At 36.9% G+C, this 144,179-nt stretch overlaps 6 protein-coding genes and 2 long non-coding RNA genes across 25 annotated transcripts; 6 read left to right on the forward strand and 2 right to left on the reverse strand.

Moving 5' to 3' along the window:
* The first annotated feature begins 2,383 nt into the window (after positions 1 to 2,383).
* On the forward strand, positions 2,384 to 18,290 carry LOC104000084 (ARM REPEAT PROTEIN INTERACTING WITH ABF2-like). 4 transcript variants are annotated; one of them, XM_065178789.1, is made up of 21 exons: positions 2,384 to 2,682; positions 2,772 to 2,956; positions 5,192 to 5,364; positions 5,443 to 5,563; positions 5,655 to 5,729; positions 7,525 to 7,622; positions 10,859 to 10,934; positions 11,046 to 11,153; positions 13,030 to 13,158; positions 13,283 to 13,351; positions 13,480 to 13,530; positions 13,658 to 13,781; positions 13,870 to 14,009; positions 14,783 to 14,846; positions 14,962 to 15,041; positions 15,887 to 15,951; positions 16,027 to 16,144; positions 16,259 to 16,383; positions 16,499 to 16,548; positions 16,640 to 16,700; positions 18,084 to 18,290. In XM_065178789.1, the coding sequence occupies exons 1-21, from the start codon at positions 2,421 to 2,423 to the stop codon at positions 18,100 to 18,102; spliced, it is 2,193 nt and encodes a 730-aa protein (XP_065034861.1). In that variant the 5' UTR covers positions 2,384 to 2,420; the 3' UTR covers positions 18,103 to 18,290. The 4 variants fall into 4 exon arrangements, with proteins under 4 accessions (XP_065034861.1, XP_065034863.1, XP_065034862.1 ...); XM_065178791.1 differs by having other exon boundaries at positions 16,650 to 16,700; XM_065178790.1 differs by lacking the exon at positions 13,480 to 13,530.
* A 1,998-nt stretch (positions 18,291 to 20,288) lies between these two features.
* On the forward strand, positions 20,289 to 50,014 carry LOC104000800 (ARM REPEAT PROTEIN INTERACTING WITH ABF2). Of its 8 annotated transcripts, XM_065178796.1 has the most exons (11): positions 20,289 to 20,362; positions 20,449 to 20,590; positions 23,100 to 24,339; positions 26,248 to 26,317; positions 26,424 to 26,477; positions 41,399 to 41,476; positions 41,583 to 41,636; positions 48,773 to 48,901; positions 49,026 to 49,094; positions 49,214 to 49,273; positions 49,401 to 50,014. In XM_065178796.1, the coding sequence occupies exons 4-11, from the start codon at positions 26,294 to 26,296 to the stop codon at positions 49,554 to 49,556; spliced, it is 624 nt and encodes a 207-aa protein (XP_065034868.1). In that variant the 5' UTR covers positions 20,289 to 20,362; positions 20,449 to 20,590; positions 23,100 to 24,339; positions 26,248 to 26,293; the 3' UTR covers positions 49,557 to 50,014. The 8 variants fall into 8 exon arrangements, 5 of the variants coding, with proteins under 5 accessions (XP_065034868.1, XP_065034869.1, XP_065034866.1 ...); XR_010512587.1 differs by lacking the exons at positions 41,399 to 41,476; positions 41,583 to 41,636; positions 48,773 to 48,901; ... (1 more) ...; positions 49,214 to 49,273; positions 49,401 to 50,014 and adding exons at positions 33,896 to 33,926; positions 34,266 to 34,394; positions 34,492 to 34,587; positions 34,708 to 34,767; positions 34,844 to 34,921; XR_010512588.1 differs by lacking the exons at positions 41,399 to 41,476; positions 41,583 to 41,636; positions 48,773 to 48,901; ... (1 more) ...; positions 49,214 to 49,273; positions 49,401 to 50,014 and adding exons at positions 33,896 to 33,926; positions 34,266 to 34,394; positions 34,492 to 34,587; positions 34,708 to 34,767; positions 34,844 to 34,921 and having other exon boundaries at positions 23,105 to 24,339.
* Positions 50,015 to 50,564: 550 nt separating this feature from the next.
* LOC104000792 (NAC transcription factor NAM-B2-like) lies at positions 50,565 to 51,959 on the reverse strand. The gene has a single exon (XM_065178776.1). It carries the CDS (start codon positions 51,957 to 51,959, stop codon positions 50,565 to 50,567), a length of 1,395 nt encoding a protein of 464 aa, XP_065034848.1.
* A 328-nt stretch (positions 51,960 to 52,287) lies between these two features.
* On the forward strand, positions 52,288 to 87,413 carry LOC135670982 (small ribosomal subunit protein uS3y-like). 7 transcript variants are annotated; one of them, XM_065178803.1, is made up of 17 exons: positions 52,288 to 52,384; positions 52,471 to 52,612; positions 55,425 to 55,556; positions 64,888 to 65,009; positions 65,085 to 65,305; positions 65,398 to 65,506; positions 68,582 to 68,676; positions 73,743 to 74,064; positions 75,505 to 76,648; positions 76,742 to 76,859; positions 77,218 to 77,267; positions 77,369 to 78,568; positions 78,655 to 78,796; positions 81,646 to 81,777; positions 86,114 to 86,178; positions 86,254 to 86,371; positions 86,483 to 87,413. In XM_065178803.1, exons 9-12 carry the CDS (start codon positions 76,642 to 76,644, stop codon positions 77,428 to 77,430), a joined length of 237 nt encoding a protein of 78 aa, XP_065034875.1. In that variant the 5' UTR covers positions 52,288 to 52,384; positions 52,471 to 52,612; positions 55,425 to 55,556; positions 64,888 to 65,009; positions 65,085 to 65,305; positions 65,398 to 65,506; positions 68,582 to 68,676; positions 73,743 to 74,064; positions 75,505 to 76,641; the 3' UTR covers positions 77,431 to 78,568; positions 78,655 to 78,796; positions 81,646 to 81,777; positions 86,114 to 86,178; positions 86,254 to 86,371; positions 86,483 to 87,413. The 7 variants fall into 7 exon arrangements, 6 of the variants coding, with proteins under 6 accessions (XP_065034875.1, XP_065034873.1, XP_065034870.1 ...); XM_065178801.1 differs by adding an exon at positions 81,126 to 81,266 and having other exon boundaries at positions 76,742 to 78,568; XM_065178798.1 differs by having other exon boundaries at positions 73,743 to 73,871; positions 73,969 to 74,064; positions 76,604 to 76,648; positions 76,742 to 78,568.
* Positions 87,414 to 89,413: 2,000 nt separating this feature from the next.
* LOC103982402 (small ribosomal subunit protein uS3y-like) lies at positions 89,414 to 103,747 on the forward strand. The gene is made up of 15 exons (XM_065178777.1): positions 89,414 to 89,442; positions 89,741 to 89,802; positions 89,889 to 89,918; positions 89,987 to 90,030; positions 92,853 to 92,984; positions 97,235 to 97,310; positions 97,398 to 97,460; positions 97,624 to 97,668; positions 98,040 to 98,157; positions 98,245 to 98,307; positions 98,415 to 98,781; positions 101,141 to 101,402; positions 101,576 to 101,683; positions 102,358 to 102,412; positions 103,208 to 103,747. The coding sequence occupies exons 1-6, from the start codon at positions 89,414 to 89,416 to the stop codon at positions 97,280 to 97,282; spliced, it is 345 nt and encodes a 114-aa protein (XP_065034849.1). The 3' UTR covers positions 97,283 to 97,310; positions 97,398 to 97,460; positions 97,624 to 97,668; positions 98,040 to 98,157; positions 98,245 to 98,307; positions 98,415 to 98,781; positions 101,141 to 101,402; positions 101,576 to 101,683; positions 102,358 to 102,412; positions 103,208 to 103,747.
* A 1,519-nt stretch (positions 103,748 to 105,266) lies between these two features.
* Positions 105,267 to 124,368, forward strand: LOC104000066 (DNA repair protein UVH3). 2 transcript variants are annotated; one of them, XM_018819773.2, is made up of 16 exons: positions 105,267 to 105,418; positions 105,510 to 105,760; positions 105,832 to 106,034; positions 106,145 to 106,262; positions 108,495 to 108,572; positions 108,679 to 108,732; positions 110,327 to 110,511; positions 110,779 to 112,522; positions 112,908 to 113,102; positions 113,807 to 113,892; positions 117,857 to 118,139; positions 118,248 to 118,384; positions 121,809 to 121,893; positions 122,345 to 122,917; positions 123,395 to 123,865; positions 123,992 to 124,368. In XM_018819773.2, the coding sequence occupies exons 1-16, from the start codon at positions 105,331 to 105,333 to the stop codon at positions 124,055 to 124,057; spliced, it is 4,617 nt and encodes a 1,538-aa protein (XP_018675318.2). In that variant the 5' UTR covers positions 105,267 to 105,330; the 3' UTR covers positions 124,058 to 124,368. The 2 variants fall into 2 exon arrangements, with proteins under 2 accessions (XP_018675318.2, XP_018675317.2); XM_018819772.2 differs by having other exon boundaries at positions 123,395 to 124,368.
* Positions 124,369 to 125,219: 851 nt separating this feature from the next.
* Positions 125,220 to 127,918, forward strand: LOC135670984 (uncharacterized). The gene is made up of 2 exons (XR_010512594.1): positions 125,220 to 126,759; positions 126,874 to 127,918. It is a non-coding gene; the product is annotated as an uncharacterized LOC135670984 (long non-coding RNA).
* Positions 126,576 to 127,435, reverse strand: LOC135670983 (uncharacterized). Its single transcript, XR_010512593.1, has 2 exons — positions 127,295 to 127,435; positions 126,576 to 127,138 (listed from the first exon to the last, which is right to left on the reverse strand). It is a non-coding gene; the product is annotated as an uncharacterized LOC135670983 (long non-coding RNA).
* Positions 127,919 to 144,179: the final 16,261 nt, after the last annotated feature.

Raw genomic sequence — 144,179 nt, forward strand, 5'->3', positions numbered from 1 at the left:
AAAAAATAATGATTTGGGTGACTTGCTTTGTATTTTGGTCGATTTTCGAGACGGGTACGTATAGATGAGAAAAATAGAAATTTGATTAGATGATCCAATAATAAATAAAATATTTTAAATCATTATCCCATTAATTAAATAAAATAGTAAGTAGTAATAACATCACGTGGGATATCAGTCGGACGGATAAGGAAGTGCAGACTACATCTTCATCGACGTGGCTGACGAAGGGAATGACGGATTCGGGTCCATCTTAGAATGGGTTCGGGTCCGAGTAGGGCAACATCACATTATGAGTTCTTAAGCAACGTGACTCGCGTCTTTCATATACTATAGCAAAATAGTTCATATTTGGCTTGACTTGTTTCCAATCGGATCACATCATGCACTAACCTAAGTATCGAAAATATTGAGATGAAAAGCCTTCAGCACAAACATGCTATACAAGACCATCGATGATTAGGAGATGACCCCATTGCCAAGACAAAGCCCCACTACCACGAGATAACTCTTAGTTAGGAGATGAACCCATAACAAAGAATACTCTTATTCCTCTGTCTAACCTTTCCCTTTTAAGACCAAATTGTCCTGATGAATCATCTCGCCAGTAGACCTCTTGTGTCGGGTCGCCACGTCAGCCTCCCACATCAGTAAGGAGAAGACATCAAGATATATTTGCATCTTTGACGGTGACTTGTCCACAATATACATAATAGATATTTGTGAAAAAAAAGCACCCCAATGAGAAATATTAGAAAACGAGGGTTTTTCCATTTATTCACCCTATAAACTGTATAGAAACATTGACGCACCGATGTGACTCCAAATCGAAGGCTTTCATAACGTATTGGCTCAGTCAATTTAGGCTCATGCCACGTTGGTTCTTATCTATCCCACCTTCCTCGTTAGAGTGGATGCAAAGCAACTGGCCCCAGCGGCACGTCCAATCACCATAGAGGTAGACTTTGCCAAAGCAGAAAGCGTGGGATGTTTGGTTTTCGTGGTATAAGAAGGACGGGTATATGTTGCCCACAACGTATAATAAACGAGCGTCCGTTCGCCTATTATCAAAGGGATTGAGCCGAAAAACCTTCAATGCAAATCTATTATGTAGGGCTATTGACGATCGGGAGATGATCCCATTACCAAGACAGCCCCACTACCAAGAGATGACTGTTAGTTACGAGATAAACCCATAATGAGGAAGACTCTTATTCCTTTGTCTCACATTTTCGTTTTAAGACCAAATTGCCCTGATGAATCGTCTCCCCAGTATACCTCTTATGTCGGATCGCCACTTCAACTTCTCACAATACATATGCCTTTTTGACGGTGAATCAATCGGGCCATCTCACCTATCCACATTATACATGATAGATATTTGTGAAAAAAAGCACCCCAATGAGAAATATTAGAAAACGAGGGTTTTTTTTTCGTTTATTCATCGTATAAACTGTATAGAAACATCGATGCACCGATGTGACTTTAAATAGAAGGCTTTCATAACGTATTGGCTCGGTCAGTTTAGGCTCATGCCATGTTGATTCTTACCTATCCCACCTCCTTCGTTAGAGTGGACGCAAAACAATTGGCCCCAATGGTACGTCCAATCACCATAGAGGTAGACTTTGCCAGAACAGAAAGCGTGGGATGTTTGATTTTCGTGATATAAGAATGACGGGTATATGTTGCCCATAACGTATAATAAACGAGCGTACGTTCGCCTACCGGCGAGAAGGCTATATTCTCGTCGGTATAAAAGTAATGGTACTTTTCTTACCGGTCCCATCCACCTCCCTTTTCATTGGGGGGCCCATCGCAGCTTCGATGAGAGCGCGAGCGCAGGTAGATGACGGGTACCGAAAGTGGGTACGACATATTTTCGATAACCATCGTGCCACTTATCGGCTCCAACAATCCATGGCCGTCCATCATTTTCCGCCCATGGAACGCACGAATCTTAAGGACGTGCTCTTTTGCGCGGGATCCCTCGAACGGAGGAGGGAAGAAAAAATCGATCGATGCTTTAAAGCACTCGAATGAATTACCCGTTATTTTACCTGCCTATCTGTGTCGGATCCACCGAATGATTCCTCCTATCAGAATACCGGTGGTTTTTGCGGGTAACGGCGGCATCCTTTTCAAGATCCCGTAAGGTCTTCGCCCTCTTCTCCTACTTCGGTGGAGATCCTCTCCGATCACACTTTGAAACCAAACCGTCCTCTTCACAGATCACAGCCGTTGGATGCTGGCGGGCTGGTTTGATCCACGATCGCAACCATAGTATCATCGGGGAGGATCGGAAGTTGGTTATCCAATAATCCGATTAAAATAATGGACGCAATAAAATAAACCCTTTATGTTCTTTCGTTTCTCCGTTCAATAGTTTTCCCTCTCTCTGCGTCTCTTCGTTGGGATCGATGGAGGCGGTGCAGCAGCAGCTGAAGAGGCGGAAGAGGCAGAGGCAGAAGCTGGAGGAGGAGGACGCCGCGTCGGCGGCGGAGTCGGAGGCGGGAGGGGAGGGCGGTGGTGAGGAGATCTGCTGCCACCGATCGCGGCAGGCGCTCGCCCGTGAGGTCAGGGCCAAGGTCCAGGTACTCGAGCGGACCTTCTCCTGGCGGTTCGCCGATCGCGCTGCCGCCAAGCGTGCCACCCACATCCTCGCGGAGCTCGCCAAGGACGGTTTGCCCACTTCCCCTTTACCTTTCCTGTTTCTTCCTGAAACCTTTGGGTCTTGGGTTTGATAGATTGTGTGTCGATCCTTTCTGCAGAGAAGGTCGTGAACGTGATTGTGGAAGAGGGGGCGGTGCCGGCGCTTGTAAAGCATCTGCAGGAACCGCCGCCGCTGCTGGGAAGCGAAGGCAGCGCCAACGAAGGAGAGCGTCCTTTCGAGCATGAGGTTGAGAAGGGGAGCGCGTTCGCCCTCGGTCTTCTCGCAGTGAAAGTATCTGCTGTGGTACTTCTATATTCTTTATGTGAAGGTGAAAACTAAAAAATAGTTGTGACTTTGGCCATCATAGTTACCAAGATTGGGACTGGGAACTACATTTTATGTGTGGTAAAATAATGAAAGATGGGCTTCTACTTTGATTGATGAGAAGGAAAGCAAAAGGAATTGTTTGATTTCTAGGGAAGTTATGCAATTTCGGATGTTTGGAGGGGTGTGGATAAATAAAGAACAATTCAGTTTAATGATTTGGGATCTCGTAGAATCTTGGCATTCCACCTAGTCTTATATTGTCTTGGCTCTATTGATTGCTTGATAAATTGTACCTCTTGGGATTGCTGTGATTGGTAATTGGTTTAGTTTCTATATTGTCCTTAAGCTATGCAAGACCAGGATGCTATCACATGAAATCTCACACCTGTTAAGAAGCTGAAGATGATTCATATGATTGATTTCAACATGGATGGCAGTATAACATGTTATTATAAATACACAAGTAAATAGATAATAGGAAACTTAAACCAATAGTGCAGTGAATTTTATCTTTGAATCAAACACATCCTCGCTTGAGCATGTTGCATAATGACAAAAGACGAGGAAACAGAAATTTGGTCTGATTTAACTTGGATTACATTTTTTTGTAAAGGAGAAGGGTGATGGAGGGAAGGTGAGGAGGTGAAAGCAACTGTAAAGGGCTTACATAGGGGAAAGAAAGGTTCTCAAATAAAATCTTACATTTCTCTTTATTAACTTGTGTCATGCATGGCAAAAAGTACCATCCAATTTATGGTAAAAATAATTTCAACTTTGATGCTACATGATTTATGATTTATCATTGTGTATAAAAATACTGTCAAAGCTTGTTTTTTCTACTTAGCAAGTAGATTGAGATAGGGGTAGGAGTTCCTACATACCAAATCTCTATTAATGATCACAATCTTGCTTTATTAAAAAATTAGACCATATACTTTTTTCAGTAACATGGATGCTGCGATAGTAGTGTTGTCATACAGAAGTTACATATGACATATGAAACTATTTCTCAGATGTATAATTACAAATTGAGAGGTATGTCTTGGAACATTGGTACGTTGACTTTTGAGCACACTTATGACACTTGGTGGTGTAAGTTTTGTAGAGAACTTCTTTTAGTACTTACAAGATGCACTCCCATGTTACATAGATTTTGTATTAGATTATCAGGGAAGACACGACTCTTGTTGATCCTAAACTACGCTCAAGCGTTGCTCAGCTTTCTGACTTTCTTTGCCACAACATGTGAGCATCCTCTGCATGCTTTTATTCTCTATGAAAGGCACCTCATCTGCATGATTTAGTGCTTGTATCCTCTTCAAGTTGTATAATAACTTATATATATTTTTCTTAAGGGAGATGTATTCTAACTTGTATTTCAAATCCTATTAACCTCAGATTTACATCATTAGGTCCATATTCATCTGCAAGCAAATTTGTTAAGATTTAGCCAAAATAGATAATTAAAACTATATTTGACAAATTTTGTTCGAGACACATTAACAGCTCTGATTTCTTTTTCATCATATCCTATTTCAAATTAGTATCATATCTCTTCTTCTTCATCACATCCTGCACATTGTCACTATAACACTTTTTTTTATCCTGTTCTGCATCAAGTCACCAGAGATGTTTTTGGTCATTTTTATGTCAAGTTGTTATTGAAGCATTTTCTTGAACTTGTCCTACATCCTTTTGGCATCAGGACTGGGATTTTTGCCTTGTGTCATCTTCGATTGGTTGCTATAGCTAGCAAGTCATTTATTATCCTCTGATGCTGGTCTTTCTACCAAAGTCTACTCTGTTACTTCATGCTTCTGTGTATAAAAACTTACATTAGAAATTATAAAATTATTGATTTAGATCTCACTTTTCTGATCCAACTTCTCTTCTGTTCCAAGATGTGTAGTATGAAACTATGAATGACAAAGGTTGTAATATGAAAATTTGGAGAAGTTCAGAAATCACTTCATTTAGTCATCTCTTGCTATGAAGATTATTTTTTTGCATTTGATTTAGTAGAATGATAATATATTTACTTAATTGGATTTATTTTTCGTGCTTGCACACAAGGAACTAAAATTTTGTGTCTTAATCAATGTTTAGCTTCTACTGTTAATTAAAAAAAAAATATTTCTTTGGATTGTGGGAACATTTTCATCACTATGAAGTTATATGACTTTTCTCATGAAACTTCTCTTGTTGTAACAGCCTGAACATCAGCAACTCATAGTTGATGCGGGTGCCTTGCCTTTGCTTGTTGATTTCTTAAAAAGGCATAAAAAAGGTTTCAACTGCCAGGTAGTTAATAGTGTTATTAGGAGAGCAGCTGATGCAATTACTAATCTTGCTCATGAAAACAGCAATATCAAAACTTCTGTCAGGTTCTTTCACATGATACTTAGTTGCCTTTATGAATTATTTAGCATGTTTCCTTTTCCTGATGGTTATGTACCATGCAGGATCGAAGGTGGGATACCGCCTCTCGTTGAACTACTGAAGTCTACCGATGCTAAGGTACAGAGAGCAGCTGCAGGTGCCTTGCGGACATTGTCATTTAAAAATTATAGTAACAAGAACCAGGTTATTATGTTAACTGTTTTAATCTTACTTTGATATGGAATAATTTAAGGGTGCTATTTTACTTATTTTTTGGTTTAAAATTACTTTACAGATTGTGGATTGCAATGCTCTTCCTACACTGATTCTCATGCTTCAATCAGAGGATGCTGCCATCCATTATGAGGCGGTGAGTCAATGCAGTTCAACATATGTCTTGATAGCATGAAGATGTGGACTATGATTGTATCTTATTTCATGATTTGGATTTGTGCAAATTGAATCTTAGGTTATTTATATGGAGGTTTGAGTCATACGGAGCATTATACAGTCAAGCTTGGCAACTCAGTATTATTGGTAGGGTTCAACTCAGGTCAAGTTCGGATCATCTTGAATGTGTTCAAACCCTACCTGTTATACTAATGATCAGGTCAAATGACTGGCCGACCCGTCCCATGCTCCAAGTTGCCTGAAGTGCACACGAAGAATTTTTTTTTTTGCACCTTAAAAAAGGTTAAAATCTTAAGAGAGAGAAACCCTCTTTGAATCCTATATACAGTTTCTCACTCTTTAGTTCCATCTCTACTCTTCACTTATGCCCTGATCCCACTATCTGTTTCATCACTTTTCTTCCTTCCTAGTTTTTGGGCTTCGGTTCTCTCCTTTGCCCTAGACTCCCACCAATCAACTTCCCCTCACTTTGTTTCCTCCATTCACTCTTAGTGACTTGGTCAAGGATAGTGCCAGATATCGATGATTGCCAAGTGATAGCACTTGGCTTATATTATAGACGGTGATGCAGGCATACAAATTCTGGAAAATAATGGTTATTCCTGATCTAAGGAGGGAGAGCATCTTGTGGACACCAATCTTTCTATAACATATCTCATGTCATGTTATTTTCTTGAACCAGTTAGTTCAAGACTCAGCATGAATACAAACTTCTTATTAGCTTGGTTGTTTCAGAGTTGGACCACATACAGCTAGGTTAGAGAAATAGTGATGAATGACATTTTTTTTTAGTTGAGAACATTTGAACTGACTGGTCCAGGTCAAAAAAGTCTAGTCAAAGATGTTAATCTTGTCACGTTCTTTGACTTCTTAGTTCATGGGACACTTTGACTTGACAAGTAGATGAAAAGGTTTAGTGAAGATTCTTAGGTAGAAACTTATAACTCATAGTGTTAGATATACATGGGAAGTGATACTTGAAGATTTTTGGTAACTAGGTTGTTCACGTAGTAGTTGGAGCCAATCTAGAAAGTGGCAGAAGTAATGAAGGTCAAGCAACTATGTTTGAGGGAAGATGACACATCTAGGCTGTCTTCATGATTCTGTGAGCCATCAGCCGTTGCCTAATCTTGAATTAGATTTAAAGGAATTCCATGTGAACTCACTGTCGAATACTGACCAATTTAAATAATTTGACATAGTACAATGTTTTCACTTTTCAGAATCATGAATATTTCTGTGACAGAATGGAAATGACATACTTCTTCTAGCAATCTAAAACACTATCAAATAAGAAGGGCATTCAAGAGTCAATGATGTCATAGACTCAACAAGATATACATCTTGGAATTATCATGGATGTTAATTAGTTGATAATTGTCAGCTTTGGCATAGCTTGGAAAAGAATATTAGCCAAATAATTCCTACTGAAATTATTAACTGGATGTACATCATTTGTATGGTGACCAGCTAACAAGAAATCTTGGAACTATCTCATGCAACATGAGTATATTTTCTGGGCATGCAAAACCCAATGGAACTGTTATTGGCTGTGGTAACCCTTATGCAGCTTTAAAAATATGTTGTTAATTATACATGCTAGATTTTCATTAAAATAGTATTTATTACCTTCTCTTTTTATATATCATAATAAACATACATTTTCTAAATCTTAAAGATATTTGCATTTACTATGCTTGTTGTGATTGATTCTTTCCAATATCATAATTAGATTATATGTTATTGGTATTTAGGTTGGTGTTATTGGGAATCTGGTTCATTCATCCCCTAACATAAAGAAAGAAGTTCTTCGTGCGGGAGCTTTACAGCCGCCAGTGATTGGTTTATTAAGGTATCACTAGAATTGAATATTGCATTTTTGTTCATCTGGTTTTATCCTTAAATAATGTCCAGGTTGTTTCATTATATGTTAGGTAATAAAGAAAATTTTGATTCCTTGGACTGTTTATAGAATGCAGCAGATAGTTTTAAAAAGCTGCACATCGTTCTTTTCAAGTTGGTGATTTGAAATCTATATAAAGGTTCTTTGGCTAACAATATTGTCTTTAGAGCTAGCTTCAAATCATGAGAATCTAAACTTTGTTATTTGGTTGAAGAAAATGTTAAAGTTGCCTCAGAATCAAGGTTGTCAAACTCTTAATTTGGGCTGTAGGATCATGCAATCTTACAGCCCAAATCAGGCCTGATGATTCAGATCAGATCAATGTAAATGGGTGGAATCGACTCGACTATGTAAGATTGGTTGACTCGGACGAGTCAAGACGAGTTTGTCGAGTCAACCCAGGATATAAGAACACTCACCTTCAAAGGCGAATCGATATGTGGTGCCAACAAAGGAGCGAGGAGACGAGTGTGAGCCCTAATCCCTCACGACGAGAGAGTATTGCGAATCTTCTGGTTGGCTATTCATTGTCGTGGATCAGTGCTTCTCTCCTGCAGCCCGTAGGAGCCATGAGGAGACGAGCCTTAGCCATTGCTGCCACTCACAATGAACTGCTGTCAATGTCGTCGACTGTTGCTAATTGCCATATGCATGGATTCTCTTTTCCTCTCCTACCCTCTTTCGGTCTCTGCTTCTTTCTTCTCCTCTCATCTTCCCCCTTCTTTTCTCCTCTCCCCCCTCTTCTCTTTCCATCTCCATTCTTTCTCTTTGCATCTTTTCCCCCCTCTTCTCTTTCCATCTCCTTTCCTTCTCTTCACATCTTCTCTCATCTCTTCTCCTCTCCTCCCTTCTACCTCTCTTCTTATCTCCCCTCTTACCTTCTCCCATCTACCATCTTTTCTCCTCTCTTCCCATCTCGTACATTCTCTTCCCATCCATCCCATATCTAATGATATATGTTATAGTTTGATCATAATGACATTGATACCGTGAGGTATTATCTTTAATATAATCGAAAAGTACAATTCATAATTCTTAGATTGAAGTTCTACAAAGCAATAATAATGTTCGTGTAACATAGAGGTTGCAAAATTATATCTAATATGCCAAACACAATATTCCTTTACATAATAGGAAAGTCATACTTATAAGAAATTAAGAATTTAGAAACCGTTAGGACATGCAACATGGGCAATTTACATACCCATTTATCAATGTAAGTTATGGTGATATATGTAACCAATCTTTGCTAAACAATGTTAAGATGTTCCTGTTTGGAATATTCTCATTTATAAATTTCTTTAAATATATATGTATCTTAAAATTATTTATTTTTATTTTTTTCTAATTTGTAGGATCTTATGATCCTATCATATGATCCAAGTTTGCAACCCCTTTTTGATCCTAGGTAGGGAAGTGAGTTTGATAACCTTGCTTTGAACCATAAAGCAATTTTGTCAAATGCCTTTCTTACCAAGGGATGGTAGACTTCACTAACTTGGTTCATACAATAGAAAAGACAATTTTCTGTTCACATGACCAAGCGATGAGTTTGAAAGCAAAACATTACAAATTTTAGTCACACTAAGCTCTTTGTTCAAAATGATCTTATTCAGTCTCATATTGAAACATGTAAATAAGCATATAAAAGAAAAGAAAAGAATGAACTTGGAAACTTGAATGACCATGTTGCGACCTTGTCACACTAAGCTCTTCTATTTGACTATCATCTGCATGCAAATGTGGTTTAACTGTGAATAATTTGCATTTCTCCAAGTAGATTATTATTTTTAATAACCATCAACTTCTCTTACATTCATAAAAGGACACGTGGGCTGCAGTTTGGAATAAACTAATAAGGTCTTATAAGGGCATGGCCCCTAAAGATGCTATCTACAATTTATGATTTACTTCCATGAAAGATGAAAACCTGCAATATGGATTTGCAATTCTTAACTAATATTTGGGTTAAACTGAAATGAAAACATGGACAAAAAAGAATAAACAAAATCAAATAACTAGAATTTCCTAATTGGGAAAAATGACAAGTTACCGGTGTTTCATGTGCAATATGTGCGAACTAATTTCAGTTATAATGTCTCTATCTCTCCTAGTAATTGCAAACTAGAACAACAATTAAGAAAAAGCTTTGGATGTACGTTTCTAATATGTGTTCATCAAGTAGTCGAAATAAAAGCAACCAATATGTAAAACTATTCAATTAGTCAAATCCTTGCGAACTCACAAGAGCATTGCATAATCATAATCTTTATTGAAAATATTTCAACTCCAATTAAATATCTATTGAAGCCCAAAAAAGGAAAAAAATTAAGAACAATCAGTGTTTTCAATAGGTGCCTAGGTGCTCGGGTGAGGCGAGGCTTGAGTGCCTTACACAACTTCTGGGCAATGTGATTCATTGAAGCATCGCTTGGGTGCTCGCCTGAGTCCAAGCGTTGGGCGCCTCGGGCGAGCGCCCAAGTGAAGGTGGCTTGTGTTCGTTCTTGGTTCGATTGAACAGTTAAATTGGTTCAATCAAACCAACTAAAGAGAATTGCCCTAACACTAATTGGTCCCTCCCCCCCTTTGTACAGTTGGCCCTGCTTTGAAACCCTACATTCGCTGTCGCTGCCTTTGTTTGCAGCTCCCTCCATCATTGTTGCCTTCGTGGTATCCCCCTCCATCATTGATGTCGTTGCTATATATAAAATAATTTTTTTATATTTTAATATTTTGGAGTGTCTCGTTTTGCTCGAGTGGGTGTTTAGGCGAGCGCCTAGCGCCTTGGGCGATTTGGGACCTTGGTTCATTTTGGTGATTGGTGCTTTTAAAAACTTGGAGAACAATAACAATCAACAAATGTGGAAACATACATTACTTGAAGTATAAATGGTTCTTTCCTCCTAATAACAAAAGTTACTGAAACTCATCGGATTGAACTATTAACTTGCTTACAAAGTTGTAAAAGCCAAACTTTGGCTTCGAACTTTACAAGTGGCATGATATGTTGTAAGAAGTTTTTGAAGATGGTGAAACAGAGATCTGTGTGCTTGATAAAGATTCTTATTTGCATTGTAATTCTAGATCTTATCGATCATCAACTATTTTCGGTTGGTTAGGCAATTTTCCGAAAATTCACTTAGACTACGCAACTTTTTTTCTCAATCTAGCATGGTTAATTGCAGTTCATGTTGCACGGAGAGTCAAAGGGAAGCAGCTTTACTATTAGGGCAATTTGCTTCAGCCGATTCAGATTGCAAGGCACTTTGTCACCTGACTTTTTTTCTCTTTGGCCTATCAAAGTATAATAACAATTTGCACCAGGATATGCTCTTGTTTCTGACATTTGTCTGCAACCTTGATTTCTTGCAGGTGCATATTGTTCAGAGAGGTGCTGTCCGCCCTCTGATCGAGATGCTTCAGTCCCCAGATATTCAACTTAAGGCAATGTCTGTCTTTGCTCTTGGAAGGCTGGCCCAGGTTATAAATATATTTTACCCTTTAATGTTTAGCCTTTTCTTTTGTTGTATGATAAATCTGACATTTTATATTTAAATTAACATTTTTGCTATTTCTTGATCTATAAATACTTGATTTATTCAGCATTGCTGTTCTTGATCAATTTTCTCACTATATGTTTTTGTTACTAGGGACATTATTTAAACCTGTCGTCAGTGATAATTTATTCAGCTATTTCTTTTATTTTCTTTCTCATGTAGGGCATTATAGTTCTATGTTTAATCTTCTATTTGAAAACTTAAGATCTGCATAAAGGACCATTAAAAAGGGATAAGTTCGATACTCAATCTATATTAGTTACAAAAAACATGGAACATTTTGGGTCATGGTTCTGGTACAAGGATGACATTCACTTCTTATCTTGGTCAGTGATATATGAACAATAGGGTTGGTTGGTTTTCTATTTCGTTAATTAGTTAGCCGTGTGTTTAACTGGATAAGACAATGATGGTGGTACATAACTTGAAAGTTCTGGTTTGGCTGGTTTTCTATTTCGTTCATGCTACTCGCTAAATTGCTTACTCAGGCTGCTAATAACATTAGTTAAAGTAGTGTTGAATTGTGAAGTAGTTAACCATGTGTTTAACTGGATCAGAAAATGATGGTGGTACATAACTTGAAAGTTCTGAGCTTAATCATACCAATTGCTGTGTTGAACTGTTATGTAGTTAGCCATGTGCTTAACTGGATAAGAAAATGATGGCGGCACATAACTTGAAAGTTTTGAACTTAATCATACCAATCCCCATTATATTACCCAAAGCCAATCCCAATCCTGAAGCTGATCTTGCAAGGTCTTAGCTGACAAAGCATGTGGTTATTTGCTGAATCACACCTTCTGTGGGAAAAGTGTACAAAGGTTTTCATACATAAAAAATATTCAAACTTACCTAGTTTATTACCTAACCAGCTAGCCTAGTAGTGTTAGTGAGTCCTTTTCCCATAGGCCGAGGGTTCAAACCCTTGCCATAGTAACTTCTATCAGTTCTATACATGTTATCATTTTGTTCTCTGTGACAGTCTAGGGTCTGATGTGCTCGGGTGATGTTTGAAAAAAAAAAAGCTTATCTAGTTTATATTATCTATTTTGAGAATTTATTTGTTGGTACACACTCACGGCTTTGTTGTTATTGTTGTATTTGTTGGTACACTTCCTAATACTGTGCTAGTTGTGTATGGTGTATGTACACTAGCATATATGCTCTGTGCAACAGCTGCTTCTAATAGTTACTACTTTATTTTATTAATTTAAAATTTCAGTTCGGTGATTGTTGGAACACTATTCTTAACAAGCAAAGCAGTTCTCATTTTAGTTCTTTCCCTTCTGTGTTTTTTATTCCAATGATATGTATACATGTCCCGGGCTTTTGCTTTTTCGGACTGGGCTCTCATAGCTCACTTCCTTGCTTGAATTGTAGCATACTTGTGCCATGATATCTAAAATTTCAACTGTCTTTTACTAGGCTATTCTGACACCGGATGAGTAAATAACACACTGTATGCTCTTTTCTCATTTTCCCCTTAGCTTGATTATCATGTATGCTTGGACCCTTCCATTATATACTTCCAAAGAAGGGGAAAATTCAGTTTTAGAAGTGATAATGATTTATAATTTTTTTCTTGATACTTTTTGATATTATACCACTTTTTTGTAATATGCCTCATGCTTCTTAGAAATGGTTTTGAAAAAAAATGTTCTTGTTAATATGAATATCCATCTTCCACACTACAGCACATTGAATTCTTTCTCCTTATATATGGTTGGATTTGCTTCATTTTCTTGATGAACAACGACTCGTTTTTGCTCTATCTCAAAGTCCTTTTAATTTCCCTCTAGGACTCACACAACCAAGCTGGTATTGTCTACAATGGCGGTTTGGTGCCTCTTCTTAAACTTCTTGACTCAAAAAATGGATGTTTGCAACATAATGCTGCATTTGCTCTTTATGGTATTGCAGACAATGAGGTGAAACTACATCAAAATATTCCTTTGTTGTGATTTCATTTTCTGTTTCTTTGCATAATGCTGCAATGTGAAATTGAGAACTATTGGTTGGACACAAGCTTCTTATTCTTGTCTTTGTTGTTAGGATAATGTTTCTGATTTTATCAAGGTAGGAGGTGTTCAGAAGCTACAAGATGGTGAATTCATTATCCAGGTATGTTGAGCACTTTGATGTTGCCAGATCCATGCTTCCTAATGTGTATATTGATCTTGTTTTGATTTTTTTTTATATTTTGAACTAAGTTTTATTGAAAAATATTACTTCAATTACATGCAACTAAGGACTGTGTAGCAAAGACAATGAAGAGATTAGAGGAGAAGATTAATGGGCGAGTAAGTTCTGTTTGCTGTATTTCTTGGCTTATTGCGGTATATATTCAGAACGATAAGGATCTACTTTTAATTGATGGATCTGTTTAATGGATGTAGACATGGTGTTTCTTGTCTTTTGCCTTTGTAGGTACTAAATCATTTATTATATCTGATGCGAGTTGGAGAGAAGGCTGTCCAAAGACGTATAGCTTTGGCTCTTGCTCATTTATGTTCACTCGAGGATCAAAGAACTATTTTCATTGATGATAATGGTACTATATCTGTCCAGCAACCACGACATCCTTCTGCTTTTCTTCCTTTTTATAACTAAGGAAATTAAGCAATATATTCTCAATGTAGGACTTGATCTTTTTCTCGAACTATTGGTATCGACTAATCTAAAACAACAGCAAGATGCATCAGTTGCTCTTTACAAGTTGGCTAAAAAATCTCTGACTCTCGGTTCTGTTGATGCAGCTTCTCCATGCCCCTCACCTCAGGTTTACTAAAATAGGCATTCGTTAATTTTGTTTCTAAGTAGTTTTAGTAGCAAAACATGTCACATATTCACAGAAATACAAAAACATATAGAAAAGGGTCAGATTTTCAATTCTTGGAGCTAGTTACTTGGAATTTGAAAGTGCTTATGTAATTGCTTTGGCTAGTCTTCTTCTAACTCAAAGTTTTTTTGAGTTGTCTGTCTTGACTCTTGAGACTGATCAAACATAAATATTACTTGATCAGTATAAACCTTTTATCTAAATAGAGAATGAAAATTGTTTGCTTATCTATAATATCACTTATCTTGCAATATGCATATGCTAGAAAAGAGATGCGGATTTGGGATCTAATTGTTATAAATCATTGGAGAAATTGAGGCAAAAGTATATGCCTTACGACAATGAATGAACTACTGGGTATTCTTATTAGTGAAGAGGAGGCATTAATTTTGCAGTTTTGACCTCTTAAGTGGATTGCTTGTGTTTGAAATCAGCAATCCTATTTTAGTTGAAACGAACATGGATACATTAGTAGATTACTGCTCAAGACGAAAAAAAAAAGAATCACATGTCATAATTGATATCTAAATAATCAATATCCTGAATGTTTGATGTTGGGACTTCATGTGCATCCATTGTGTACGAATATGTTTTGCTACGTAACAAAACTTGTACATGCTATCATATAGAAATACATGACCCCGACGAGTCTGTCTAGTATGCTATAACAGAGCTATATACCTGTAATAGTACTAATCAAGTTGTTCATGTAGGTGTACCTGGGCGAGCAGTATGTGAATAGCTCCACGCTATCAGATGTTACCTTTCTAGTTGAAGGTTCTGGACTATTCTTACCATATGTAGTAACTTATGTATGCTACATTCCTCATTTAAAAGGAAGCTATTAGTTATGTGCTAAATATCTAAATGTTCATTATCTGTTCTTATCCAGGCAAGTGCTTTTATGCACACAGAATTGCTCTGCTTGCTTCTTCGGATGCATTTCGTGCAATGTTTGATGGTGGCTACCGGGTAAGGGAACTCATGTGTCAACCATCCTTGTTTTTCTTCAGAATTAAGCTGTTACCATGATCAGATGTATGGAAATAATGTTGTCAAAAAACGGCTATTATTTGATATAAAGATGCTATAGCACGTGTCATAAATAAAGCATTTATATGCCATGCAAAGATGCATATCTTTCTGTTTTGATGTGCTTTGGTTACTGAATACAACAAAATGGTGAACAAGTTTTTCAATTAGATAAATTAAATACTAAGTTGCCACCTCAAAAGTTTGTTGCTTTGTAAATGCTAATGTAAATCCCTTATGGCCCTATCTGTACATAAATAATCATGTAGAAGGTGAGAATCATATCTTTGATCACTAAGATGGTCTTAGTACATGATGCATATTAGAAATGCTGATTTGTAAGAGAAGTCACAAAGCTTATAAAAGCTGATCCCTTCATGTCACCAGGGTGCAAATATTATGTAGTTTGATGCATCCCGAAACTCATAACATGCCCTTCTGTCAGTGTTATCAAGAATCTAACTTTTTGTCAGAATATCATTTGCTGGAAATGTGCCACCATGATAAGGCATGTTAGGCAAGATATATGATGGGTTTCATGCTTGCTGATGAACAAAAATTATGTGAAAAAGGCATCTCACGGATGTCATGCTGATATCATAGTATCATACTGGCCCAATATGACATGAATGAAACATTCATAAGCTTTTCGAAACTTATAATAGTATCATGGTATGAACTAAGTTTTTTGAAAAGTTTTCTTTCTGGAAGTGCTTGGTAATTTACTATTTTCTTGTCTGGTAAGATCTGATTGAAAATATCTTGCTCTTTCAACTTTGTTATAGGAGAAGGATGCAAGAGACATTGAGATTCCTAACATAAGATGGGAGGTCTTTGAATTGATGATGAGGTAAGTGTAGTTCCTTCTTCTGGTCATGATACTGAAGGTTCTGATGTCTGACAATATTTGGTTGTTCATTTGCAGATTCATATACACAGGATCGGTTGAGATCACTACTGATATCGCGCAAGATCTTCTACAAGCTGCAGATCAGTATCTTCTTGAGGGTCTTAAATGCCTATGTGAATATGCCATTGCACAAGTGGGTAGAAATTACATTGTCTTTTTTTTTTCCCATTCTCAGAAGCTTCACTAGTTGTTGTAATGAAATTTAGCCTGTGGTCCTTAGATGCGTTGAGTATGCTTCATTGTGCAGGAAGTTTGCGTAGACAATGTCTCCAGCATGTACGAATTGTCGGAGGCATTCCATGCCATGTCCTTGAGGCACAATTGTGTCATCTTTATTTTAGAGCAATTCGAGAAAATCAACACTCGTCCAGGGTGCTCTCTCATAAAATCTCTCTTTTTTACTTCACTCTCTTGAACTCCTGAGTGTATTTAGTGTTGATTGCCTCGCATTCTCATTTGCTGATTCTACCTTGATGAACTTCCGCAGGCATTCCCATCTAATCCAGAGAATAACTCCAGAGATCCGCAACTACTTTGGTAAAGCTTTGAGGCCGAATCTGAGAAAATCCCTTACCTAACTATTCCTTTTTGACAGCATCTTCTCTAACTCATGCTGCTGTTGCTGGAGGCTTGTACAGTTGGAGCCTTTCTGTACTAAACATCTATTTCCGAAGGGGGCCATGTCGGGGGTAAGCACTAGCCTTCTGGAACCAATGGTTCTTTTCTCTCTGATGCTGTTTGGTACACCTCTAATTTTGCACTTGAAATATCCAATCATCAATATAAAAAAAAATGATCTTTTGATTTTAAAAAAGCCTGCAGTTAATTACCTATGGCATGCATGATTAATTACATATGTCAAGGCCAAACTGGACTCCCCTTTCGTTTTCTTTTTACTGCAAATGAACTTTAGAATCTAATCTGCAGTTAATTCGTTTTCTCTCTGATACTGTTTGGTACACTTTAATCCTGCAAGTGAAATAATTAGTTTGGGGTGAGGTAGAGTGAGATGGAAGATTACTTTACCAAAATCTATTGAAAGTTTAATAAGTGTTAATTAATCAAGGATATTGCTTTGCACAGAGTCTAATAATAATTAAAGATTTATTATTATATGATATGGAATATAATAAATTTGGTAGAGGGTGTTGCTTTGCATAGAGGTAGAGGGAGATGTATGTAGCCAACATTAAATAGTTGGAACATATTGATTTATTATTTTTGTTGGTATTATATGTGTATATATATCTATCTGATTTTATGATACGAAATATATGTTTAAAGGTAAATTTACTCATATTTGTGTTCTTCTTGATCTCTCTAAAGAAGTTACTCAGGGCATTTGGATTAAGTTTAGCAACATTCAATTCTTTCAAAATTTAGTTAAAGCTTATTTAATATTTGTTTCAAATATGACAAAATTGACGAACTAAATCTCCGATTAAAGTAATGATCATGCTGGATTGAGATCCTAAAGGAAAGCAAGGCCCCATGACTCCTTTGCTAGATCATGTTACAATTCATTCCCCAAAGGAGGAATAGGAGTTAATCCAACCTCCTGTTCTGCCTCTAGAGATTTAAATAGTGGAGTGACCAGAAGAATTTGAATGCTACAACGTTTGCAAAAGGAATTAGGATTACATTTTTTCTTGATAAGCTTGCGGCAGGTAAGAAGTCAAAGTTCTTCTGATTTATGTGCTTGTACTAGTCCTATATTAACACGAATGAAGATTAGGGGTCTTTAGGCCCATGTCTTTGTTTGTTCCAATCTTCTCAGGAGCGTTATTTGTTCTTATCATTTGTTTTGATACCCGACATAGTTACTCCCTATTCCGACAATTTTTACTGTTTTGTAGAATTGATATTAGTTATTTGAATTCATTTGTGACTTCCAAAGCTGGAATAGTAGACTCAAATTGGTTGTTTAAATTCATTCAAAATTCTGAATATATAATTTAGATGCAATTTGATCATTTTTTTTTAATCTCAATTGTCTTGTATTTCTTAACAGTGGCTTATTAGTTGCTGATACTATGAATTTTTATTCATCTAACGAATTTAACATGATGTAGGCGTTCTTGTCGCTCTTGAAATCCGACCATATCATATCAACAAGACTTCTGGAGAGATTGTATTTCCTTTCATGATGTGTGTGTTTAATATTTTGCATATCAGTTGACAATTCAGAATTGTTTTGGCCATTGCCAAATGCTTCAAACCATGTAATTCTTTATCGATTCAGTGATAATTTAAGTGATGGTTCTGATTAAAGTTTTCTATAGTATCATTGCACACCTGTGGTTGGTATTCAGTGATGGATTGACTTGCTGCTTTGTTGGGATTGTTGACTTTGTTGTTTGTTATTGTTGCTGTGGAATTCACTCAGAAACAAAAAGTTAGAACATGTTTCAGAAAGATGATTGGTCAAATATGATCTCACTCTTTCTCTTTGAACATCCAATCGTCCAAACATCATTTTCGGTATAAGGTTTCATAGAATCAAGCTATAACTCCAGAGGTCATAGTCGAATCAATTGGGGTGTCATCGGACATTATAATCTATGTTGTCCTAGCGAGGCCCCTGGGATCGTGGTCGAGGCAGTGAATGTGAAGGTGTCATCGGACATCAAGAAGTCATGGACATGTTCCAGGCTCGTGAAGAAGTCGGTGCTATACATCTGCTCACACGCAACCAAGTCTATCGACGACGCTGAGGAGGGAACCTCTGCGACCGTGGTCGAATCAATCCGAGTGTCATCGGGAATCAAGAGAAGATCGACGAGGCCTGACGGCGAGGCCTCCTTCGGGATGGTAGTCGAGGCTGTGTCGGTGTCATCCGAGATCAGGATGGCTTCAACCTCTTCAACCTCTCTGGTGCAGTTCTGATCGACCCACGACGAAGCCCAGAATGCTTCGAGTTCTTCCGCACTTATCAGTGGCGTTGATGATGGAGAGGCGGCTGGGACTCCGGCTTCGTTCGGTGCAACGGAGACGACGGAGGAAAGATGACTCTCCGGGGGTGGATGTTGGACAACCGCGGTTGGAGGTGGTGAGACGACGAAGGCTTCAACGTCTCTGGTGATGAAAGCATCGTCGGTGCAGTTCTGATCTACCAACGACGAATACGAAGCCAAGAATGCTTCGAGATCTTCCGCAGTTATCAAGTGCTCACCTCCACCAACGTCCGTTGATGATGGAGAGGCGGCTGGGACTCCGGCTTCGTTCGGTGCAACGGAGACGACCGAGGAAAGATGACTCTCCGGGGGTGGATGTTGGACAACCGCGGTTGGAGGTGGTGAGACGTCGGACTGCAATGCTGTGCTGGAATGTGCAACCAACCCCCAGCATGGCTTCTTTGAGAGAGTAGAAGATTCCTCTCTGTTTCTCTTCCGCCCAACGAAGCTGTCGCCGGTGACCGTGTCTGTCGCGGCCTCCGTGAAGGTGGACTCAACCGTTTTGATGGTGGTGCCTCCGGAGATGGCCTGATGCGAGCTTCTCTTAACGTGACAGAGAACTCGTCTCTCGAATCCGGATGAACACATCTGATACTCGTACATTGTCCACCCGGAGTTCTTCCGACGGCCATCGTTGAAGGATAGGCAGCTTTTTCGCCCCACCACCATCTCGCGCCCGCCGACGATGGACTTCACGGGTTCTTGCTTTTTGTACAGAGTCCAAGAACCGCTGCCGGCCTTTCTATCCACGCGCGAGCCGCCGTTGTTCTTAGGCTTCCGCTCCGCAAAGAAATAGCCTTCATGCCGATCGCCGCCGAGAAGATTCCACGGCTCGGTGCCGTAGACGTCGGCGAAGGCGACAGCGCGGCCAGGGAGGGGTGCGCCGGCGACCCAGTTTGCGAGGTAGTCAACCACGAGTTCCTCCGCCGTGGGAAGGAACCTGTACCCGCTCGGTACGAGGTCGACGGGCTCCATGGACGACTAAATTTCTGGTGAGGAGACGAGAGGAAATGAACGCGGAGAAGAGACGGGAGCAGAGGCGAGGCGAGAGGAATCGAACGAGGAGACGAGAAGGGAGCAGAGGAGGGGCGAGAGGCGAGAGGCGAGAGGCGAGAGACGAGGGGAGAGAAGTCATAGTGAGAGTGGGGGAGGAGAGAGAGATATATATAGTGGGACCGTTGTCGGAGAGTGATTCTTGAATCGAATCCAATTGGTTAATCTTAATTTGGATTCCGAAGCCCCCAAATTAATTCGATTAATAAGATTTTAGCGTCGTATTATATATTTAATTGGAAATTAACTTTCGCACGTGCTCATCTTATTTGTGTCTCCAAGAACCACCGAGCCCATCGCCCCCTTCGATCTGTCTCGGCTCGGGAACGAAGGTGGGAACGAGGGTGAGCATTTGGTTCGAAACGCCTCATCTTTCAGCGAAATGCATAGATTTTAGGGCTGATTTTAAGTTTTCTTCGATCGATTTCAGGTTGGTTCGATGATCGCGAAGACGGAGGAGGTATGTGCGCTGCTTCTTCTAGGGTTGCCTCGTGGTTTGAGGGTGGGAGCTGACGGAACCAATCATAGGTACGGGGAGGGTGATCGTGTGCCCCTCCCTGTATGCCAACAAGGTCCGTCCCATGGTGATTTCCTTCCATTCCATTCCATTCTTTTCTTGCCACATTGTCGCTTTGGGCTTTATTCTTATTTAGGTTCGGATTTGGTGTAGCAACATGTGAGTAGCAAAAATGATAAGTAGAAGTAATCAGATCCTATGAACTCGCAGACTGGATTGAAGCAGAATGATCTTTGAGAATGGTTACTAGACATCCATGAATACAGTGAAATAAAATTTTGTTCAACTTTCTCTACAATAAAGATAAGATGCTGAAACACAGTGAAAAGCTTGAAATTTTGATTGCAGCCTTTTAGCATACACCTCATGATCGAGTAGTGTTATCATAAGACAATATAGGATGGATGGACCACAGCAACACTCACCAATAAGATAGCAGCAGCATAGGACAACAATCTAGTGAGAGGATAAAGTAGCACAAAACAATAGCAAGTGATCTCCATTTCACAAATGAAATAAATGTAGCTGATTCATTTTGTGATCTCATCTTTTTCATGCGGATGATCTATTAATTAATCTTATCTTCTTTTTATTTAATATTTCTTGTTTAAGAACCTATTCTGGGAAATGATTGTCCTTTTCAAGACCATTGGGTGTATTTTCCCTCTCCTCCCTAATAACAAAAAAAAAAAAAAGAGAGATAGAAATATTTTGACTTTTAATTTCTTTAGAGGATTGAGTTTTTCTTCCAAAGTATACTCCTTAAGTGAATCTGTATTTTTTTTTCCTGTTAAACAAGTATGAGAATTTAATTACCTCCATGCTATATTAAACTTTTTGATTGAGAATAATAATTTTCACTGAATGGTTTAACAAATTCTTGTTGAAGAGTTTTGGCAATAAAAACTTTTGTTGGTCAGATCAATTTTGGTAATGGCAAGATTAGTGATGGAAAAAATATTTTTTTTTTCTACCTATAGATTGACAAATAACCAGCAAATAATATTTATTTTTTTCCCCAAATCTCCAAAGTCATCTGGTAATATTTTGCAAACATTGGAAAACCATATATCATAACATAAACGTCAAGGAGTCCACTATTCTGAGCATGTGAAAATTAATAGCAATAGGTGTTTAGATAATATTCATAGTAATGTAAACTTGCAAAGAATGCTAAGAAGCTCTAGAAATAAGTTTATCTTACTTAGCCGCAACAACATAAAAATGAAGGTGATTTGAAGTTTGTTTTACAACTTCATTTCAAGTAAACTCTACAAATACGTTTTACAAATCTAAGTTCCTCTTCCACATAAAAGCTCAACACAACAAAAGAATATTAGTCGTATTCAACCATGGATGATCCAATCATGGATCACAGTATCGTTTTGATCGGTGGTATTGGCCCATGAACAGACTGGTGTAGTCGGTGTCGACGTACCATATGTTTGAATATTAGTACATCCCAATTTTCTTTTAAAAAACGCCAAAGATGATTGAAATTCACAAAAAAATTATTTTGAAGTATTGAATCCTTATTAATGATAACTTATTATTTTTAAATAAGAATACAGTGTGTATGAGGCATGAAAGAATAGGAATAACAGGTTAGAAGGATGAGAAAGTGAATTTATCTTTTTAGTCCCACCAATTTGACCCTAAATATCCCTAATTTAGGTCTAAATGTAAGAGAATAAACCTAGTTGAGACTAAACATAAGACAATGACCATAATCACGTTTAATCTTTATACAAAATGATGATAAAACATAGAAAAAAAGCTAATTGCTATCTCAAAATAGACTGAAATTTCATCATATCCTGAGTTCGAATCCTTCCTTTATTTAAATCAATATCTTGATTACCATTAATCACCGATAATGAACTTTCACAAATAAAAGTGTGAGAAAGCGAATGCGGATGAGAGTAAATGAGAGTAATACTGGGTGAAAAGGGAGACACATGAGGATTTAAAGTTCCAAAAGAGGCCTCAATGGTTAATTTGAGTATTCGGGTTTCACTTGAGCCGATTTGGATTGGTATCTTAATTTTTTCAGACACAACTAGGCTTAAACTCTTCAAAATGTTTGTGAATAATTGCTACAATGAGCAAGAAAATTCATAACGCCTGAAATTAGTAGCCCTAAAGTAATAAATATAATTGCTAGAATCTGCTATCTATTTCCCTCAGTTGAGAAGAAACAACTTTTCCTAAATGATACTCTATTGCACACTTATGTTTGGACGGGAAAGAAAAAACATGTCTCAGAAGAGGAAAAGAGAAAAAAATAAAACAAGTCTTGGTCTTCTGCTCCCCATTTCTTCCAAATAGTTGAATTGAAAAGATGGGCTTATTTTTTGTGTTATTGTTATTAATTATCATTTCTTCTCATTTATATCATTGAGACTGTTCCGTCAATCATTTTTTTCAGTTTTACTTAGCATATAGCCTTTATTATAAGTATTAAGATTGTATCTTTATCTGCTTCCTAGATTCTGATTTATGTTTATAAGAGTTTGCTTCTAAGAGTCTGTCTTGATGGTATTGGTTATTGCTATTCATGGTAGTGAAGATGCAATTAAGATTTCCTTCTCAGAGGATGACAGCGGGATGAAAGCTACGGATGATGATAATATATTCATCATCCAATTTACCCTTGGAATGTGTTCATTCAGATAAGAGCACAAATGATTTTGAATTTGATTGCAGTTGGGAGGAAGGTCTAGTTAAGAAAATTTCTGAAATTCCAAATGGTTTTGCTGATATAACTGCAAGTCCAAAAAGTGACTTGAAAAAAAACCAATCGCCTTTAGCTGAGAGCAGCAATGAAGTAGCTGATGTGGATTGGGAGGAAGGTGTGTCTCAAAATCCTGACACAAGTTCTCAATTTCTAGATAAACCTGTAAAAGATGTTTCAAGAGGAACAGTTGAGGAAGAAGCTGATATACAAGAAGCAATAAGGAGAAGCCTTGAAGATTTTAAGGAACAAAACTCTTCAACCAATTCTTCAGCAGTTGTCGAATTAGTGAGATCAGTGAAAGATCAAATCTCTGATGCGGTTATTTTGCACAAACTGGTGACAAATACTTGTGTTCATTTAGATAATGATGCCGAGGAAAGTCTATCATGTAATGATGGACAGCTGGATAATCGCTGCAAAGAGGATGATTTGCAAATCCCTGATTCTTCAAAGAATAATCTTGATTCATATAATTTATCTGGTTTAGATTTGGATAGAGAACCATCTCTGCTAAGTAGAAGAGAAAATGATCAGAATGTAATGACTACACAAAGAGGCAACATTCCACCTAGCAAACCTTCTGATGGTCACCCAAGTTGGTTGGAACAATCTCTTGATGCTAGTTATGAAGTCCAAATTAAATCTTATTCAAGAATGTCCACGGAGGAATTGTGTGAGATCAGTCCTAATACCAGCACTAAGATTACAGATGATTGATCTAAAGTTGTTTTTGTACCTCGAATCATGACAGTCGCCAAATATCCAGATCAAGTGTATCTCCTGAAAGAGGATATAATAATTCATTATTAGGAAATAGCTCCTTGATGGAAGAAATTATAGACACTGGTATGAAATCACAACAGAATATTGCTGAGAAAGATAATGCTATATCTGATCATATTGGAGACAGTACACAGATCTTAAACAATCAAATAGAAGTATGAGAAGCTAGTTTAGACAAAGAAATCCCTCTCCTTAGACAAGAATGTGTGAACCTTGGAAATGAGCAGAGGATGCTTGAGCGAGATGCCGAATCTGTGAAAAATGAGATGTTTGCTGAGTGTCAGGTGCTCTTCAGGCCTTTCTGGTATTTTTAGAGAAAAAGTTTTAAGAATCTAACCTATATAGTTTCTGTATTCTCTGCGAGTTTATGTAATTTTATGCTTAAAATATCATCCTTAGAATATTATACTTGTTTTCCCGCATAATTTTTTCTCTATATTTTTTGTAGATGAAGTAAACGTAGCTAGTTTCTTTTTCTTTTTGCATCAATTTGCATTCTCTGGTGGCAATGTAAATTCTAGAATTTGCCCAGATAGAAACTGATTTAAAATGAACGAATGACCATTACATCCCACATGAACGCATTCATGATTACATGAACATGAATTTGTAAATAATCACTGACTCACGCGATGCTGGAATGTTTATCTAACTTATGAGTATTATCATTTATCTTCTTACTTTCTTACATGTTTATTAGTTAAATGACACCAATATGATACGTGTTGCAACACTTATTTATTTTGGCTGGTAGTGCTATTATTGCTACTAAGATGACTGATGATCCTGTGAATCAAGATTATTTTGTAGGTTCAAAATGCTATCGAAAAGGCTAACATGGTTTCTGTTTGAGTAAAGCTATCCTTGAGGTTCAGCTTTATCACCGAATGGGATTTTCTTTATATATGCAATTTGGTAACTATACATATACATATACATATACATATACATATACAATTATATATATCAAAATCCATTAGTTATATAGCATATTTAAGCTATTAATAAATATAATACATCTCCAGGTCAACAAAAATGATCAGTGCACCTGCTTAAAGTTTCTGTGTTATGCTATTTAGTAAACTAGAGTGCTTTTGTCTCCTTTGGAAAAATCATTTCTTGTTTCATGAGACACTTTTGAAGATAACTAATTATTTTAATTCATGGATGTTAAATAATTTAAGGGAATAATTTGTTCATAATAGTTATATTGATATTAGAAGCATAATGAGTAGGATGCATGAAATATTGTAAAGATTACTAAAATGAAAAGTTTTGGTACCTGCAACATGTTTATTTAACCGGAGGGGGAGGTTTAAATGGATACTGATTATTAGTTATGCAGCTCTTTTTTAATTTCTGCATGCTGCTGAGGTTTGAAGGCAATTTTTTTGAACATATATACAAGCGGCCATGATTATTGTGATACTGTTGCTTATGGAATGTATACAACAGGAACACTAGTGTGGTAACTGGTAAGCTAGGGATATTAGTAGTTGAGATCAGTTTGAGGGGGAATTCCAGATGTTCTACTTGTGGTTCGTTAAGATTTTACCTTGCCCACCCATGTTTTTGAAATTGACAAATGACCTGGTCGTACATCTCTCGGTTAGACACTTGGCCTTCCCATTCTTCATCTCTTTTTTAAAATTAATATTGGGATAAAAAGACCTTACCAGTTAATTTTATCTTATGTCTCTGAACCATGATAGTGTAAAAAATTGTTGCAATTATATTCATCGATAGTTCGCCATCTTGGCATTGATAGTGATAATATGAGATGACCTAATTAAGGCACAGATGGATCTTATTATCCAAATAAGCATGTTTCATTTTACCATGGTTTACTGTACAATATGGGTGGTACATACTAGTCCAATAGGGAATTGGTATGGGCAATATATACTGGTTTGTTGCTATGCCTCATCATACCCCATGTGTTAGTACATCGGTACGGTATGGTACGTATTAGTAAGGTGAACAATGCAAATAAGCACCACATATGTGTCACAAATGTTATGGTTTTATTATCATATGTATACTTTACCTTCTTGAAGTTATCGGGCTGCTTATTTGATGATTTTACCATTTAGGAGAACTTTGCTATATGAGTTACTTTACTAATAAAATTAGTTCATAAGCTGTTATATTCTTTGTAGTCCATAATGCTTGAGATTAATTGGTAATTGCAGCCAATGGATAACATCCATATAGATCCAGTAGTTCTTGCCTCCATCAATGCAATTGGATCTTCTTGTTCAGGTATATGATATTTGATATAATTATTAGATCTTTTGAGTGAACGAATTTTGTTTAGACCAGTTTTTAGTATTTCCTCCAATTTGAGGATATCCTTTTGCTTATGTAGATGAGGGAGAGCATCATGGCTGAGAACAGGCAGAAATATCAGAAAATTAAAAAGGTATGGAACTCTTAAAAGAATTTTTTTTTTAAATGAATCTTTTGTTGCCTAATATTCATGTTTTATGTTACCACTTAGCTTGTGAATGCTATTTTTTTTGTAAAATTATTATATTATTAACTATATATTTAACTCTTTTTGATGCAATGATTTTCTTTTAATACGGTTGTTTAGAAAATAATTTGCAATATGTGATTTCTGCATCGTTGAATATTTTGTATGGATTTTTTGAAAAAAAAATTATTAGAAAATTTCATCGTTCTCTTGAAACTGAGTTTAAACTCACTAACTCTTTTGAAGTAAGTTGTATCTTCATGTTTCCATAGATTATTCTTTTTAAGTCTAATAAGGTCTTGTTGTTCAGTTCAAGATTGTTAAGACTTAAGATGATTGGATTCATGTTCATTTAAACTAAGGGTTTGAACTTTTTACTTGCCTACTTGGATATGTTTTCAATAATCTTAGATCAAGTTCTGGGACTTCATAGCATAAGTGCCTTTATCTTGTCCATGTATAAGAGTTTCAAACTGAAGATAATAGAGATACTGAAGGAGTAACAAAATAATGAGAGTGAGACAATCAAAAACATGCAAACTTAAAACACATCATTTTTAGGCACATTATCCTATTCTGTATCCAAATTTATGCAGTCCTTTTTCATTTATTTTCTGAAATTAGTATTATAGTTAATAAGTACTGGGCTAGAGCAAGTATAATATCTCAAAGTTACTCATCACTATTTCTATTCGGTTTTGTTCTATTTATAGTAATTAATATTCTTGATAAATTCTCTTTTTTGATCGCATAGAATTTTGGTATTCCTCAACATGTATACAATTATCATGTATAACATAGCATAGATCTTGTTTTGATACAATAAAACGTTTGAAACAAAAAGTAAAATTATGTACTTTTCAAAATTTAGTTGCTCAAAATGTACTTATGCCCTTTGGTCTCTTTAAGAGTCTTTTTTGAATTTGAGTATCTCATGAGTACTATTTAAATTACATATGCCAAGTTTTTGTGGACTTGAATGTTATTCTTTTTTGTCGAATAGTAACCAAGGTATACAGTTTCGAATAATATCGCCCAGTACGGGGGTAAATACCGGTCCGTCAGCAGCCCGGTATATAGATTGCTCTTTACCGGACGGTATATATATATATATATATATATATATATATATATCAGTGATTTATAAAGCGCTAGGCGCCAAGGTCCAAAAACGCCCGAGGCGCTAGGCGCTCGCCCGAGCAAAGCGAGGCGCTAAAATAAAAAAATATATAATATAATTAATAAATATAATTATTTAAAATTTTAAATAAAAAATATGCTATTAAATTAAGAAAATCTAAAGGAAAGGGAGCGGGAGGCGCGAGCAGCGGGAGGGCTCGCGGGAGTCGCGAGCAGCGGGAACGCTCGCGGGAGTCGCGAGCAGCGGGAAGGCTTGCGGGAGGGCTCACGGGAGGCGCGAGCAGCGGGAGGGCTCGCGGGAGTCGCGAGCAGCGGGAAGGCTCGCGGGAGGCGCGAGCAGCTGGAGGGCTCGCGGGAGGCGCGAGCAGCGACAGCGACGAGCAACGGTTGCGGGAGCAGGAGCGACGAGTAGCGAGATCGGGAGCGGCAGCGGCAGCGGGTTAGGGTTCGGTACTTGGGTAAGGGTTACATCGGTTTAGTTGGTTCGATTGAACCAACTAACAACCGAACCAGGACCGAACCAAACCTAAAATCCTGGTTCGGTCACTTGGTTTACTCGGGCGCTCGCCCGAAGCGCCCAGTGCCTGGGCTCGGGCGAGCGCCCAGGCGGCGCCTGTTTGAAGCGCGCCCAGGCGGCGCCTGTTTGAAGCGCGCCGCCTGGGACATTAGCGAGGCGCTCGGGCCTCGCCTCGCCTCGCCCGAGCACCTAGGCGAGCTCCCGAGCGCCTCTTTCAATCACTAATATATATATATATATATATATATATATATATATATATATATATATATATATATATATATATATATATATATATATATATATATATATATATATATATATATATATATATATATATATATATATATATATATATACCTCGCGGTATACCACTCGGTATACAGTATCATTCACGTACCCAGCGAATATTGAAACGTCGGTATGGTACGATATTTCAGACCTTATTGGTAAACAAAATCATATGACTAGAATTTCCTAATTTGGAAAAATGGCAAGTTACCTGTGTTGCATGTGCAATATGTGTGGACTAATTTCAGTAATAATGTCTCTAGCTCTCGTAGTAATTGCAAACTAGAACAATAATTAAGAAAAAGCTTTGGATGTACGTTTCTAATATGTGTTCATCAAGTTGTTGAAATAAAAGCAACCAATATGTAAAACTATTCAATTAGTCAAATCCTTGCGAACTCACAAGTGCATTGCATAATCATAATCTTTCTTGAAAATATTTCAACTCCAATCAAATATCTACTAAAGCCCAAAAAAGGAAAAAAATTAGGAACAATTAGTGTTTTTGATAGGTGCCTGGGTGCTCAGGTGAGGCAAGGTTTGAGTGCCTTGCACAACTTCTGGGCAATGTGATTCATTGAAGCATCGCTTGGGTGCTTGCCTAAGCCCAAGCGTCGGGCGCCTCGGGTGAGCGCTCGAGTGAAGGTGGCTTGTGTTCGTGCTTGGTTCGATTGAATAGGCAAATTGGTTCAATCGAACCAACTAAAGAGAAGAGCCCTAGCACTAAATGGTCCCTGCCCCCCTCTCTCGTACAACTTAACCCTGCTTTAAAACCCTACATTCGATGTCGCTACCTTTGTTTGCAGCTCCCTCCATCATTGTTGCCTTCGAGCTATCTCCCTCCATCGTTGACGTGTTGCAACACTTATTTATTTTGGCTGGTAGTGCTATTAGTTAACTGGATGTACCTCATTTTTATGGTGACCAGCTAACAAGAAATCTTGGAACTATCTCATGCAACATGAGTATATTTTCTGGTTATGCAATACCCAATGGAACTGTTATTGGCTGTGGTAACCCTTATGCAACTTTAAAAATATATGGTTAATCATACATGCTAGATTTTCATTAAAAATACAATTTATATGGTTAATCATACCTTCTTTTTTTATATGTCATAATAAACATACATTTTTTAAATCATAAAGATATTTGCATTTACTATGCTTGTTGTGATTGATTCTTTCCAAGATCATATTTAGATTATGTTCTTGATATTTAAGTTGGTGTTATTGGGAATCTGGTTCATTCATCCCCTAACATAAAGAAAGAAGTTCTTCGTGCGGGAGCTTTACAGCCAGTGATTGGTTTATTAAGGTATCACTAGAATTGTATATTACCTTTTTGTTCATCTGGTTTAATCCTTAAACAATGTCCAGGTTGTTTCATTATATGTTAGGTAATAAAGAAAATTTTGATTCCTTGGACTGTTTATAGAATGTAGCAGATAGTTTTACAAAGCTGCACACCATTCTTTTCAAGTTGGTGATTTGAATCTATAAAAAAGTTCTTTGGCTAACAATATTATCTTTAGTGCTAGCTTAAAATCATGAGAATCTAAACATTGTTTTTTGGTTGAAGAAGAAAATGTTAAAGTTGCCTCAGAATCAAAGTTGTCAAACTCTTAATTTGGGTTGTAGGATCATGCAATCTTACAGCCCAGATCAGGCCTGACGATTCAGATCGGATCAACGTAAATGGGTGGAATCGACTCGACTTGTGAGTCGACCATGTAAGATCGGCTGACTCGGACGAGTCAAGTCAAGTTTGTCTAGTCAACCCAGGATATATGAACGCTCACCATCCAAGGCGAATTGATTTGCGGTGCCAACAAAGGAGTCAGGAGAAGAGCGTGAGCCCTAATCCCTCTCAACGAGAGTGTTGCGAATCTTCTGGTTGGCTATTCATTGTCATGGATCAGTGCTTCTCTCCTGCAATCCGTAGGAGCAATGAGAAGGCGAGCCTTAGCCATTGCTACCACTCACAATGAACTGCTGTCAACGTCGTCGACTGTTGCTAATCACCATATGCATGGATTCTCTTTTCCTCTCCTACCCTCTCTTTCGGTCTCTGCTTCTTTCTTCTCCTCTCATCTTCCCCCTTCTCTTCTCCTCTCCCCCCTCTTCTCTTTCCATCTCCATTCTTTCTCTTCGCATCTTCTCCCCCCTCTTCTCTTTCCATCTCCTTTCCTTCTCTTCGCTTCTTCTCTCATCTCTTCTCCTCTCCTCCCTTCTACCTCTCTTCATGTCTCCCCTCCTACCTTCTCCCATCTACCATCCTGTTTCCTCTCTTCTCATCTCATACATTCTCTTCCCATCCATCTCCTATCTAATGATATCTATTATAGTTTGATCATAATGACATGATACCGTGAGGTATTATCTTTAATATAATTAAAAAGTGCAATTCATAATTCTTGGATTGAAGTTCTACAAAGCAATAATAATGTTTGTGTAACATAGGGGTTGCAAAATTATATCTTATATGCCAAACACAATATTCCTTTACATAAAAGGAAAGTCATACTTATAAGAAATTAAGAATTTAGAAATTGTTAGGATATGCAACATGAGCAATTTACATACCCATTTATCAATGTAAGTTATGGTGATATATGTAACCAATTGTTTATATGAAACCATACTTATGTAACTAATCTTTGCTAAACAATGTTAAGATGTTCCTGTATGGAATATACTCATTTATAAATTTCTTTAAATATATGTATGTATCTTAAAATTATTTATTTTTATTTTTTATAATTTGTAGGATCTTATGATCCTATCCTATGGTTCCAAGTTTGCAACCCCTGTTTGATCCTAGGTAGGGAAGTGAGTTTGATTACCTTGCTTTGAACCATAAAGCAATTTTGTCAAATCCCTTTCTTACCAAGGAATGGTAGAGACTTCACGAACTTGGTTCAGACAATAGAAAAGACAGTTTTCTTTTCACATGACCAAGCGATGAGTTTGAAAGCAAAACATTACAAATTTTATTTACACTAAGCTCTTCTATGAAGAATTTACATACATGGTTCAAAATGATCTTATTCAGTCTCATATTGAAACACGTAAATAATCATATAAAAGAAAAGAAAAGAATGAACTTGGAAACATGAATGACCATGTTGCAACCTTGTCACACTAAGCTCTTCTATATGACTATCATCTGCATGCAAATGTGGTTCAACTGTGAATAATTTACATTTCTCCAAGTAGATTATTATTTATAATAAACATCAACTTCTTTTACATTCATAAAAGGACACGTGAGCTGCAGTTTGGAATACACTAATAAGGTCTTATGAGGGCATGGCCCCTAAAGATGCTACTCACAATTTATAATTTACCTCCATGAAAGATGAAAACCTGCAATATAGATTTGTAATTCTTAACTAATATTCGGGTTAAACTGAAACGAAAACAAGGACAAAATAGAATAAACAAAATCATGTGACTAGAATTTCCTAATTGGGAAAAATGGCAAGTTACCAGTGTTGCATGTGCAATATGTTTGGACTAATTTCAGTAATAATGTCTCTAGCTCTCGTAGTAATTGCAAACTAGAACAACAATTAAGAAAAAGCATTGGATGTACGTTTCTAATATGTGTTCATCAAGTTGTCGAAATAAAAGCAACCAATATGTAAAACTATTCAATTAGTCAAATCCTTGCGAACTCACAAGAGCATTGCATAATCATTATCTTTTTTGAAAATATTTCAACTCCAATCAAATATCTACTGAAGCCCAAAAAAGGGAAAATATTAGGAACAATTAGTGTTTTTGATAGGAGCCTGGGTGCTCGGGCGAGGCGAGGCTTTAGTGCCTTGCACAACTTCTGGGTAATGTGATTCATTGAAGCATCGATTGGGTGCTCGCCTGAGCCCAAGCGTCGGGCGCCTCGGGTGAGCACCCAAGTGAAGGTGGCTTGTGTTCGTGCTTGGTTCGATTGAATAGGCAAATTGGTTCAATCGAACCAACTAAAGAGAAGAGCCCTACAATTGAATGGTCCCCCCCCCCCTCCTCTCTCGTACAACTTAACCTTGCTTTGAAACCCTACATTCGATGTTGTTGCCTTTGTTTGCAGCTCCCTCCATCATTGTTGCCTTCGTGCTATCTCCCTCCACCGTTGACATCATTGCTATATATAAAATATATTTTTTATATTTTAATATTTTGGAGTGTCTCGCATTGCTCGAGTGGGCGTTTAGGCGAGCGCCTAGCACCTCACGTGATTTGGGACCTTGGTTCATTTTGGCGCTTAGTGCTTTTAAAATCATTGAGAACAATAACAATCAACAATTATGGAAACATACATAACTAAAAGCATAAATGGTTCTTTCCTCCTAATAGCAGAAGTTACCGAAACTCATTGGATTGAACTATCAACTTGCTTACAAAGGTGTAAAAGCCAAACTTTGGTTTCAAAGTTTACAAGTGACAAGATATGTTGTATGAAGTTTATGAAGATGGTGAAACAGAGATCAGTGTGCTTGATAAAGACTCTTATTTGCATTGTCTAGATCTTACCCATCATCTGGTATTTTCGGTTGGTTAGGCAATTTTCTGAAAATTCACTTAGACTACGCAACTTTTTTTCTCAATCTAGCAAGGTTATGTAGTTATCCGTGTTTTTAACTGGATCAGGAAATGATGGTGGTACATAACTTGAATGTTCTGAATTTAATCATACCAATCCCCATTATATTACCCAAAAGCCAATCCCAATCCTGAAGCTGATCTTGCAAGGTCTTAGCTGACAAAGCATGTGGTTATTTGCTGAATCACACCTGTCGGAAAAGTGTAAAAAGGTTTTCATACATAAAAAATGTTCAAACTTACCTAGTTTAATACCTAACCAGCTAGCCTAGTAGTGTGTAGTGAGTCATTTTCCCATAGGCCGAGGGTTCAAACCCTTGCCATAGTAACTTCTATCAGTTCTATACGTGTTATCATTTTGTTCTCTTTGACAGTCTAGGGTCTGATGTGCTTGAGTGATGTTTGAAAAAAAAAGCTTACCTAGTTTATATTATCTATTTTGAGAATTTATTTGTTTGTACACACTCACGGTTTTTTCGTTATTGTTGTATTTGCTGGGACACTTCCCAATACTGTGCTAGTTGTGCATGCTGTATGTACACTAGCATATATGCTTTGTACAACAGCTGCTTCTAGTAGTTACTACTCTATTTTATTAATTTAAAATTTCAGTTTGGTGATTGTTGGAACACTATTCTTAACAAGCAAAGCAGTTCTCATTTTAGTTCTTTCCCATCTGTGTTTTTTATTCCAATGATATGTATACATGTCCTGGGCTTTTGCTTTTTTGGACTGGGCTCTCTTGGCTCACTTCCTTGCTTGAATTGTAGCATAATTGTGCCCTGATATCTACAATTTCAACTGTCTTTTACTAGGCTATTCTAACACCAGATGAGGAACGACACGGTATGCTCTTTTCTCATTTTTCCCATAGATTGATTATCATGTATGCTTGGACCCTTTCATTATATACTTCCAAAGAAAGGGAAAATTCAGTTTTGTAAGTGATAATAAAATATAATTTTTTTCTCGATACTTTTTGATATTATACCACTTTTTTGTAATATGCCTCATGCTTCTTGGAAATGTTTTTTAAAAAAATGTTCTTGTTAATATCAATATCCATCTGCCACAATACAGCACATTAGTTTCTTTCTCCTTATATATGGTTGGATTTGCTTCATTTTCCTGATGAACAATGACTCGTTTTTGCTCTATCTCAAAGACCTTTTATTTTCCCTCTAGGACTCACACAACCAAGCTGGTATTGTCTACAATGGCAGTTTGGTGCCTCATCTTAAACTTCTTGACTCGAAAAATGGATGTTTGCAACATAATGCTGCATTTGCTCTTTATGGTATTGCAGAGAATGAGGTGAATCTACATCAAAATATTCCTTTGTTGTGATTTCATGTTCTGTTTCTTTGCATAATGCTGTAATGTGAAATTGAGATCTATTGGTTGGACACAGGCTTCGTATTCTTGTCTTTGTTGTTAGGATAATGTCTCTGATTTTATCAAGGTAGGAGGTGTTCAGAAGCTACAAGATGGTGAATTTATTATCTAGGTATGTTGAGTACTTTGATGTTGCCAGATCCATGCTTCCTAATATGTGTATATTGATCTTGTTTTGATTTGTTTTATATTTTGAACCAAGTTTTATTGAAAAATATAACTTCAATTACAGGCAACTAAGGACCGTGTAGCAAAGACAATGAAGAGATTAGAGGAGAAGATTAATGGGCCAGTACGTTTGGTTTGCTGTATTTCTTGGCTTATTGCAGTATATATTCAGAGGTGTTCCTTGCCTTTTGCCCTTGTAGGTACTAAAGCATTTATTATATCTGATGCGAGTTGGAGAGAAGGCTGTCCAAAGACGTATAGCTTTGGCTCTTGCTCATTTATGTTCACCTGAGGAACAAAGAACTATTTTCATTGATGATGATGGTACTGTATCTTTTCAGCAACCATGACATCCTTCTGCTTTTCCTCCTTTTTATAACTAAGAAAATTAAGCAACATATTCTCAATGTAGGACTTGATTTTCTCCTCGAACTACTGGGATCGACTAATCTAAAACAATAGCAAGATGCATCTGTTGCTCTTTACAAGTTGGGTAAAAAATCCCTGACTCTCTATTCTGTTGATGCAGCTTCTCTATCCCCCTCACCTCAGGTTTGCTAAAATAGGCATTCCTTAATTTTGTTTCTTAGCAGTTTTAGCAGTAAAACTTGTCCCATATTCACAGAAATACAAAAACTTATAAAAGGGTCAGATTTTCAATTCTTGGAGCTAGTTACTTGGAATTTGAAAGTGCTTATGTAATTGCTTTGGCTAGTCTTCTAACTCAAAGTTTTTTTGAATTGTCTGTCTTGACTCTTGAGACTGATCAAACATAAATATTACTTGATCAGTATAAACCTTTTATCTAATCGGAGAATGAAAATTGTTTTATAGTTTTTTTAATTCTTATGGACATATTTTAAAATTTAATTTTTTTAAAATTCCTGAATAAAGCATGGCATCATTAGTTCTACAACTTATTATGTCTGAGGAGTGATGCACTTGTCAGGGACAAGAATATGCTCTATGTTGTGAAATTTGTTTTTGTTTTGGATTTTGCTGCAAGAAGCATTAGTAAATCCATCCACTGTCTAACATAGCACTATGTCCAATGCGTGGAAGTTTGATGAAAACCTGTCATGTGAACGGGCAGTTACTATGCATAGCTGCACATAAGAGGAAAAGTCTGGGTTCTGCAATCATGGTATTATAAATTCGTGAGACTTCACAATGGCATATGTATTAATCAATATTCACTTTTTTTTTGCATATACTATTGGTGCGGCATGATTGCTTTAATAGGGCTTGGTTTCCTTGCGGTGCTCATATAGATACTTGCCTATTGACAACTTCAACTTGAAATGCTTGTCAGGTAGGCTGTACCTAAATATTTCAAATTTTCTATTGCACTAACCTTGTTTGTGCTGAAATTTAGATGGATGAATTTATTTACTTTCTAAACAGTAATAAAAACATTGATATACTTGGAGAAATATATATATTCAAGTGCTTAATGATCCATTTTAATTGACCTTTTGTTTTTAAAAATCACAGGGTGTCCTCGATATCAAAGTAAAGATCATGTTGGATTAGGATCTTAAAGTAAAGCAGGGCCCCATGACTCCTTTGCTAGATCATGTTACAATTCATGCTCCAAAGGAGGAAGAGGAGTTAATCCAACCTCCTGTTCTGCCTCTAGAGATTTAATTTGAATGTTACAACCTTTCAAAAGGAATTAGGATTACATTTCTTCTTGATAAGCTTGCGGCAGGTAACAAGCCAAAGTTCTTTTGATTTAGGTGCTTGTACTAGTCCTAGATTAACACGAAGGAAGATTGGGAGTCTTTAGGCCCATATCTTAGTTTGTTCCAATCTTCTCAGGAGCATTATTTGTTCTTATCATTTATTTTGATACCCGACATGGTTACTCCTAATTTTTACTATTTTGTAGACTTGATATTAGTTATTTGAATTCGTTTGTAACTTCCAAAGCTGGAATAATAGATTCAGATTGGATGTTTAAATTCATTCTAAATTCTAAATATTTAATTTAGATGCAATTCGATCATTTTTCCGAGTCCTAAGTTGAATTGTTTGTTCTTCTATCTCAATTGTCTTGTATTTCTTAACGGTGGCTTATTAGTTGTTGATACTATGAATTCTTATTCATCTAATGAATTTAACATAATGCAGGCGTTCTTCTCACTATTGAAATCCGTCCATATCATATCAACAAGAGTTTTTGGAGAGAATGTATTTCCTTCCGTGATGTGTGTGTTTAATATTTTGTTGACAATCCAGAATTTTTTTTTGGCCATTGCCAAATGCTTCAAACCATGTAATTATTTATCGATTCAGTGATACTTCTAGTGATGGTTCTGATTAAAGGTTTTCTATAGTATCAGTGCACACACTAGTGGTAGGGATTCAGTGATGAATTGACTTGCAGCTTTGTTGGGATTGTAGACTTTGTTATTTGTTGTTGTTGTTGTTGTGGACTTCACTCAGAAACAAAAAGTTAGAACATGTTTCCAAACGATGATTGGTCAAATTCGCTGCGTTGCCTCTGATAACAATCGTCCAAAGTATGACGTTGAGAGAAGTCGTTGATATCATATGATCTCACTCTTTCTCTTTGAACATGATGTAACATTGAGACCATTTCTTATAGATCCCATCATATTAAGGAAACAACAAAACATGGGATGAAAATTGAACTTTGTCATTGTCAATATTTACAAGAACAAATATTTTCTTTCCCTTCCATTGTTATGATATACATGAACAAACATCATTTTCCGTATAAGCTTTCATTCAAGCAAGCTACAGTCGAATCAATAGGGGTTGTCGAGCGAGCATTGTCCCAGCGAGGCCACTGGGATCGTGGGCGAGGCAGTGAAGGTGTCATCGGACATCAAGAAAGCACGGACCTGTTCCAGGCTCGTGAAGAAGTCATCGTCGATGCTGGTGCTGTACATCTGCTCACACGCAACGAAGTCTATCGACGACGATGACGAGGAAACCTTTGCGACCGTGGTCGAATCAATCCGAGATGAGGAGGAAACCTCTGCGACCGTGGTCGTGTCATCGGGTATCAAGAGAAGATCGACCAGGCCTGACGGCGAGGCCTTCGGGATGGTAGTCGAGGCTATGTCGGTTTCGTCCGACATCAGGAAGGCTTCAACCTCTCTGGTGAAGAAAGCATCGTCGGTGCAGTTCTGATCGACCGACGACGAATACGAAGCCAAGAATGCTTTGAGTTCTTCCGCAGTTATCACGAGCTCTCCACCAACGTCCGTTGATGATGGAGAGGCGGCTGGGACTCCGGCTTTGTTCGGTGCAACAGAGTCGACCGAGGAATGATGACTCTCCGGGGCAGCCAATAAGGGAAATTGGACAACCGCGGTTGGAGGTGGTGAAGCGTCGATCAGCAATGCTCTGCTGGAATGTGCAACCAACCCCCAGCATGGCTTCTTTGAGAGAGTCGATGCTTTCGCTGAGAGAGTAGAAGATTCCTCTCTATTTCTCTTCCGCCCAACGAAGCTGTCGCCGGTGACCGCGGCCTCCGCGAAGGTGGACTCGACCGTTTTGATGGTGGTGCCTCCGGAGATGGCCTGATGCGAGCTTCTCTTAACGTGACAGAGAACTCGTCTCTCGAATCCGGATGAACACATCTGATATTCGTACATTGTCCACCGGGAGTTCTTCCGACGGCCATCGTTGAAGGATAGGCAGCTTTTTCGCCCCACCACCATCTCGCGCCCGCCGACGATGGACTTAACGGTTTCTTGATTTTTGTACAGAGTCCAAGAACCGCTGCCGGCCTTTCTATCCACGCGCGAGCCGCCGTTGTTCTTAGGCTTCCGCTCCGCAAAGAAATAGCCTTCATGCCGATCGCTGCCGAGAAGATTCCACGGCTCGGTGCCGTAGACGTCGGCGAAGGCGACAGCGCGGCCAGGGAGGGGTTTGCCGGCGACCCAGTTTGCAAGGTAGTCAACCACGAGTTCCTCCGCCGTGGGAAGGAACCTGTACCCGCTCGGTACGAGGTCGACGGGCTCCATGGACGACTAAAACGAACGAGGAGAAGAGAAGGGAGCAGAGGCGAGGCGAGAGGAAATGAACGAGGAGAAGGGAGCAGAGGAGGGGCGAGAGGCGAGAGGGGAGAGAAGTCAAGAGTGAGAGTCGGAGAGGAGAGAGAGGTATATATAGTGGGACCGTGGTCGGACAGAGTGATTCTTGAATCGAAACCAATTGGTTAATCTGAAATTATTGGCCCTAAAGTAATAAATATAATTGTTAGAATCTGCTATCTATTTCCCTCAGTTGATGTTAATGTTATGTGTGCACACCTGAGAAGAAACAACTTTTCCTAAATGATACTCTATTGCACACTTATGTTTGGACGGGAAAGACAAAACATGTCTCGGAAGAGGAAAAGAGAAAAAAATAAAACAAGTCTTGGTCTTCTGCTCCCCATTTCGCCGCCCGCCGCTGCCACCGCGATCGCGCCCGTGCCAAGATCCGCAAGACCACGTTTGTCTCTCTCTCTCTCTCTCCCTCCCTCCGTCCTCTTTTCAGTTGTCTGATTGTATGCATTGACTTATATAGCTCAAGGCGAAGAGGCTCGAAGAATTGGCAACCGAGATCAAGAAGCATAAGGAAGGATCGAAGGAGATGCAGATTACGGACGAGGACACAAAGGGGAAAAAGGTGTTGGATTCGATTGTTGAAATTAGGGCTGAAGGAAGCAGCGTTCTACCTCGTGGTGATATGGAATCAGGGGTTTCTTCCCAGGAAAACCTAGATGAGCTGTGAGCAATGTCATGTCCGTAGTTTTCGCTCTTCTTCTTTCTCCGTCACGACCCAAAACAATCCTTTTGCTATGTTACTAATGTCTAATACATTGTTCTGTCGCATCAAGATTGGCCGCATCCCTTGCTGCGGAGGAAGAGATGGAGATCAATAAGAATGTGCTTACATCCGAGGGTGGTCTGGATGAAGCAGAGGATGACAATGATGAGAATGAAGAAATGATTTTTGTGAGTTCGTTTAGAAGTCTACTCATATTTTTTCTCTATATTTTTTGTAGATGAAGTAAACGTAGCTAGTTTCTTTTTTTTTGACTTTTTGCATCTAATTGCATTCTCTGGTGGCAATGTAAATTCTAGAATTTGCCCAGAGAGAAACTGATTTAAAATGAACGAACGACCATTACATCCCACATGAACGCATTCATGATTACATGAACATGAATGTGTAAATAATCACTGACTCACGCGATGCTGGAATGTTTATCTAACTTATGAGTATTATCATTTACCTTCTTACTTTCTTCCATGTTTATTAGTTAAATGACACCAATATGGTACGTGTTGCAACACTTATTTATTTTGGCTGGTAGTGCTATTATTGCTACTAAGATGACTGATGATCCTGTGAATCAAGATTATTTTGTAGGTTCAATATGCTATCGAAAAGGCTAACATGGTTTCTGTTTGAGTAAAGCTATCCTTGAGGTTCAGCTTTATCACCGAATGAGATTTTCTTTATATATGCAATTTGGTAACTATACATATATATCAAAATCCATTTGTTATATAGCATATTTAAGTTATTAATAAATATAATACATCTCCAGGTCAACAAAAATGATCAGTACACCTGCTTAAAGTTTCTGTGTTATTCTATTTAGTAAACTAGAGTGCTTTTGTCTCCTTTGGAAAAATCATTTCTTGTTTCATGAGACACTTTTGAAGATAACTAATTATTTTAATTCATGAATGTTAAATATTTTAAGGGAATAATTTGTTCATAATAGTTATATTGATATTAGAAACATAATGAGGAGGATGCATGAAATATTGTAAAGATTACTGAAATGAAAAGTTTTGGTACCTGCAACATGTTTATTTAACCGGAGGGGGAGGTTTAAATGGATACTGATTATTAGTTATGCAGCTCTTTTTTAACTTCTGCATACTGCTGAGGTTTGAAGGAAATTTTTTTAACATATATACAAGCGGCCATGATTATTGTGATACTGTTGCTTATGGAATGTATACAACAGGAACACTAGTGTGGTAACTGGTAAGCTAGGGATATTAATAGTTGAGATCAGTTTGAGGGGGAATTCCAGATGTTCTACTTGTGGTTCGTTAAGATTTTACCTTGCCCACCCATGTTTTTGAAATTGACAAATGACCTGCTCATACATCACTCGGTTAGCCACTTGGGCTTCCCATTCTTCATCTATTTTTTAAAATTAATATTGTGATAAAAAGACCTTACCGGTTAATTTTATCTTATGTCGCGGTACCATGATAGTGTGAAAAATGGTTGCATGAATAGATGAATTATATACATCGATAATTCGCCATCTTGGCATTGATAGTGATAATATGAGATGACCTAATTAAGGCACAGATGGATCTTATTATCCAAATAAGCATGTTTCGTTTTACCATGGTTTACTGTACAATATCGGTGGTACATACTAGTCCAATGGGAAATTGGTATGGGCAATATATACCAGTTTGTTGCTACGCCTCATCATACCCCATGTGTTAGTACATCTGTACGGTATGGTACGTATTAGTAAGGTGAACCATGCAAATAAGCACCACATATGTGTCACAAATGTTATGGTTTTATTATCATATGTATACTTTACCTTCTTGAAGTTATCGGGCTGCTTATTTGATGATTTTACCATTTAGGAGAACTTTGCTATATGAGTTACTTTACTAATAAAATTAGTTCATAAGCTGTTATATTCTTTGTAGTCCATAATGCTTGAGATTAATTGGTAATTGCAGCCAATGGATAACATCCATATAGATCCAGCAGTTCTAGCCTCCTTGCCTCCATCAATGCAATTGGATCTTCTTGTTCAGGTATATGATATTTGATACAATTATTAGATCTTTTGAGTGAACGAATTTTGTTTAGACCAGTTTTTAGTATTTCCTCCAATTTGAGGATATCCTTTTGCTTATGTAGATGAGGGAGAGCATCATAGCTGAGAACAGGCAGAAATATCAGAAAATTAAAAAGGTATAGAACTCTTAAAAGATTTTTTTTTTAAATGAATCTTTTGTTGCCTAATATTCATGTTTTATGTTACCACTTAGCTTGTGAATGCTATTTTTTTTGTAAAATTATTATATTATTAACTATATATTTAACTCTTTTTGATGCAATGAATTTCTTTTAATACAGTTGTTTAGAAAATAATTTGTAATATGTGATTTCTGCATCATTGAATATTTTGTATGGATTTTTTGAAAAAAAATTTATTAGAAAATTTCATCGTTCTCTTGAAACTGGGTTTAAACTCACTAACTCTTTTGAAGTAAGTTGTATCTTCATGTTTCCATAGATTGTTCTTTTTAAGTCTAATAAGGTTTGAACTTTTTACTTGCCTACTTGGATATGTTTTCAATAATCTTAGATCAAGTTCTGGGATTTCATAGCACAAGTGCCTTTATCTTGTCCATGTATAAGAGTTTCAAACTGAAGATAATAGAGATACTGAATGAGTAACAAAATAATGAGAGTGAGACAATAAAAAACATACAAACTTAAAACGCAACATTTTTTGGCACATTATCCTATTTTGTATCCAAATTTATGCAGTCCTTATTCATTTATTTTCTGAAATTAGTATTATAGTTAATAAGTACAGGGCTAGAGCAAGTATAATATCTCAAAGTTACTCATCACTATTTCTATTCGGTTTTGTTCTATTTATAGCAATTAATATTCTTGATAAATTCTCTTTTTTGGTCGCATAGAATTTTGGTATTTCTCAACATGTATACAATTATCATGTAGAACATAGCATAGATCTTGTTTTGATACAATAAAACGTCTGAAACAAAAAGTAAAATTATGTACTATTCAAAATTTAGTTGCTCAAAATGTACTTATGCCCTTTGGTCTCTTTAAGGGTCTTTTCTAAACTTGAGTATCTCATGAGTACTGTTTAAATTACATGTGCTAAGTTTTTGTGGACTTGAATGTCATTCTTTTTTGTCTAATAATAACCAAGGTATATAGTTTCGAATAATATCGCTCGGTACGGGGGTAAATACCGGTCCGTCAGCAGCCTGGTATACGGACCGCTCGTTACCGGACGGTATATATATATATATATATATATATATATATATATATATATATATATCTCAACGACGTCACGTCGCTTCGGCGACATCACCATTATAATAATAATTTATATATATAAAATATATATATATATATATATATATATATAAACGTGGCGATGTTGCTTCAGCGACGTCGTCGAATTATATATATATATATATATATACCTCGCGGTATACCACTCGGTATACAGAGCGAATGTTGAAACATCGGAACGGTACAATATTTCAGACCTTGATGGTAACTACAATGCTCATGAAATTCGCAATCTTGTTGGTTAGCTTTACAATAGCAATTGGAAAAAGTTACATAAGAATATATTATGAAGGAAAATTGAAGAAAGAAGGAGCATTTAGGTTGGTGTTATTGGGAATCTGGTTCATTCATCCCCTAACATAAAGAAAGAAGTTCTTCGTGCGGGAGCTTTACAGCCAGTGATTGGTTTATTATGGTATCACTAGAATTGTATACTGCCTTTTTGTTCATCTGGTTTAATCCTTAAACAATGTCCCGGTTGTTTCATTATATGTTAGGTAATATAGAAAATTTTAATTACTTGGACTGTTTATAGAATGTAGCAGATAGTTTTACAAAGCTGCACACCATTCTTTTCAAGTTGGTGATTTGAAATCTATAAAAAAGTTCTTTGGCTAACAATATTGTCTTTAGTGCTAGTTTAAAATCATGAGAATCTAAACTTTGTTTTTTGTTTGAAGATGAAAATGTTAAAGTTGCCTCAGAATCAAGGTTGTCAAACTCTTAATTTGGGTTGTAGGATCATGCAATCTTACAGCCCAGTTCAAGCCTGACGATTCAGATCGAATCAACGTAAATGGGTGGAATCGACTCGACTTGTGAGTCGGCTATGTAAGATCGGTTGACTCGGACGAGTCAAGTCGTGTTTGTCTAGTCAACCCAGGATATAAGAACACTCACCTCCAAAGGCGAATTGATATGCAGTGCCAACAAAAGAGCGAGGAGACGAGCGTGAGCCCTGATCCCTCACAACGAGAGTGTTGTGAATCTTCTGGTTGGCTATTCATTGTCATGGATCAGTGCTTCTCTCCTTCAACCCGTAGGAGCAATGAGGAGACGAGCCTTAGCCATTGCTGCCACTCACAATGAACTGCTGTCAACGTCGTCGACTGTTGCTAATCACCATATGCATGGATTCTTTTTTCCTCTCCTACCCTCTCTTTCAGTCTCTGCTTCTTTCTTCTCCTCTCATCTTCCCCCATCTCTTCTCCTCTCCCCCCTCTTCTCTTTCATCTCCATTCTTTGTCTACGCATCTTCTCCTCCCTCTTCCCTTTCCATCTCCTTTCCTTCTCTTCGCATCTTCTCTCATCTCTCCTCCTCTCCTCCCTTCTACCTCTCTTCTTGTCTCCCCTCCTACCTTCTCCCATCTACCATCCTTTTTCCTCTCTTCTCATCTCGTACATTCTCTTCCCATCCATCTCCTATCTAATGATATCTGATATAGTTTGATCATAATGACACTGATACCGTGAGGTATTATCTTTAATATAATTGAAAAGTGCAATTCATAATTCTTGGATTGAAGTTCTACAAAGCACTAATAATGTTCGTGTAACATAGAGGTTGTAAAATTATATCTTATATGCCAAACACAATATTCCTTTACATAATAGGAAAGTCAAACTTATAAGAAATTAAGAATTTAGAAATTGTTAGGATAATAAGAAATTACGAATTTAGAAATTGTTAGGATATGCAACATTGGCAATTTACATACTCATTTATCAATGTAAGTTATGGTGATATATGTAACCAATTGTCTATATGTAACCATACTTATGTAACTAATCTTTGCTAAACAATGTTAAGATGTTCCTGTTTGGAATATACTCATTTATAAATTTCTTTAAATATATGTATGTATCTTAAAATTATTTATTTTTATTATAATTTGTAGGGTCTTATGATACTATCCTATGATCCAAGTTTGCAAACACTTTTTGATCCTTGGTAGGGAAGTGAGTTTGATAACCTTGCTATGAACCATAAAACAGTTTTATCAAATCCCTTTCTTACCAAGGAATGGTAGAGACTTCACTAACTTGGTTCATACAATAGAAAAGACAGTTTTCTTTTCACATGACCAAGCGATGAGTTTAAAAGCAAAACATTACAAATTTTAGTCACACTAAGCTCTTCTATGAAGAATTTAAATACATGGTTCAAAATGATCTTATTCAGTCTCATATTGAAACATGTAAATAAGCATATAAAAGAAAAGAAAAGAATGAACTTGGGAACATGAATGACCATGTTGCAACCTTGTCACACTAAGCTCTTCTATATGACTATCATCTGCATGCAAATGTGGATCAACTGTGAATAATTTGCATTTCTCCAAGTAGATTATTATTTATAATAAACATCAACTTCTTTTACATTCATAAAAGGACACGTGGGCTGCAGTTTGGAATATACTAATAAGGTCTTATGAGGGCATGGCCCCTAACGATGCTATTCACAGTTTAGAATTTACCTCCATGAAAGATGAAAACCTGCAATATGGATTTGCAATTCTTAACTAATATTTGGGTTAATAAACTGAAAAGAAAACATGGACAAAAAAGAATAAACAAAATCATATGACTAGAATTTTCTAATTTGGAAAAATTGCAAGTTACCTGTGTTGCATGTGCAATATGTGTGGACTAATTTCAGTAATAATGTCTCTAGCTCTCGTAGTAATTGCAAACTAGAACAACAATTAAGAAAAAGCTTTGGATGTACGTTTCTAATATGTGTTCATCAAGTTGTCGAAATAAAAGCAACCAATATGTAAAACTATTCAATTAGTCAAATCCTTGCGAACTCACAAGTGCATTGCATAATCATAATCTTTCTTGAAAATATTTCAACTCCAATCAAATATCTACTAAAGCCCAAAAAAAGGAAAAAAATTAGGAACAATTAGTGTTTTTGATAGGTGCCTGAGTGCTCAGGTGAGGCGAGGTTTGAGTGCCTTGCACAACTTCTGGGCAATGTGATTCATTAAAGCATCACTTGGGTGTTGGCCTGAGCCCAAGCGTCGGGCGCCTCGGGTGAGCGCTGGAGTGTTGGTGGCTTGTGTTCGTGCTTGGTTCGATTGAATAGGCAAATTGGTTGAATCGAACCAACTAAAGAGAAGAGCCATAACACTAAATGGTCCCCGCCCCCCTCTCTCGTACAACTTGACCCTGCTTTGAAACCCTACATTCGATGTCGCTGCTTTTGTTTGTAGCTCCCTCCATCATTGTTGCCTTCGTGCTTTCTCCCTCCATCGTTGACGTCATTGCTATATATAAAATATGTTTTTTATATTTTAATATTTTGGAGTGTCTCGCTTTGCTCGAGTGGGCGTTTAGGCGAGCGCCTTGCATCTCAAGTGATTTGGGACCTTGGTTCATTTTGGCGCCTAGTGTTTTTAAAAACATTGAGAACAATAACAATCAACAATTATGTAAACATACATAACTTAAAGCATAAATGGTTCTTTCCTCCTAATAACAGAAGTGACTGAAACTCATTGGATTGAACCATCAACTTGCTTACAAAGGTGTAAAAGCCAAACTTTGGTTTCAAAGTTTACAAGTGACATGATATGTTGTAAAAAGTTTATGAAGATGGTGAAACAGAGATCTGTGTGCTTGATAAAGACTCTTATTTGCATTGTCTAGATCTTATCCATCATCAAGTATTTTCGTTGGTAAGGCAATTTTCTGAAAATTCACTTAGACTACGCAACTTTTTTTCTCAATCTAGCATGGTTAATTGCCATTCATGTTGCACGGAGAGTCAAAGGGAAGCAGCTTTACTATTAGGGCAATTTTCTTCAGCCGATTCAGATTGCAAGGCACTTTGTCACCTGACTTTTTTCTCTTTGGCCTATCAAAGTATAATATCAATTTGCACCAGGATATACTCTTGTTTCTTACATTTGTCTGCAACCTTGATTTCTTGCGGGTGCATATTGTTCAGGGAGGTGCTCTCTGCCCTCTGATCGGGATGCTTCAGTCCCCAGATATTCAACTTAAGGCGATGTCTGTCTTTGCTCTTGGAATACCCTTTAATGTTTAGCCTTTTCTTTTGTAGTGTGATAAATCTGACATTTTATATTTAAATTAGCATTTTTGCTATTTCTTGATCTATAAATACTTGATTTATTTAGCATTGCTGTTCTTGATCAATTTTCTCACTATATGTTTATGTTACTAGGGACATTATTATAAGCTGTCGTCAGTGATAATTTATTCAGCTAATTTTTTTCTTTTCATAATTTATTCAACTAGTTCTTTTATTTTCCTTCTCATGTAGGACATTATAGTTCTATGTTTAATATTCTATTTGAAAATTTAAGATCTGCATAAAGGACCATTAGAAAGGGATAAGTTCGATACACAATCTATATTAGTTACCTAAAATATGGAACATTTTGGGTCATGGTTCTGGTACAAGGATGACATTCAATTCTTATCTTGGTCAGTGATATATGAGCAATAGGGTTGTTTGGTTTTCTATTTCGTTCATGCTACTGATTAAATTGCTTACTCAGGCTGATAATAACATTAGTTAAAGTAGTGTTGAATTGTTAAATAGTTAGCTGTGTGTTTAACTGGATAAGAAAATGATGGTGGTACATAACTTGAAAGTTCTGGCTTGGTTGGTTTTATATTTCATTCATGCTACTCATTAAATTGCTTACTCAGGCTGATAATAACATTAGTTAGAGTAGTGTTGAATTGTTAAGTAGTTAGCCATTTGTTTAACTGGATCGGAAAAGGATGGTGGTACATAACTTGAACGTCTTAATCATACCAATCGTCGTGTTGAATTGTTATGTAGTTAGCCATGTGTTTCACTGGATCAGAAAATGATGGTGGTACATAACTTGAAAGTTCTGGATTTAATCATACCAATCCCCATTATATTACCCAAAAGCCAATCCCAATCCTGAAGCTGATCTTGCAAGGTCTTAGCTGACAAAGTATGTGGTTATTTGCTGAATCACACCTTCTGTGGGAAAAGTGTACAAAGGTTTTCATACATAAAAAATATTCAAACTTACCTAGTTTAATACCTAACCAGCTAGCCTGGTAGTGTTAGTGAGTCCTTTTCCCAAAGGCCGAGGGTTCAAACCCTTGCCATAGTAACTTCTATCAGTTCTATACATGTTATCATTTTGTTCTCTGTGACAGTCTAGGGTCTGATGCGATCGGGTGATGTTTGAAAAAAAAAAGCTTACCTAGTTTATATTATCTATTTTGAGAATTTATTTGGTGGTACACACTCATGGCTTTGTTGTTATTGTTGTATTTGTTGGTACACTTCCTAATACTGTGCTAGTTGTGTATGGTGTATGTATACTAGCATATATGCTCTGTGCAACAGCTGCTTCTAATAGTTATTACTTTATTTTATTAATTTAAAATTTCAGTTTGGTGATTATTGGAACACTATTCTTAACAAGCAAAGCAGTTCTCATATGAGTTCTTTCCCTTCTGTGTTTTTTATTCCAATGATATATATACATGTCTCGGGCTTTTGCTTTTTCGGACTGGTCTCTCATAGCTCACTTCCTTGCTTGAATTGTAGCATACTTGTGCCATGATATCTAAAATTTCAACTGTCTTTTACTAGGCTATTCTGACACCGGATGAGTAAATAACACACTGTATGCTCTTTTCTCATTTTCCCCTTAGCTTGATTATCATGTATGCTTGGACCCTTCCATTATATACTTCCAAAGAGGGGGGAAATTCAGTTTTAGAAGTGATAATGATTTATAATTTTTTTCTTGATACTTTTTGATATTATACCACTTTTTTGTAATATGCCTCATGCTTCTTAGAAATGCTTTTGAAAAAAATGTTCTTGTTAATATCAATATCCATTTTTCAGACTACAACACATTGAATTCTTTCTCCTTATATATGGTTGGATTTGCTTCATTTTCTTGATGAACAACGACTGGTTTTTGCTCTATCTCAAAGTCCTTTTAATTTCCCTCTAGGACTCACACAACCAAGCTGGTATTGTCTACAATGGCGGTTTGGTGCCTCTTCCTAAACTTCTTGACTCAAAAAATGGATGTTTGCAACATAATGCTGCATTTGCTCTATATGGTATTGCAGAGAATGAGGTGAAACTACATCAAAATATTCTTTTGTTGTGATTTCATTTTCTGTTTCTTTGCATAATGCTGCAATGTGAAATTGAGAACTATTGGTTGGACACAAGCTTCTTATTCTTGTCTTTGTTGTTAGGATAATGTTTCTGATTTTATCAAGGTAGGAGGTTTTCAGAAGCTACAAGATGGTGAATTCATTATCCAGGTATGTTGAGCACTTTGATGTTGCCAGATCCATGCTTCCTAATGTGTATATTGATCTTGTTTTGATTTTTTTATATATTTTGCACTAAGTTTTATTGAAAAATATTCCTTCAATTACAGGCCACCAAGGACTGTGTAGCAAAGACAATGAAGAGATTAGAGGAGAAGATTAATGGGCGAGTAAGTTCTGTTTGCTGTATTTCTTGGCTTATTGCAGTATTTATTCAGAACGATAAGGATCTACTTTTAATTGGTGGATATGTTTAATGGATGTAGACATGGTGTTTCTTGTCTTTTGCCTTTGTAGGTACTAAATCATTTATTATATCTGATGCGAGTTGGAGAGAAGGCTGTCCAAAGACGTATAGCTTTGGCTCTTGCCTTTGAAGGCTGTCCAAAGGCCCATGTCTTAGTTTGTTCCATTCTTCTCAGGAGCGTTATTTGTTCTTATCATTTGTTTTGATACCCGACATAGTTACTCCTTATTTCGACAATTTTTATTGTTTTGTAGAATTGATATTAGTTATTTGAATTCATTTGTGACTTCCAAAGCTGGAATAGTAGACTCAAATTGGTTGTTTAAATTCATTCAAAATTCTGAATATGTAATTTAGATGCAATTTGATCATTTTTTTATCTCAATTGTCTTGTATTTCTTAACAGTGGCTTATTTGTTGCTGATATTATGAATTTATATTCATCTTACGAATTTAACATGATGCAGGCGTTCTTCTCGCTATTGAAATCCGACCATATCATATCAACAAGACTTCCGAAGAGATTGCATTTCCTTCCATGATGTGTGTGTTTAATATTTTGCATATCAGTTGACAATTCAGAATTGTTTTGGCCATTGCCAAATGCTTCAAACCATGTAATTCTTTATGTAATTCTTTATCTATTCAGTGATAATTTAAGTGATGGTTCTGATTAAAGGTTTTGTATAGTATCAGTGCACAGCTATGGTTGGGATTCAATGATGGATTGACTTGTAGCTTTGTTGGGATTGTAGACTTTGTTATTTGTTGTTGTTGTTGTTGTGGACTTCACTCAGAAACAAAAAGTTAGAACATGTTTCCAAACGATGATTGGTCAAATTTGCTGCGTTGCCTCTGATAACAATCGTCCAAAGTATGACGTTTAGAGAAGTCGTCGATATCATATGATCTCACTCTTTCTCTTTGAACATGATGTAACATTGAGACCATTTCTTATAGATCCCATCATATTAAGGAAACAACAAAACATGGGATGAAAATTGAACTTTGTCATTGTCAATATTTACAAGAACAAAAATTTTCTTTCCCTTCCGTATAAGCTTTCAAAGAAACAAGCTATAACTCCAACCACGAGGTCATAGTCGAATCAATTGGGGTGTGATCGGACATTATTATCTATGTTGTCCGTCTGCTCACACCAAACAATGTCGATCGATGATGACGACGACGAAGCCGCTTTGATTGTGGTTGAATCAGTGCTGGTGCCATACATCAACGAGGCTTGCAGCGGTGAAGGTGCCATCGGACATCAAGAAGTCATGGACATGTTCCAGGCTCGTGAAGAAGTCGGTGCTATACATCTGCTCACACGCAACCAAGTCTATCGACGACGCTGAGGAGGGAACCTCTGCGACCGTGGTCGAATCAATCCGAGTGTCATCGGGAATCAAGAGAAGATCGACGAGGCCTGACGGCGAGGCCTCCTTCGGGATGGTAGTCGAGGCTGTGTCGGTGTCATCCGAGATCAGGATGGCTTCAACCTCTTCAACCTCTCTGGTGCAGTTCTGATCGACCCACGACGAAGCCCAGAATGCTTCGAGTTCTTCCGCACTTATCACGGGCGTTGATGATGGAGAGGCGGCTGGGACTCCGGCTTCGTTCGGTGCAACGGAGACGACGGAGGAAAGATGACTCTCCGGGGGTGGATGTTGGACAACCGCGGTTGGAGGTGGTGAGACGACGAAGGCTTCAACGTCTCTGGTGATGAAAGCATCGTCGGTGCAGTTCTGATCTACCAACGACGAAGACGAAGCCAAGAATGCTTCGAGTTCTTCCGCACTCATCACGAGCTCTCCACCAACGTCCGTTGACGATGGAGAGGCGGCTGGGACTCCGGCTTCGTTCGGTGCAACAGAGTCGACCGAGGAATGATGACTCTCCGGGGGTGTAACAGCAGCCAATAAGGGAAATTGGACAACCGCGGTTGGAGGTGGTGAAGCGTCGATCAGCAATGCTGTGCTGGAATGTGCAACCAACCCCCAGCATGGCTTCTTTGAAAGAGTCGATGCTTTCGCTGAGAGAGTAGAAGATTCCTCTCTGTTTCTCTTCCGCCCAACGAAGCTGTCGCCGGTGACCGTGTCTGTCGCGGCCTCCGTGAAGGTGGACTCAACCGTTTTGATGGTGGTGCCTCCGGAGATGGCCTGATGCGAGCTTCTCTTAACGTGACAGAGAACTCGTCTCTCGAATCCGGATGAACACATCTGATATTCGTACATTGTCCACCCGGAGTTCTTCCGACGGCCATCGTTGAAGGATAGGCAGCTTTTTCGCCCCACCACCATCTCGCGCCCGCCGACGATGGACTTCACGGGTTCTTGCTTTTTGTACAGAGTCCAAGAACCGCTGCCGGCCTTTCTATCCACGCGCGAGCCGCCGTTGTTCTTAGGCTTCCGCTCCGCAAAGAAATAGCCTTCATGCCGATCGCTGCCGAGAAGATTCCACGGCTCGGTGCCGTAGACGTCGGCGAAGGCGACAGCGCGGCCAGGGAGGGGTGCGCCGGCGACCCAGTTTGCGAGGTAGTCAACCACGAGTTCCTCCGCCGTGGGAAGGAACCTGTACCCGCTCGGTACGAGGTCGACGGGCTCCATGGACGACTAAATTTCTGGTGAGGAGACGAGAGGAAATGAACGCGGAGAAGAGACGGGAGCAGAGGCGAGGCGAGAGGAATCGAACGAGGAGACGAGAAGGGAGCAGAGGAGGGGCGAGAGGCGAGAGGCGAGAGGCGAGAGACGAGGGGAGAGAAGTCATAGTGAGAGTGGGGGAGGAGAGAGAGATATATATAGTGGGACCGTGGTCGGACAGACTGATTCTTGAATCGAATCCAATTTGGTTAATCTTAATTTGGATTCCGGAGCCCCCGAATTAATTAGATTAAAAAGATTTTAGCGTCGTATTATATATTTAATTCGAAATTAACTTTCGCACGTGCTCATCTTATTTGTGTCTCCAAGATCCACCGAGCCCATCGCCCCATTCGATCTGTCTCGGCTCGGGAACGAAGGTGGGAACGAAGGTGAGCATTTGGTTCGAAACGCCTCATCTTTCAGCGAAATGCATAGATTTTAGGGCTGATTTTAAGTTTTCTTCGATCGATTTCAGGTTGGTTCGATGATCGCGAAGACGGAGGAGGTATGTGCGCTGCTTCTTCTAGGGTTGCCTCGTGGTTTGAGGGTGGGAGCTGACGGAACCAATCATAGGTACGGGGAGGGTGATCGTGTGCCCCTCCCTGTATGCCAACAAGGTCCGTCCCATGGTGATTTCCTTCCATTCCATTCCATTCTTTTCTTGCCACATTGTCGCTTTGGGCTTTATTCTTATTTAGGTTCGGATTTGGTGTAGCAACATGTGAGTAGCAAAAATGATAAGTAGAAGTAATCAGATCCTATGAACTCGCAGACTGGATTGAAGCAGAATGATCTTTGAGAATGGTTACTAGACATCCATGAATACAGTGAAACAAAATTTTGTACAAGTTTCTCTACAATAAAGATAAGATGCTGAAACACAGTGAAAAGCTTGAAATTTTGATTGCAGCCTTTTAGCATACACCTCAAGATCGAGTAGTGTTTTCAGCAGACAACATAGGATGGATGGACCACAGCAACACTCACCAATAAGATAGCAGCAGCATAGGACAACAATCTAGTGAGAGGATAAAGTAGCACAAAACAATAGCAAGTGATCTCCATTTCACAAATGAAATAAATGTAGCTGATTCATTTTGTGATATCATCTTTTTCATGCGGATGATCTACTGATTAATCTTATCTTCTTTTTTTTTAATTTACCTTGTTTAAGAACCTATTCTGGGAAATGATTGTCCTTTTCAAGACCAGTGGGTGTATTTTCCCTCTCCTCCCTAATAACAAAAAAAAAAAGAGATAGAAATATTTTGACTTTTAATTTCTTTAGAGGATTGAGTTTTTCTTCCAAAGTATACTACTTAAGTGAATTTGTATTTTTTTTCCTGTTAAACAAGTATGAGAATTTAATTACCTCCATGCTATATTAAACTTTTTGATTGAGAATAATAATTTTCACTGAAAGGTTTAACAAATTTTTGCTGAAGAGTTTTGGCAATAAAAACTTTTGTTGGTCAGATCAATTTTGGTAATGGCAAGATTAGTGATGGAAAAAATATATTTTTTTGTAGCTATAGCTTGACCAATAACCAGCAAATAATATTTATTTTTTTCCCCAATAATATTTTGCAGGCATAGGAACACCAAATAGCATAACATAAACATCAAGGAGTCCACTATTCTGAGCATGTGAAAAATAACAGCAATTGGTGTTTAGATAATATTCATAGTAATGTAAACTTGCAAAGAATGCTAAGAAGCTCTAAAAATAAGTTTATCTTACTTAGCCGCAACAACATAAAAATGAAGGTGATTTGAAGTTTGTTTTACAACTTCATTTCAAGTAAACTCTACAAATACATTTTACAAATCTAAGTTCCGCTTCCACATAAAAGCTCAACACAACAAAAGAATATTAGTCGGATTCAACCATGGTTGATCCAATCATGGATCACAGTATCATGTTGATCGGTGGTATTGGCCCATGAACAGATTGGTGTAGTCGGTGTCGACGTACTATATGTTTGAATATTAGTACATCCCAATTTTCTTTTAAAAAACGCCAAAGATGATTGAAATTCACAAAAAAATTATTTTGAAGTATTGAATCCTTATTAATGATAACTTATTATTTTTAAATAAGAATACAGTGTGTATGAGGCATGAAAGAATAGGAATGACAAGTTAGAAGGATGAGAAAGTGAATTTATCTTTTTAGTCCCATAAATTTGTCCCTAAATATCCCTAATTTAGGTCTAAATGTAAGAGAATAAACCTAGTTGAGGCTAAACATAAGACAATGACCTTAATCGCATTTAATCTTTATATAAAATGATGATAAAACATAGAAAAAAGCTAAATGCTATCTCAAATTAGACTGAAATTCCATCATATCCTGAGTTCGAATCATTCCTTTATTTAAATCAATATCTTGATTACCATTAATCACCGATCATGAACTTTCACAAATAAAAGTGTAAGAAAGCGAATGAGAATGAGAGTGAATGTGAGCAATACTGAGTGAAAAGGGGAAAACACCAGGATTTAAAGTTCCAAAAGAGGCCTCAATGGTCAATTTGAGTATTCGGGTTTCTCTTGAGCCGATTTAGATTGGTATCGATCAAATTTTGTCCGATACAACATGAGTTTTCAAGGTACTGAACGACATATCATCCATACTTTGCTAATACCTCACGTGATTCTTGCATACCATCTAAAACAGGCTTATCACTTTCCAATCAGTGGGCAAACCAGTACAGCTCGTTTCATGTTATTTTGGATGGTATGCCATGCAATGCATCAAATCTTGATTGCATATACTGTTTGATTTTCACTTTTCCATTTAATCTTTATTCATCAGTGAAATATCATATTCCTCTACTGTTGTATACTTTAATCACACAAAAAACAGAGAAAGACTCCAATTTTTCATTTTGCTCCGACAAACACAGAAACAGAAGGACGAGGTGATTCAGAAGTTTTTTCGGGAACAGAGTATTATTAGAACAAAACTTTAAGCATCCTTCCAAAAAGCCACTACTCCTGGGTGGCGGAGCAGCATATTGAGGTGGTGCTATTGCAGGAAGCCCATGGTAGTATCCTACATCAACAAAAACATGATTTCCACAAATTACATTGATTTGTGCTGAACTATATGTATTGGAGTTGCAAATTAGATCAAACTCCATGAATTGGAGTTGCAAAATATAGCATTTAAAATTTGATAAAACTTAAACCTGCAACTGCATAGGTTTAGTATCGATCTGACATCGAACTATATAAATTGATACCAATCTGTATATATTTAATTTTCATTACATTTTCAGTGGTACTAGATAGTGTAGACCAGTGTGTCATCCAATATATTGGTGTCGTAGTAGTTCGATTGATTGCTGAAATCGAAACTGTGTTGACTTCTAAAATCTTAAAGTCCCAAATTTTATAAATTTTTGTCTTTGATCGTTCATTCAGATGATACGAAGTGGAAAACTCAGAGCTCAAAGTGCCAAATCAATGAAGTTCAAGGATGGTTACATGATTTCTTCTAGTCAGCCTATCCATGAATACAGAGGTTTTGCTGTGAGGCATCTTCTCCTCAGACAGGTCAGCCTATCATACCATTAAGCATATAAGATTACTTCTTTACTTTTCTTATGAAGAACTTCTCATGTATCGTCGGATGCTTTCTTTCTTGGAAGTTGTATTTAGTTTTCAAATTTACTTATAGCAGGAAGCTATGCAAAAGTTTAAGTCTTTAGTTTTTTTTATTCTTAAATTCATATTTTAAAATTAATTTTTTTAAAATTTCTCAATGAAGCCTGGCATTGTTAGTTCTATAACTAATTATGTCTATGGAGTGATGCATTTGTCTGGAACAAGAATATGCTGTATGTTGTGAAATTTTCATACTCTTGTCTTATTAATGGTGCTTCCTCCAAGTGGTTTAAGGCTCATAGGGATATAAAACAACGCGACCTTTCTCGTTTGACATCTTCATCTTAGTTTAGATAGATTATGTGACCCAAAATCTTATTGCTCTTTTCAATTTTGAAGGAATTAAGGTTTCATATGTAATGTTTGCAGATAATTTATTCCTTACCTTTAAAGCTAACCTTACATCATGCTCCAACATCAATGCTATTCTCAAATCTTTTGAGCTTCTTACCAATCCGAGGATCAGCATGCATAATCTAATGTCTACTTCCCTAATTATTATAATCCTACAATCAAAGGGTTTACAATTTTCTTAGGATATTGGAGGGAAGCTGACCTATCAAATATCTCAGATTCCATCTTTATATTGATAAACTCCCTTCAAACATATAAAAACATCAAAGCTTTCAAAAAAATCTAAGACTAGTAGAAAAGTATGATCTCCAAAGTTGATAGGATGACCTTAATTGGCTCTGTGCTGAATTCAATACCCATACATCTCCTCTTAGATTTGGATCTTTGACTTTTTTCTTAAACACATGACGTGAATGGCTAGAAAATTTTTCTGTAATTTTGATCCTATAAAATCAAAATAAAACTAATCAGTTGGGAGATTATTTCTCTTCCCAAACCCATTAGTGGCTTGGGCTTATATGATCTTATCAATGTTAAATTTTAGATCATCACTAAAAGAACTATTCCTCTCATGAACAATACTGAGTCTCTTTGGATTAGTATTTTGTACTCAAATTGTGATCTGTCTTCAAACCTGGATTGAATCTCCTAATCGAGACTTTTTTTTGTCTCGAAAAAATATTTCTCATCTTTCCCATTGAATCATAGGACAACCCTTGGATTAATACTATACCTTTTAAATGACCAACCTTCCTTAATGTGAATGAAACGATGCACTACTACATACTTTCTGATCTATTTTCAGAAAACCAATAGAACATTCACACTCTCACCACTCTATTTCAACCCCTTCTTATGGAGAGATTTAGGCGCTTACATATCTCTGCTGGATATTATAAGGATCAATGTATCTCAAGCTCAAACCTCGTAGACTCTCTTTCTTATCATTATATTTGACCTTATAATGAAACTAGTGTGAATGTTTGGCCCAATTGGAAGGCAATATGATTACTCATAAGGTCAAGAAACTTTGCCATGACAAACTCTCCAATTCTTCCACCATTTCCTCTCTTCTTTATAGCCAAGTTGAATGCTGCCTACTTTGTAAGCTGCTACAAATTTTGCCAAATATTTTCTTTTTGATTGCTATATTGCTTGCTCTTTTTGAAATCTCATTCAACAAAAGATCAATGACACTTGTAAATTCATATCTTTCTGGCATCTTGGTTTATCATTATATGAAGGGAAGGAGTGACATATTTGGAACCTCATTACTTATGCTCTTTGGACCTGTTTAATAAAAAAATAAGGCTATAGATTCCACAACCATAGTCCCAAGCATTCCATTCTAATGTTTAAGGCACTTCCTCTTTTGTAAAAGATGACGTCGCCTTTTATAAAAATATTAATATATAAAAATCTTTAATAAATAAATAAATAATATATATATAAGATTTTTTTGTGATGTTTTCGAGGTGACGTCGCCTAATCGAATATATATATATACCGAACAGTATACCGAATGGTATATCGCTCGGTATACAGTATCATACCGTACCGAGCGAATGTCAAAACTCTAGTACGGTACGATATTTCAATCCTTGCTATCTATATTAGTACCTAAAACATGGTACATTTTGGGTCATGGTTCTGGTACAAGGATGACATTCACTTCTTATATTGGTCAGTGATACATGAGCAATGGGGTTGGTTGGTTTGCTATTTCGTTCATACTACTCATTAAATTGCTTACTCAGGCTGATAATAACATTAGTTAAAGTAGTGTTGAATTGTTAAGCAGTTAGCTGTGTGTTTAACTGGATCAGACAATGATGGTGGTACATAACTTGAAAGTTCTGGTTTGGTTGGTTTTCCATTTCGTTCATGCTACTCGTTAAATTGCTTACTTAGGCTGATATTAACATTAGCTAAAGTAGTGTTGATTTGTTAAGTAGTTAGCCATGTGTTTAACTGGATCAGAAAATGATGGTGGTACATAACATGAAAGTTCTGAACTTAATCATACCAATCGCTGTGTTGAATTGTTATGTCGTTAGCCATGTGTTTAACTGGATCAGAAAATGATGGTGGTACCAGTGATTTAAAAAGCGCTAGGCGCCAAGGTCCAAAAACGCCCGAGGCGCTCACCCGAGCGAAGCGAGGCGCTAAAATGTAAAAATATATAATATAATTAATAAATATAATTATTTAAAATTTTAAATAAAAATATGCTATTTTAAATAAAAATTCTAGTCGCGAGCGGAGGGAAGGCTCGCGGGAGTCGCGAGCAGTGGGAGGGCTCGCAGGAGGCGTGAGCAGCTAGGAGGGCTCGCGGGAGGCGCAAGCAGGGAGTCGCGAGCAGAGGGAAGGCTTGCGGGAGGGCTCGCGGGAGTCGCGAGCAGCGGGGGGGCTCGCGGGAGGCGTGAGCAGGAGCGACGAGCAGCGAGATCGGGAGCGGCAGCGGGTTAGGGTTGGTAAGGGTTAGGGTTGGGCAAGGGTTATATCGGTTTAGTTAGTTCGATTGAACCAACTAACAACCGAACCAGGACCGAACCAGACCTAAAATCCTGGTTCGGTCACTTGGTTTACCTAGGTGCTCGCCCGAAGCGCCCAACGCCTGGGCTCGGGCGAGCGCCCAGGCGGCGCCTGTTTGAAGCGCGCCGCCTGGGACATTAGCGAGGCGCTCGGGCCTCGCCTCGCCTCGCCCGAGCGCCTAGGCGAGCGCCCGAGCGCCTCTTTCAATCACTGGGTGGTACATAACTTGAAAGTTCTGAACTTAATCATACCAATCACCATTATATTACCCAAAAGCCAATCCCAATCCTGAAGCTGACTTTGCAAGGTCTTAGCTGACAAAGCATGTGGTTATTTGCTGAATCACACCTGTGGGAAAAGTGTTGAATGATTTTCATACATAAAAAATGTTCAAACTTACCTAGTTTAATACCTAACCAGCTAGCCTGGTAGTGTGTAGTGAGTCCTTTTCCCACAGGCCGAGGGTTCAAACCCTTGCCATAATAACTTCTATCGGTTCTTATATGTTATCATTTTGTTCTCTGTGACAGTCTAGAGTCTAATGCGCTTGGGTGATGTTTGAAAACAAAAGCTTACCTAGTTTATATTATCTATTTTGAGAATTTATTTGTTGGTACACACTCACGGTTTTTTTGTTATTGTTGTATTTGCTGGTACACTTCCCAATACTGTGCTAGTTGTGCATGCTGTATGTACACTAGCATATATGCTTTGTACAACAGCTGCTTCTAGTAGTTTCTACTCTATTTTATTAATTTAAAATTTCAGTTTGGTGATTGTTGGAACACTATTCTTAACGAGCAAAGCAGTTCTCATTTTAGTTCTTTCCCTTCTGTGTTTTTTATTCCAAAGATATGTATACATGTCCTGGGCTTTTGTTTTTTTGGACTGGGCTCTCATAGCTCACTTCCTTGCTTGAATTGTAGCATACTTGTGCCGTGATATCTAAATTTCAACTGTCTTTTACTAGGCTATTCTGACACCAGATGAGTAAACCACACTGTAAGCTCTTTTCTCATTTTTCCCTTAGCTTGATTATCATGTATGCTTGGACCCTTTCACTATATACTGCCAAAGAAGGGGAAAATTCAGTTTTAGAAGTGATAATAAAATATATTTTTTTTCTCGATACTTTTTGATATTATACCACGTTTTTGTAATATGGCTCATGCTTCTTGGAAATGCTTTTGAAAAAAATGTTCTTGTTAATATCAATATCCATCTGCCACAATGCAGCATATTAGTTTCTTCTCCTTATATATGGTTGGATTTGCTTCATTTTCCTAATGAACAATGACTCAGTGTTTTTGTTCACCTGAGGATCAAAGAACTATTTTCATCGATGATGATGGTATTGTATCTGTCCAGCAACCATGACATCCTTCTGCTTTTCCTCCTTTTTATAACTAAGGAAATTAAGAAACATATTCTCAATGTAGGACTTGATTTTCTCCTCGAACTACTGGGATCGACTAATCTAAAACAATAGCAAGATGCATCAGTTGCTCTTTACAAGTTGGCTAAAAAATCCCTGACTCTCTATTCTGTTGATGTAGCTTCTCTATCCCCCTCACCTCAGGTTTGCTAAAATAGGCATTCCTTAATTTTGTTTCTAAGCAGTTTTAGCAGTAAAACATGTCCCATATTCACAGAAATACAAAAACTTATAAAAGGGTCAGATTTTCAATTCTTGGAGCTAGTTACTTGGAATTTGAAAGTGCTTATGTAATTGCTTTGGCTAGTCTTCTAACTCAAAGTTTTTTTGAATTGTCTGTCTACTCTTGAGACTGATCAAACATAAATATTACTTGATCAGTATAAACCTTTTTTCTAATCGGAGAATGAAAATTGTTTTATAGTTTTCTTAATTCTTATGGACATATTTTAAAATTTAATTTTTTTAAAATTTCTGAATAAAGCATGGCATCATTAGTTCTACAACTTATTATGTCTGAGGAGTGATGCACTTGTCAGGGACAAGAATATGCTCTATGTTGTGAAATTTGTTTTTGTTTTGGATTTTGCTGCAAGAAGCATTAGTAAATCCATCCACTGTCTAACATAGCACTATGTCCAATGCGTGGAAGTTTGATGAAAACCTGTCATGTGAACGGGCAGTTACTATGCATAGCTGCACATAAGAGGAAAAGTCTGGGTTCTGCAATCATGGTATTATAAATTTGTGAGACTTCACAATGGCATATGTATTAATCAATATTCACTTTTTTTTTTTGCAATCATATGTATTAATCATGTTTTGCATATGTATTGATGATTGCTTTAATAGGGCTTGGTTTCCTTGCAGTGCTCATATAGATACTTGCCTATTGAAAACTTCAACTTGAAATGCTTGTCAGGTAGGCTGTACCTAAATATTTCAAACTTTCTATTGCACTAACCTTGTTTGTGCTGAAATTTAGATAGATGAATTTATTTACTTTCTAAACAGTAATAAAAACATTGATATACTTGGAGAAATATATATATTCAAGTGCTTAATGATCCATTTTAACTGACCTTTTGTTTTTAAAAATCATAGGGTGTCCTCGATATCAAAGTAAAGATCATGTTGGATTAGGATCTTAAAGTAAAGCAGGGCCCCATGACTCCTTTGCTAGATCATGTTACAATTCATGCCCCAAAGGAGGAAGAGGAGTTAATCCAACCTCCTGTTCTGCCTCTAGAGATTTAATTTGAATGCTACAACCTTTCAAAAGGAATTAGGATTACATTTCTTCTTGATAAGCTTGCGGCAGGTAACAAGCCAAAGTTCTTCTGATTTATGTGCTTGTACTAGTCCTAGATTAACACGAAGGAAGATTGGGAGTCTTTAGGCCCATATCTTAGTTTGTTCCAATCTTCTCAGGAGCGTCATTTGTTCTTATCATTTGTTTTGGTACCCAACATGGTTACCCCTTATTTCGACAATTTTTACTGTTTTGTAGACTTGATATTAGTTATTTGAATTCGTTTGTAACTTCCAAAGCTAGAATAGTAGACTCAGATTGATTGTCTAAATTCATTCAAAATTCTGAATATTAGTTAATAGATGCAATTTGATCATTTTTTCGTGTGCTAAGATGAATGGTATGTTCTTCTATCTCAATTGTCTTGTATTTCTTAACGGTGGCTTATTAGTTGTTGATACTCTGAGTTCTTATTCATCTAATGAATCTAACATGATGCAGGCGTTCTTCTCGCTATTGAAATCCGACCATATCATATCAACAAGACTTCTGGAGAGATTGCATTTCCTTCCATGATGTGTGTGTTTAATATTTTGCATATCAGTTGACAATTCAGAATTGTTTTGGCCATTGCCAAATGCTTCAAACCATGTAATTCTTTATCGATTCAGTGATAATTTAAGTGATGGTTCTGATTAAAGGTTTTCTATAGTATCAGTGCACACACTTTGGTTGGGATTCAGTGATGGATTGACTTGCAGCTTTGTTGGGATTGTCGACTTTGTTGTTTGTTGTTGTTGTTGTGGACTTCACTCAGAAACAAAAAGTTAGAACATGTTTCCAAACGATGATTGGTCAAATTCGCTGCGTTGCCTCTGATAACAATCGTCCAAAGTATGACGTTGAGAGAAGTTGTTGATATCATATGATCTCACTCTTTCTCTTTGAACATGATGTAACATTGAGACCATTTCTTATAGATCCCATCATATTAAGGAAACAACAAAACATGGGATGAAAATTGAACTTTGTCATTGTCAATATTTACAAGAACAAATATTTTCTTTCACTTCCATTGTTATGATATACATGAACAAACATCATTTTCCGTATAAGCTTTCATTCAAGCAAGCTACAGTCGAATCAATAGGGGTTGTCGAGCGAGCATTGTCCCAGCGAGGCCACTGGGATCGTGGTCGAGGCAGTGAAGGTGTCATCGGACATCAAGAAAGCACGGACCTGTTCCAGGCTCGTGAAGAAGTCATCGTCGGTGCTGGTGCTGTACATCTGCTCACACGCAACGAAGTCTATCGACGACGATGACGAGGAAACCTTTGCGACCGTGGTCGAATCAATCCGAGATGAGGAGGAAACCTCAGCGACCGTGGTCGAATCAATCCGAGTGTCATCGGGCATCAAGAGAAGATCGACCAGGCCTGACGGCGAGGCCTTCGGGATGGTAGTCGAGGCTATGTCGGTTTCGTCCGACATCAGGAAGGCTTCAACCTCTCTGGTGAAGAAAGCATCGTCGGTGCAGTTCTGATCGACCGACGACGAATACGAAGCCAAGAATGCTTCGAGTTCTTCCGCAGTTATCACGAGCTCTCCACCAACGTCCGTTGATGATGGAGAGGCGGCTGGGACTCCGGCTTTGTTCGGTGCAACAGAGTCGACCGAGGAATGATGACTCTCCGGGGCAGCCAATAAGGGAAATTGGACAACCGCGGTTGGAGGTGGTGAAGCGTCGATCAGCAATGCTCTGCTGGAATGTGCAACCAACCCCCAGCATGGCTTCTTTGAGAGAGTCGATGCTTTCGCTGAGAGAGTAGAAGATTCCTCTCTATTTCTCTTCCGCCCAACGAAGCTGTGGCCGGTGACCGCGGCCTCCGCGAAGGTGGACTCGACCGTTTTGATGGTGGTGCCTCCGGAGATGGCCTGATGCGAGCTTCTCTTAACGTGACAGAGAACTCGTCTCTCGAATCCGGATGAACACATCTGATATTCGTACATTGTCCACCCGGAGTTCTTCCGACGGCCATCGTTGAAGGATAGGCAGCTTTTTCGCCCCACCACCATCTCGCGCCCGCCGACGATGGACTTAACGGTTTCTTGATTGTTGTACAGAGTCCAAGAACCGCTGCCGGCCTTTCTATCCACGCGCGAGCCGCCGTTGTTCTTAGGCTTCCGCTCCGCAAAGAAATAGCCTTCATGCCGATCGCTGCCGAGAAGATTCCACGGCTCGGTGCCGTAGACGTCGGCGAAGGCGACAGCGCGGCCAGGGAGGGGTTTGCCGGCGACCCAGTTTGCAAGGTAGTCAACCACGAGTTCCTCCGCCGTGGGAAGGAACCTGTACCCGCTCGGTACGAGGTCGACGGGCTCCATGGACGACTAAAACGAACGAGGAGAAGAGAAGGGAGCAGAGGCGAGGCGAGAGGAAATGAACGAGGAGAAGGGAGCAGAGGAGGGGCGAGAGGCGAGAGGGGAGAGAAGTCAAGAGTGAGAGTCGGAGAGGAGAGAGAGATATATATAGTGGGACCGTGGTCGGACAGATTGATTCTTGAATCGAATCCAATTGGTTAATCTTAATTTGGATTCCGAAGCCCCCAAATTAATTAGGTTAATAAGATTTTAGAGTCGTATTATATATTTAATTGGAAATTAACTTTCGAACGTGCTCATCTTCTTTGTGTCTCCAACATCCACCGATCCCTTCGCCCGTTCGGCTCGGGAACGAAGGTGAGCATTTGGTTCGAAACGCTTTAGCTTTCAACGAAATGCATAGATTTTAGGATTGATTTTAAGTTTTCTTCGATCGATTTCAGGTTGGTTCGATGATCGCGAAGACGGAGGAGATATGTGCGCTGCTTCTTCTAGAGTTGCCTCGTGGTTTGAGGGTGGGAGCTGACGAAACCAATCATAGGTACGGGGAGGGTGATCGTGTGCCCCTCCCTGTATGCCAACAAGGTCCGTCTCATGGTGATTTCCTTCCTTTCCATTCTATTCTTGCCACATTATCGCTTTGGGCTTTATTCTTATTTAGGTTCGTATTTGGTGTAGCAACATGTGAGTAGCAAAAATGATAAGTAGAAGTAATCAGATCCTATGAACTAGCAGACTTGATTGAAGCAAAATGATCTTTGAGAATGGTTACTTGACATCCATGAATACAGTGAAACAAAATTTTGTACAAGTTTCTCTACAATAAAGATAAGATGTTGAAACACAGTGACAAGCTTGAAATTTTGATTGCGGCCTTTTAGCATATACCTCAAGATCGAGTAGTGTTATCAGCAGACAACATACGATGGATGGACCACAGCAACACTCACCGATAAGATAACCGAAGCATAGGTCAACAATCTAGTGAGAGGATAAAATAGCACAAATGAAATAAATGTAGCTGATCCATTTTGTGATCTCATCTTTTTCATGCGGATGATCTATTGATTAATCTTATCTTCTTTCAATTTAATAGTAAGAAAAATCATAACGCCTGAAATTATTGGCCCTAAAGTAATAAATATAATTGCTAGAATCTGCTATCTATTTCCCTCAGTTGATGTTAATGTTATGTGTGCACACCTGAGAAGAAACAACTTTTCCTAAATGATACTCTATTGCACACTTATGTTTGGACGGGAAAGAAAAAACATGTCTCAGAAGAGGAAAAGAGAAAAAAATAAAACAAGTCTTGGTCTTCTGCTCCCCATTTCGCCGCCCGCCGCTGCCACCGCGATCGCGCCCGTGCCAAGATCCGCAAGACCACGTTTGTCTCTCTCTCTCTCTCTCCCTCCCTCCGTCCTCTTTTCAGTTGTCTGATTGTATGCATTGACTTATATAGCTCAAGGCGAAGAGGCTTGAAGAATTGGCAACCGAGATCAAGAAGCACAAGGATGGATCGAAGGAGATGCAGATTACGGACGAGGACACAAAGGGTAAAAAGGTGTTGGATTCGATTGTTGAAATTAGGGCTGAAGGAAGCAGCGTTCCACCTCGTGGTGATATGGAATCAGGGGTTTCTTCCCAGGAAAACCTAGATGTGCTCTGAGCAATGTCATATCCGTAGTTTTCGCTCTTTTTCTTTCTCCGTCACGACCCAAAACTATCCTTTTGCTATGTTACTACTGTCTAATACATTGTTCTCTCTCATCAAGATTGGCCGCATCCCTTGCTGCGGAGGAAGAGATGGAGATCAATAAGAATGTACTTACATCCGAGGGTGGTCTGGATGAAGCGGAGGACGACAATGAAGAAATGATTTTTGTGAGTTCGTTTAGAAGTCTAGTCATATTTTTTCTCTATATTTTTTGTAGATGAAGTAAACGTAGCTAGTTTCTTTTTTTTTTACTTTTTGCATCTAATTGCATTCTCTGGTGGCAATGTAAATTCTAGAATTTGCCCAGATAGAAACTGATTTAAAATGAACGAATGACCATTACATCCCATATGAACGCATTCATGATTACATGAACATGAATGTGTAAATAATCACTGACTCACGCAATGCTGGAATGTTGATCTAACTTATGAGTATTATCATTTATCTTCTTACTTTCTTACATGTTTATTAGTTAAATGACACCAATATGATACGTGTTGCAACACTTATTTATTTTGGCTGGTAGTGCTATTATTGCTACTAAGATGACTGATGATCCTGTGAATCAAGATTATTTTGTAGGTTCAAAATGCTATCGAAAAGGCTAACATGGTTTCTGTTCGAGTAAAGCTATCCTTGAGGTTCAGCTTTATCACTGAATGAGATTTTCTTTATATATGCAATTTGGTAACTATACATATACATATATATACATATACATATACATATACATTTATTTATATTTATAAAAGGAAACGTCGTAGAGGCGACGCGACAGCGCCTTTTATAAGAATATATATATATATATATATGTATATGTATATATATGTATATGTATATGTATATATATGTATATGTATATGTATATATATGTATATGTATATGTATATATATGTATATGTATATGTATATATATGTATATGTATATGTATATTTATGTATATGTATATGTATATATATGTATATATATATGTATGTATATATACAAGACGACGTCGCCCCGCATGGGATAAGGAAAAGGCAACGTCGTTAAGGTGACGCGACGTCGCCATTTATAAAAAAATATATATATAAATATATATAATCTTTTATATATAAACATATATTTATTAATATATATATATACATACATATATATATATATATACATATATATATACCAAGCGGTATACTGAACGGTATACCGCTCGGTATATATTAACGTACCGTACCGAAGTCGAAACTCCGGTACGACACAATATTTCAATCCTTGGTTCTTGAATCAAGAGGAGTTGCGCACAGTGGATATGGGGATCATTATTCATTGGCAAAACAAAGCACTTCAGATTTAGCAAAATGTAACTTGCTTAGTAGTCAGCCTAAATTGGTTAAAGAGGTTTCTGTTAGTAAATGTGTAAAGGATTTTGGACCTGATGTTGAGACATATTGTGATGAGAATGGTCGTGTTCGAGTTAGTAGAGTTAAAGGATTAGGAATTCGCATAACTCATGATTTACAAAGGAATTTAGATCTGATGGAAAAGTATGAGCAGGAGAAAAGAAGGGGAGATAACTCCTCAGATCGGGAGGCTTCCCACACCAAAAAAGTTGTTGATGTCTCCGAAGGTCTTTCTGGAAATAATCATTCCCCAAGTGTTACAAGTAATGACGGAAAACATGAAACATTTACTGAGAAAAGTAGTTCACTCCCACTAGACAGGAGAGGTTACATGGATGAACTTGCTATTCATGGTAGTGAAGATGCAATTGAGATTTCCTTCTCAGAGGATGACAGCGGGATGAAAGCTACGGATGATGATAATATATTCATGCAATTGGTTTCTGGAGGCCAAACAACCAATTTACCCTTGGAATGTGTTCATTCAGATGAGAGCACAAATGATTTTGAATCTGATTGCAGTTGGGAGGAAGGTCTAGTTAAGGAAATTTCTGAAATTCCAAATGGTTTTGCTGATATAACTGCAAGTCCAAAAAGTGACTTGAAGAAAATCCAATCATCTTTAGCTGAGAGCAGCTATGAAGTAGCTGATGTGGATTTGGAGGAAGGGGTGTTTCAAAATCCTGACACAAGTTCTCAATTTCGAGATAAACCTATAAAAGATGTTTCAAGAGGAACACTTGAGGAAGAAGCTGATATACAGGAAGCAATAAGGAGAAGCCTTGAAGATTTGAAGGTACAAAACTCTTCAACCAATTCTTCAGCAGTTACAGAATTAGTGAGATCAGTGAAAGATCAAATCTCTGATGCGGTTATTTTGCACAAACTGGTGACAAATACTTATGTTCATTTAGATAATGATGCTGAGGAAAGTCCATCATGTAATGATGGACAGTTTGATAATCGCTGCAAAGAGGATGATTTGCAGTTCCCTGATTCTTCAAAGAATAATCTTGATTTATATAATTTATCTGGTTTAGATTTGGATGGAGAATCATCTCTGCTAAGTAGAAGAGTAGATAAACAGAATATAATGACTTCACAAAGAGACAACATTCCACTTGGCAAACCTTCTGATGGTCACCCAAGTTGGTTGGAACAATCTCCTCATGCTAGTTATGAAGTCCAAATTAAATCTTGTTCAAGAATGTCCATGGAGGAATTATGTGAGATCAGTCCTAATACCAGCACTAAGATTACAGATAATGGATCTAAAGTTGTTTTTGGTTCCTCGAATCATGACAGTTGCCATACATCCAGATCAAGTGTATCTCCTGAAAGAGGATATAATAATTCATTGTTAGGAAATAGCTCCTTGATGGAAGAAATTATAAACGCTGGTATGAAATGACAGCACAATATTGCTGAGAAAGATACTGCTACAGTGCTCGGTACACCTGAGTGTACCGCTCGGTACACCTGGGTGTACCGAGCGGTATACCGTACCGTACCGGTACCGAGCCCGGGTCGAAACGCCGGTACGGTACGGTACGGCGAACCTTGTGTATGATGACCAGCTAACAAGAAATCTTGGAACTATCTCATGCAAAATGAGTATATTTTTTAGGCATGGAATACCCAATGGAAGTGTTATTGGCTGTGGTAGCCCTTATGCAGCTTTAAAAATATATGGTTAATCATACATGCTAGATTTTCATTAAAAATATAATTTATTATCTTCTATTTTTATATGTCATAATAATCAAATATTTTCTAAATCTTAAAGATATTTGCATTTACTATGCTTGTTGTGATTGATTCTTTCGAAGATCATAATTAGATTATATGTTCTTGGTATTTAGGTTGGTTTTATTGGGAATCTGGTTCATTCATCCCCTAACATAAAGAAAGAAGTTCTTCATGCGGGAGATTTACAGCCAGTGATTGATTTATTAAGGTATCACTAGAATTGTATATTACCTTTTGTTCATCTGGTTTAATCCTTAAACAATGTCCAAGTTGTTTCATTATATGTTAGGTAGTAAAGAAAATTTTGATTCCTTGGACTGTTTATAGAATGTAGCATATAGTTTTACAAAGCTGCACACCATTCTTTTCAAGTTGGTGATTTGAAATCTATAAAAAAGTTCTTTGGCTAACAATATTGTCTTTAGTGCTAGCTTCAAATCATGAGAATCTAAACTTTGTTTTTTGGTTGAAGAAGAAAATGCTAAAGTTGCCTCAGAATCAAGGTTGTCAAACTCTTAATTTGGGTTGTAGGATCATGCAATCTTACAGCCCAGATCATGCCTGACGATTCAGATCGGATCAACGTAAATGGGTGGAATCGACTCGACTTGTGAGTCGACTATGTAAGATCGGTTGCATCAGACGAGTCAAGTCGCGTTTGTCTAGTCAACCCAGGATATAAGAACACTCATCTTCAAAGGCGAATTGATATGCGGTGCCAACAAAGGAGCGAGGAGACGAGTGTGAGCCCTGATCCCTCACGACGAGAGAGTGTTGCGAATCTTCTGGTTGGCCATTCATTGTCATGGATCAATGCTTCTTTCCTGCAGCCCGTAGGAGCATTGAGGAGATGAGCCTTAGCCATTGCTGCCACTCACAATGAACTGCTGTCAACGCCGTCGACTGTTGCTAATCACCATATGCATGGATTTTCTTTTCCTCTACTACCCTCTCTTTCGGTCTCTGCTTCTTTCTTCTCCTTTCATCTTCCCCCTTCTCTTCTTCTCTCCCCCCTCTTCTCTTTCATCTCCATTCTTTCTCTTCGCATCTTCTCCCCCCTCTTCTCTTTCCATCTCCTTTCCTTCTCTTCGCATCTTCTCTCATCTCTTCTCCTCTCCTCCCTTCTACCTCTCTTCTTGTCTCCCCTCCTACCTTCTCCCATCTACCATCCTTTTTCCTCTCTTCTCATCTCGTACATTCTCTTCCCATCCATCCCATATCTAATGATATATGTTATAGTTTGATCATAATGACATTGATATCGTGAGGTATTATCTTTAATATAATTGAAAAGTGCAATTCATAATTCTTGGATTGAAGTTCTACAAAGCAATAATAATGTTCGGGTAACATAGAGGTTGCAAAATTATATCTTATATGCCAAACACAATATTCCTTTGCATAATAGGAAAGTCATACTTATAAGAAATTAAGAATTTAGCAGTGATAAAAAGCGCTAGGCGCCAAAAGGCGCCAAGGTCCAAAAACGCCCGAGGCGCTAGGCGCTCGCCCGAGCGAAGCGAGGCGCTAAAATATAAAATATATAATATAATTAATAAATATAATTATTTAAAATTTTAAATAAAAATATTCTATTAAATTAAGAAAATCTAAGATACAAAATCACAATGTCACGTTAACAAAAAGTTTCAAAATTCAAAACAATAAAATTTTACATCAAAATAAAAATTAACAACATTAAAATCAAAATAATATATTATTAATCTATTAACAGTATTGAAAATTAATCATTTCAAAATTCAAATAAACTTAATATTAAGAGTATACTGTATACTGAGCCTGACAGAGAAACGAGGAAGCAGTGGCGAGCGGCGGCAGCGGCAGCGGGAAAGGGAAAGGGAAAGGGAGCGGCAGGCGCGAGCAGCGGGAGGGATCGCGGGAGGCGCGAGCAGCTAGATGGCTCGCGGGAGGCGCGAGCAGCGACAGCGACGAGCAGCAGCAGCCGGAGCAGGAGTGACGAGTAGCGAGATCGGGAGCGGCAGCGGCAGCGGGTTAGGGTTGGGTAAGGGTTACCCAGGCGCTCGCCCGAAGCGGCCAGCGCTTGGGCTTGGGCGAGCGCCTAGGCGGCGCCTGTTTGAAGCGCGTCGCCTGGGACATTAGCGAGGCGCTCGGGCCTCGCCTCGCCTCGCTCGAGCGCCTAGGCGAGTGCCCGAGCGCCTCTTTCAATCACTGGAATTTAGAAATTGTTAGGATATGCAACATGGGCAATTTACATACCCATTTATCAGTGTAAGTTATGGTGATATATGTAACTAATCTTTTATATGTAATCATACTTATGTAACCAATCTTTGCTAAACAATGTTAAGATGTTTCAGTTTGGAATATACTCATTTATAAATTTCTTTAAATATATATATGTATCTTAAAATTATTTATTTTTATTTTTTATAATTTGTAGGATCTTATGATCCTATCCTATTATCCAAGTTTGCAACCCCTTTTTGATCCTAGGTAGGGAAGTGAGTTTGATAACCTTGCTTTGAAGTAAGGTCTGTCGTATCGAAGCGTACCGCCCGTATTGGGCGGTACGTACCGGTCCGATAGGTTATCGGTACGCGAACCGTCCGGTACCGCTACAGTGCTATAGTACTATACTGTAGCATTGCTACAGTATGAAAAAAAAAAAACTGGTGTACCGCTCGGTATGCCCTGATGTACCGCCTGGTAAACCGGTACCGTACCGAGCCCGGATCGAAATGCCGGTACGGTACAGTACAACGAACCTTGCTTTGAACCATAAAGCAATTTTATCAAATCCCTTAACAAAGGAATGGTTGAGACTTCAATAACTTGGTTCATATAATAGAAAAGACAATTTTCTTTTCACCTGACCAAGCGATGAGTTTGAAAGCAAAACATTACAAATTTTAGTCACACTAAGCTCTTCTATGAAGAATTTAAATACATGGTTCAAAATGATCTTATTCAGTCTTATATTGAAACATGTAAATAAGCAGAAAAAAGAAAAGAAAAGAATGAACTTGGAAACATGAATGACCTTGTTGCAACCTTGTCACACTAAGCTCTTCTATATGACTATCATCTGCATGCAAATGTGGTTGAACTGTGAATAATTTGCATTTCTCCAAGTAGATTATTATTTATAATAAACATCAACTTCTATTACATTCATAAAAGGACATGTGGGCTGCCGTTTGGAATACACTAATAAGGTCTTATGAGGGCATGGCCCCTAAAGATTCTATTCACAATTTATAATTTACCTCCATGAAAGATGAAAACTTGCAATATGGATTTGCAATTCTTAACTAATATTTGGGTTAAACTGAAACGAAAACATGGACAAAAAAGAATAAACAAAATCATATGACTAGAATTTCCTAATTGGGAAAAATGGCAAGTTAACAGTGTTGCATGTGCAATATGTGTGTACTAATTTCAGTTCTAATGTCTCTAGCTCTCGTAGTAATTACAAACTAGAACAACAATTAAGAAAATGCTTTGGATGTACGTTTCTAATACGTGTTCATCAAGTTGTTGAAATAAAAGCAACCAAAATAAATCCTTGCAAACTCACGAGAGCATTGCATAATCATAATCTTTACTGAAAATATTTCAACTAGAATCAAATATCTATTGAAGCCCAAAAAAGGGAAAAAATTAGTGTTTTTGATAGGTGCTTGGGTGCTCGGGTGAGGCAAGGCTTAAGTGCCTTGCACAACTTCTAGGCAATGTGATTCATTGAAGCATCGCTTGGGTGCTCGCTTGAACCCAAGCATTGGGCGCCTTGGGTGAGCGCCCGAGTGAAGGCTGCTTGTGTTCGTGCTTGGTTTGATTAAACAGGGAAATTGGTTTAATCGAACCAACAAAAGAGAAGAGCCCTAACACTATATGGTTCCCCCCCACCCGCCCTCAAACGACTTTACCCTGCTTTGAAACCCTATATTTGCTTTCGCTGCCTTTGTTTGCGGCTCCCTCCATCATTGTTGCCTTCGTGCTATCTCCCTCCATCGTTGACGTCATTGCTATATATAAATATATTTTTTATTTTTTAATATTTTGTAGTGTTTCCCATTGCTCGAGTGGGAATTGAATTGTTATATATAAAACTTATTCATACCAATCGCCGTGTTGAATTGTTATGTAGTTAGCCTTGTGTTTAACTGGATCAGAAAATGATGGTGGTACATAACTTGAAAGTTCTGAACTTAATCATACCAATCCCCATTATATTACCCAAAAGCCAATCCTGCAAGGTCTTAGCTGACAAAGCATGTGGTTATTTGCTGAATCACACCTGTGGGAAAAGTGTAAAAAGGCTTTCATACATAAAAAATGTTCAAACTTACCTAGTTTAATACCTAACCAGCTAGCCTGGTAGTGTGTAGTTTGTCCTTTTCCCATAGGCCGAGGGTTTAAACCCTTGCCATAGTAACTTCTATCAGATCTATACATGTTATCATTTTGTTCTCTATGACAGTCTTGGGTCTGATCCGCATGGGTGATGTTTGAAAAAAAAAGCTTACCTGGTTTATATTATCTATTTTGAGAATTTATTTGTTGGTACACACTCACGGTTTTTTTGTTATTGTTGTATTTGCTGGTACACTTCCCAATACTGTGCTAGTTGTGCATGCTGTATGTACACTAGCATATATGCTTTGTACAACAGCTGCTTCTAGTAGTTACTATATTTTATTAATTTAAAATTTCAGTTTGGTGATTATTGGAACACTAATCATAACAAGCAAAGCAGTTCTCATTTTTGTTCTTTCCCTTTTGTGTTTTTTATTCCAACGATATATATACATGTCTTGGGCTTTTGCTTTTTTGGACTCGGCTCTCATAGCTCACTTCTTTGTTTTAATTGTAGCATACTTGTACCCTGATATCTAAAATTTCAACTATCTTTTACTAAGCTATTCTGATACCAGATGAGTAAACAACACTGTATGCTCTTTTCTCTTTTTCCCCTTAGCTTCATTATCATGTATGCTTGGACCCTTTCATTATATACTTCCAAAGAAGGGAAAAATTTAGTTTTAGAAGTGATAATAAAATATATATTTTTTCTCGATACTTTTTGATATTGTACCACTTTTTTGTAATATGCCTCATGCTTCTTGGAAATACTTTTGAAAAAAATGTTCTTGTTAATATCAATATCCATTTGCCACAATACAGTACATTAGTTTCTTTCTCCTTATATATGGTTGGATTTGCTTCATTTTCCTGATGAACAATGGCTCGTTTTTGCTCTATCTCAAAGACCTTTTATTTTCCCTCTAGGACTCACACAACCAAGCTGGTATTGTCTACAATGGCGGTTTGGTGCCTCTTCTTAAACTTCCTGACTCGAAAAATAGATGTTTACAACATAATGCTGCATTTGCTCTTTATGGTATTGCAGAGAATGAGGTGAATCTGCATCAAAATATTCCTTTGTTGTAATTCCATATTATGTTTCTTTGCATAATGCTGTAATGTGACATTGAGAACTATTGATTGGACACAGGCTTCTTATTCTTGTCATTGTTGTTAGGAAAATGTCTCTGATTTTATCAAGGTAGGGGGTGTTCAGAAACTACAAGATGGTGAATTTATTATCCAGGTATGTTGAGTACTTTGATGCTGCCAGATCCATGCTTCCTAATATGTATATATTGATCTTGTTTTGATTTGGTTTATATTTTAAACCAAGTTTTATTGAAAAATATTACTTCAATTACAAGCAACTAAGGACTGTGTAGTAAAGACAATGAAGAGATTAGAGGAGAAGATTAATGGGCGAGTAAGCTCTGTTTGCTGTATTTCTTAGCTTATTGCAGTATATATTCAGAACGATAAGGATCTACTTTTAATTGGTGGATCTGTTTAATGGATGTAGACATGGTGTTCCTTGCCTTTTGCCCTTGCAGGTACTAATGCATTTATTATATCTAATGCGAGTCGGAGAGAAGGCTGTCCAAAGACGTATAGCTTTGGCTCTTGCTCATTTATGTTCACTTGAGGATCAAAGAACTATTTTCATTGATGATAATGATACTGTATCTGTCTAGCAACCATGATATCCTTCTGCTTTTCCTCCTTTTTATAACTTAGGAAATTAAGCAACATATTCTCAATGTAGGACTTGATCTTTTTCTCGAACTACTGGGATCGACTAATCTAAAACAACAGCAAGATGCATCAGTTGCTCTTTACAAGTTGGCTAAAAAATCCCTGACTCTCTGTTCTATTGACGCAGGTTCTCCATCCCCCGCACCTTAGGTTTGCTAAAATAGGCATTCCTTAATTTTGTTTCTAACCAGTTTTAGCAATAAAATATGTCCCGTATTCACAGAAATACAAAAACATATAGAAAAGGGTCAGATTTTTAATTCTTGGACCTAGTTCTTTGAAATTTGGAAGTGCTTATGTAATTGTTTTGGCTAGTCTTCTAACTCAAAGTTTTTTGAATTGGCTGTCTTTACTATTGAGACTGATCAAACATAAATATTACTTAATCAGTATAAACCTTTTTTCAAATCAGAGAATGAAAATTGTTTGCTTATCTACAATATCAATTATCCTTCAACAAGCATATGCTAGAAAGCAGATGCGAATTTGGGATCTAATTGTTACAAATCATTGGAGAAATTGATGCAAAAGTATATGCCTTACGACAAGAAATGAACTACTGGGTATTCTTATTACTGAAGAGGAGGCATTAGTTTTGCAGTTTTGACCTCTAAGTGGATTGCTTGTGTTTGAAATCAGCAATCCTATGTTAGTTGAAACGAACATGGATGCATTAGTATATTATTGCTCAAGACGAAAAAAAAAAAAGAATCACATGTCATAATTGATATATGAATAATCAATATCCTGAATGTTTGATGTTGGGATTTCATATGCATCCATTGTGTACAAATATGTTTTGCTATATAACAAAACTTGTACATGCTATCATAGAGAAATCCATGACAAATGCAAAGGCCCAACGAGTCTGTCTACTATGCTGGAACATAGCTATATGCCTATAATAGTACTAATCAAGTTGTTCATGTAGGTGTACCTAGGCGAGCAGTATGTGAATAGCTCCACGCTATTAGATGTTACCTTTCTAGTTGAAGGTTGTAGACTATTCTTACCATATGTAGTAACTTATATATACTAAATTCCTCATTTAAGGGGAAGCTATTAGTTATGTGCAAAATATCTAAATGTTCATTATCTGTTCTTTTCCTGGCAAGTGCTTTTGTGCACACAGAATTGCTCTGCTTGCTTCTTCAGATGCATTTCGTGCAATGTTTGATGGTGGCGACTGGGTAAGGGAACTCAGGTGTCAACCATGCTTGTTTTTCTTCAGAAATAACCCCTAATTATGATCAGATGTATGGAAATATTGTTGTTAAAAAACGGCTAGTTTCTGATATAAAGAAGCTATAGCACGTATCATAAATAAAGCATTTATATGCGATACAAAGAGGCATATCTATCTGTTTTGTTGTGCTTTGGTTACTGAATATAACAAAATGGTGAACATTTTTTACAATTAAATAAATTAAATACTAAGTTGCCACCTCAAAAGTTTGTTGCTTTGTAAATGCTAATGTAAATCCCCCATGGTCCTATCTGTACAAAAATAATCATGCAGAAGGTGAGGATCATATCTTTGATCAATAAGATGGTTTTAGTACTTGCTTGATGCATATCAGAAATGCTGATTTGTGAGAGAAGTCAAAAAGCTGATCCCTTCATGTCACCAGGGTGCAAATATTTTGGAGTTCGATGCATCCCACCACTCATAACATGCCCTTCTGTCAGTGTTATCAAGAATCTAACTTTTTGTCAGAATATCATGTGCTGGAAATGTGCCAGCTTGATAAGGCATGTTAAGCAAGATATATGGTGGGTTTCATGCTTGCTGATGAACAAAAATTATGTGAAAAAGGCATCTCACGGATGCCATGCTGATTTCATAGTATCATACTGGCCTAATACGACATGAAAGAAACAATCATAAGCTTTTCAAAACTTATAATAGTATCATGGTATGAACTTAAGTTTTTTGAAAAGTTTTCTTTCTGGAAATGCTTGGTAATTTATTATTTTCTAGTCTAGTAAGATCTGATTGAAAATATCTTACTCTTTCAACTTTGTTATAGGAGAAGGACCCAAGAGACGTTGAGATTCCTAACATAAGATGGGAGGTCTTTGAATTGATGAACCTAAGTGTAGTTCCTTCTTCTAGTCATGATACTGAAGGTTCTGATGTCTGACAATATTTGGCTCTTCATTTGCAGATTCATATACACAGGATCGGTTGAGATCACTACTGATATCGCGCAAGATCTTCTATGAGCTGCATATCAGTATCTTCTTGAAGGTCTTAAACGCCTATGTGAATATGCCATTGCACAAGTGGGTAGAAACTACATTGTCTTTTCTTTTTCTCATTCTCGGAAGCTTCACTAGTTATTGTAATAAAATTTATCCTGAAGTTCTAAGAAGCGTTGAGTATGCTTCATCATGCAAGAAGTTTGCGTAGATAATATCTCCAGCATGTACGAATTGTCAGAGGCATTCCATGCCATGTCCTTGAGGCACACTTGTGTCATGTTTATTTTAGAGCAATTCGAGAAAATCAACACTCGTCCAGGGTGCTCTCTCATCAAATATATCTCTCTTTTTTACTTCACTCTCTTGAACTCCTAAGTGTATTTAGTGTTGATTGCCTCGCGTTCTCATTTACTAATTCTGCCTTGATGAACTTCCGCAGGCATTCTCTTATAATCCAGCAAATAACTCCAGAGATCCGCAACTACTTTGGTAAAGCTTTGAGGCCGAATATGAGAAAATCCCTTACCTAACTGTTCCTTTTTTACAGCATCTTCTCTAACTCATGCTGCTGCTGCTGGAGGCTTGTACAGTTGGAGCATTTCTGCACCAAACATCTATTTCCGAAGGGGGGCATGTCGGGGGTAAGCACTAGCCTTCTGGAACCAATGGTTCTTTTCTCTCTGATGCTGTTTGGTACACCTCTAATTTTGCACTTGAAATATCCAATCATCGATATAAAAAAAATTTGATCTTTTGATTTAAAAAAATCCTGCAGTTAATTACCTATGGCATGCATGATTAATTACCTATGTCAAGGCCAAACTGGACTCCCCTTTCGTTTTCTTTTTACTGCAAATGAACTTTAGAATCTAATCTGTTTTAAGGTAACATTGTATTAACCATAAATTAACATGTCATTTGTATAGAGCCACTACATGTATTTCCAGTCTACTCGAGCTGGTGGTAATCTAATTCATGGTGTTCTGAATCGAGTTTTCTCTTCGAATGTCTCCTATTAACACTGTGATAACACTACTGTGATAACACTTATTTGTTGGCAAACTTACCACAGATCGCAATTATATGATCATTTCCTTTATATATCTTTCAGGTAAGACACTAAAGCAAGAGAATATCTACATGATTATTTCCTAGAATTGCTACATATATATGACCCATAAAACAAGTGTTGCATGCATACGATTCATAAAGAAAGTGTTAGATTACTCTCATACATATAAAGGTTTGTGTTATTAGAAATGCGAATGTTAATTCATAAGTAATTATGTCGATCACTGACAAAAGCTAAATATGTATTTGGAAAACACTTTAATCCTTCAAGTGAAATAATTAGTTTGGGGAGAGGTAGAGTGAGATGGAAGATTTCTTTACCAAAATCTATTGAAAGTTTAATAAGTGTTAATTAATCAAGGATATGGCTTTGCACAGAGTCTAATAACAATTAAAGATTTATTATTATATGATATGGAATATAATAATCAAGGAGGGGCGAGAGGCGAGAGGGGAGAGAAGTCAAGAGTGAGAGTCGGAGAGGAGAGAGAGATATATATAGTGGGACCGTGGTCGGACAGAGTGATTCTTTAATCGAATCCAATTGGTTAATCTTAATTTGGATTCCGAAGCCCCCAAATTAATTAGGTTAATAAGATTTTAGAGTCGTATTATATATTTAATTGGAAATTAACTTTCGCACGTGCTTATCTTCTTTGTGTCTCCAACATCCACCGAGCCCATCGCCCCATTCGATCTGTCTCGGCTCGGGAACGAAGGTGAGCATTTGGTTCGAAACGCCTCATCTTTCAGCGAAATGCATAGATTTTAGGGCTGATTTTAAGTTTTCTTCGATCGATTTCAGGTTGGTTCGATGATCACGAAGACGGAGGAGGTATGTGCGCTGCTTCTTCTAGGGTTGCCTCGTGGTTTGAGGGTGGGAGCTGACGGAACCAATCATAGGTACGGGGAGGGTGATCGTGTGCCCCTCCCCGTATGCCAACAAGGTCCGTCCCATGGTGATTTCCTTCCATTCCATTCCATTCTTTTCTTGCCACATTGTCGCTTTGGGCTTTATTCTTATTTAGGTTCGGATTTGGTGTAGCAACATGTGAGTAGCAAAAATGATAAGTAGAAGTAATCAGATCCTATGAACTCGCAGACTGGATTGAAGCAGAATGATCTTTGAGAATGGTTACTAGACATCCATGAATACAGTGAAACAAAATTTTGTACAACTTTCTCTACAATAAAGATAAGATGCTGAAACACAGTGAAAAGCTTGAAATTTTGATTGCAGCCTTTTAGCATACACCTCAAGATCGAGTAGTGTTTTCAGCAGACAACATAGGATGGATGGACCACAGCAACACTCACCAATAAGATAGCAGCAGCATAGGACAACAATCTAGTGAGAGGATAAAGTAGCACAAAACAATAGCAAGTGATCTCCATTTCACAAATGAAATAAATGTAGCTGATTCATTTTGTGATATCATCTTTTTCATGCGGATGATCTACTGATTAATCTTATCTTCTTTTTATTTAATTTGCCTTGTTTAAGAACCTATTCTGGGAAATGATTGTCCTTTTCAAGACCAGTGGGTGTATTTTCCCTCTCCTCCCTAATAACAAAAAAAAAAAAGAGATAGAAATATTTTGACTTTTAATTTCTTTAGAGGATTGAGTTTTTCTTCCAAAGTATACTCCTTAAGTGAATCAGTATTTTTTTTTCCTGTTAAACAAGTATGAGAATTTAATTACCTCCATGCTATATTAAACTTTTTGATTGAGAATAATAATTTTCACTGAAAGGTTTAACAAATTCTTGCTGAAGAGTTTTGGCAATAAAAACTTTTGTTGGTCAAATCAATTTTGGTAATGGCAAGATTAGTGATGGAAAAAATATATTTTTTTGTAGCTATAGCTTGACCAATAACCAGCAAATAATATTTATTTTTTTTCCCAAATCTCTGAAGTCATCTCGTAATATTTTGCAGGCATAGGAACACCAAATAGCATAACATAAACATCAAGGAGTCCACTATTCTGAGCATGTGAAAAATAACAGCAATTGGTGTTTATCTTACTTAGCCGAAACAACATTAAAATAATTTCTTACAACTTTGAAAACTTGTTGAAGAAAAATGAAGGTGATTTGAATTTTGTTTTACAACTTCATTTCAAGTAAACTCTACAAATACATTTTACAAATCCAAGTTCCTCTTCCGCATAAAAGCTCAACACAAGAAAAGAATATTAGTGGTATTCAATCATGGATGATCCAATCATGGATCGCAGTATCGTGTTGATCGGTGGTATTGGCCCATGAACTGACCGGTCTAGTCGGTATCGACGTACCATATGTCTGAATCTTAGTACATCCTAATTTTCTTTTAAAAAAAGCCAAAGATGGTTGATGATAACTTATTAATGATTTAAGCCAAAGATGATTGATGTCTGAATTCATAAAAAAATTATTTTGAAGTATTTAATCCTAATTAATGATAACTTATTATTTTTAAATAAGAATATAGTGTGTGAGGCATGAAAGAATAGGAATAACAGGTTGGAAGGATGAGAAAGTGAATTTATCTTTTTAGTCCCATAAATTTGTCCCTAAATATCCCTAATTTAGGTCTAAATGTAAGAGAATAAACCTAGTTGAGACTAAACATAAGACAATGACCTTAATCGTGTTTAATCTTTATACAAAATGATGATAAAACATAGAAAAAAGCTAAATGCTATCTCAAATTAGACTGAAATTCCATCATATCCTGAGTTCGAATCCTTCCTTTATTTAAATCAATATCTTGATTACCATTAATCACCGATCATGAACTTTTACAAATAAAAGTGTAAGAAAGCGAATGAGAATGAGAGTGAATGTGAGTAATACTGAGTGAAAAGGGGAAAACACCAGGATTTAAAGTTCCAAAAGAGACCTCAATGGTCAATTTGAGTATTCGGGTTTCTCTTAAGCCGATTTAGATTGGTATCGATCAAATTTTGTCCGATACAACATGAGTTTTCAAGTTACTGAACGACATATCATCCATACTTTGCTGATACCTCATGTGATTCTTGCATACCATCTAAAACAGGCTTATCACTTTCCAATCAGTGGGCAAACCAGTACAGCTCGTTTCATGTTATTTTGGATGGTATGCCATGCAATGCATCAAATCTTGATTGCATATACTGTTTGATTTTCACTTTTCCATTTAATCTTTATTCATCAGTGAAATGTCATATTCCTCTACTGTTGTATACTTTAATCACACAAAAAACAGAGAAAGACTCCAATTTTTCCTTTTGCTCCGACAAACACAGAAACAGAAGGACGGGGTGATTCAGAAGTTTTTTCGGGAACAGAGTATTATTAGAACAAAACTTTAAGCATCCTTCCAAAAAGCCACTACTCTTGGGTGGTGGAGCAGCATATTGAGGTGGTGCTATTGCAGGAAGCCCATGGTAGTATCCTACATCAACAAAAACATGATTTCCACAAATTACATTGATTTGTGCTGAACTATATGTATTGGAGTTGCAAATTAGATCAAACTCCATGAATTGGAGTTGCAAAATATAGCATTTAAAATTTGATAAAACTTAATCCTGCAACTGCATAGGTTTAGTATCGATCTGACATCGAACTATATAAATTGATACCAATCTGTATATATTTAATTTTCATTACATTTTCAGTGGTACTAGATGGTGTAGACCAGTGCGTCATCCAATATATTGGTGTCGTAGTAGTTCGATTGATTGCTGAAATCGAAACTGTGTTGACTTCTAAAATCTTAAAGTCCCAAATTTTATAAATTTTTGTCTTTGATCGTTCATTCAGGTGATACGAAGTGGAAAACTCAGAGCTCAAAGTGCCAAATCAATGAAGTTCAAGGATGGTTACATGATTTCTTCTAGTCAGCCTATCCATGAATACAGAGGTTTTGCTGTGAGGCATCTTCTCCTCAGACAGGTCAGCCTATCATACCATTAAGCATATAAGATTACTTCTTTTCTTATAAAGAACTTCTCATGTATCGTCAGATGCTTTCTTTCTTGGAAGTTGTATTTAGTTTTCAAATTTACTTATAGCAGGAAGCTATGCAAAAGTTTAAGTCTTTAGTTTTTTTTATTCTTAAATTAATATTTTAAATTTAATTTTTTTAAAATTTCTCAACGAAGCCTGGCATTGTTTGTTCTATAACTAATTATGTCTATGGAGTGATGCATTTGTCTGGAACAAGAATATGCTGTATGTTGTGAAATTTTCATACTCTTGTCTTGTTAATGGTGCTTCCTCCAAGTGGTTTAAGGCTCATAGGGATATAAAACAACGCGACCTTTCTCGCTTGACATCTTCATCTTAGTTTAGATAGATTATGTGACCCAAAATCTTATTGCTCTTTTCAATTTTGAAGGAATTAAGGTTTCATATGTAATGTTTGCAGATAATTTATTCCTTACCTTTAAAGCTAACCTTACATCATGCTCCAACATCAATGCTATTCTCAAATCTTTTGAGCTTCTTACCAACCCGAGGATCAGCATGCATAATCTAATGTCTACTTCCCTAATTATTATAATCCTACAATCAAAGGGTTTACAATTTTCTTAGGATATTGGAGGGAAGCTGACCTATCAAATATCTCAGATTCCATCTTTTTATTGATAAACTCCCTTCAAACATATAAAAACATCAAAGCTTTCAAAAAAATCTAAGACTAGTACAAAAGTATGATCTCCTAAGTTGATAGGATGACCTTAATTGGCTCTGTGCTGAATTCAATACCCATACATCTCCTCTTAGATTTGGATCTTTGACTTTTTTCTTAAACACATGACGTGAATGGCTAGAAATTTTTTCTGTAATTTTGATCCTATAAAAACAAAATAAAACTAATCAGTTGGGAGATTATTTCTCTTCCCAAACCCATTAGTGGCTTGGGCTTATATGATCTTATCAATGTTAAATTTTAGATCATCACTAAAAGAACTATTCCTCTCATGAACAATACTGAGTCTCTTTGGATTAGTATTTTGTACTCAAATTGTGATCTGTCTTCAAACCTGGATTGAATCTCCTAATCGAGACTTTTTTTGGTCTCGAAAAAATATTTCTCATCTTTCCCATCGAATCATAGGACAACCCTTGGATTAATACTATACCTTTTAAATGACCAACCTTCCTTAATGTGAATGAAACGATGCACTACTACATAGTTTCTGATCTATTTTCAGAAAACCAATAGAACATTCACACTCTCACCACTCTATTTCAACCCCTTCTTATGGAGAGATTTAGGCGCTTACATATCTCTGCTGGATATTATAAGGATCAATGTATCTCAAGCTCAAACCTCGTAGACTCTCTTTCTTATCATTATATTTGACCTTATAATGAAACTAGTGTGAATGTTTGGCCCAATTGGAAGGCAATATGATTACTCATAAGGTCAAGAAACTTTGCCATAACAAACTCTCCAATTCTTCCACCATTTCCTCTCTTCTTTATAGCCAAGTTGAATGCTGCCTACTTTGTAAGCTGCTACAAATTTTGCCAAATATTTTCTTTTTGATTGCTATATTGCTTGCTCTTTTTGAAATCTCATTCAACAAAAGATCAATGACACTTGTAAATTCATATCTTTCTGGCATCTTGGTTTATCATTATATGAAGGGAAGGAGTGACATATTTGGAACCTCATTACTTATGCTCTTTGGACCTGTTTAATAAAAAAATAAGGCTATAGATTCCACAACCATAGTTCCAAGCATTCCATTCTAATGTTTAAGGCACTTCCTCTTTTGTAAAAGGCGACGTCGCCTTTCCCTTCACCCACACATGGCGACGTCGCCTTTTATAAAAATATTAATATATAAAAAATTTTTATAAATAAATAAACAATATATATATAAGATTTTTTTGTGATGTTTTCGAGGTGACGTCGCCGAATCAAATATATATATATATACCGAACAGTATATCGAACGGTATATCGCTCGGTATACAGTATCATACCGTACCGAGCGAATGTCAAAACTCCAGTACGGTACGATATTTCAATCCTTGCTATCTATATTAGTACCTAAAACATGGTACATTTTGGGTCATGGTTCTGGTACAAGGATGACATTCACTTCTTATATTGGTCAGTGATATATGAGCAATGGGGTTGGTTGGTTTGCTATTTCGTTCATGCTACTCATTAAATTGCTTACTCAGGCTGATAATAACATTAGTTAAAGTAGTGTTGAATTGTTAAGCAGTTAGCTGTGTGTTTAACTGGATCAGACAATGATGGTGGTACATAACTTGAAAGTTCTGGTTTGGTTGGTTTTCCATTTCGTTCATGCTACTCGTTAAATTGCTTACTCAGGCTGATATTAACATTAGCTAAAGTAGTGTTGATTTGTTAAGTAGATAGCCATGTGTTTAACTGGATCAGAAAATGATGGTGGTACATAACATGAAAGTTCTGAACTTAATCATACCAATCGCTGTGTTGAATTGTTATGTCGTTAGCCATGTGTTTAACTGGATCAGAAAATGATGGTGGTACATAACTTGAAAGTTCTGAACTTAATCATACCAATCACCATTATATTACCCAAAAGCCAATCCCAATCCTGAAGCTGACTTTGCAAGGTCTTAGCTGACAAAGCATGTGGTTATTTGCTGAATCACACCTGTGCGAAAAGTGTTGAAAGATTTTCATACATAAAAAATGTTCAAACTTACCTAGTTTAATACCTAACCAGCTAGCCTGGTAGTGTGTAGTGAGTCCTTTTCCCACAGGCCGAGGGTTCAAACCCTTGCCATAATAACTTCTATTAGTTCTTATATGTTATCATTTTGTTCTCTGTGACAGTCTAGAGTCTAATGCGCTTGGGTGATGTTTGAAAACAAAAGCTTACCTAGTTTATATTATCTATTTTGAGAATTTATTTGTTGGTACACACTCACGGTTTTTTTGTTATTGTTGTATTTGCTGGTACACTTCCCAATACTGTGCTAGTTGTGCATGCTGTATGTACACTAGCATATATGCTTTGTACAAGAGCTGCTTCTAGTAGTTACTACTCTATTTTATTAATTTAAAATTTCAGTTTGGTGAATGTTGGAACACTATTCTTAACAAGCAAAGCAGTTCTCATTTTAGTTCTTTCCCTTCTGTGTTTTTTATTCCAAAGATATGTATACATGTCCTGGGCTTTTGTTTTTTTGGACTGGGCTCTCATAGCTCACTTCCTTGCTTGAATTGTAGCATACTTGTGCCGTGATATCTAAATTTCAACTGTCTTTTACTAGGCTATTCTGACACCAGATGAGTAAACCACACCATATTAGTTATGTGCTAAATATCTAAATGTTCATTATCTATTCTTTTCCTGGCAAGTGCTTTTATGCACATAGAATTGCTCTGCTTGCTTCTTCGGATGCATTTCGTGCAATGTTTGATGGTGGCTACCGGGTAAGGGAACTCATGTGTCAACCATGCTTGTTTTTCTTCAGAATTAGGCCCTAATCATGATCAGTCTTAGAAATAATGTTGTCAAAAAATGGCTAGTTTCTGATATAAAGAAGCTGTCGCGCGTATAGTAAATAAAGCATTTATATGCGATACAAAGAGGCATATCTGTCTGTTTTGATGTGCTTTGGTTACTGAATACAACAAAACGGTGAACATGTTTTACAAGTAGATAAATTAGATACTAAGATGCCACCTCAAAAGTTTGTTTCTTTGTAAATGTTAATGTAAATCCCCCATGGTCCTCTCTGTACATAAATTATCATGTAGAAGGTTAGAATCATATCTTTGATCACTAAGATGGACTTAGTTCTTGCTTGATGCATATCAGAAATGCTGATTTGTAATAGAAGTCAAAAAGTTGATCCCTTCATGTCATCCGGGTGCAAATATTTTGGAGTTTGATGCATACCGCAACTCATAACATGCCCTTCTGTCAGTGTTATCAAGAATTGAACTTTTTGTCAGAATATCATGTGCTGGAAATGTGCCAGCATGGTTAAGCATGTTAGGCAAGTTATATGATGGGTTTCATGCTTGCTGAAGAACAAAAAATATGTGAAAAAGGCATCTCATGGATGTCATGATGATATCATAGTATCATACTGGCCCAATACGACATGAATGAAACATTCATAAGCTTTTCAAAACTTATAATAGTATCATGGTATGAACTAAGTTTTTTGAAAAGTTTTCTTTCTGGAAGTTTTAGGTAATTTACTATTTTCTAGACTGGTAAGATCTGATTGAAAATATCTTGCTCTTTCAACTTTGTTATAGGAGAAGGACGCAAGAGACGTTGAGATTCCTAACATAAGATGGGAGGTCTTTGAATTGATGATGCGGTAAGTGTAGTTCCTTCTTCTGGTCGTGATACTGAAGGTTCTGATGTCTGACATTATTTGGCTGTTCATTTGCAGATTCATATACATAGGATCGGTTGAGATCACTAATGATATCGCGTAAGATCTTCTACAAGCTGCGGATGAGTATCTTCTTGAGGGTCTTAAACGGCTATGTGAATATGCCATTGCACAAGTGGGTAGAAACTATATTGTCTTTTCTTTTTCCCATTCTCAAAAGCTTCACTAGTTGTAATAAAATTTAGCCTGAAGTCCTAAGATGCATTTAGCATGCTTCATCGTGCAGGAAGTTTGCATAGACAATGTCTCCAGCATGTACGAATTGTCGGAGGCATTCCCTGCCATGTCCCTGAGGCACACTTGTGTCATGTTATTTTAGAGCAATTCGAGAAAATCAACTCGTCTAGGGTGCTCTCTCATCAAATCTATCTCTCTTTTTTACTTCACTCTCTTGAACTCCCGAGTATATTTAGTGTTGATTGCCTCGTGTTCTCATTTGCTGATTCTGCCTTGATGAACTTCCGCAGGCATTTCCATCTAATCCAGCGAATAACTCCAGAGATCCACAACTAATTTGGTAAAGCTTTGAGGCCGAATCTGAGAAAATCTCTTAACTAACTGTTCCTTTTTTACAGCATCTTCTCTAACTCTTGCTGCTGCTGTTGGAGGCTTGTACAGTTGGAGCCTTTCTGCACCAAATATCTATTTCCGAAGGGGGTTCTTTAGGCCCATATCTTAGTTTGTTCCAATCTTCTCAGGAGCATTATTTGTTCTTATCATTTATTTTGATACCCGACATGGTTACTCCTAATTTTTACTATTTTGTAGACTTGATATTAGTTATTTGAATTCGTTTGTAACTTCCAAAGCTGGAATAATAGATTCAGATTGGATGTTTAAATTCATTCGAAATTTTAATATTTAATTTAGATGCAATTCGATCATTTTTCCAAGTCCTAAGTTGAATTGTTTGTTCTTCTATTTATTAATCTAATGAATTTAACGTAATGCAGGCGTTCTTCTCACTATTGAAATCCGTCCATATCATATCAACAAGAGTTTTTGGAGAGAATGTATTTCCTTCCATGATGTGTGTGTTTAATATTTTGTTGACAATCCAGAATTTTTTTTTGGCCATTGTCAAATGCTTCAAACTTGGAATTCTTTATCGATTCAGTGATAATTGAAGTGATGGTTCTGATTAAAGGTTTTGTATAGTATCAGTGCACACCTGTGGTTGAGATTCAGTGATGGATTGACTTGTAGCTTTGTTGGGATTGTTGACTTTGTTATTTGTTGTTGTTGTTGTGGACTTCACTCGGAAACAAAAAGTTAGAACATGTTTCCAAATGATGATTGGTCAAATTTGCTGCGTTGCCTCTGATCTGACGTTGAGAGAACTTGTTGACAATTCAGAATTGTTTTGGCCATTGCCAAATGCTTCAAACCATGTAATTATTTATCGATTCAGTGATACTTTTAGTGATGGTTCTGATTAAAGGTTTTCTATAGTATCAGTGCACACACTTGTGGTAGGGATTCAGTGATGAATTGACTTGCAGCTTTGTTGGGATTGTAGACTTTGTTATTTGTTGTTGTTGTTGTTGTGGACTTCACTCAGAAACAAAAAGTTAGAACATGTTTCCAAACGATGATTGGTCAAATTCGCTGCGTTGCCTCTGATAACAATCGTCCAAAGTATGACGTTGAGAGAAGTCGTTGATATCATATGATCTCACTCTTTCTCTTTGAACATGATGTAAATTGAGACCATTTCTTATAGATCCCATCATATTAAGGAAACAACAAAACATGGGATGAAAATTGAACTTTGTCATTGTCAATATTTACAAGAACAAAAATTTTCTTTCCCTTCCATTGTTATGATATACATGAACAAACATCATTTTCCGTATAAGCTTTCATTCAAGCAAGCTACAGTCGAATCAATAGGGGTTGTCGAGCGAGCATTGTCCCAGCGAGGCCACTGGGATCGTGGTCGAGGCAGTGAAGGTGTCATCGGACATCAAGAAAGCACGGACCTGTTCCAGGCTCGTGAAGAAGTCATCGTCGGTGCTGGTGCTGTACATCTGCTCACACGCAACGAAGTCTATCGACGACGATGACGAGGAAACCTTTGCGACCGTGGTCGAATCAATCCGAGATGAGGAGGAAACCTCTGCGACCGTGGTCGTGTCATCGGGCATCAAGAGAAGATCGACCAGGCCTGACGGCGAGGCCTTCGGGATGGTAGTCGAGGCTATGTCGGTTTCGTCCGACATCAGGAAGGCTTCAACCTCTCTGGTGAAGAAAGCATCGTCGGTGCAGTTCTGATCGACCGACGACGAATACGAAGCCAAGAATGCTTCGAGTTCTTCCGCAGTTATCACGAGCTCTCCACCAACGTCCGTTGATGATGGAGAGGCGGCTGGGACTCCGGCTTTGTTCGGTGCAACAGAGTCGACCGAGGAATGATGACTCTCCGGGGCAGCCAATAAGGGAAATTGGACAACCGCGGTTGGAGGTGGTGAAGCGTCGATCAGCAATGCTCTGCTGGAATGTGCAACCAACTCCCAGCATGGCTTCTTTGAGAGAGTCGAGGCTTTTGCTGAGAGAGTAGAAGATTCCTCTCTGTTTCTCTTCCGCCCAACGAAGCTGTCGCCGGTGACCGTGTCTGTCGCGGCCTCCGTGAAGGTGGACTCAACCGTTTTGATGGTGGTGCCTCCGGAGATGGCCTGATGCGAGCTTCTCTTAACGTGACAGAGAACTCGTCTCTCGAATCCGGATGAACACATCTGATACTCGTACATTGTCCACCCGGAGTTCTTCCGACGGCCATCGTTGAAGGATAGGCAGCTTTTTCGCCCCACCACCATCTCGCGCCCGCCGACGATGGACTTCACGGGTTCTTGCTTTTTGTACAGAGTCCAAGAACCGCTGCCGGCCTTTCTATCCACGCGCGAGCCGCCGTTGTTCTTAGGCTTCCGCTCCGCAAAGAAATAGCCTTCATGCCGATCGCTGCCGAGAAGATTCCACGGCTCGGTGCCGTAGACGTCGGCGAAGGCGACAGCGCGGCCAGGGAGGGGTGCGCCGGCGACCCAGTTTGCGAGGTAGTCAACCACGAGTTCCTCCGCCGTGGGAAGGAACCTGTACCCGCTCGGTACGAGGTCGACGGGCTCCATGGACGACTAAATTTCTGGTGAGGAGACGAGAGGAAATGAACGCGGAGAAGAGACGGGAGCAGAGGCGAGGCGAGAGGAATCGAACGAGGAGACGAGAAGGGAGCAGAGGAGGGGCGAGAGGCGAGAGGCGAGAGGCGAGAGACGAGGGGAGAGAAGTCATAGTGAGAGTGGGGGAGGAGAGAGAGATATATATAGTGGGACCGTGGTCGGACAGAGTGATTCTTGAATCGAATCCAATTGGTTAATCTTAATTTGGATTCCGGAGCCCCCAAATTAATTAGATTAAAAAGATTTTAGCGTCGTATTATATATTTAATTCGAAATTAACTTTCGCACGTGCTCATCTTATTTGTGTCTCCAAGATCCACCGAGCCCATCGCCCCATTCGATCTGTCTCGGCTCGGGAACGAAGGTGGGAACGAAGGTGAGCATTTGGTTCGAAACGCCTCATCTTTCAGCGAAATGCATAGATTTTAGGGCTGATTTTAAGTTTTCTTCGATCGATTTCAGGTTGGTTCGATGATCGCGAAGACGGAGGAGGTATGTGCGCTGCTTCTTCTAAGGTTGCCTCGTGGTTTGAGGGTGGGAGCTGACGGAACCAATCATAGGTACGAGGAGGGTGATCGTGTGCCCCTCCCTGTATGCCAACAAGGTCCGTCCAATGGTGATTTCCTTCCTTTCCATTCGATTCTTGCCACATTGCCGCTTTGGGCTTTATTCTTATTTAGGTTCGTATTTGGTGTAGCAACATGTGAGTAGCAAAAATGATAAGTAGAAGTAATCAGATCCTATGAACTCGCAGACTGGATTGAAGCAGAATGATCTTTGAGAATGGTTACTTGACATCCATGAATACAGTGAAACAAAATTTTGTACAAGTTTCTCTACAATAAAGATAAGATGTTGAAACACAGTGACAAGCTTGAAATTTTGATTGCGGCCTTTTAGCATATACTTCAAGATCGAGTAGTGTTATCAGCAGACAACATAGGATGGATGGACCACAGCAACACTCACCAATAAGATAGCAGCAGCATAGGACAACAATCTAGTGAGAGGATAAAGTAGCACAAAACAATAGCAAGTGATCTCCATTTCACAAATGAAATAAATGAAGCTGATTCATTTAGTGATCTCATCTTTTTCATGCTAATGATCTATTGATTAATCTTATTTTCTTTCAATTTAATTTGCCTTGTTTAAGAACCTATTCTGGGAAATGATTGTCCTTTTCAAGACGTGTATTTTCCCACTCCTCCCTAATAACAAAAAAAAAAAGAGATAGAAATATTTTGACTTTTAATTTCTTTAGAGGATTGAGTTTTTCTTCCAAAGTATACTCCTTAAGTGAATCTGTATTTTTTTCCTGTTAAACAAGTATGAGAATTTAATTACCTCCACGCTATATTAAACTTTCTGATTGAGAATAATAATTTTCACTGAAAGGTTTAACAAATTCTTGATGAAGAGTTTTGGCAATAAAAAATTTTGTTGGTCAGATCAATTTTGGTGATGGCAAGATTAGTGATGGAAAAAATATATTTTTTTGTAGCTATAGCTTGACCAATAACCTGCAAATAATATTTATTTTTTTCCCCAAATCTCTGAAGTCATCTAGTAATATTTTGCAGGCATAGGAACACCAAATAGCATAACATAAACATCAAGGAGTCCACTATTCTGAGCATGTGAAAAATAACAGCAATTGGTGTTTAGATAATATTCATAGTAATGTAAACTTGCAAAGAATGCTAAGAAGCTCTAGAAATAAGTTTATCTTACTTAGCCGCAACAACATAAAAATGAAGGTGATTTAAAGTTTGTTTTACAACTTCATTTCAAGTAAACTCTACAAATACATTTTACAAATCCAAGTTCCTCTTCCACATAAAAGCTCAATACAAGAAAAGAATATTAGTGGTATTCAATCATGGATGATCCAATCATGGATCGCAGTATCGTGTTTATCTGTGGTATTGGCCCATGAATAGACCGGTGTAGTCGATGTCGACGTACCATATGTCTGAATATTAGTACATCCCAATTTTCTTTAAAAAAAAGCCAAAGATGATTGGAATTTATAAAAAAATCATTTTTAAGTATTTAATCCTAATTAATGATAACTTATTATTTTTAAATAAGAATACAATGTGTATGAGGCATGAAAGAATAGGAATAACAGGTTAGAAGGATGAGAAAGTGAATTTATCTTTTTAGTCCCATCAATTTGTCCCTAAATATCCCTAATTTAGATCTAAATGTAAGAGAATAAACCTAGTTGAGACTAAACATAAGACAATGCCCTTAATCACGTTTAATCTTTATACAAAATGATGATAAAACATAGAAAAAAGCTAAATGCTATCTCAAATTAGACTGAAATTCCATCATATCCTGAGTTCGAATCCTTCCTTTATTTAAATCAATATCTTGATTACCATTAATCACCGATCATGAACTTTCACAAATAAAAGTGTGAGAAAGCGAATGAGGATGAGAGTAAATGAGAGTAATACTGGGTAAAAAGGGAGACACATGAGGATTTAAAGTTCCAAAAGAGGCCTCAATGGTTAATTTGAGTATTCGGGTTTCACTTGAACCAATTTGGATTGGTATTTATCAAATTTTGACCGATACAACATGAGTTTTCAAGGTACTGAACGACATATCATCCATACTTGGTCGATACCTCACCTGATTCTTTCATACCATCTGAAACAGGCTTATCACTTTCCAATCAGTGGGCAGACCTGTACAGCTCGTTTCGTGTTATTTTGAATGGTATGCCATACAATGCAGCAAATCATGATTGCATATACTGTTTAATTTTCACTTTTCCATTTAATCTTTGTTCATCAGTGAAATATCATATTCCTCTACTACTGTATACTTTAATCACACAAAAAACAGAGAAAGACTCCATTTTTTCCTTTTGCTCCGACAAACACAGAAACAGAAGGAAGGGGTGATTCAGAAGTTTTGTTGGGAACAAAGTATTATTAGAACAAAACTTTAAGAGCATAAGAAATAGAAGCCATTGCACCTAGGTGGTGGAGTAGCATATTGAGGTGGTGCTATTGTATGTGTAGCCCGTGGTCGTATCCTACATCAACAAAAACATGATTTCCACAAATTACATTGATTTGTGCTGAATTATATGTGTTGGAGTTATAAATTAGATCAAACTCCATGAACTGGAGTTACAAAATATAGCATTTAAAATTCGATAAAACTTATTCCTACAACTGCACAGGTTTGGTATCGATATGACATCAAACTATATGAATTAATACCAATCAGTATATATTTAATTTTCATTACACTTTTAGTGGTACTAGATGGTATAGACCAGTGTGCCATCCAATATATTGGTGTCATAGTGGTTCGATTGATTGCTGAAATCGGAACTGTGTTGACTTTTAACATCTTAAAGTGTCAAATTTTGTAAATTTTTATCCTTAATCGTTCATTCAGGTGATAGGAAGTGGAAAAATCAGAGCTCAAAGTGACAAATCAATGAAGTTCAAGGATGGTTACATGATTTCTTTTGGTCAGCCTGTCCACGAATACAGAGGTTCTACTGTGAGGCATCTTCTCCTCAGACAGGTCAGTCTATCATATCATTAAGCATATTGGATTACTTCTTTACTTTTCTTATAAAGAACTTCTCATGGGATGTTTTCCTTTTAGGAAGTTGTATTTAGTTTGCAAATTTACTTATAGCAGGAAGTCATGCTGAAGTTTAAGTCTTTAGTTATTTTTATTCTATTCTTAAATTAATATTTTAAAATTTAATTTTTTAAAAATTCCTGAATGAAGCTTGGCATTGTTAGTTCGATAACTAATTATGTTTGTGGAGTGATGCACTTGTCTGGAACAAGAATATGCTGTATGTTGTGAAATTTTCATATTCTTGTCTTATTAATGGTGCTTCCTCCAAGTGGTTTAAGGCTCATAGGGATATAAAACAATGCGACCCTTCTCGTATGACATCTTCATCACAGTTTAGATAGATTATGTGACCCAAAATCTTATTGCTCTTTTCAATTTGGTAGGAATTAAGGTTTCATATGTAATGTTTGCAGATAATTTATTCCTTGCCTTTAAAGCTAACCCTACATCATGCTCCAACATCAATGCTATTCTCAAATCTTTTGAGCTTCTCACCAACCTGAGGATCAACATGCATAAATCTAATGTCTACTTCCCTAATTATTATAATCCTACAATCAAAGGGTTTACAATTCTCCTAGGATATTAGAGGGAAGCTGGCCTGTCAAATATCTCGAATTCCATCATTTTATTGATAAACTCCCTTCAAATATGTCAAAACATCCTTCTCAACAAAGCTTTCAATAAAATCTTAGACTAGTTCAAAATTATAATCTCCTAAGTTGATATGATGACTCTAATTGGCTCTGTGCACAATTCAATACCCACACATCTCCTCTTAGATTTGGATCTTTGACTTTTTTCTTAAACACATGATGTGAATGACTAGAAATTTTTTTTGTAATTTTGATCCAATAAAAACAAAATAAAACTAATCAGTTGGGAGATTATTTCTCTTCCCAAACCCATTAGAAGCCAGGGCTTACATGATCTTATTAATGTTAAATTTTAGATCATCACTAAAAGAACTATTCCTCTCATGAATAATCATGAGTCTCTTTGTATTAGTATTTTTTAATCAAAATTGTGATCGTCTTCAAACCTGGATTGAATCTCCTAATCGAAATTTTTTTGATCTCGAACAAATATTTCTTATCTTTCCCATCGAATCACAGGGAGATTTAGGAAAGTCATGGACACCAACACCTCAACCTCCATGTAGGATAACCCTTGGATTAACACTATACCTTTTAAATGACCAACCTTCCTTAATGTGAATGAAATGATGCACTACTGCATAGTTCTCGATCTATTTTCACAAAACCAATAGAACATTCACACTCTCACAACTCTATTTCAACCCCTTCTTATGGAGAGAATTAGGCGCTGACATATCTCTACTGGATGCTATAAGGATCAATGTATCTAGAGCTCAAACCCCATAGACTCTCCTTCTTATCAGTATATTAGACCTTATAATGAAACTAGTGTGAATGTTTGGCCCAATTAGAAGGTAATATGATTACTCATAAGGTCAAGAAACTTTGTCATAACAAACTCTCCAATTCTTCCACCATTTCCCCTCTTCTTTATGGCCAAGTTGAATGCTGCCTACTTTGTAAGCTACTACAAATTTTGCTAAACATTTTCTTTTTGATTATTATATTGCTTGGTCTTTTTGAAATCTCATTCAACAAAAGATCAAGGACACTTATAAATTTATATCTTTCTGGCATCTTGGCTTATCATTAGATGAAGGGAAGGAGCTTGACATATTTGGAACCTCATTACTTATGCTCTTTGGCTTATCATCTAGTCGTAGAACCGTAGATGTGACTATCATTTCTCTTTCGAGGAGTTCTCTTAATCCCATGCACACTGATAGATCTTAAATTGCTTATTAGAATGACTTCAAACCCTACTTTAGTCATCAGTTCTTTTGGTATTGCTGTTCAGAGTGCTTCCATGACTGAAGTTGTGACTATTTTTAATGTCTTCAACATGCCTTTTTGCATCATCGATCGAGCTTATTTATACTATCCGATGCAAAATTTCTTCTTTGACTAATTAGGAGGAGGAATAGAGAGTGCAAAGGGTCTGCAGGTGATGAGAACAACATCGCCACATGATTTCTGATCCTCTTTTCCTGTTGTTGTGTTCTATTTTGCTAAATTTTCCCCTTTTTTTGGGGGATATGGTGACCGAATCTTAGAGCTCTGACTGTGCGTGTATGTTAGTCATAAGTATCTTATTTTTCTTAGAACATCTGTAGTTCTTTGGCTGGTTATTCTTCGATTTGAACCTTTCATGCTGTTGTTTGGAGCCATATGCTGACATTCATGTAGTTTCATGGATCTGGAGAGCATGCATGCTTGAGGTCCCTTTTTCTGTTAAGATCAGAGGCTTCCTTGATCATTTGGTGAAGGGTTGATTTAGTAGTTAGTGTCTGATCGATTTGTATAGTGATTTGCTTCTTGAGAGTAGAAAGAATTTTTATGTGTCACCCCCTTTATTTTCTTTGTCGATATTGTTTGTTGAGTCCTTTTGAACTCATCCATGGCCTAAGCCTCATAATGAAGGCAAGAACATGGTGATAGAAGGATAGGTAAGAAGCATTGATCATATTACATGATGCAGAACTGCATCAGAAATGATCCGCTTGACTTTTGATGGGCCAAGATATGTCTGATATTGAGTATTTCATTGACCATAACTATAGATTTCGCTCATAAATTCTATCACTATTTGGAATGTGTAGCTAAAATTGTAGTATATGAAATTTGAAGCATCAGGGACTTTTGTTTTTAATTTTGGGTGATTAGTAGTCTTTGATTTGTATTTGTGAATGGAAGCGATTTGTATTTTATAATTAGATCGGGGTTGCTTTGACAATTTCTTATAAGTAGAGTTGATCTTTTTAGATGGTAAATTATATATCCTTGCAAAAGCTTGAAGAAGCCATATCGTAAAGGATGGAGTTTTAGTGTTCAGTCTAGTGAATGAGATTGATTTCACAAAGACCATAGGAAGCATGCGTCTGTATAAAATAGTGCAATACACTAGAGATGCGTGTTTTGGAAATCTATACATATGATGGATCAAAGACATGGTTAAAAATCTAGTGAGCTTCAAAGACAATCTTCCAACACTCTAGATGCCTGGAAAACAAACTTGTATGGATCTGTATAACTCTTTGCGTCACCCTCAAAGCTATACATTACCTTTAACATGGAGAGCTTATTTTGAACCTACTTCAAAAATCCATTTGATAATGTTTCATTGTCTATTATCAGTTCTTCTACTTGTGTACCTATTGGTAGATCTCATGCACTCCTAATCTAGTTTTGGTTCTTGTAAGTAATACAATTTCTGATGTACTCTAAAAGAACTCTGATAACATTCATCAGTCCAATTCAAGTTGCATATCTGTATGCATAAGAGAAACTTGAATTAAGATTCTTTTCATCAATTTATATTTCATTGGGATCATAATTATAGTTGGAGCATTCATCATCATTCAATTTTAAACTTTGGTATCCAATGAAAAATAGAGACATAATTTCATTTATGTTATATCTATGAAAAAATATATATAAAAGTTGGTATCTTAATTTTTTCCGATACAGCTAAGCTTAAACTCTTCAAAATGTTTGTGAATAATTACTACAATGAGCAAGAAAAATCATAACGCTTGAAATTAGTGGCCCTAAAGTAATAAATATAATTGCTAGAATCTGCTATCTATTTCCCTCAGTTGATGTTCATGTTATGTGTGCATGTGTGCACACATGAGAAGAAACAACTTTTCCTAAATGATACTCTATTGCACACTTATGTTTGGACGGGAAAGAAAAAACATGTCTCGGAAGAGGAAAAAATAAAAAAAATAAAAGAAGTCTTGGTCTTCTGCTCCCCATTTCTTCCAAATAGTTGAATTGAAAAGATGGGCTTATTTTTTGTGTTATTGTTATTAATTATCATTTCTTCTTATTTATATCATTGAGATTGTTCCATCAATCATTTTTTTCAGTTTTACTTAGCATATGGGCTTCGTTATAAGTAGTCTGTAAGTATTAAGATTGTCTCTTTATCTGCTTCCTAGATTCTGATTTATGTTTATAAGAGTTTGCTTCTAAGAGTTTGTGTTGATGGTATTGGTTATTGTGCCTCATAGTACATTCTGAGTCAATATATTTCTTTATCTGCGAAAACTTTACTAGATGATGATATCTAATCTTTTGCAGGAAGATACTACTAACGAGAGCAAATTGATCCTGTATGGGCTTTACTAGCAAGCAATTGTTGGATCAGTGAATACTTGTATGTGCTCCTTAATATCATCTTATTTGTGATTTTCATTCTTTGCCAAACAAAATTATGAAACTTTTTTCTTTTGTCTCTTTGCAGGCTGACCTGGTATATTCAATATGAGGGACTGAGCCAACTGGGATGCTTGGAAGGCTGTTGAAGGTTTACAAAATCCACTTGACAAATCTTATATATATATATATATATATATATATATATATATATATATATATATATATATATATATATATATATATATATATATATATATATATATATTGTTGGGTAAAATTAATTTCTTATTTAATATTAGTAAAATTGACAGGGAAGGAAGTCAAAGGAGGAGGCTATGAGTGACTACATCACCAAGGTTAAATAGCTACTCGAGGCAGCTGCTGTTGCTTATGCTACTTTGTCACATCTTGCTCTATGTAGTACCATATAAGTTGTTAGCTTCTATCTTGAACTTGAATCATCCATTGGATGTGTTAGTTATGGATTTCATCTCCTTTATGTCTTAACAATTGACACTATCTGAAATCTAATACAGTATCGTATCATTTCATTAGTGTTTCATTCGAGTTAAGATGTATGCGGATGTTAAGTTTTTAGGTCAGGAAAGCTAAGAGTTTGCTTCTAAGAGTCTGTCTTGATGGTATTTGTTATTGTGCCTCATAGTACATTTTGAGTCAATATATTTCTTTATCTGTGAACTAGATGATAATATCTAATCTTTTGCAGGTAGATTTTGAAGAATATGTTGCAAAAGCTAAAACTTTACCTGAAAATACTACTAAAGAGAACAAATTGATCCTGTATGGGCTTTACTAGCAAGCAACTGTTAGACCGGTGAATACTTGTATGTGCTCCTTAATATCGTCTTATTTGTGATTTTCATTCTTTGCCAAACCAAATTATGACACTTTTTTCTTTTGTCATTTTGCAGGCTGACCTGGTATATTCAATATGAGGGAGTGAGCCAACTGGGATGCTTGGAAGGCTATTGAAGGTTTACAAAACCCACTTGACAAATCTTATATATATATATATATATATATATATATGTAACTTGTTGGACAAAATTCATTTCTTATTTAATATTAGTAAAATTGACAGGGAAGGAAGTCAAAGTAGGAGGCTATGAGTGACTACATCACCAAGGTTAAACAGCTACTCGAGGCAGCTGTTGCTGCTGCTTATGCTACTTTGTCACATCTTGCTCCATGTAGTACCATGTAAGCTGTTAGCTTCTTTCTTGAACTTGAATCATCCATTAGATGTGTTAGTTATGGATTTCATCTCCTTTGTGTCTTAACAATTGACACTATCTGAAATCTAATGCAGTATCATATCATTTCATTAGTGTTTCATTCGAGTTAAGATGTATGCGGATGTCAAGTTTTTTTGTCAGGAAAGGAGTGCGGGCATGTTCAATGAGCATTACCTGCAGCCCATATATTTAGTGAAGCTTCATTGATTCCCAGTAAGACTGTAAATTGTCTGTTAGGTTTTGTTCATTTTTCTCTTCAATACTACATGCTAGAGATCTTTTATCTTTGTTCAGTTTCTTCCCCTTAAAACCTAGTGCGATCTGTGATAAAATTTTATAGGAAATTTAATAGTAATGAGTGTATATAACCTTGAAACTTAGCTGATCTTTGAACAGGAGGCTTTTTATAGTTGTCTTCCTATAGTATGATTATTTAGTCTAACAAGAATGGTAGAAAAATCCTGTATATTTTATCCGATCTTCTGCTATGACTTTTGGGCTTCTTTCTACATCCAAATTTGTATAGAATGTGTTTTGTGAAAGGCATGCAAACATTGCTGGAGTCTTTCATCTTTCAGTATGCTGTCTGACATTTATTTGCTTATGGTCTCTTAAAAATATGTGTCAAGCATAGTATTGGTTTTGATCACATTGGTCTCAGAACTTTGATAGTTTTCTCTAATAGACTCCAATTGATCAAAAGGAACTTTGCTTTATGGAGTTAATTAGGCAAGACATTCATTTTTAGAAGAAGAAAATGATCATTTTGATTCCAACAAACAAGATTTTCTTTTCCTTTTTCCATTAGTTTCTCATTTGCTACCTCCAAATAATGTAGCTTGCAATTCTGTTTTCCTATTTGCAACTCAAGTCTTTTGCCTTCCTTTTCTTCCATATCAACTACTGGAACGAATCTTGGGTTCTCAAATTTGTAATTTCATCAACACTCTATTGAACTCAAATTTGAATTCATGGCATACTCTCTGAATGAGGTGGATTATTGTGTGTGTAACATGCATGGAGATTCCTGTTAATGTTAGTTCTTAGATCGTGGCATGATTTCTATTCAACTCAAGCTTGAAATGACATGCATACGTGATCTGGGAAGAACAGCTAACATTGATCATTTCTGTTGGTAACTGGGATAAATAGTAGATAGTAGAAAATTTTGCAATGAAAATATTATGATGACTGCAGCAAAATGATTGTTACGGCCAAATATTTGATGAGGTCATAAGTCATTTGAATTTGATTCTTGGTTTTGTCTTCATTTATATCCTCTGCCAATGCCTCTTTATTTTTGCTGCAACTTCAAGTATTTTGGTTTTGTGGCTGCTGCATGGCTGACTGCAGTAGGAATTTGTCTCATACACATGTTTAAATCATCAAGAACAATTTTAGTCAAACTGTGTTCTTACCTTCTTTTTGTTTGAATCAAAACTCCTTTTTTAAGTATCTTGGTTTCTTGATCAGCTTATGAGCTTAAATTCTGCAATAAGAATAATTTAGATTGGCTAAGTTTAAATGCTTGAGTAGAGGGAAAAACTCAAAATATCTTTTTTTTTCCTATTTTGTTTTATTTCTACATCTCTTGTGTCACATGACAAGGAAATGATTCTTTCTTCTTCCTATTTGATACTTCTGTCACTGAATTCTTTCAAGAGAAGAGATTGTTGATTAAAGTGTTTTTCAACACAAATGTGAATTGAAGTTAACTTAATTATTAATTATCATGGATTTAATTGGTTTTATTTAAGTCGAATTAATTTTTGTATAAATTTTTATCATGATATAGAATGAAATTATTAAGGGATTATATATATTATTAAAAAAGATGAGAAAAAATAGTTTTTTAAAGGTTAAAATCAAATGCCTTATCATATTCAAATAATTTTTTTTTTAGTTTTTTAAAAATATTTTTTATGAAGTCAAATTAATCAATTTTGCGAGTCCCTTTTTCTCAAAAGCTGTTTATTTTATTGTAAGATTTCCCTAGAATAATCCTCAATGTTATATATTTTTGTATTGAGCATCTAAATATTTTTTTCAGTTCAGTTAATTTTTCATAAATGATAAAAGTATCATTAAATGGTTAATTGACAGAAATTTAATTCCTTTTTATTTATTTTTTTAGTGGAAACCCTTAAATCATTCATTATTTTAATTTTATACATTACAAAAGGATTAGGATTATTAATACATAATTAAAATTGTACATTTTCAAAATAACTAGTTAAAAATTGATTTAAACATTATAAAATAATAAACTAAGATCCATTTATATGATAATATTTTTATTTTTAAATAATATCTTTTATTTAATATGTCAAAGTTCGATGTGTCTTTTTTTAATGCCATTATCCGATGCTCGTCCATTGTGATGGCCATCGAAGCGAACACCAATCTTCACTCCCACAAAGCTTCACGAACCCTAACCTTAAGTATCCCCCAAGATTGTTTCTTATTGTAACGCTTTGTGGATTTTATTTTCTCATGTTCTAGTTTGTTACCGATGGTTTGTTCTTTGCAGAGCTTAGTGAGGTCCTCATAATAACCACTGAGCTGTGGACAGGTACTCCGGTGTTGAGGTCAGCATCGGTGATCATTATTAGAGCCACCAGGATCTTGAACATACTTGGTATCGATCTCCAATCTATGTTAAGCCTCGGTGGTACATCCGATTTGGAATTCGTATCATAATTATGTAAGTTGAGAAGGTGAGAAAGATACTAGAGCTGACTTCTGCGGTCCAGGAAAGATTCAACTTTCTGAAAAATGGTGTGGAACTCTACGTCGAGAAGGTCAACAACAGAGAGCTTTGTGTGATTGTTCAGGTTGTCTTTCTGGTACAAGCTTCTCGACGATGAGCTCATCGTTAGACATTTTGTCTGTGGCAGTTTAATTTAGATTTTGACTATCTTGTTTGAAAAAGTTGAGGCTTTTCATTGGAATTGTTTGTCCGAGATTCTTAAAAGAACTTACAAGTGAGTATGCCACAATTATGCAGATTTTCACTAGAATCAGTTTGACAACTACAAGGGCATTCTGGTTCTTCCTTGCATGGCCATGGTTTAAATATGGGTTTCTGAGACTAGATGATCTCATTCTACATTAAGTAAGCTTTCCATTCTTATTCTACATTTGTTATATTCTTTTGGCCTCTGCTGTTATAATTATGGGGTCTTTAGCAATAATATATAAAATGAAAGCCATTCAGACAACCAAAGGGATGGATCCACAAATGATTGACTACAGTTTCAGTTTGTTCACTGATACCATCTCACATACAATTGTACACCTCCTTTAATTGTATTGTACTATGTGTTAAAGGTGCTTGGGCTATACTCTTGTGCTTTAATATGATGTTATTTTCTTGGAAAATATAGTGGATTGCATTACTTCATACCGACCTATAGTATTAAAGTCTTCGTTAGCTTATCTTATTTGCATCAGGTTAAACATATGTATTTAAAAATACATATGTTTAATAGTCTGACATATGTTTAAAAATACATATGTTTAATAGTCTTCATTAGCTTATCTTCTGCATGTTGCTCATACTGACATCATGACTCAAGACTCTAATCCTGTGATTGTTTAATAGTCATTTATTAGGTGACTTATTGCCAATAATTATTCATTTCTTGCAATATAAGTGGATTCCATCACATTGTACTAATGTCGTTCCTATATAGCCTATACCTATCATGATTTTCATGGTGAGGATTGTGAAATCATCCATTGTTTTCTTTAATGATTTCTTATATTAGATATTCTTTTATTAATTAGGGCTTGTCATGGTATCCTATGCTTTGTCATGGAAAGTGATGCTAAAGGTTGTGAGGTGAGTTTCTTAACCACTTCATTCAGTTTTGCATTAAACATTAAATGAAGTTATTATTTTCTTACATTTTATTACATTTTCTACGATGCTAGATGGCATAGGCCAGTGTACTATCCAATATATTGGTGCTGTATTGGTTCGATTAATTGCTGAAATCCGAACTGTGTTGACTTCTAAAATCTTAAAAGTACCAAATAGGTTAATCTGTCTGAGGAGAACATGCCAAATCAATGGAAATCCTATCGACGAATACATAGATTCTGCCGTGAAACATATTCTCCATATCCCTATCATATCATTAAGCACATTGGATTACATCTTTTCTTTTCTTATAAAGAACTTCTCATGGTATAACCGATGTTTGTTTTCTTTTCTTATAAAAAATTGTCTCATTCACTGAAAGTGTAACCATCGGAGTGGGATGCTTTCCTTATGGTAAAATATATTTAGTGTATATTTTTTTAAATTCTTATGGACATATTTTAAATTCTTATGATAAAGTCGTCAGACTTCATAACGACATATGTATTAATCTCATATTCACTTTTTTGAGCTTGGTTGCCTTGCAGTGCTTACATAGATATTTGCCCAACTTCAACTAGAAATGCTTATCTGATAGGCTGTACCTAAATGTTTCAAATTTTTTAATGCACTAACCTTGTTTGTGCTGAAATTTAGATGGATGAATTTATTTACTTTCTAAATAGTAATAAAAACACAGATATACTTGGAGAAATATATATTTGAGTGCTTAATGATCCATTTTAATTGACTTTTTACTTTTTAAAACCTCAGGGTGTCCTCAATATCAAAGTAAAGATCATGTTGGATTGGGATCCTAAAGGAAAGCAAGGCCTCATGACTCCTTTGCCAGATCAGTTTTGTCTCTAGAGATTTAAATCGTAGAGTGACTAGAAGAATTTGAATGCTACAACCTTTGTAAAAGGAATTAGGATTATATTTCTTCTTGATAAGCTTGCGGCAGATAACAAGCCAAAGTTCTTTTGATTTATGTGCTTGTACTAGTCCAAGATTAACACGAAGGAAGATTGGGAGTCTTTAGGCTCATATCTTAATTTTTTCCAATCTTCTCAGAAGCATTATTTGTTCTTATCATTTGTTTTGATACCCGACATTGTTACTCTCTATTTTGATAATTTTTACTGTTTAGGACAACAATCTAGTGAGAGGATAAAGTAGCACAAAACAATAGCAAGTGATCTCCATTTCACAAATGAAATAAATGTAGCTGATTCATTTTGTGATCTCATCTTTTTTCATGCGGATCTATTGATTAATCTTATCTTCTTTAAATTTAATTTGCCTTGTTTAAGAACCTATTCTGGGAAATGATTGTCCTTTTCAAGACCAGTGGGTGTATTTTCCCACTCCTCCCTAATAACAAAAAGAAAAAAAGAGAGAAATTTTTTGACTTTTAATTTCTTGAGAGGATTGAGTTTTTCTTCCAAAGTATACTCCTTAAGTGAATCTGTATTTTTTTTCCTGTTAGACAAGTATGAGAATTTAATTACCTCCATGCTATATTAAATTTTTTGATTGAGAATAATAATTTTCACTGAAAGGTTTAACAAATTCTTGCTGAAGAGTTTTGGCAATAAAAACTTTTGTTGGTCAGATCAATTTTGGTGATGGCAAGATTAGTGATGGAAAAAATATTTTTTTTTCTAGCTATAGCCTGACAAATAACCAGCAAATAATATTTATTTTTTTCCCCAAATCTCTGAAGTCATCTGGTAATATTTTGCAAACATAGGAACACCATATAGCATAACATAAACATCAAGGAGTCCATTATTCTGAGCATGTGAAAAATAACAGCAATTGGTGTTTAAATAATATTCATAGTGATGTAAACTTGCAAAGAATGCTAAGAAGCTCTTTGTTCATCAAATTCCTCTGCTGCTGTATACCTTAATCACACAAAAAACAGAGAAAGACTCCAATTTTTCCTTTTGCTCTCACAAACATAGAAAGAGAAGGAAGGAGTGATTAAGTTTTGTTGGGAACAGAGTATTATTAGAATAAAACTTTAAGAGCATAAGAAATATAAGTCATGAACACTCTAAGCATCCTTCCAAAAAGTCATTGCTCTTGGGTGGTGGAGCAGCATATTGAGGTGGTGCTATTGCATGTAGCTCATGGTTGTATCCTACATCAACAAAAATATGATTTCCACAAATTACATTGATTTGTGTTGAAGTTATAAATTAGATCAAAGTCCATGAATTCAAGTTACAAAATATAGCACTTAAAATTTGATAAAACTTATCGATCTGACATCGAACTATATAAATTAATACCAGTATATATTTAATTTTCATTATATTTTCAGTGATACTAGATGGTATAGACCAGTGTGTCATCCAATATATTGGTATTATAATAGTTTGATTGATTGCTGAAATCGAAACTATGTTGACTTTTAAAATCTTAAAATGTCAAATTTTATAAATTTTTAAAATTTAAAAAAAATTATAAGATTTAGTAAATATTTTTTATTCGATCATGTCATCAAAATAATTTATTGGATTAATCATAAATTATTTCATGTAATTAATCATCTGATTTTTAGATTAAAAAAATTTATATTGACATCTATGAAAGTTAAATAATTAATCTTATTTTTTCTCATAAAAATAAAAGAAATTCGTTAATTAAAAAATTTAAAATCAATAGATGCTTTAATATAAGGTCTAAAAGCATATTTTAGATGATTTAGAAAATAATATGTTGTTCCTACTTAAATAAATAAATAAGTAGATAAATAAATAAGTAAATAAATAAACTACGTGGCATTTTGTGAAAGAAACTTCCATGTGAAGATTATAAATAAACATCAGCAACGACCGACATCGAAGCAGCCGAAGGAGAGGAAGAAACGTGGATCGAACCTCCTCATGGGAGTGCAAGGGCTATGGGAGCTTCTCGCCCCCGTCGGCCGCCGCGTCTCCGTCGAAACCCTTGCCGGCAAAAAGCTCGCCATCGGTACCCTAGTTCTCCACGATTTCCCCTCCCTGCATAACTACCGCCTTCCTCATTGGAATTCCCCTTTTGCTCGTCTGTCTCCTCTTCTCAGACGCGAGCATATGGATGGTCCAATTCATGAAGGCGATGCGGGACGACAAGGGGGAGATGGTGCGCAACGCCCACCTCCTCGGCTTCTTCCGCCGCATCTGCAAGCTCCTCTTCCTTCGCACCAAACCCGTCTTCGTCTTCGACGGCGCCACCCCCGCCCTCAAGCGCCGCACGATCGCCGCCCGCCGCCGCCACCGCGATAGCGCCCGTGCCAAGATCCGCAAGACCGCCGAGAAGCTCCTCCTCAACCACGTTTGTCTCTATCTCCCTTTCTTTCTCCCTCCTCTTTTCAGTTGTCTGATTGTATGCATCGACTTATATAGCTCAAGGCGAAGAGGCTTGAGGAATTGGCAGCCGAGATCAAGAAGCAGAAGGAAGGATCGAAGGAGAAGCAGATTTCGGACGAGGACACAAAGGGGAAAAAGGTGTTGGATTCGAATGACGAAATTGGGGCTGAAGGAAGCAGCGTTCTACTTCGTGGTGATATGGAATCTGGGGTTTCTTCCCAGCAAAACCTAGATGAGCTGTGAGCAACGTCATGTCCATAGTTTTCGCTCTTTTCCTTTCTCCGTCACGACCCAAAACAATCCTTTTGCTATGTTACTAATGTCTGATACATTGTTCTCTCTCATCAAGATTGGCCGCATCCCTTGCTGCGGAGGAAGAGATGGAGATCAATAAGAATGTGCTTACATCTGAGGGTGGTCTGGATGAAGCGGAGGACGACAATGATGAGAATGAAGAACTGATTTTTGTGAGTTCTTTTAGAAGTCTGGTCATATTTTTTCTCTATACTTTTTGTAGATGAAGCAAACGTAGCTAGTTTCTTTTTGTATCAAATTGCATTCTCTGGTGGCAATGTAAATTCTAGAATTTGCCCAGATAGAAACTGATTTAAAATGAACGAATGACCATTACATCCCACATGAACGCATTCATTATTACATGAACATGAATGTGTAAATAATCACTGACTCATGCAATGCTCGAATGTTGATCTAACTTATGAGCAAGGTTTGAAATTTCGTACCGTACCGGAGTTTCGACGATCTCTCGGTATGGTACGGAACGGTATACCGCTCGGTATACCGAGCGATATATGTATATATATATATTATATTTATTTTTTTTATTTTTTTATTGGCCGACGTCGCATCGCCTCGGCGACGTCGCCTTTTCCTTCCCCACACGGGGCGACGTCGCCGAGGCGACGTTTATTTAAATTATATATATATATATATATAGCGACGTCGCCTCGATTTTATTTAAATTATTAATATATATTAATATATATATATATTAATATATATTATTTTATTATTATTATTCGTTCCGCCCGGTAACGGGCGGTCCGCGTACCGATATATCATCGGACCGGTACGTACCGCTCATACCGGGCGGTACGGGTCGGTATGGCAATCCTTGCTTATGAGTATTATCATCTATCTTCTTACTTTCTTACATGTTTATTAGTTAAATGACACTAATATGAGACATGTGTTGCAACACTTATTTATTTTGGCTGGTAGTGCTATATTGCTACTAAGATGACTAATGATTCTGTGAATCAAGATTATTTAGTAGGTTCAAAATGCTATCGAAAAGGCTAACATGGTTTCTGTTTGAGTAAAACTATCCTTGAGGTTCAGCTTTATCACCGAATAGGATTTTATTTATATATGCAATTTGGTAATTATATATATATATATATATATATATATATATATATATATATATATATATATATATATATATATATATATATATATATATATCAAAATCCATTAGTTATTTAACATATTTAAGTTATTAATAAATATAATACATCTCCAGGTCAACAAAAATGATCAGTACACCTGCTTAAAGTTTCTGTGTTATGCTATTTAGTAAACTAGAGTGCTTTTGTCTCCTTTAGAAAAATCATTTCTTGTTTCATGAGACACTTTTGAAGATAACTAATTATTTTAAGTCATGAATGTTAAATATTTTAAGGGAATATTTAGTTAATAATAGTTATATTGATATTAGAAGCATAATGAGGAGGATGCATGAAATTTTGTAAAGATTACTAAAATGAAAAGTTATGGTACCTGCAACATGTTTATTTAACCGGAGGGGGAGGTTTAAATGGATACTGATTATTAGTTATGCAGCTCTTTTTTAACTTCTACATACTACTGAGGTTAGAAGGCAAAATTTTTGAATATATATACTAGCGGCCATGATTATTGTGATACTGTTGCTTATGGAATGTATACAACAGGAACACTAATGTGGTAACTGGTAAGTTGGGGATATTAGTAGTTGAGATCAGTTTGAGGGGGAATTACAGATGTTCTACTTGTGGTTTGTTAAGATTTTACCTTGCCCACCCATGTCTTTGAAATTGACAAATGACCTGCTCGTACATCACTCAGTTAGCCACATGGCCTTCCCATTCTTCATCTCTTTTTTAAAATTAATATTGTGATTAAAAGTCCTTACTAGTTAATTTGATCTTATGTCGCGGTACTAATGATAATGTAAAAAATAGTTGTATGAATAGATGAATTATATTCATCGATAGTTTGCCATCTTGGTGTTGATAGTGATAATATGAGATGACCTAATTAAGGCACAAATGGATCTTATTATCCAAATAAGCAAGTTTCGTCATACCATGATATACTATTCAATATGGGTGGTACGTACTAGTCCAATAGGGAATTGGTATGGGCAATACATACCCCATGTGTTAATACATCGGTATGGTATGATACGTATTAGTAAGGCGAACCATGCAAATAAGCACCACATATGTGTCACAAATGTTATGGTTTTATTATCATATGTATACTTTACCTTCTTGAAGTTATCGGGCTGCTTATTTGATGATTTTGTCATTTAGGAGAACTTTGCTATACGAGTTACTTTACTAATAAAATTAGTTCATAAACTGTTATATTCTTTGGAGTCCATAATGCTTGAGATTAATTGGTAATTGCAGCCAATGGATAACATCCATATAGATCCAGCAGTTCTAGCCTCCTTGCCTCCATCAATGCAATTGGATCTTCTAGTTCAGGTATATGATATTTGATATAATTATTAGATCTTTTGAGTGAACGAATTTTGTTTAGACCAGTTTTTAGTATTTCCTCCAATTTGAGGATATCCTTTTGTTTATGTAGATGAGGGAGAGCATCATGGCCGAGAACAGGCAGAAATATCAGAAAATTAAAAAGGTACGGAACTCTTAAAAGATTTTTTTTTTAAATGAATCTTTTGTTGCCTAATATTCATGTTTTATGTTACCACTTAGCTTGTGAATTCTATTTTTTGTAAAATTGTTATATTATTAACTATATATTTAACTCTCTTTGATGCAATGAATTTCTTTTAATATGGTTGTTTAGAAAATTAAAATTAGTTGCTCAAAATGCAATATGCCCTTTGATCTCTTTAAGGGTCTTTTCTGAACTTGAGTATCTCATGAGTACTGTTTAAATTACATGTGCCAAGTTTTTATGCACTTGAGTGTGATTCTTTTTTGTCTAATAGTAACTACAATGCTCATGAAATTTGCAACCCTGTTGGTTAGCTTTACAAGAACAATTGGAAAAAGTTACATAAGAATATATTATGAAGGAAAATTGAAGAAAGGAGCATTTTCTGTCCCTTCTTTTCCCTAGAAACCTTTCTGAAACTAGTGTCTATTAGTTATCAGACATCCTGAAAGAGCAATTAGTGGTGGCAGAAGATGGCTGAAGCTCAAATGTTAACCATATTTCCAGTCATAGGCTGAAACCAATGTAGCTTCTTTGAAGCTTAAAATTAAGTTCTGAGAATTTTTCAATTTAACATGTCTCTTCGTCAACCCTTTTTTTGTAAACATACTAAAATATTATGATGTATTATTGTACTCATCCTATTCTTTCGTTTCGGTTCTTGATATATTAAATTCTGTTTGTTTCTAATATGCCTGAGGAGGTGCTTGCAAAAGTATGGTTTTGGTTTATGCTTTTCTTTTTTATAATTTAATTTTGATTCCACTATCAAGGTGCAACAGCTGCCTTTTCATTGTTTAGCAGTTTTTGTAGAAGATCAAAAGTTTAGTCATTACACTCAGAGAAGATTTTGTTTCACACATGTTCTATCATATTTTGATACTTATCGTCCCTTACTGATAAACTATATTTCACACCGTATATATTCCAATGATGTTTATTGTGCCCCTTTCAATAAATTGTATGTTAGCCATCAGGAACTATTTGATCCATTATATGTTTGAATTTGTTAGGATCCTAGTGATAAAAACACTCATATTTTTCATAATCTTAATAGCAACACATAATCCCTATTCAATTTCTTCTTTTTCCTCTTCGTTTCCACCTCTTTACAACACATTTTCTCTGTTTTGTGCCGTATATAATTTTCTATTTTAACAACTCTGATTAATGCGGGGAGGTGTGCTTTTTAATTATCATAATGAATGATGTTTATTGAATTTAAGTCGAGGGTATTTCATGAGGCTTGGGTTAATGTAACTCAGCAATTTTAACAACAGGGATTACATTTGATTAGATAAGGAAAAACATAGGTAGGATGAATTATCATTAAGAGAGTGTATGAATTATAATATTGAGAAAACATAGGATGCAAAATGATTCTCTTGTTATCTATGTTGACTGCAGTCTCTGCACAAATATTTGACAGTGTCATGTCTGTTTAATTTTCATAAATTAATATTTTTGGTGCATAAGTTTTTGCTTTTTCTTTTTGGGTAACCAGATGATTAAGTTTTTGCTATGTGTGCTTAGCAACTTTTTTTATTTTCAGGCCCCTACTAAATTCTCTGAGCTACAAATACAATCATATCTTAAAACTATCGCTTTTAGGCGGGAGATAGATGAAGTGCAGAAATGTGCTGCTGGTAGAGGTATAGCTGGTGTGCAAACGTCAAGGATTGCTTCTGAAGCCAATAGAGAGTTCATATTTTCATCATCATTTACTGGTGATAAACAGTAAGACCTGGTTTTGTGTTGCCTCTCTCAATTCTTTTCATGTTGCAAAATTATGACAAATATGATTTATAGATTTATTAGATGCAGGTTTTTGACAAAGCATGCAAAGTTGTTTATATTTCCCTTAATGGTACATCATTTTAATTCTAGGAGTATTTATTTACGTCTTGATCATGATGCTTAGTGTGCTAACTAGCATTTCATAGGTGGTAAAACAGTTCATTCTCTATTTGAGGTCACTTTTCTACTATTGGTGCTCTTTGTTAGGGTTCTTGCATCAAGAGGAGTTGCGAACAGTGGAAATGGGGATCATTATTCATTGGCAAAGCAAAGCACTTCAGATTCAGCAAAATGCAGCTTGCTTATTAATCAGCCTAAATTGGTTAAAGAGGTTTCTGGTAGTAAGCATGTAAAGGATTTTGGACCTGATGTTGAGACATATTGTGATGAGAATGGTCGTGTTCGAGTTAGCAGAGTTAAAGGATTAGGAATTTGCATGACTCGAGATTTACAGAGGAATTTGGATCTGATGGAAAAGTATGAGCAGGAGAAAAGAAGGGGAGATAACTCCTCAGATCAGGTGGCTTCCCACACCAAAAAAGTTGTTGATGTCTCCGAAGGTCTTTCTGGAAATAATCATTCCCCAAGTGTTACAAGTAATGAAGGAAAAGGTGAAACATTTAGTGAGAAAAGTAGTTCACTCCCACTTGACAGAAGAGGTTACATGGATGAACTTACTATTCATGGTAGTGAAAATGCAATCGAGATTTCCTTCTCGGAGGATGACAGCGGGATGAAAGCTACAGATGTTGATAATATATTCATGCAATTGGTTTCTGGAGGCCAAACAGCCAATTTACCATTGGAATGTGTTCATTCAGATAAGAGCACAAATGATTCTGAATCTGATTGCAGTTGGGAGGAAGGTCTAGTTAAGGAAATTTCTGAAATTCCAAATGGTTTTGCTGATATAACTGCAAGTCCAAAAAGTGACTTGAAGAAAAACCAATCGTCTTTAGCTGAGAGCAGCTATGAAGTAGCTGATGTGGATTGGGAGGAAGGGGTGTGTCAGAATCCTGATACAAGTTCTCAATTTCTAGATAAACCTGTAAAAGATGTTTCAAGAGGAACGCTTGAGGAAGAAGCTGATATACAAGAAGCAATAAGGAGAAGCCTCGAAGATTTTAAGGAACAAAACTCTTCAACCAATTCTTCAGCAGTTACAGAATTAGTGAGATCAGTGAAAGATCAAATCTCTGATGGGGTTATTTTGCACAAACTGGTGACAAATACTTGTGTTCATTTAGATAATGATGCTGAGGAAAGTCCATCATGTAATGATGGACAGCTGGATAATCGCTGCAAAGAGGATGATTTGCAGAACCCTGATTCTTCAAAGAATAATCTTGATTCAAATAATTTATCTGGTTTAGATTTCGATGGAGAATCATCTTTGATAAGTAGTAGAGAAGATGAACAGATTGTAATGACCTCACAAAGAGGCAACATTCCACCTGGCAAACCTTCTGATGATCACCCAAGTTGGTTGGAACAATCTCTTGATGCTAGTTATGAAGTCCAAATTAAATCTTGTTCAAGAATGTCCACGGAGGAATTGTGTGAGATCAGGCCTGATACTAGCACTAATATTACAGATGATGGATCTAAAGTTGTTGGTTCCTCGAATCATGACAGTCGCCATATATCCAGATCAAGTGTATCTCCTGAAAGAGGATATAATAATTCGTTGTCAGGAAATAGCTCCTTGATGGAAGAAATTATAGACACTGGTATGAAATCACAGCAGAATATTGCTGAGAAAGATAACGTTATATCTGATCATATTGGATACAGTTCACAGATCTTAAACAATCAAATGGAAGTATCAGAAGCTAGTTTGGACAAAGAAATCTCTCTCCTTAGACAAGAACGAGTGAACCTTGGAAATGAGCAGAGGATGCTTGAGCGAGATGCTGAATCTGTGAACAATGAGATGTTTGCTGAGTGTCAGGTGCTCTTCAGGCCTTTCTGGTATTTTAGGAGAAAAAGTTTAAGAATCTAACCTATATAGTTTCTGTATTCTCTGCGAGTTTATGTAATTTTATGCTTAAAATATCATCCTTAGAATATTATACTTGTTTACCCGCATAACTGATAACATTTACTAAAATTAGAGATTAAAGGACCCTTCAATTATCGTGTTCTTCACGTTTCTATTAGGAGCTTCTTCCCTCACCTTGATAGTTTCATAGGCATAAAGCTACAGTTTTGGTACATCAATACTATACACTTGGCAAAAGGTGTATTTTAATTGTTATCTGCTCAATCCTGAACTATGATGCAAGCAATGTTAACGCACACATGCAGCTCCTCATTATTGTTCTGAAAAATTGCAGGAACTGCTTCAAATGTTTGGTTTGCCTTATATTATTGCACCTACAGAAGCAGAAGCTCAGTGTGCTTATATGGAAATGACAAACCTTGTTGATGGTGTTGTAACTGATGATTCCGATGTCTTCTTGTTTGGAGCTCGAAGTGTCTACAAGAACATATTCGATGACCGGAAATATGTTGAGACATACTTCGTGAAGGTGTCTGTTCCTTTAACTTATCAATCAATAGCTTGTAGTTTACATATTTGAAGTAAATTTATACCTCTAAATTCTAATTATCTCAAAAGCTTTGGTTCCACTTCGTCTATACAACATATTCAGCAGAATTTTGAGGGCTAATATGCTGGGCACAGACTGGAGCAGAAAGTTCCATGTTGTACTGTATTGTACCCAGCCTGTGCCAACATGCTTCAGCAACACATCGTCATAGAAGTACCTTTGCATTTTAGTCCTCTATTGGCAGGGAACATACACTTGAATTCTTAGCTAATTAATTATTCATGGTGTTTGCCTTTGTCATTAGCAAGTTATGCTGCTTTTGGTAGATTGTAGCAGGGTCTGCCGTACCGAACCGTACCGCCCGGTACGGGCGGTATGTACCGGTCCGACAGATTGTCGGTACGCGGACCGTCTGTTACCGGTCCGAGTGCACTGTAGCAGTGCTACAGTACTCGGCACACCTGGGTGTACCGCTCGGTATACCGTACCATACCGGTACCGAGCCCAGGTCGAAATATCGGTACGGTACAGTATTGCGAACCTTGGATTGTAGAGCCAGTTCTATTTGATGTTTGGTGCATAAAACACATTCTTGTATAGTTGTAGTTATGCTCAAATAGAAGAATGCTTGATTACATCCCATAGGTTTGTGATTTTACAAATCCTTCTTTCTCTTATCTCAGGATATTGAGTGCGAGCTTGGCTTGGATCGAGACAAACTAATCCGAATGGCATTGCTTCTTGGAAGTGATTACACTGAAGGGGTTAGGTAAGTTGCAATGATTCCTTCCGTAGGCTTGCACATGCATTTGATATATTAATATAATAACATATTAAATATTTAGTGAATATTGCAATGAATGTTCTCTATGTCTATGATACTTAAGCATTATTTAAGGCTATATAATTTTTACCATAAAGGAAAGGTCAACAAATTCTAATGACAACTGAAGAAATTTTGTTAATTCTACTCTAGCTATGATGAAGGGTTTTCCTAAGTTCGTACTTTGTGAATGAATGAGTGGATTTATACGCTATGATGTAATTTTTTTGAATATTTACTTTGTGGAAGATGGCTATTCTCGTTAATAAAGTAAATGAACTAAAACTTACCTATATCAAATAAATTAAACTATTAAATATAGTATGTGGATATTTACATTTCTTAAGCAGTTTAGGTTGGCTACCCACTATGAACCTTTATAACTCCAAAATGTCCCTATATATTCTTATTATTATATGTAACCTAAAAATATTTCAATGCTTAATAGTTGTTTTAACAATTGAACCTAATTTCCTTTTTTATGTGATTATTATATTTGAAAGCTCTATGACCAATATGTGGACGTTTCTTTACTTTTGCTTTGTATTTCTAGGTAAAGGGAGTGAATTGGTCAAGTTTGTAAATTAAAACAGGCTTCAGAGAATTGTTATTGATTTTTGAGGCTGAATGTATGAATCAAGTGATTACGTCTCTTCATGCAATTGTTTTTAAGCATTTCTCATTTCTTCCTAAAAATTGATCATTTGAGCACCACTTATTTATCATTTAATTATGCATGGATGAAATGCTTTGGAATTTTCACTTTTAGTCCATTTTTTAGGCTCGTAAGTCATAATTTGACATTTATATATCTTTCGATCTTACAATATCAAACAGGCTCCTAATAACCTATTGTGTTTGCTTGACTAAAGGTTAATTATATATGGTGAGTTTGAATTCTGGTACAATGGTTTTGGGGATGATCCGGTATCAGAGGTTCAAAACCACCAATTACTTAGTAAAAACTTAAATGCTTTCTGCAAATCCACATATTTCTGGATTACATGGACACAAAAGTATTGCCTTCTATGAATCTTATTCCAAAAAAGTGATGGTACCTTTGAACCGGGTTTGATACATCATATAAAACAACTTGAAGGAATCAACAGAGTAAAATGAGATTGCCAAACTGTGCTTATGGAGAATAAGTAAATGTTATGATTAACTTTCTGCAACCTAACCAGTACAACAATTTTGATGAACCATCAAGTGCATGAGTTCATTAAGCATAGACATGCAAAACATGCCTTTACATCATGCTTGACACAGGCTTGATTTGTATGAGGGGGAGGATAGGGTAAAGAGATATTCACAAGCTTCAGTACTTTCACTTGAAGAATGCCATTTGTATGGAAGTAGGACACCCATCCAGTCATGTTTTTAAATTTACTTAGTGTGATTAGGTTCAATAGGTTCTGATTTTATACCAAAACTTTGATTGGTTTTTTAATCAGATACAGATGGGTAGGGTGCTATATGTACTTACTATTCAAAATTAAAGTTACAGAAAAATGGTGATCGTTGAATGGTTCTGGCAATGGTTCATGTTGTATTGTGCTGGCTGGCACAATTAGCTTAATGCTTGAACAGGAAAGCAAAAAAAGAAAAAAGAAAAGAAGAATAAACATCCATCAGGGGTTTGCTTTTGATGCAGGTTAAACCTTAAGCCATTGAGAGGAAGTGTGAGAGGTAGGCATCACTTGCAATCTCTTGACTCGGAAGTTACCTTGTGGCAAAGTGCAAAACACAAAAAAAAAAGCCATTAGGCAAAATGTGACTATAGAGCACAAGCACAAGCATGCGTAGGTAATTCTGAATTGGGATAATTTAAAATGTGGTATCTATAGTTGGTTTGGTTTGCTTTTGTTCGGGATAAACTTGCATTATATAGTGGAAGGGCAACTTCAAACATTCTTTGGGAAAACCTTATCCCATTTGTTGTTGCATATATACATCTAATGTTGGCAAGGGAAATGTTGCCTATATTGTCGAAACCATTTAACACTCAAAATATTTTCTCAGTATGTTAGTTGGGAAAGAAAATTGATGGCTACATGATCTTATTACTGGTTTTCAGTTCTTTTCCTAGAAGAATCTTGAAGGGACACAATACCTGAAGAAAATAAAGGAACATCTGGAAGGACCTTTGATCTACAGAATCAGTTTCAGAGAAATTAACAAAATGATTAGTGAACAAGTAAAAGAACAAGTCAGCTGCTTATTTTTTTCTTATATTGTCTGAATTGTACAACGAGTTTGAAGTTATATTATGGAATGGTTGTGGAATTATGGGATCAGAGGTTGTAAATGATTTTGTCGTCAGTTAAAAGAACTTTCTATTGGCAATATACTCATCTGCTTTCTTGCATCCATCCTCTTTTTAATCAATTGTCCTATGCTATTCTGAAGTCCTAGACTATTAGGTTGGACCTTTATAACTGTACCATTAAACAAGGAAGGTTACATCAAATACAATTGTTTCAAAGTAGCTAGTTCCCTTAATTCTTCTTTACTTTATTTTACGATGATAACCTAACAACATGGAGTCAATTAAGGAATTTTATATGTTCCTTTGGTGCACAAGCAATTATGATTCTTAGGGCAACGTTGGATGAACTAATTGTTCATGTGAAAGACACATGGACAACTGGTAGTTCTCGTTAAGCACATGTAATGCATGTTGATTATAGGTGAATCATAATGATGAGACTTAGTGTTGCTTGTCGAATTTAGTTGGCTTTGATTATAAGCAAGATTCGTTGTACCACAGTGTACAACTCGATATAGGCGGTATGTACCAGTCCGATAGGGGACTGGTTTAGGTGGTACATCAGTACGTCCTCATGTACCAGTTGTTGGTACGTTCGGTATGGTTCGATATAACTTGGTATGTATGGTACTGATAGTTGGTCGGTACACCGGTATGGATTGGTAAGGCAAACCATGATTATAAGATCAGAGTTTTTAGGTGTTTTATCAAGTGTATCCCGAAACTGACTTTTATACCAGAAATTTCTGTAAGACAAACATAAGATGTATTGTATATGATCTGAAACAATGGGCAAACTTTATAAGATGTCATGATTTGAAACTTTGTTCTTCTATACTACGTTCTATTTATTAATTTTGTCTTTCAAATTAAAGAGTATCTGGGGTATACCTGGGTTCTAATCTCGAATGAAAATTGCTTCATGGCATATAATACATCGCCAAGAGCAGATTATAAAGTATCCAAACTTGGGAGGTGCAAAAATGTAAAAATAGGACTGATGAACACTGAAAAGGAAACTGTGCTAATTTATTTTCAGCTCTTTAGTTTTTGAACTGTTGTCAACACTTAGTAGGACCTAGTGGACATAAATAAATTCTTAAAGCTAATCTTACATATGCGCTTCAGGTTTACCCTTAAATAATCTCTTGTTGCATCAAAGATAGGGAAAAGCAAATTAGTTTCTAGAACTAAATCTTACTTAACATATCTGCTTTATTGAGGTGGTGTGCGCTTTCCTTTTCTAATAGTTGAGATGAGAATCCACTTAGAAGATTGTTTGCTATATTATCTATCTGACACAATTCAATTGATTTGTGAATCTGTCCCTTGAGTTCTAACCCATCTTGTGAATATGCCCAGATGAATTGTGAATAGAATGATGTGTGTGGTTTGATAAGTATGAATTGTTGGTTATGCATATTTTTAGCTGTAATTGGTAAATATTAATTGTATTCTGCTTTCTGTTGGAATCAATGGAATCAAATTTCTTATGGATCTTTGACAGTTCTACGTCTCTGGAGATTATTGGATTATCTTTAGATAGTTTTTGAGGATTAATACGTTGCTTTATCAAGTTAACTGGAAATGTAGAATTGCTGTGTATTTGTAGATCTAAATCATTTAATCTTTCTAGTGCAGTGGGATTGGAATTGTTAATGCAATTGAAGTTATACATGCATTTCCCGAGGAAGATGGCCTCCAGAAATTTAGACAATGGGTTGAGTCCCCAGATCCAGCTATATTAGGAAAACTTGTTACTGGTAGCCATTCAAACAGATCATTGAAAGAAAACAATAATGGTGCTGATGCAATAAAAAGAAGTTCTCAGGGAGATGCATCTGAAGAGTCTGTTTCAAGGGGTCATGATGATGAAAAACCTACTGGCAATGAGGCAATTAAAGACATCTTCATTGATAAGCATGTGAGCTTCAATCCTCCTATGGTTGCCCTGATATTTTTATCAGTTATATTTTATCTCTGAAGTAAATGTTCAGTTTTAGGTTCTTAAATATCTTACATTGAAATGCAGAGAAATGTGAGCAAGAATTGGCATATCTCTCCATCTTTTCCTAGTGAAATGGTCATTAGTGCATACACTTCACCACAAGTTGATGAATCAACAGAGCCTTTCATGTGGGGAAAGCCAGATTTGCCTTTACTTCGCAAGTGAGTTACTGCAAAATTTGATTATAATGATCAAATTATTGTAACAATTTATTCATAATTACCAACATTGATCCTAAATTTAGCTTGTTTTAAGAAGTAGGAAGACAAACACTGGTAGATATCTGTAACCGGGTATAGCCCAAAATTTAGTTTCTTTTTTCTGACATCTTGTGGAGTTAGTTAGACATTGAAATTCAGCTTTGCCATAAAGATAAAGATAAAAAAAAAATCTAATTGGCATGCTAGAGTTTCTCATTGATTCACTTGCCACGGGGGTATAAGTTGTACTTTCTACTTTCTTAAGTATTGTGCTTGACATTGGCACCTAAAGATAAAGATTCAGAAAGGTAAATTCCTTGCACTGTAAAATTGATTCCACACATACTGTGACAAGGAATTTAATTTTGGATGTACCAATTGGTTTGAATTGGTGTTTACCAGCCTGATCAAGGAGTGGTACAGGACCATATAGATTGGTACCAATTGGTATTTATTGTTTGATTTTTTTTTTTCTGCCAATACAGGATGACACAAGTCAGTTTCTTGCCTAGTTTGTTGATACCATACTGGTCTTACTAGTTACTGTAGCCAATAACCTAGTTTACAGATACCATACTGGTCCTACTAGTTACTGAAGCCAATAAGGTACCATGACTTCAATTCATGTAATGTGAAGTTGTAGGTTTGGAAATGTTATTTTTATGTAGTAGGAGCGTTAAACGATTTGTTTTAAGAATCTTTTCAATATAGTTGTGTCTACAATGTAACCTTGTGTATTTTTATATTGAATTCTGATAAGATGGTGCCTTAGTTCGTAAGATTGCTAGCAATTGCTCTAGAAGCCTGTCTGAATTGCAGTAGAAGTGCAGCAAATAGTATTCAGGAGTAAATCTGGGGCACTTTGACAGAGAGTGGTACTAAAGATAGAGTGGGAAATTGATAAGAGTTTCAATTGATATGTAACTTCAATAACTTTCTCATTGTCATATTCTTAATTGGCTCATTGTTTGAGGCAAATATTAGGAAATTACAATAGCTTCCTAAGGAGGAGAATGTATTCAATAGTTCATTTACATATATTTGTTTGGTTTAGGTATTATTCCTAGGTTAGTGAGCTTGTGACATCAACTATAGATAGCAACCAATAATGTTATCATGTACTTTGTCAGAGTTTGGCCATGTGCAATTCTTGCGCTGGCATTTTACTGCAGCATGCTATATGGTTTACTTGAAAATGCATGGTATAAACCAAGTACTGTGGTTTTGAGTACCAGACCTGTTTTAGTGATCTGGTCAGACTGGTTGATATTGGTGTACAGACACATCGTATATCGGTTCATAATGGTGTTTTAAAGATGAAGAAGGAGAAGAGGATGGAAGACAAAGAGAAGGTGGAGGAAGAAAAATGAGAAGGAAGAGAAATGAAGAAGAGAAGACGGAGGAAGGGTAGGAAGGAGTAAGAGGAGGGAAGAAGGGGAGGTTGTGGAAGAAGAGGAAGGAAGAAGGGTAGAATGTGGAGGAAGAGGAGGAAGAAGAAGGTAGGAGAGGAAGCGGTGGAGGAGGAGAAGAGGAGGGAGTTCACCTGGGAGATAAATGACGACGAATGGCAGCGGCACGGTGGCAGTTGTCACAAGAGTAGGGCAGCAACGAGAAGAGGGATTCTGTTCATGAGCCGTAATCGCTGTTTGAAGGGTTTTTTTTATGAGTTGGATCGGACAGCCTGAAATGGGGGTGGACTGCATACAGGTCCATGCATAGACCGGTACATACCATTTCAGGTGGTACAACGGTCCTTGGTACGAACAAATTGTTGTTGCGTCGTCTATGTTAACTACGTTCTTCAAGGACTGGCATGGATTGGCTGGAATTATCTAAGTGAAACATGAGTGCTTGTGCTTAATCCCATATGCACAGTTCGGCTGCAACAACTGGCATGGCAATCCATCTTAATAGGAAACCAGTGTTAGTTTTAGATAGGTGTTTGTCAGAAATAAAAGAAGATGATATAATTATCTTATATAGTATTGCTAATTTCAAATGATGTTGGCAGTGCTAGAGAAAAAAAAGGATTTAAGTTTTAGGTGAAACACAACATTTTGCCTGAAACATGTTCCGTTGAGGAAACAAAAAACTGAACCCCTATTTTGAGTTTCTGCGCCAATGAAAGAACTGGATCAAACTGGTAAATTCATACTTTAAAAGGAGGCAACATTTTTCTTTATGGTTCTGGGGTTGCACACTTGAATGCACTTTGGCTGTGTTGCAAGGGTAGAATCAGCTGCTGCTCTGAATTTATCAGGGGCCGGGGTCATGCAGGGGATAAAGAATGGTTGCTACCTGTATTTACCACACATGATCTTCAAAAGGATGTCAAAGAGGAAGTTTTATCATGGAAAGTAGGATGTGGGCTTAGAAGATTATTATTTTGTTTCTTTGCTTCCAAATGCTTGAGGAGGTGACTGGCAATAGTCTCCATTCTTTTGGTGAGTTACAAATGGTGATGAATGGAAGTGAGTTTTCTGGTGGAAGGTAGTGGATGAGGCAAGAATTTTCTTTGTTGGAATAAGTTTCAGATTGATGTATCACATGAGGATGAGATGCTCCTGGTATACATGGCGTGGTAGAAGAGATGGCGGTATGAGGCAACTTCCTAGAGGCTAATATCTCTTCAGCCTGAATCTTGTTTGAATAAGGCCAACTACATGAAACTTTTGAACTTGGTAGGTGGTCTGGCTTTTTAAAGTACGCACAGACATTGGAAAGGAGAGAGTATCTACAAAAATACTACCCTTCAGTTTTATCATGATAATCTAGGGATTTAGTTTAAAGTAGAAGCGTGGGCTGCCTCCTTTTACAGAAGCAGATGATATACGAGTGTAGACAGACCGAGTTTCTAAAACTGATTCATTGAGATGATTTCACTCTCTCTAAACTATGCAACCCTAATCACTGGGGAGTGTAGCGATCGGGGAATCAGTTGTCAGAGAGGTATAGCTGCACCAAATTGTTTAGATTGTTACTGTACTAAGGAAGCTGTTTTGGTGTTTGAGACTAATGAACAAGAATTTGTATTGGGGAAAAGGCAGAAGAAAGGAGAAAAGGGAAATGAAAACAGATATCCAAGCTGAAAAATCCCATAGCTAAAGGTGGAGGATGAATTTCAATCAAGTCCATGTTGACTTTGCTTTCCAAATATATGCTGTCTTTCTTCTTCTAAAACTTCCAAGTTTTCTATATCATTGATGTTGATATGTTAGAAACGTTGAGAATAGCTAATATCAACAATTATATGTGATTTTAACAACATTGTAAGATAAGTATTAAGGCTACTAGATTATATCCTACTTACACTAAAGCATTTGTTCCTTTTGCCTCAAAAATTTTTTTTTATATTTATCCCACTCACCTTTGTAAATGTCTGTAGGTTGTGTTGGGAAAAGTTTGGATGGACTACCCAGAAAGCTGATGAATTACTTGTACCTGTCTTAAAGGAGTACAACAAACATGAGGTTTATATTCAGTACTTACCTTCATCTTGTGGAACAGTTATAGTTGAATCACCTTTAAATTATTGTTTTGTTCTAGTTTTGGTGTGTATGATTTAATTCAAGTTATAATTTTTCAGCTCGCCTGCCTTAGCTTCTTAGCTGAAAACTTTCTTCTTTCTTTGCCTTTTTGTTTTCAGTTACTTTTCACAATTGTCATTTCTCATAAGCAATGTTGTCGTTGCAAATATTATTTGTTTTTTTTCTACTTGATTATGATAAATTTGCTTAGTTTCATCACATCATCCTCAGATATTTGACAGATAATTTGTATTTACCTTTCTCATTTAGTTGTTTCTGATTTAAGGCATGCCTCCTAATGATTGTTGCCATATGTTCCATTTTATCTACTTAAGAAGTTGGGCTGAACTCAGAAGTTCTTAATCCCACTTTCATTCTATTGTTCTTGATACAGACGCAGCTGCGGTTGGAGGCCTTTTATACATTCAATGAGAGGTTTGCAAAAGTACGTAGTCAACGAATTAAGAAGGCTTTGAAAGGAATTACAGGCACTTTGTCATCTGATTTGACTGATGAACTTGTCAAAGAAGGGCCCAGTTCTAGGAAAAAGCGATGCATAGGACTCTCTACAGGAGAGGAATATAAACCTGAGAACTCTACTGGTGGCAACTCTAAAAGGGGTAAGAAAGTTATGAGACAATCGAGAGGGCAGAAGACTGAGAAAGAATTTATTTATTCAGAGGATCTGGCTGGAGACTCACATGTACTGGAAAAAGATGATATAGATGATACTAGTGTTCTGAGTCTGAATAGGACAGTTAAAGGGAGAAGGGGAAGGGGAAGGGGAAGGGGAAGGGGAAGGGGAAGGGGAAGAGGAGCAAGAGGAAGGGGAAAGGGAAAGGGCAGAGGTAGAAGCAGTCCAATAAAGGCAGACTCTGATTCTACTGATGATGGCGATGATTATAATGCCAATGTTCAATTGGAAAATCACTCCAAGGTGCCTGAAGTTCTGCCAAAGTTGCACAGAGTAAGTTTGCTCGTGTCGTATCCATGATATTGCAATGCTGATGCACTCATCTCTTTAGATTATTGGTTGTGTTTCCTATTTTTTGTTGTTAAATTCCAGAGTTTTTCTGTTTTAAATACATCCTGAAATAAGACTGCCATCACTCAGCTAGTTTGATGGTAGTTTTATCGTTGTTTTTAAACTTGCTTCAATACTCTTAAGCAGGGTTTAACTTGCAGTATGGTTATACCATAACCTCACTACATGAATAAAATAATTTAAAATTGCTTAACATGTCGATGTTGGTGGTACACCATTATATGGGTGTATGATCAAACTGGTACGATATGGTCATTACACCTCAATATTTTTAACCTGGCTCTTTAGTTTATATATATGCATATACATTTATATTAACATAACTTTTGTCATTAGCATCTTTTGACTTTTCTTTTTGTAACATATCTAATTTGTTTCCATGAACTTACAATTATCCAGTCGATGAGGCCGTTGAAGCAAGTACAATATGCAGAAGAAGATTTTGAAGTTGATGAAAGTAATGGAACACTGAACCCGAGCGGTAGCAAGTTGCTAGGAGTTGCGACAGAGCAGGAACCAATTGAGAATGACAATAGGAGTAGAGTTGGAGATTTATCTGATGTTGACAAAGGAGCACATACATTTTCCAAGGATAGCTCTTCCGGAGAGTACCTTTTCTCAGGAGGTGGATTCTGTCTGGATGATAATGATCTACAAGGTGATGCGATCCAGCTGGCTGCCAGTCCAATTCAGGGTTCAGCAGAGATGGATCGTGAAGATAGAGATGGCTGCAAACAACATGCTCTGGAGGATGACACATCTCGAGGCTATCTTTTCAGTGGAGGTGGGTTTTGCATGGACGAAAGTGATGAACAAGTTGATGCAACTCGACCAACTTCAAGTCAAATTGAGAATTCAAGGCCCTCGAGGGTAACCTCTGACATCTCTGACGATCCTCAAAAATTTTCGGGCCATTCTGTGCCTGACGATATGAAGAAAACATCAGAACCTCTTCAAGATAGTTCATTGCTGGTTGAAAATATTACTTCTTTTCAGGATGGTCAAAGCAACCTTGGCTTGAGTGCTATGTCTTCACTAAGACGGAAGCGGAGGAAAACATAACATTCTGCCCAAGAGGATCATCCATAAGAAGTTTCAGGGGTCAGTTGGCGGGTGGGTTTTTGTGTGTTCAGTTAGTGATCAAGTGTTCTCTTTTCAACCTGAGAAAGGTGCAGAGGCGGTGGTAGCTTAAGCCCTCGCTTTCCTGTAATATTTATTTTTGGTCATGTCACTGATATTCCTCTAGCTATTTTGTTTGAATTGTACATAAACTATACTCATCAGGGAAATATGGAACAGAAGTGTCAAATGTATACAATGTAGCAATACGTAGAATATCAAAAATAGGCATGGATCTTCTTTTTCCTTTTTAATATTTCCATGGGGGGAAGGGTATTAATATCTGTGTGAACCAGCTGTAAGAGGAGCAAATCTGACATCTTTGAGATCGGTTCTAGCTGAAAGCATTCTCTTGCGGTTGAAGCTAGTAGGAATGTCACCAGACAATGAACTGCCCCACAGTTAGTTGCATTGGTCTATCATATTTCAATAGGTAATTCTTCGTCTTTACAATTCGTTCTTTGTAGGTTGTTTTCAGCTACATGCTTTGCCTAACATTCTTGAGAAACTTGTGTAACAGGAAGATTCCGCCAGGTTGTCCGCAATGGGTTAATATTATCAATCTTCTAAATGTCCCCGTCTTCTGATCATCATCATGTTTTCCTCTCTACTGTTGTCAACCAAAGGTTGAGCATGCATGTAAGTATGCAATACACATAAATATGTCCTTGTATTATGCAGAAAATCCAATGTCTTATTGCCATTAAGATTGATATCTGATCACATTTTTCCTTGATATATATATATTTTTTGTCTGATTGCACAAGTGTTCCTTGTGATTGTTTGTTACCATGTTATTATGCTCTATGGAATTATTTCCATGCTAATGCAATCAAGCACATCCATGCTTCTCATTTCTATGCAATTTAGGCTGCTATTGTGACCCTTCTTTTAGGCGGGCAATGTTATGAGAAGGCTACTCCTCCCCATTAAAACTATACAATGAGCACAATTTGCAGGAAGAAGCCTTCTCCTGGAAGATAAAAAGGTGCGAGGAGCAGCAAAGAAAAATGGACCAATGAGGCCAACAAGAAGCATGGAAAGGTCAAATTGAATACTTATGTTGTGCCGTACTAAGAACTACATGAAACCTAGACAGGTCAGTTAAATCCATCTGAAACCAGTATGTAAGCTCTTCTGAGTGTACTTCCATCTTCTTATTTCATGAATATTTATTTCTCTTCACTTCTCAGATATGATTTCAAATTTAAATTATTTTTTTAATTCTCAATTTTTATTGAGCTTTAAAGTAATCATATCGATTATACTCTTGATAGATTTGCCCAAAATGTTTTAGAATTTAAATCTAGATCCGATACTGGTTTCGATAAACTATTGGACTATTACCCAACGTTATATCAGGTGGTAAAATAATAAAAATAAAAGATATTATATCATTATTCAGATTGGGATCGGACCCAACTATTGACACTATATAGGTTAATTCAACATCATTATAATCCAAAAACTTACGTAATTGATATTATGATTGTTTTACTTGGTTAATCGTTTACTTTCTTCCCATTAGTTGTCGAAATATATAATAATTAGATTTTATTGTAATATTTAAATTGTCAACGAATACTCTCTCTATATATAAATTGATCTTTTGATGTGTTAGTCATGTGAGATAAATATTTAGCTTGACTTTATCTTCTTTTTTTTTTCTTTTGTTTTCAGATAACTTTCTCTCTCTCTTTGATTGACTACTTAATCGATAAGCTTAATACATTCTCTGTTCTGTTACATTTGTATTGCTTCACAAAATTGGTTCATCAGTTAGTCTCGATTTCCAAATTACTTTCCTATACGGAAAAAGTCTCATTTTGTTTAAATTTTTGCATTCTGTGTTACTATATTCAGACTTAAGGAATAAAAGAATGAACAGCTACTGCCCCATTAAACTTATTCAAAAATTTTAAACTATCAATAGTTGATACTAAAGAATATATATATATATATATATATATATATATATATATATATATATATATATAATTTTAGATAGAGTGATGATTTTTCTCAACTGATGCAATGCAATGCTTGTCTTCAAGTGGATGCAATGCTTGATAGAGTGAAATATAATTACAAAGCATACTTGAATTAGTTGAATATAATAATTATTTATACATGTTAAAAGTGATGATTTTTCTCAACTGATCAAGTGGAAAATATTCTTTTATAAGATACTCTCTGGATGTAGATGCATGTAGATCAATTATTTCTCTAGTATTGGGTAGATTTAAAATAAGAGAATCATTTGACACCGAAAATGATATCTCGATTCGATTTGCTATAAACTTATTGTTTTCATCCCATCATTTTATAATTATCGATAATAATTCCCGGGATAAAACTATAATTAGAATGTCTAATGATGTACGACATATAATATCCAAAGCACTTAACATAATTATGATATGATGTACGACTTATAATTTTTTTTATAATTGTCCAAGTATTGCAATTCTAAAAAGCTAAACTTCATGGATAAGGCTTGGCGCTTCATTTTTGATTTGATTACACTCTTTATAACATAATTATTTTTCATGCTTTGCATTCATCAACCAATACATTTCTAGCTATTACAGGAATTATACATTCCACAGAGGAGGTTGGAAGCTTATTTGAGGCCCTCTTCACAGGTACACACATAACCAGTTGGAAGAGTGTTATTCTCCTGTACAAACTTACCATGATAATTTCTGTAGTTAGTATGAGCTAAAGATCATTTGATATTACTATATGTGCCTCTTTAGCACACTTGAGTTCCTGCAATGATTTGGGTCGATGAGGTTTGGTGATGGTGATGGGAGAAGCCACGGTCGCAGACATGCCCAGCTTCTGCCCATGGAAGTCGTTGCGGTTGTCCACCCAAGTGGATCTCCTTGGCCTCTTCTTTCTTCTTGGTGCAGTGGAGAGTGGAATGAAGACTCCAGTTCCTTTTCTCTCCCTTCCGATGGCCATCTCCTCGTAGCCATATGATGATGGCAGCATCATGGTTCGAGGCATGCAGGGAAGCCCCTGTGGAGAGCATGATACGAACCAGTGTCAAACATGGAGGCCAGAATATATATGAAGGTCTGATTCATGGCAAGACATCAGGAAACAGCAGACATCTTATCCCTCCCCTATGGCGGCCATTTGAGGAAACAGTTCACAAAGACTGGTGAGGAAAACCTGAACCGGAAGGGGTGGACACTGCACTGGGAATTCTTCCTCATCATCCATAATTAGCATGGCAATCTGCTTGCTTAGATCTGCAAAGAAGACATCGTCTTCAACCTCCACGGCCATCTGATACTGGTACCCGAAGACACCGAAACAGGGAGGAAGAGGAGGGAAACTAAGAGGAGTCCAAATCCACTCCTCAACTCATTCTTCTTCTCTTCGCTTGCTTCGGTTGCAGTCGAGCTTTAATAGGCAAAGGAGGCGGTATTCGGATTGGAGGTACGTGCGGGCCCCAATGGCAGTTGACCAATCCCCTCCTCTTGTGGCCCACCAAAAGCCACAAGTGGGTGAGGAAGAGAACTACATGGGAATATCTTGATAGGGTGGCAAATGGACGAGGAGAGGGGCTTCCGGCAACAAATGTAGCCATCAAAGATTCAATTCCATGATAAAGATGTGATCGAAGCATATCCACCGGAAGAGTTGGTTTGAAATTTCTCTATTTGGTCATAACAATTTTGGATCAAGTGAGATATTATATTTTGATTAGGATTTGGCTATTTGTAGATTTATAGCTTTGGTTATATATTATATTTTGATGAGAATGAAAGGTTCAAGTGAGATATTTATTGAGATTTGAGTTTATTTATAAGACTCCGAATGGTTTTATGCATTAATTTAAATTTAAATATTTTGAATAGTAACTTAGATTCATCAAATTAATAAGTCACTAAGATCGTATGATGGCCGCTTCAATCCAATATTAAAAGTAAAAAAGATGTAAGTTCATTAAATTATCTTACCGAGCCTATTATCTCCCCGAAGAGTAGATACTGTGAGAGTTATAAATAGGATTCAATTATTTGTGAATAGGATTAGTGGTTGTTTCTATAAGTTTACGTTTTGACGAGGACAAAAGGATTAATCTTTTCGGAGACATCTGATAAAATTGGAACAATACAGAGAGGACAAAAGGATTAAGCGAAAAGTTTACTGAGATATTAATTGATTTACAAGACTAAAATGGATCTATTATTATTAATCTAAGTTTAAATATCTTACATAATAATTCTACGTCATCAAATTAATTAATGACTACTTTATGATCTTTTAGGAATTCCAATCCAAATTATCTACTACATGAGATAGCCTTTTCTCTTTTTGGTGCATCTTCATATTCATAGATAGATTTATAAGTTTACAAGTGATATATGGTGTTTCTGGCTACTAACTTCATTGATCTATGACCTTTTGGACTACCAAGAGATTTAGTTGTTTACATATCTTATAGCAAAGTCGATGGTACGAGAAAAAAAAAAGAGATTAAATGTTTCACTTTCCTAAGTATAAGGATCTTGATATAATTTTTGAAAATATAAGGATCGAAAAACTAAAGATAACTAAATAAAGAGGATAATATGTAATTAGCCTCGTAGTATTAGACATAGTAAAAATTTTAAATAGAATTTAACTATTTATGGATATGACTAATTGTAGTTCTAATAAGTTTGTATTATTGTTTATGGCTTGACGAGGATAAAAAAATTAAGTAATAAGTTTATTGATCTATTATCATTAATCCGAATTTAAATATCTTATATAATAATTCAAATTCATCAAATTAATGACTATCTTATGATCTTTTTAGGAATCCCAATCCAAATACTACCTATGCGATAACAGTGTATAGGGTAGATTTCTCTCCACGTCAAGAACTATACTACATGAGAAAGTTCATACATTTATTTACAGGTTTGCAAGTGATGTGGAGTTTCAAGCCATCAACTTAATTGATCTCTGAGCTTTTGGACCACCAACTTAGTGAGAGGTTTAATTGTCTACCTACCTCACTGTGGAAGTGTGATGTGATCTCTATCTTTCCCAAAAATAACAATCCAATCTTTAAACTAATTAAAATGATTTGACATGAGAGAGAGAGAGAGAGAGAGAGAGAGAGAGAGAGAGAGAGAGAGAGAGAGAGAGAGAAAATGGAGATGAGATGAAATGTCTATCCCTTGACAAAGTTGAAAATCTAAATTGAAATGTTTTGTGAGAGAGACCTTTATCCTTCTCAAAATTAGGATCCCAACTACATCTAAATTGAAAATGACTTGATGTGAGTGTGTGAGAGGAGAGAGAGGAGAGTGTACTTGCATGTGAATGTGTGTGAGAGAGATAGAGAGAGAAAGGCTTAGTTTGGCTGCCTACATCAATACCAAAATGAGACCTCCTTATCCTTCTCAAGGTAATTCAAATTATCACCCATGTCTTTCTTAAGTTTATTGGTATTTCACTTAAAGAATTGCTTCTCTTCTTTCTTTCTTCAAGATTTTAATTAGGTAACTAATAAAACCAAAAGCTTAAATGGTTAGAAAATATTGAGCTAATTATATATTACCCTCATATTAATATTGCGATTCTTATATTTAAAAAATTTATATTGGGATCCTTATAGTTCTGAAAGTAAAACAAATAATCTCATTTGTCCTAACATTATCAACTGCATCAACGAAAAGTATAAACATCACGTGCAAAATCGACGTGAAAGTGATAGGTAAAAAGATAATTTTAATATCACTTTCGTTTCTAGCAAATGCGATATTGAAATTATTTTTTTACTGATAAAGTCATTGAAAATAGATGAGATATTGAAATTATCTTTTTGCTTATCACTTTAGTGTATATCCAACATGTAGTGTCTGTGTTTTTCATTAATGCGACTAACTACATCAGGACAAATGAGATTATTTGTTTCATTTTCAGAACTATAGGGATCTCAATATAAATTTTTTTAAATACAAAAATCATGATACTAATAGGGTCTAAATACATAAGGTAATATATAATTAATTCAAAAATATTCTATATCGAACTATGATATCTTAGCTTAAGTGTAAATTATGTTATGCTTAGGTAAAACTAAACCCAAGTGCACCGAGCAAGTCAATTAGAGAGATGATATTACCCAAACATTAATTACACGCAAGAATAAAACTCCTAACATGCTATGATATCTTAATCATATAATTAATCTACAAAAAAAAACTTTTAGTTGTTAGGAAAAGCCTCGATCTATAAGAAACTATTGTCTCTTTCTCATCAACTAAAGTGGCCTTAATTCTATCTAGAAATCAGGTGGTGGTTCTTTGTTTCTGCTACATCTATCGAAGACATTACCATCATTAGGTATGTGGTTCTTTGTTTCTGCTACATCTATCGGAGACTTAGGTACGTGGTTCTTTGTTTCTGCTACATCTGTCGAAGACATTACCACCATTAGGTATGGTTCTAAGTTGGTTCAACCACCTGCAACTTTGGACAAAAAATTCTATGGAAATCACCAAACAATATTTGATGTATCTCACACACAAAGCGAACGTTGGCATGCAGGAGACAAGCTGAGCTGCTACACTGCATGCGTCCTCCTGTCTTCTACTCAGCACAACACAATCTCGATTCTTTGTTTCTCTATATCGCGATGCGAAACCTTTGTCATCCCTATGGTTTAGGGATGACACATCCTTAGTGAGCTCATCTTCTGTTGGATGTAAATGATAGATGATCATTAGACTCGCTAAGTGTTTAATGAGTCTTTCTTGTCCAATAAAATTGTACTACTTTTGTTTATGTTTCTAAGATACTTACTCTTTCGTGTTAGGGATGACAAACATTTTACTCGCACGTTTATTATTCTAACATTCTTTTGTCCATACAAATTCTCATCGAACAACATAAAGTTCGAGTATATGCAGACACCTATGAGTGGTGGTTTCACTTGGGTGCCGCAAGACTTAGGTAATTGTCCTAATTATATATTATATTATCCTTTGTAGTATGATATTTTTAGTATCTTGATCCTTATACTTAAAAAATTAATATTAATTTTTTTATAATTATAAAAATAAAATATTTAATCTTGTTTATCCTAACATTATTGGCAAAATATAATATGTGATACAAGAATGATATGAAAACTATAGACAAAAAAATAATTTTAATGTCTCAATTATATTTTCTTTTGTTATGTCTTGATTAAAACTTAGTCGACTACTGTGGTGGTGACGACGGATGGTAAAAAAAACAATCATTGTTTTTTTTGCTGATCACCATCACAACAGCCATACGTGGCCCCCCAAGACACCTGACATCATTATAATAGTCGACTAAAAAGTTTTAATTAGAACATAATTAGAATATTAAAATTATCTTTTTTTCATCATTTTCGTATTTATGTGTTGTATTTGTCATCGATAAAACTGAAGACGTAAGGATAAATAAGATTAAATATTTTACTTTCATAATTTATAAGAATTTTAATATAAATTTTTTAAGCTTAAGAATAAAAATACTAAAAAGATTTACTTACACGGGTAATAATATGATTAGGCCTAGGCAATCTCAACTAATAATAATATGATCAACTATAAATCTCGGTCCGAAACACATCAAACCCTATAACCCTCACACAACATGCAGAAAGTATGGTGATTGATGCAAAATGTCACTCATCAACGCTTCTTTTTTATATTGTCGAAAGTGTTAGGTGATCATTAGGTTTGTCTCTCCCTTTGAAACCCTTTTGTCTTCAGTTTGTCCAATAAAATTCTAAGGCCTTTATTTGCTTATGTTCTCATATTTTTGGTCGTTCATGTAAGTGGCGATAAGATTCTACCCACACCTTCATCGTTCTAACATTCTTCTTTCTGTACAAATACTTATTGAACTACATGAAGTTTGAAGATTGAGCCTTACGAGTAGGTGTCGCCCATTAGGTTTAGATAATTCCAACTAAAAATGTGATATGATGTGAAAATTCCAACTAAAAATGTGATAAGATGTGAAAATTCCAATTAAAAATGTGATAAGATGTGATAATTCCAACTAAAATGTGATAATATTTAAAAATTCCAACTAAAAATGTGATATGATGTGAAAATTCCTACTCAAAATTTGATAAGATGTGAAAATTCCAACTAAAAATGTGATATGATGTGAAAATTCCTACTCAAAATTTGATAAGATGTGAAAATTCCAACTAAAAATGTGATGTGATGTGAAAATTCCTACTAAAAATGTGATAACATGTGAAAATTTCAACTAAAAATGTGATAACATGTGAAAATTCCTACTAAAATGTGATAATATTTAAAAATTCCAACTAAAAATGTGATATGATGTGAAAATTCCTACTCAAAATTTGATAAGATGTGAAAATTCCAACTAAAAAAATGTGATAAGATGTGAATCCCGGATCAAACCCTATGACCCCACCATATTTACCTGAGATAAGCTGTCACTTGGTATTCCAGGAATAAGAGAAGTGAGATGCTTGGCCAGCAGAGTCAATACAGATCACATCTAACTGGGTTGTTGAGAACACTGGAACTGCATGTACCTCAGCTTGTGTCTGCAGTGCCTTCAGACCATGGAGACCAAGTTGTGATGGAGAACTCAACCTGTCAAGTGGGATCACAATCACTGCTAGCATGGGGTCATATCTGCAACTACATGACAAGCTGCTTGTGCTGCTGCTGACAAGTCACTGGCTATGAGAGTCACATCTCCATCTAACAAAAGGTTGATCACATTCTCTCGGTAGTAGTTGGTGCTTGAATCTTCCAGAGGAAGAACAGGTGTGTAGAACATAGACTGACTGCAAACAATGGAATCTGGAAAAGTTAGCAATCAAGTAGCAGCTGTTTCACTGAATCAAGCTCTTGCCAGCATTAAAAGAAAGGCACTTAAATTACTTGTAAAATATAAGTTCCTCTGGTAATCTTATTTTTAATCTCATAATCCATGACTAAAAGAAAGGCACTCACATTCTCTTGGTAGGAGTTGGTACTTGAATCTTCCAGATGAAGAACAGTTGTGTGGAACATAGACTGACGGCAAACAATGGAATCTGGCAAAGTTAGCAATCAAGTAGCAGCTGTTTCACTGAATCAAGCTCTTGCCAGCATTAAAAGAAAGGCAGTTAAATTACTTGTAAAATATAAGTTCCTCCAGTAATCTTTTTTTTTATCTCATAATCCAGGACTAAAAGAAAGGCACTCACATTCTCTTGGTAGGAGTTGGTACTTGAATCTTCCAGAGGATGAACAGTTGTGTGGATCATAGACTGACTGCAAACAATGGAATCTGGCAAAGAAGTAGCAGCTGTTTCACTGAATCAAGCTCTTGCCAGCATTAAAAGTAAGGCACTTAAATTGCTTGTAAAATATAAGTTCCTTGAGTAATCTTATTTTTATCTCATAATCCATGACTAAAAGAAAGGCACTCACATTCTCTTGGTAGGAGTTGGTACTTGAATCTTCCAGAGGATGAACAGTTGTGTAGAACATAGACTGACTGCAAACAATGGAATCTGGCAAAAGTTAGCAATCAAGTAGCAGCTGTTTCACTGAATCAAGCTCTTGTCAGCATTAAAAGAAAGGCACTTAAATTGCTTGTAAAATATAAGTTCCTCCAGTAATCTTTTTTTTTTATCTCATAATCCATGACTAAGAAGTAAGTGGCGAGGCTTAATCATGTCATCTCCAACTCCTTTTGACCATTATGACCCTTCTAATATTAATATAAAAAAAAATTGTTCCCTCCTCGATCACTCGATCTAGCAGGATCAGTTGATGATGACGTAAAATATCTACAAAGACTTGGTACACTTTATTAGCAGATATAACCTAATAATCCACATACATAAATCTGAGGAAAAACACACCACAAATCTGAATGACAAAAATAGCGTCAATAGATACAACTAGAATTTATATTGTTATGCTGCAAAGCACAAGCCTTTCACAGAGTTGCATTTACAAGTCATGAGTGACAGCCCATACAGTTATTTTGGGCAGCTATATACAATCTATAACAAAACCTTAACCCAAGCAAAACATGGTAAATAAAATCTGTGCATAAACATCTGAAAGATGGACTGACCATTATGTAAAAGATCTATAAACTTTTTGGTCTTTCAAAACTCCCAACTCCATTTCTTAGCATAGTTTAAAAAAAAAAAACTTGCATTGATTACTCATTTGAAAGAAAGATAGGACCAAACAAAACTTGAAGGGTTTTTCTCTGGTCATAACATCCCATGAGCTCCTCCCTAAGGACATACATGGTCAAAACTAATGGTGTTGACCTCAGCAGACAACAGCTTAATATCAGCAAACATGAACCTAATAAGCCAAGGTACAGAAATAGATCCGTGGACCATCTTTACAAGATCCTGACAATTCGAGAGTATCCACATGTTAGGTTCATCTTCTTAGCATGTGTTAGATCCGCTAGCAGCGCTGCCCCTTTGGCCTGGATAGGTGATATCACGTACCTTTTTGCAAATCTCACAGTCATCAACCATCGTTGCCCATCCAAAATGGAATAACCTGTTCCCGCACAAACTGAAGACAAAAAAAACAAACCATCATAATCTAGAAGGTAACCCCCCTCGCACGCAAATTTTCTAACCGCATGAACTCTATTTTGAGTCCCTGGATAGACAGAACTGGTCATTGGTAGCAGCAACTATCTTCCACCAGATTGATACACTGTTGGCATTATTCCGAACCAACCATAGGTGCCAGAGAGAGTTTGCAATGATATGTAGCAGATGACCCCATTTGCCCGCCCATTTGTTAAAAAACATGAAGCCCACCCCAACATGGAATTGGACCTTATCCCATAACTCCAATGCATGCTTACACTCAAAGAAAATATGAGAGACTGAATCAGTAAACAGATTACAAATAGATATTACACATAGGACAAGGCTTTGGTCTCTTCGGAGACATCCGATAAAATTGGAACGATACAGAGGACAAGGCTTCGGTTGGCAGTGTAAGAACTTAGAAAAATAGGTTGAAGTAGGAAGTCTGTTCCATAAGAGTTTCCGAAAAAAAAAAATTTAACTTGGCTGAATGGTAAGACCCCACATCACCTTCCAGCCAGGCCAAAAGTTATTATCCTTGTGGTCCTTCTCTTTCTGGCCAAATTATGGGTATGAGTTAAAGTATCAAATATGTGAAGCTGGAAGATGGCTGAAAAATCTCATTATGCAAAATCGTTTCCGTACAACACCAAAGACAACGTGACAGCTTCCTGATTCCTGAAAGCCAGAACACGTTTACGCAAATCCCAAATGGATTAAGAAGGTAGGCATGATCATTGAGAAAATTCATGAGCTACCACTCATATCCATGTTTGTAATTCCATCTGGAACCCCTTCAAAGAGAACATGCAGTTTCCTCAGGCATGATCTTTTCTAGTCATTTATTTCAGATGTCCTACTGACATGAATGGTGTCCTTTGTTACTTTACCCATTGGGTCAAATAGGAAAAGCAGTAGATTTAATCGTGTCATTTCTTCTAGTATTGGGGGAGACTGGATGTAAAAATTTTTGCCTCGATATGTGACACTAGCTTTTGAAAAAAGCAGCCTAGGATGATCACCAAATAAACTGATGAACTATGACATGAAAGAAAATAACGCAATCAAGAAAAAGAAAAGCTGCATAAATAGTGCGCCAAGCATAACATGAAACATCATATATGGTAAAACAAGTAATTTAGATGGTGTCACTGAAGAAAATATGCAGTATAATCAGGAAACCTCAAAATTTCTTTGGCACATTTCAACAAAATACAAAATCCAAATGTTTTCTTTGTCATACAGTATTATCAGCAAATTTATTTAATTATTCATAAGAAAATATTTAGATGAACAATGGTAAGGTTGTTTCTTTGGGATGAGAATTATATACATTTAGAGGTAAGGCCATGTGCAATGACATTGGTTTCTGGTAGTATAGACTTATGATGTAACTTCAGTGGAATGTCAAGTTGATGTAGATCTCGAGTGGTGACCATCATTATAGGAAGCTGAATTGTCTTAAGGTGACTTTCTTTATTCTTCATCTGATGTAGTATGATTCTGATGACAAGCCTTTACCTGAGACAACCAAACCTATCGTTGATGGTGGAACTGAAGGTTTGAAGGGCCACGCTAGAGTGATCTTCCCACTATGCTAGAGTAATCTTCCCATCTAGAGTAAGGTTGTTTCTTTGGGATCTAGGAGATCAGGGTTCGATCCGGCATTGGTGGGAGTCACAGGCACTGGTTACAACTTTTTGTATGCATAAAAGAATATTCAATATGGAAAAGATCAAAGAAGATTCATAAAAGCAAATGCAGAAGTTCAAGTGATATGACTATTTCACGCTTCTTCTCTAAAGTATTTGATCAAATAGTTATTAGATATTTCATGCGACACTTGCAATATTAATAGAAAAGTTGTTCATTTGATATCTTTGTAAATCAACTTTCATGAAAGTCATAGTAGTTTACAAAATATAAATGCACCTGTCAACATGTAATTTGGCCATACATGTTAGTGATCTGTATGAGGTTCAGGTTTAATGATCCGTCAACTCGATACCACCTCTTGAATGGAAGTTTTGGAAGAGGAGAGAATTATCGCTAGAAGATCAAGCGTAAAACCAAAAAAAAAAACCTCTATTGCTTGTAAAGATAAATTACTAACTAGAAGGCTTAAGGCAACGAAATTAAAAGTGTGCTAAGAGATTAATAGGCGCATAGAGCCCAGATTGTCTTTGGACAGCACAACACCTGGGTGCTATCGGCAGATCACGTATCGCTACTGTTTTGGTCTCCTTCTCTCTCGCTATTGGAATCTTCTCCTAAGGTTTGGACAACAGGCAACAGGTGTTTGGGGCTACTTACAATAGTAGGGCAGAACTTGATGCAAAGCTTTGGTCGCTGAAACTCGAGGAAGAAGGCTATGGTTGGAAGGACTAGCTACACCATGTAGTGTTCCTCCCTACTCTCTTTTCCTCTCTTCTCTTCTCTCATTTGAGGCTAGAATAGATAAGGTTGGTTGGGCTCTTTGTTGAGGAATTCCTGGTTATCTTTATATGGGGGCGTACCCTTTGTTTTATAGGGTGGTGGCACACTAAGTCCTCAGGGTTTAAAGACTTTCCTTGTAGGGGCAAGGATAGTACTTTCTTTGTAGGATTGTCGCACCCCCTTACTTGGTGGCTACCCCTATTTGGGTGAGGGCTGCCCTAATCCAAGTCCTATTAGGACTTGGATTGAGGTAAATTGGATTTCATGTTCCAATGTGTGTCGTTGGGGAAGACCGTTGTGTTATTAAAAAAGCTTTGGATACTTGCTGATGAACTGTTGTAGGCCTTTGTCTTTTGAGGTTTTAGGTGCCGAAGCCAAAGATGATGTTTGTGTCGCTGCTGCAACAGGCCGGATGAGCAGGAGCATAAACTTTTGACACACGTTCACTCAAGGTCTGCAATTTCGTACCGTACCGAAGTATCAACATTCGCTCAGTACAGTACGAAATTGTATACCGAACGGTATACCGCTCGTTATATATATATATATAACTCAGCGACGTCGCCTCTCTCTTCTCCCAGGCAGGGCGACGTCGCCCCGTTTATATATATATATATAAATTAATATATATATATATATATATATATATATATATATATATAAGATTATATATATATATTTATATATTTTTTTAATTTAAAAGGCGACGTCACCTTTTCCTTCCCCATGCAGGGCGACGTCGCCTCATTTATTTAAATATATAAATATAAATGAATATATATATATATATAATCATATATATATAATCCGAAAAAGGCGACGTCGCATCGCCTCGACGACTTCGTCGAATGTCACCTTTTTCTAATATATATATATATATATATATATATATATTTTATTATTATTTTTTGTTCCGCCTGGTAGCGGGCGGTCCACGTACCGGTATGCCGTCGGACCGGTACGTACCGCCCGTACCGGGCGGTATCATTCGGTATTGCCTACCTTGCGTTCACTATCATCTTTGCTCTTTTGTCCTTGAAGATGAACTTTTTTTCATCCTTTTGGAACATGTATTGTTGGGGCCCATGATAGTAGATGGCTTCTTGGCCCCACAAGTACAGACTCTTGAAGACGACATGTTGAGAGACACCACCTCACATGTCACCTCGTCGATGTACTTGTTGGTAATCGCAAATTTGAATGTGCAATAGTGATCTATCTTTATTTCGATGTCTTTGTGGATCCACATCCAAGGATATAGCTTCGGATGACGAGTGGTCTCGAGTCTAAGCTTTTGCACGAAGCTTACCGAGATGAGATTCTTTTGGCTTCCTGTGTTGATGATTGCAGGTTTTCCCACTCCTGGTGTTCTTCTTGGCTTTCGAGTGCTTCCTTTTGGCTTTCTTTGTATTTTTATCAGTGTGGGTTTGATTCTTCTTCTCGATCATCACTGCCATCATACTTTTCGTCATGATGTCATGAGTTTTGAAGAGGCTCGGTTTTGTGTCGATCTAGGCATGGAGGTTGGCAGTGTATTTCATCACTGTCGGGTGATCGTCGAGGGAGATTCCGAGTGCCACCGCTTATTGTCGAAACTCAGTGGTGTATTCTTACAGAGACTAGTCTCTTCCTTGACGTATTAGTGCTACTTCCTCCATCTTTCTTCGAGATATCCCATAGGGTAGAACTCCTTTCGTATGAGTCTCTTGAATCGTGTCCATGACATGTCTTCATCACTGTTGGTTCGAAGATAAGGTTTCTACCATGCGAGTGCATGTATAGTCAACTTGAGTCGCGTAAGCATCACCCTATCCTCGTTGTTGTAATCGTATAGATCAAAGTTTCAAGTTGATCTATTCATGAATCTAATGTTAAGTCCTTATTACGATGTTTTGTTCCACAGTATCTTTTTTGCGGTTGTGCGTTTAGGATGCAGACGACTCTCTCCTTTGCTACAACGTTCTTTGCTCAGTCATCCTTCCTTGTATGATTGGTTTAGGCTTGCATCTATTCATGAGTCTAATACTTTAGTATTAATCGAGCCACCGTAGGAGGGTATGTCGATGTGAGCCTCGATGCAAAGGGTTGAGTCCTTACTATGATATTTTGTTCGGCAATATCTTCTTCACGGTTGCGCGTTTAGAATGGAGATGACTCTCTCTCTGCTGCAACGTTCTTTGCTCGGTCATCCTTCGTTGGAGGATTGGTTTGGGCTTGCATCTAGCACATCACAATCTCCATCTGTTAAGCTAATACTGTCATTTAGGCACATCTTGGGTCACACCTAGATGAAGCACCGCTCTAGGACAGTCCGTCGCCTAGTAGCTCCCGAAGTCCACCGACTTCACTGTAATTTGTGCACCATTGTCTGGATCCTGGGCCTCTGCCCCTACCAGCACAATCTCCGCTGCGCACCGCTTCCTTCATGGCAACTTGAATGGCAACACTGTGGCATATTCTTCAAGAGTACCCGCCTCTGCGTCCTCTTGCCCCGTGCTAAGGCCTTCTGAACCCAACTTCGCCTCCACAAATTGAGTCGCCTTAGTTTCTCCATCAAATGCTCCTCCGAGATAAGGTGCATGTGCCCAGAAGCTCCCTTCATCTTTGGCACCATGCAAGATGAGTCCTCTCTGATAGAATGAATGACCCATGGAACAACATGATTCTACTCTTGCCTCTGCAAGAGTTCATGTCCCTGACCTCTGTCTAAGGAAATCACTGTGCCTCCGCTCCATGTTCCAACTTCTATGCTGGCTCTCTTCATACGGCTTGGGTACTTCGCCAAGTTACACCCAATTTGCTCCGCTCCTCGTTTTTGCATTGAGTCGATGGTGGCCCTCACGCCCACCATTCCACGGGTCAGCACTCCCTTGAGTCCGATCTCCAAATCGACTCCAAGTGTGCCTTCATTTGTGTTGCTTTAGGACGCTCCCCCACTTGATCTCGCAATGCATCCACCAATGCATTCTCTCAAGCGAGATCATGCGATGACTCCTCACCGCTTGCTCAGTCCATTGAGCTTCGTGGAGTTGTTGTTTGTTGAGGTACTCCTCCTCAACATGTGCGGTCCGTCCCACATGATTCTCCCTCTGGAAAGCCGGGACTTATCCCTCCTGGATAACTGTCCCGTTGGAGCAACATCTCTCTTCGTTTCGGAGACCACCATCCCCTTGGACTACTCCGATCTGCTGAACAAACTATGCATTGTTCTGCCTCCTGCAAACACACTTGCTAGATTGCGACTCCACGTCAATACAGCCCCCGTTGCACCACTCAAGGCCTAGCAACATGCTGAACTCGTTGCACACTTCAGCCTCCTACGGACGTATCCTTCACATGCCGAAGAGAAAGTTTCAATGCTCCATGGCGCCGAGTTTCGGTCGCCTTGGGATGACCGCGAACATTCCATCGTCCGCATACAAGCCCATGCATGAGTACCGAATTCTTTGAGTTAGCAATTCCCCTCACCTCTGTGAGCTTTGCACAACTCTTTCGATCGTTGAGCAACACATTCCACCTTGCATGGTCTCATCCTTTTACCAAACGACTCGCTTGCCTTGAGCACCATCAAGTATGGTTGTCAACGTTGAGCCATAGCTCAAACTCAGCCATCCCAACCTTTGTGCGCTCCACATTCTTCCAAGCTTGTCTGTTCTCGTGGTGCCTCTTGTGCGAAGGGTTGGCCATTCCTCTGAATGCCAATCTCATATGCCCGCTCCTCCGAGCGACTTTTTTTCCCTACATCTCCATGCTCGTTTTCCCCCAAACGGTCGCGCGTGTGCTGACTGCCCTCAACGCAACCCCGCTAGGTCCCCCACGTTTGCATGCTAAGTGTTTCTATGAGTGCTTGTCCCGCTCTGATACAATCTATCACGGACTTAGCTAGTTTTGCCTAAGTCGTGTGGCACCCTTGCGTGTCCGTCCGCAAAGGTCAGCCTCCCCGAAGCCTCCCATGTCCCTTAGGACCCACAAAAGAGAGAATGAGTTAGAGGAAACGCCTCATTCGGGATCCACAAGCAAACATCTCCGAAAAACACTTTATAGACAATACAAATTACAAACAGACCTTACAAGCTCTGAATCGTTGCACAACAAAGGGTAAAATGGTCCATTATAGACCGAAAATCTCTCGCACGTGTCCACATGACACAACCTTTATTTACAAGCCTAAAGAGGCCACCAACCCAACTAAAATGGGACTATTAAGCCTTCGGCCGTCCCCCTACATGCTGTACAAGGCATGAACATACCAAAAGACACGGACATACATAAGCATTACATCAAACATCCTGTTTAGAAGTTTGTCCGTGACAGTTGGGTGATCGTCGAGGAAGATTCAGAGTGCCACCGCTTATTATCGAAACTCAGTGGTGTATTCTTGCAGAGACTAGTCCCTTCCTTGACATAGGTAATGCTACTTCCTCCATCTTTCTTTTAGATATCCCATAGGGAAGAGCTCCTTTCGTATGATTCTCTTGAATCATGTCCATGGCATGTCTTCATCACTATTGGTTCGACGATAAGGTTTCTACCATGTGAGCACATGTCTAGTCAACTTGAGTCACGCAAGCATCACCCTATCCTCATTGTTGTAATCGTATAGATCAAAGTTTCAAGTTGATCTATTTATGAATCTAATGTTAAGTCCTTATTGCGAAGTTTTGTTCGATAGTATCTTCTTCACAGTTGTGTGTCTAGGATGGAGACGACTCTCTCTCCTTTGCTACAACGTTCGTGTTCTGTTCGACAGTATGTTCTTCGTGGTTGCGCGTCTAGAATGGAGACGACTCTCTCTCCTTTGCTGCAACGTTCTTTGCTCAATCATCCTTTGTTGTAGGATTGGTTTGGGCTTGCATCTAGCCCATCACGATCTCCATCTGTTAAGCTAATACTGCCATCTAAGCAGTAAGGTCAACCAATGGTAATAGGTTGTTGGCCACCATCCCGTCGGTGTTTCTTCCTTCGGGCAAGCGTGGCATGAACTCCAACCCTTATAGTTCTTTGCCCAACTCTTTGTATCCGTGTCTTGTGGTTACCATCCATAAGATCATTGTTCTAATACCACCTGATCCATATGGGGTTCAGGTTTGACGATCCGTCGACTCGGTACCACATCTCAGATGGAAGTTTTGGTAGAGAGAATTATCACTAGAAGGTCAAGCATAAAATAAAATAAAAAACATCTATTGCTTGTAAAGCTAAAGTGTTAAGTATAAGGCTTAAAGTAATGAAATTAAAAGTGTGTAAAGAGACTAATAGGCGTGCAGAGCACAGGTTGTTATTGGACAACACCTGGGCGGTAGTACCCAAGTTTCACACACACAAAACCACAACTAGTACACCAATGGAAACAAAAATAACATGCATATATTGTCATTACTTAAAAGATATATTTCGTGATATCTATGTTTCATAGATATGACATATGACATGCTTATGTTATCGACTTTTAAAGTTAAAGCATATGCCATCCAAAATGTTATGCACAAAGTTCTTCAAAATATTGGTTAAAGTATGCATAAGCATTAATATATATTTTAAGCATATTTTTCAACAAAAAGGCACGATCCTTAAGTGTGCTAGCGGACTTAAGTATGAGGTTAAGTTATGGTAATAAACATGCACACAGTGATTAGAAGAGATGGTAGCATTGTAATAGACCTTAAGTGATTCTCATGGCTTGAATGAGTTGATCATGGTTAAAGTAAATGACTTTGAGGTTTAAACAACATTTGTGTGGGGGCTAGAAACTTGATTTACTTATGCATGGATGAAGTAGTGGATAATTAAGTGGAGATGATAAATCAAAGAGAAGTGTTATACTAAAAATGTTGAGATCCCTAAGTGAGATTGAAGGATAAACTTAGAGTGAAAACCCTTTCATTTTATCAACCCAAATTAAGCTTATATTAAGCTGTATTAACATTAAAATTATGTTAAAAGAAGAAGAAAAAAAGAACTTCAAATGAGGCCTATGGGATTGAACTCAAAAGCATGGTGTCTATAATCCAAAAGGTTGACACGGGCATCCAACCTCCTATATTGAAGGAGATACACGATGTTTATCTAGATGAGGAGATGGTAGAATTAAAGTATTGGATCAAATCCTTTAAGAAGCAATGGGACGAGTATGGGGTAACACCGATGTGTGATAGTTGGATCGAACCTATAAGAATGACCATCATTAACTTTCTTGTCTATTACAACAAAAGGGTCATATTTTCCAAGTCGATTAATGTTTCAAATAAAATTCGACATACAAACTACATAGGGAACCTAATAGACACTGTGGTAGAGGAGATCGGGCCACTATATATTGTCCATATTATGACCGATAATGGAGCTAATTTCAAGAAGGTCGGCTTACAGTTGATGAAGCGAAGAGAAACTTTGTTTTGGACTTTATATGTAGCAAACCTTACGATAAAGGATATTGGTGAGTTAGCATTAGTAAGAAAGGGTGTGGCAAGGGCACAATTGGTGACAAAGTTTATATACAATCATCATTGGGTGCACTATTTGATATAAAAGTTTACAAATAGAGAGATACTCTGACTCGGCATCACTTGGCTTACCATAAATTTCATCGCTTTAAAGTTTACCTAGCAAAAGAGATTTGGTCTCAAGGCAATGGTGACATCACAAGAATGGTTAGATTCACGGTATTCAAAATTATGTGATGGAAAAAAAATGGAGAAGAAAACTCAATTTTCATGATTTTGGGAGTCCGTGAATGAAATTATAACAATCGAATGACATATATTGGTTGGTACTGGTGGGTATTTAGTTTGACAGACAATTAGGATTCGAAATAAGCAATTTCATTTGATTTGATCTGATATAGATGTACCGCTTGATAAGTTCGCCATACCAGGCTTACCGATCAATCTCTCTCTTCCTCTCATGCTCACTCTCTCTAACTCTCTTGATGCACTCTCTCTCATGGCCTCTCTTTCTCCCCTCCTCACCACATCACCGTCGTTGTCTCCTTTATTCGGCCATGTCACCATCATGATGTCGTCTCTTCCT

The sequence above is a fragment of the Musa acuminata genome, unplaced genomic scaffold (genome assembly GCF_036884655.1).
Source record: "Musa acuminata AAA Group cultivar baxijiao unplaced genomic scaffold, Cavendish_Baxijiao_AAA HiC_scaffold_1137, whole genome shotgun sequence".
Classification (NCBI taxonomy): Eukaryota; Viridiplantae; Streptophyta; class Magnoliopsida; order Zingiberales; family Musaceae; genus Musa; species Musa acuminata.

Coding starts and splice junctions, on each gene's coding strand:
- LOC104000084 (XM_065178789.1), top strand. CDS start 2,421: ATGGAGGCGGTGCAGCAGCAGCTGAAGAGGCGGAAGAGGCAGAGGCAG. Junction 2,957..5,191: donor CAGTGAAAGTATCTGCTGTG/GTACTTCTATAT, acceptor TTGTTGTAACAG/CCTGAACATCAGCAACTCAT. Junction 15,952..16,026: donor GTCTTTGAATTGATGATGAG/GTAAGTGTAGTT, acceptor GTTCATTTGCAG/ATTCATATACACAGGATCGG.
- LOC104000800 (XM_065178793.1), top strand. CDS start 39,258: ATGCAGATTACGGACGAGGACACAAAGGGGAAAAAGGTGTTGGATTCG. Junction 39,623..41,398: donor AGAATGAAGAAATGATTTTT/GTGAGTTCGTTT, acceptor TGGTAATTGCAG/CCAATGGATAACATCCATAT. Junction 41,477..41,582: donor AATTGGATCTTCTTGTTCAG/GTATATGATATT, acceptor TTGCTTATGTAG/ATGAGGGAGAGCATCATAGC.
- LOC104000792 (XM_065178776.1), bottom strand. CDS start 51,959: ATGGAGCCCGTCGACCTCGTACCGAGCGGGTACAGGTTCCTTCCCACG.
- LOC135670982 (XM_065178798.1), top strand. Junction 68,677..73,742: donor CCAGTGATTGATTTATTAAG/GTATCACTAGAA, acceptor TTTTCCCTCTAG/GACTCACACAACCAAGCTGG. Junction 73,872..73,968: donor ATGGTATTGCAGAGAATGAG/GTGAATCTGCAT, acceptor GATTGGACACAG/GCTTCTTATTCTTGTCATTG.
- LOC103982402 (XM_065178777.1), top strand. CDS start 89,414: ATGAACGCGGAGAAGAGACGGGAGCAGAG. Junction 89,443..89,740: donor GAGAAGAGACGGGAGCAGAG/GCGAGGCGAGAG, acceptor TGTGTCTCCAAG/ATCCACCGAGCCCATCGCCC. Junction 89,919..89,986: donor TGATCGCGAAGACGGAGGAG/GTATGTGCGCTG, acceptor AACCAATCATAG/GTACGAGGAGGGTGATCGTG.
- LOC104000066 (XM_018819772.2), top strand. CDS start 105,331: ATGGGAGTGCAAGGGCTATGGGAGCTTCTCGCCCCCGTCGGCCGCCGC. Junction 105,419..105,509: donor CGGCAAAAAGCTCGCCATCG/GTACCCTAGTTC, acceptor TCCTCTTCTCAG/ACGCGAGCATATGGATGGTC. Junction 108,733..110,326: donor AATATCAGAAAATTAAAAAG/GTACGGAACTCT, acceptor TTTTATTTTCAG/GCCCCTACTAAATTCTCTGA.